The sequence below is a fragment of the Salvelinus sp. IW2-2015 genome, linkage group LG17 (genome assembly GCF_002910315.2).
Source record: "Salvelinus sp. IW2-2015 linkage group LG17, ASM291031v2, whole genome shotgun sequence".
Lineage (NCBI taxonomy): Eukaryota > Metazoa > Chordata > Actinopteri > Salmoniformes > Salmonidae > Salvelinus > Salvelinus sp. IW2-2015.
The window spans coordinates 34,428,761-34,572,939 of NC_036857.1; the positions used below are offsets into that span (position 1 = coordinate 34,428,761).

A 144,179-nucleotide genomic window follows, 5' to 3' on the forward strand; every position below is an offset into this window, starting at 1 on the left:
ATTCGGGTGACCAGTCCGTGATTCTCATCCTTGACCATGAGATGGTGGGGTTATGCCGTTGGATCCATGGGAGGCAGAGGGTGATCTTGTGAGCTGGTGCACTAATGATGAAGAAGGGAATTGTTTCCTGATGAATGGACTCCATGTGAGGGTGAGTGGTGTGGTGATGTGTGTGATGGTTCCGGATCCTAGTGGCCGATTATCAAGGGCTTGAAACCGGAAACGGAAAGGAGAGCGGTTATGAGGGGATGTTCAGAGAGGAGGCAAGGGTCTGGTCAATAAAGTTCCCAGTGGCATCGGAATCCACCAGCGCTGTAGAAACAGCACGAGGGACAGCCAGCTAGTATGATCGACACTWAAAAGGGTTTGGCAGAAAATTATGAAGATGAGATACTCACGCCTGCCCCAGGAGGTGGAAGATCACATGACCATCCCTCTGTTCTCYTGGATCCCGAGTTGGGACGTACCGGACACTGTTGAAGCTGGTGCCCCCCTTGACCACAATAAAGACAGAGCTCCAGCAGTCTTCGTCTGCTTCGTTCCACCGCGGGGAGCCGTGTGACCCCTACCTCCATAGGGTCAGGCTCTGATACAGAGTGTTCACTGAGGGAGGGAGAGAAGCGATGTGGGAACCAAAGCTCCAGAAGTAGGTTATCCAAATGGATGGCCATTGCGATGAGTCCGTCCAAGGAGAGGTTGTCGTCACAACATGCRAGTTCCGTTTGGACCTCCTCGGGCAGTCCTCTTCTGAATAGCAAACGGAGTGCCGGCTCATTCCATCCGCTGGATGCTGCTAATGTCCAGAAGGTGAGCTTGTACTCTGCAGCGGTCTGGTGTTCCTGCCGTGGTTGGAGTAGGTGCTCACCCCTCCCTCTGCCCTCCGGTGGATGATTGAASATACCTCTGAACAGAGCCATGAACCCCCCTATACGAAGCCAGCTCCTCCTCTCCTCTCTCCCAGATGGCAGTAGCCCAATCTAACGCCCGRCCAGTCAGCAGAGAAATAACCGTYGCAACCTTGGACCTRTCYGTGGTGGGGGCTCCCATTTGGTGTGCAAAATAGAGMGAGCACTGGAGTAGGAAGCCAGGGCATTTAGATGGGGTTATGTCATATTTATCCAGGAGGGTCAAACGGGCATTACTGACCTGGGCATACTTCTGAATGGACTGGTGTGCTGGCTCGCTGGTYGTAGAGTATCCTCCGCTAGTGGAAGGCAACGCTTATGTTCGAGACATTGAAGACTGCGAAGAACCTCTTCCATAGCCATCCCCAGCTGCGCCAGTTGATCGTGGTGCTGACGAAGTAGGTATCCCTGTTCGTCAACCGTCTGGGAGATATCCTGTGTTCCTGCTGCTTCCATTTGTCGAGGCAGTATTCTGTAATGTAGAGGGAGTCGAGAAGCAGGTGGTGAGTTTAATAATATAATGAACATGGCATGATAGAAGACAAGAGTAGTGTCTAGACATGAAACAGATAGTAAATACTGCATGGGGAATGGAACTAAGGGAGTGACAGATATAGGTAATATATAGTAGAGATATAGTAATCAGTGAAGTGATGGAGTCCAGGTGTGTCTCATGATGAGGCGCAGGTGCACGTAACAAAGGTGCCAGGTGTGCGTAATGATGGTAGTCAGAGCCAGTGATTAGTAAACCGGCGACATCTAGCACCGGAGAGGATGAGCGGGAGTAGACATGACAGGGTGTCAAGGTTATAAATAGTCATTTAAATAGGATATTATTTTGTMTCTGGCTTTTGTCTTGGTTATTAAYTCTAGTGAATCCAGTGTTTCTTTTTAAAATTCTGATACTCTTTAGGCCAAATTTAATTAACTGTTTAACAGATGCCCCTCACATTTCTCAAATATAAAAACTGAAAAGTTGCAAGATTACAGCAAATAATGTCCTGAAGCTTCCASTAAAGAGATACAGAATGTCCTCTCAGATTATGAAAAATGAACAGCGCCTCAGACCCTGGGACTCAAACCCAGGTCCCTGTGACTGTCAGTCCAAAACCTTAGCCATTACATGAAGAGCCTATAGCTGTTGACAAGATCGCTAGGTGTTGAACTAAGGTCACTATAGTATTTTATACTTCTACTTGCTCCTTCACCTCACTTTGCAAAAAAATAATCTGTTGAATAGTTAATTAAGTTTGTATGGCCTTACCTGATCGACACATCCATCATTTAATACCACAGTTGTCTTTTGATGCACAACTGTTGGAGCCAGGCAGCCACCACTACTACTACTACAGTTCTACATCAACATGTCATATCCAGCCTAAGAGTTAAAGGGACATTTCACTACAAAATGAAAGTTGTCAGATGTTTTCAGACCTCAGAAGTAGACGATTGRTGAGATATGTCAGCATCCCAGGCCATCTCTGTTGTGTAGATCCAGCTAAGCCTCCAACAAAAATGAAAGAAAAAGATGAGCATTGTATAATGTAATGTTCTCAGAACGTTAAAGTTGTGTTTTTTTCCCCCTGGAAGGTTTTCTTGACGTTCTCGGAACAATTTGAGGAAACCTGTAGGAAACGTTATTCTGAAGTACTGAAATTTCCACAGAAGAACGTTGTTTCTTAACGTTCTCTGAACAATTTGAGAACATTCCCAATGTCAAACCAGTTAGAACATGTTCCAAGAACATTACCAACATTAACATTTAATGTAACCATATTTGAACTTTTAGGAAACGTTCCATAAAAGTAATGAAATACCAAGAAAATAWRWTTTTTTTGTGAAGTTCCTTAAATGTGCTGAGAATGTTCCAAAGCCAAGCAACTATCCTGGACCATTCCCAGAAAGTTGTGGGAAGGTTGCATGCAAAATAATTAAAGGACAACTATGCTTTCAACAAGCTCTAAGAAACACATGGTTCACAAAACATTATGTGCTAGCTGGGATGGTTCTCAAAACGTTATAGAACGTTATGTGCTAGCTGGGTTGATCTCGCTCTAAGCACTTGAAGTTAGGTATGTCATGCTACAGTATTTGTCATTCAACTTCAATACTAGATCTTCGGAGCTACCATTAATAAAATATGAAGAAATGTTAAAAAAGTAAATTTAAATAAAGAGAATTTACAGTGGCAAGAAAAAGTATGTGAACCCTTTGGAAATACCTGGATTTCTGCATAAATTGGTCATAAAATTTGATCTGATCTTAATCTAGTTCACATCAATAGACAAACACAGTCTGCCTAAACTAATAACACACAAACAATTATACGTTTTCATGTCTTTATTGAACACACCGTGTAAACATTCACAGTGCAGGGTGGAAAAAGTATGTGAACCCTTGAATTTAATAACAGGTTGACCCTCCTTTGGCAGCAATAACCTCAACCAGGTAGTTGCAGATCAGACCTGAACAACGGTCAGGAGGAACTTTGGACCATTCCTCTTTACAAAACAGTTCAGCAATATTCTTGGGATGTCTGGTGTGAACTTCTCTCTTGAGGTCATGCCACAGCATCTCAATTGGGCTGAGGTCAGGACTCTGACTGGGCCACTCCAGAAGGGGTATTTTCTTATGTTGAAGCCATTCTGTTGTTGATTTACTTCGGTGTTTTGGGTCGTTGTCCTGTTGCATCAGCTTGGATGTCGGCCCACCACCTCAAGCTCATCCTTGACAAGACGGAGCTGCTCTTCCTCTCGGGGAAGGCCCGCAACCTCAAAGACCTCTCCATCACGGTTGAAAAATCGACGGTTTCCTTCTCCCAGAGTGCAAAGAACCTTGGCGTGATCCTGGACAACACCATGTCGTTCTCTGAAAAACATCAAAGCAGTGACTCGCTCCGGCAGGTTCATGCTCTACGACATCCCTAGAGTATTACCCTACCTCACACAAGAAGTGGCACAGATCCTAATCCAGGCACTTGTCATCTCCCGTCTGTTCTAATGCAACTGGCTGTTGCCTGGGCTTCCCATTGGAAGTGATCTGGCGCATAAACGAACACAATCATCACTTAAGGTTGGAAATGATGCAGCCAAGAACTACAGGCCCATATCACAACGTCCGTAACATACAATATCTGCCCCGTTGTCTTAAAGGACCCATTAAAGGACTATGCCAGTTCTGGACTTACTAGATTTACACATCTAGTTTTTCTGGATCTATGTCAAGTAATGCAAGGGGAAAAAATGTCACAGCAGCCATTTTGGGAGGGTGTGTGGATGACCACACACCATAGCAGTCATCTTTTAGTAACAGAGGTGCAGAGGTGCCATGGCACATCTAATAGGTCCTGTTCACACAAGGTCAGAGGTCAAAGAGGGTGTGCTTATTGTGTGGTGTAATGACACACGGTCTACTATTTCATTGCAAAATCACTATTCCTCTTCACTCAATCTTTTTCAGATTTTAATCCTCTGTGTGTGTGTGTGTGTGTGCACGCAAGCAAGCAAGCACAGATGGGCTGTTCCATATTTTGTCTAAATTACTACACATTGCCCTTTTTCAGGGGGGTTACGCAACAATGCAATTTCATGCTACGTTTCAGTCAGTTTGCTGCACAGGGGAAAACAATTAAATTACCATAACAATTCCTAATCTAAGATTAAAGAGTGCTGATTTTATCCCAACACTGCTTAGTCAATGGACTCTTTTCACTGCGTCAGTCCTGTCTGTAAGGCTTATCCATTCATAGTGTTGTCTCCTCTCCTGCTTGTATGAGCCAATGGCCATCTAGACCAGAGGCTTATAGCGTCTGGGGTTAGGATTGGGTAATTATTCCAATTTGTGTGGGTGCGTGTGTGTTTACAAGTTCAAATGTCATATCAACATCAGCTCATAACAGAACAGAGAAGTGTGTAGCAGGAACAGATGCAATGCCTGTGATGGCTGATAGAGGGCAGTAATGCATCTGTCAGGTCAGCATCGTGTGTGGGTTAAGTGGTCTGTGGCGTACTGCTTATAGACATCACTCTGACCACTAGCTCCAGCCCAGCCTCCAGCACATCGTTTTCTAATTACTAGTGAACACATTGTACTAGTGAACACGTGTTTCTTTGTCTGTGTATTGTAGTGTGTAGTTAAAAAAAATCACTGATTGGCATACAATACGATATACTTTATTGTCCATTTATATGGAAATTCATTCAAATACACAACACAATATACTACATGCAGCACGGAAAACTGGAAAGTTAGTACTCAAGTCAGACATTTACATTTTCACATATTCAAAGTCTGCGGCCAACTGTCCGATGTGTATTGGGCCTGCATCTGTCTTACCGTACGTCACACTATTCAGCAGCCTGATGGCTGATGGAATTACACTTGCCTTGCTCCTATTCTTGCAGAACAGTGGGACCATTAATCTCCTTCTGGAAGGCAGCAGCTCATATCATTGGGCAAGATTGTGTGTGGGGTCATCTATGATGCGCTTGGCCTTGTTCCTTGCCCATTTATCATAGAGGCCCTGAAATGAAGCCCCCTGCACTGTAGCCCGCAGAGCTTGGTCCCCAGGTTCACAATCCGCCTGAGGATACCCTTATTAGCCACTGACAGCCCATCATAATTTTCTTCAGACCTTTTCTTCAGAATGCAGAAAATCCAAATTTTCACATAATATAAATACTATTATAAACTGGTTGATTCGAGCTCTGAATGCTGATTGGCTGACAGCTGTGGTACTGTATATCAGACTGTATACCACGGGTATGACAAAACATGTAGTTTTACTGCTCTAATTACGTTGATGACCAGTTTATAATAGCAATAAGGCACCTTGGGGGTTTGTGATATATGGCCAATATACCACGGCTAAGGGCTGTATCCAGGCACTCCGCATTGCGTCGTGCTATGAACAGCCCTCAGCAGTGGTATATTGGCCATATACCACACCCCCCGTACCTAATTGCTTAAATATGGGTCTGGAAATAATGAATATGAGGTTAAACATTTATTTACTGGAGTTTGCATTTCTGGGACTATTCCATGCAGCAACAGTATTTGACATACAATATACTCACTCATGATAATCTGAACTGAGTTACAACACGGGGGAGTCAGTAACCACGATGCCACTTCATTGGAATCTGTCACCGGCTYTTCCTATATGTGTGTGTGTGTGCGCGTACGTGTTTTTGCTACTGCTGCGTCACCTCTCCCAGGGCACAGTGTGTTCAGCAAGACCTGTCCTCTCCTCAGATTACAGGTACGTAGATTGGATTAGGATTAGTAATCTACCTGTGTCCAGACATAACCAGTCCTCGTGTTAATGAGAACCAGGACAGGAAGTGACGTGTGTGTGTTGGGGAGGCTAACACATAAATCAGCGCCCTGTCCCAAAACCCAGAGAGCAACAATACAGCACCAAAGTCCAAAAGAGGGTTGTGTTCTTTAGGGCACAATGTTGCACAACATTATAAAACACAACCCAGGTACCTCTGTTTGGAGTTGAGATTTGGGAAAAGAAAACAACACAATTTATCACATAAGCAATAACAAGCATTTGTTTTTCATGTATCAACAAAGCCCTACAGGTGGCAGTACTCATGGCAGGCAACCCAGTGTATGTATATCACACTTCAAGAGGAGCTAGAGGCTGATAATGGTTTATCTGTCCATTCACAGTGGTGCAGATCCAACTTTGTACAGTGAGGTGGGTGCACAATGACATGTGACAGAGCTATGCTTCAGCCTAGAGTGGCCTGAGATACAGACTCATACAGTGGCTTGTGAAAGTATTCACCCCCCTTGGCATATTCCTATTTTGTTGCCTTACAACCTGGAATTAAAATAGATTTTTCGGGGGTTTGTATCATTTGATATACACAACATGCCTACCACTTTAAAGATGCAAAATATTTTTTCTTGTGTGACAAACAAGAAATAAGACAAAAAAACAGAACATTTGAGRGTGCATACAAAGTCAATACTTTGTAGAGCCACCTTTTGCAGCAATTGCAGCTGCAAGTCTCTTGGGGTATGTCTCTATAAGCTTGGCACATCTAGCCACTGGGATTTTTGCCCATTCTTCAAGGCAAAACTGCTCCAGGTCCTTCAAGTTGGATGGGTTCTGCTGGTGTACAGCAAGGTGGAGMTAGCAGTCCTGCTGCTGGGTTGTTGGCCTCCTACGGCCTCCTCCACGTCTCCTGATGTACTGGCCTGTCTCCTGGTAGCGCCTCCATGCTCTGGACACTACGCTGACAGACACAGCAAACCTTCTTGCCACAGCTCGCATTGATGTGCCATCCTGGATGAGCTGCACTACCTGAGCCACTTGTGTGGGTTGTAGACTCCGTCTCATGCTACCACTAGAGTGAAAGTGACCAAAACATCAGCCAGGAAGCATAGGAACTGAGAAGTGGTCTGTGGTCACCACCTGCAGAATCACTCCTTTATTGMGGGTGTCTTGCTAATTGCCTATAATTTCCACCTTTTGTCTATTCGATTTGCACAACAGCATGTGAAATTTATTGTCAATCAGTGTTGCTTCCTAAGTGGACAGTTTGATTTCACAGAAGTGTGATTGACTTGGAGTTACATTGTGTTGTTTAAGTGTTCCCTTTATTTTTTTGAGCAGTGTATATACTGAGATCATGTGACACATAAGTGTATGTGACACTTAGATTGCACACAGGTGGACTTTATTTAACACATTATGTGGCTTCTGAAGCTAATTGGATGCACCAGATCTTATTTAGAGGCTTCATAGCAAAGGGGGTGAATAGATACAGTTGAAGTCGGAAGTTTACATACACCTTAGCAAAATACATTTAAACTCGGTTTTTCACAATTCCTGACATTTAATCCTAGTAAAATTCCCTGTCTTAGGTCAGTTAGGATCACCACTTTATTTTAAGAATGTGAAATGTCAGAATAATAGTAGGAAGAACAATTTATTTCAGCTTTTATTTCTTATTACACTCAATTAGTATTTGGTAGCATTGCCTTTAAATTGTTTAACTTGGATCAAACGTTTTGGGTAACCTTCCACAAGCTTCCCACAATAAGTTGGGTGAATTTTGGCCCATTCCTCCTGACAGAACTGGTGTAACTGAGTCAGGTTTGTAGGCCTCCTTGCTCGCACACACTTTTTCAGTTCTGTTCTATAGGATTGAGGTCAGGGCTTTGTGATGGCCACTCCAATACATTGACTTTGTTGTCCTTAAGCCATTTTGCCACAACTTTGGAAGTATGTTTGGGGTCATTGTCCATTTGGAAGACCCATTTGCGACCAAGCTTTAACTTCCTGACGGATGTCTTGAGATGTTGCTTCAATATATCCACATACTTTTCCTGCTTCATGATGCCGTCTCTTTTATGAAGTGCACCAGTCCCTCCTGCAGCAAAGCAACCCCACAACATGATGCTGCCACCCCCGTGCTTCACGGTTGGGATGCTGTTCTTTGGCTTGCAAGACTCCCCCTTTTTCCTCCAAACATAACGATGGTCATTATTGCCAAACAGTTCTATTTTTGTTTCATCAGACCAGAGGACATTTCTCCAAAAAGTACGATCTTTGTCCCCATGTGCAGTTCCAAACCGTAGTCTGGCTTTTTTATGGCGGTTTTGGAGCAGTYGCTTCTTCCTTGGTGAGCGGCCTTTCAGGTTATGTCGATATAGGACTCGTTTTACTGTGGATATAGATACTTTTGTACCTGTTTCCTCCAGCATCTTCACAAGGTCCTTTGCTGTTGTTCTGGGATTGAGTTGCACTTTTCGCACCAAAATACGTTCATCTCTAGGATACAGAATGCGTCTCCTTCCTGAGCGGTATGACGGCTGTGTGGTCCCATGGTGTTTATACTTGCGTACTATTGTTTGTACAGATGAACAGTTTTTTTTCTGAGGTCTTGGTTGATTTCTTTTGATTTTCCCATGATGTCAAGCAAAGAGGCATTGAGTTTGAAGGTAGGCCTTGAAATACATCCATAGGTACACCTCCAATTGACTCAAATGCTGTCAATTAGCCTATCAGAAGCTTCTAAAGCCATGACATCATGTTCTGGAATTCTGAGCACTTGTTGGCTGCTTTTCCTTACTCTGCTGTCCAACTCATCCCAAACCATCTCAATTGGGTTGAGGTCGGGTGATTGTGGAGGCCAGATCATCTGATTCAGCACTCCATCACTCTCCTTCTTGGTCAAACAGCCCTTACACCGCCTAGAGTTTGGTCATTGTCCTGTTGAAAAAGAAATGATAGTCCTAACTAAAGGCAAACCAGATGGGATGGCTTATCGCTGCAGAATTATATGGTAGCTATGCTGGTTAAGTGTGCCTGACAGTGTCACCAGCAAAGCACCCCCACACCATCAACCCTCCTCCTCCATGCTTCACAGTGGGAACCACACATGCAGAGATCATCTGTTCACCTACTCTGCATCTCACAAAGACACAGCGGTTGGAACCAAAAATCTCAAATTTGGACTCAGCAGACCAAAGGACAGATTTCCACGGGTGGGACTTTTCAACTGTGGGACCTTATATAGTCAGTTGTGTGCCTTTTCAAATCATGTCCAATCAGTTGAATTTACCACAGATGGACTCCAATGAAGTTGTAGAAACATCTCAAGAATGATCAATGGAAACAGGATGCACCTGAGCTCAATTTTGATGCTCATAGCAAAGGGTCAGAATACTTACGTAATAAGGTATTTCTGTTTTTTTATTTTTTATTTGCAAACATGTCTAAAAACCTGTTTTTGCTTTGTCATTATGGGGTATTGTGTGTAGATTGATGAGGCAAACAAATAATGTAATCAATTTTAGAATAAGGCTGTAACGTAATAAAATGTGGAAAAAGTCAATGGGTCTGAATTCTTTTGAATGCACTGTACATAATGCACAGTCAATAGCTAAAGACAGTGCTATTCAAGAAGTCTCACTGGGAATGTGTGGGGAAATTCCCTGCTCAAAATAAACAGCATTCTCAATCAAAATTGTTGTCAAATTAACATTCAAAAGAGGAACACAGTCAAAAGAGGAACACTGTCCTGGTTTGAATACTCTTACAACGCATGCCTCTTTCCTATCTTCCTTGTAGTAATTACTGATTTATAATGTAGTGACTTTAGTAAACACCTAACAACTTCATCAAGAGGTTCTGATTTTTTTGTGTAATGGCTAAGGTGTTGGACTGACCATCGCAATAACCTGGGTGTGTGTCCTTGTTGGGGCTTGACTACTTTGATAGGTGTGAGCAAAGCTTCCACCTTATGTCACCAATCATATATCAGATCAGTGATTACATCAAGGAAGGGAAGAAAGAAGGATACTCTTCAAGACTATTCCAACAGGGCCTGTAGTTGAATGTAAACAGTTCTGTCTGCCCACGGCCCTGGAGATGCTGTCACCCAGTCTGTCCGTCTGGGACACGTGCTGGGACGAAACGCAGCAACTAAATTTAACAAGTGGGTCAGCTTAGTCCAGTGGACAGATGGAGAGATTCTGCTGTAGGCGGCTAAACACAGCTGTGCAGAGCTCTTTATTCTGGACATCCTGTCCTGTTCTGTTCTGTGTTGTCTGGGCCCTAAAGGCATATCCTAAATCTCTCTCACCCCCTTAAAAATCCTTGCTTTTGATTTAGCCAGGGGTATGAAGTTTATGTGAGGCTCTTGTCCAGACGGGGTTTTCAACTCTGCTCCTGGAGGGCTACTGGAGCTTTTTGTTTCAGTCCATCACTAACACACCTGATTCAAATAATCAACCTATCAYGGATTTCAGTTTGGACTGGGTTTTAGGTGTATTCGGTGTGTTACTGCAAGGATGTAATAGAAGAGTTCCAGACTCATTTTTAAAACGTCATCTTTATTTAACTATGGGCCTCCATGTTTGTGTGTGCGTACACACACACAKATGATTGTGCACCTGTGCGTGTGTGCCAGTCTACAGTACTCTCTGTCCTAACCATGATTTCCTGTCAAAGGCTTTCATGGCGCGTGCCATGTCCAGACCACAGAAGTCCCCTCTTCCCCGGTCTGTCTCTTACAAAACCGGTTWATTTTTTTCAATTTCCACCCATTTGAGCCACAGGAGGCTGTAGAACAAAGCTGATGGTATCAACATGTTACTGATCCTCTATTGGCACAAGGGCCAAGGCCTTATCGCACAACAGCCCCTCCCACTCGAACACTCAGCCTGGCCTCTGAGCCACACGAAACATACTTACGTATTTCTATGCACCTCCAGGACGTATGGTACTACCTACTGTACTAATGGTCTACAAAAGGGTTATTCGGTTGTCCTCACAAGAGAASCCTTTTGGGTTCCATCTTGGTAGRCTAGCGGTTAAGAGCATTGGACCAGTAACCGAAAGTCAGCTGGTTTGAATCTCTGAGCCGATTAGGTGAATAAACTGTTGATGTGCCCTTGAGCAAGGCAATTAACTCTAATTGCTCCTGTAAGTGGCTCTGGATAAGAGTGTCTGCTAAATGAATTTTTTTTGTATTTTTTACAAATGTAGAACAAAGGTTAGGTGAATTTACGTAGCAGGTTAGGTGAATTGGGTTAAGTTTGGAATAAGGGTTAAGGGAAAGGTTAGCTGAAATGCTACAGTTGTCCCCCGATGCGACTCGAGTACGCAACCTTTGGCTGCCAGACAGTCGCGGATTACGCCAACACATCCTCCCCAACCAACCTCCCTACTTTTGTTTCTGTCTATAGTAACTACACATTTAGGAAAAAAAATATGCTATCTAGAACCTTTTTAGGTTCTATGAGCTTTTCACATCTGGATTGTACAATAWTTGCACATTGTTCTTTTAAAATTCTTCAAGCTCTGTCAAGTTGGTTGTTGGTCATGGCCAGACAGCCATTTTCAAGTCTTGCCATAGATTTTCAAGAAGATTTAAGTCAAAACTTGAACTAGGTCCCTCAGGAACATTCAATGTCGTTTTAGCAAGCAACTCCAGTGTATATTTGTGTTTTAGGTTATTGTCCTGCTGAAAGGTGAATTCGTCTCCCAGTGTCTGGTGGAAAGCAGACGGAAAAAGGTTTTCCTCTAGAACTTTGCCTGTGCTTAGCTCCATTGCATTTATTTTGATCCTATCCCAGTCCTTAACGATTACAAGCATACCCATAACATGATGCAGCCACCACTATGCTTGAAAATATGGAGAGTGGTACTCATTAAAATATTGGATTTTCCCCAAACATAACACTTTGCATTCAGGACAGAAAGTTAATTGCTTAGCCACATTTTTTTCAGTATTATTTTATTGCCTTGTTGCAAACAGGATGCATGTTATGGAATATTTTTAAGAATACTTCCTTTTTACTCCATCCTCAGTTTTCTCCTATCACAGCCATTAAACTCTGTACCTGTTTTAAAGTCACAATGGTCCTCATGGTGAAATCCCTGAGCAGTTTCCTTCCTCTCCGGCAATTGAGTTAGGACGGGCACCTGTATCTTTGTAGTGACTGGGTGTATTGATACACCATCCAAAGTGTAATTAATAACTTCACCATGCTCAAAGGGATATTCAATGTCTGTTTTTCTTTTTACTTACCCATCTACCAATAGATGCCCTTCTTTTGGAAGGCGTTGGAAAATCTAACTGGTCTTTGTGTTTGAATCTGTGTTTGAAATTCACTGCTCGACTGAGGGACCTTACAGATAATTGTATGTGTGGGGTACAGAGATGAGGTAATGATTCAGAAATCCTGTTAAACACTATTATTGCACACAGAGTGAGTCCATGCAACTATTTATGTGACTTGTTAAAGATGCACTATGCAGAAATCACTCCGGCCATTTCCTGGTTGCTAAAATTCTAATAGTTCGCATAATTTCAGTTTATGTGAGAAAATTAACAAGTATAGTGTAGAGAATCATTGTAAAACCGCTGTGGAATATCTTTTCTATCATGAAAAATATTGTATTTTCAGCTGGTGTACAAAAACAAAAGTAAACGTCGTAAAAACAAAACTTGATAATGTGAAGCATAGAAATAGCGCTCATAGAAGATATCTACCCCTTCTTATACTTGCTTTAAATGAGAATTACAGATCTATAAAACATTTCTATGAGAATGTTGTCAGGTTGCCAAAAACGTTAAATAGTGTAGCATTAAGCAACTTTATACTCCTGAACTTATATAGGCTTGCAATAACAAAGGGGTTGAATACTTATTGACTCAAGACATTTAAGCTTTTCCATTTGAAATCATTTGTAAACATTTGTGTGTATGCCAGTGACACAAAATCTAAATTTAATCCATTTTAAATGTGGAAAAGGTCAAGGGGTGTGAATACTTTTTTACAGTGCAAGTTTAGATGGAAGCTTCAGTGTGCCACAGTACTATTATATCAGACACGCGTTATACAACTGTTATGACATGCTGTGAGTGACAAGTGACAGGTGTTTTGTCACTTTCATAACAGTGCAGTGTAGCCTCTAGATTGGGTGGCTTTACTGCACATCACCTGATCTAACATGCTTCTCCTGCAGGGTATTTCATATGTGAGAACATGTTTGGCTACAGCACTAGCAAGAGTGGGAACMTGAAACTCCCTACTCTACTTACATTGTATTTACTCCCCTTCAGGTAAAGTATTTACTGTATGTATGGCCTGTATGCAGCCCATACAAAAGCATACAGCGTGTAACCAACTGTAACCAATGTGTGCAGAGGTGGATGTGTGTGGTTGTGGTCCGTTAGTGTGTGTTATGCAAGCCTATACGCCTCATTGTTTCCATGAGTATGTGTACATGTGAAGATGTGTATGTCCTGTCTCTTATACACATCTAGATGTGTATAAGAGACAGGTGTATGTCAGTATGTCTATACATTGACATGTCTGCACATGCGTTTGTGAGAGTGTTTGCATTCCTACTGCGGGGGGGGGGGGGGGGGGGGGGGTAATTCAACTACGTGTCACTGACATCACTGCGACCCAGACGATCTACTCAGCTGTCCCATACCTGCTTTTTGACCCTCTCTCACTCTCTTTCTCTCTGCAGCTCCATGGGGATAGCAAGATCCACTCTCACCCCTCCCCTCCTCTCCTTTTCAAATACGGTTACGTATCTCTAGCACTCGCTCTCTCCCCCTCCCGTCCCTTCCTATAGCCCATGTTAAATTTCACGCTGTACACCGGCACGTTCCCCTGTTAAAGACCGCCCCTCTGTTTTATAGGCGACGCTCGCTTCCTGTTTTATCTCTCAGCTGTACACAGTCAAAGCTCTCTCTCTTCCTCTCTTTTCCCGACCTCTATTTTGATCACCCTTCTGAGTGCTGCTGAGTCATTAGTTTTCTCAACCAATTTCTATACAAAAAATTAACATTTAAAAAAATGAGAGAGTGGAAGATAGAATTGTTAATAAAATGGTGTGAACACATTGACTCCTATGGTTTGTGACAGTTTGTCTGATGAAAAAAATTGTTAKAAAAATAAATATACAGTGGGGAGAACAAGTATTTGATACACTGCCGATTTTGCAAGTTTTCCTACTTACAAAGCATGTAGAGGTCTGTAATTTTTATCATAGGTACACTTCAACTGTGAGAGACGGAATCTAAAACAAAAATCCAGAAAATCACATTGTATGATTTTTAAGTAAATAATTTGCATTTTATTGCATGACATAAGTATTTGATACATCAGAAAAGCAGAACTTAATATTTGGTACAGAAACCTTTGTGTGCAATTACAGAGATCATACGTTTCCTGTAGTTCTTGACCAGGTTTGCACACACTGCAGCAGGGATTTTGGCCCACTCCTCCATACAGACCTTCTCCAGATCCTTCAGGTTTCGGGGCTGTCGCTGGGCAATACGGACTTTCAGCTCCCTCCAAAGATTTTCTATTGGGTTCAGGTCTGGAGACTGGCTAGGCCACTCCAGGACCTTGAGATGCTTCTTACGGAGCCACTCCTAGTTGCCCTGCTGTGTGTTTCGGGTCGTTGTCTGCTGAAGAACCAGCCACGACCCATCTTCAATGTCTTACTGAGGAAGGAGGTTGTTGGCCAAGATCTCGGATACATGGCCCCATCCATCCTCCCCTCAATATGGCAGTCTCCTGTCCCCTTTGCCAGAAAAGCATCCCCAAAAGAATGATGTTTCCACCTCCATGCTTTCACGGTTGGGATGGTGTTCTTGGGGTTGTACTCATCCTTCTTCTTCCTCCAAACACGGCGAGTGGAGTTTAGACCAAAAAGCTCTATTTTGTCTCATCAGACCACATGACCTCTCCCATTCCTCCTCTGGATCATCCAGATGGTCATTGGCAAACTTCAGACGGCCTGGACATGCGCTGGCTTGAGCAGGGGGACCTTGCGTGCGCTGCAGGATTTTAATCCATGACGGCATGGTGTGTTACTAATGGTTTTCTTTGAGACTGTGGTCCCAGCTCTCTTCAGGTCATTGACCAGGTCCTGCCGTGTAGTTCTGGGCTGATCCCTCACCTTCCTCATGATCATTGATGCCCCACGAGGTGAGATCTTGCATGGAGCCCCAGACCGAGGGTGATCGACCGTCATCTTGAACTTCTTCCATTTTCTAATAATTGCGCCAACAGTTGTTGGCTTCTCACCAAGCTGCTTGCCTATTGTCCGTAGCCCATCCCAGCCTTGTGCAGGTCTACAATTGTATCCCTGATGTCCTTACACAAGCTCTCTGGTCTTGGCCATTGTGGAGAGGTTGGAGTCTGTTTTGATGAGTGTGTGGACAGGTGTCTTTATACAGTAACGAGTTCAAACAGTGCAGTTAATACAGGTAATGAGTGTAAGAACAGGAGGGCTTCTTAAAGAAAAACTAACAGGTCTGTGAGAGCCGGAATTCTTACTGATTGGTAGGTGATCAAATACTTATGTCATGCAATAAAATGCAAATTAATTACTTAAAAATCATACAATGTGATTTTCTGGATTTTTGTTTTAGATTCCGTCTCTCACAGTTGAAGTGTACCTATGATAAAAATTACAGACCTCTACATGCTTTGTAAGTAGGAAAACCTGCAAAATCGGCAGTGTATCAAATACTTGTTCTCCCCACTGTATATATTGCTTAAAAAGATAAATGCTTTCCCAAGCGAATTGTGATTACTTTTCTGATTGATCAGACAATGTGAAAGTAGTTGCAATGCATATACTGTATGTTTATCATACGCTGTTGTGTTATGCATCTCTATAGCCTACACTGTATATTGGTGACACAGAGGGAAAGAAACTATTGCACCTGGTGAAAACATGCAAACCTGTGACACAACTCCAGATGTCAGTTTCAACTTCTGTGTAGGGCAACTGCAAACTGCAGTTGCTTTGTGACCACAATATTTATTTAATGTTGTACTCCTAGCAAGGTGCTTTAGGTAGAACTGAACTTGAACTGGACAAAATGTACAGCAGCAGCTGTCTACGTGATCTTAAAAATCCATCCCATATTGAACATCAATTAAGAATCCTCCCCAAATCCCTTTTTAAAAGCTGCAATATCTAACTTTTGGGTGACCACATAGAAGTGTGTGTTATAGATCTGTCATTCTCATTGAAAGCAAGTCTAAGAAGTGGTATGTTCTCTATTCATATGCTTCCCCTTCTTAAGTTTTGTTTTTGCGTCTTCATTTCGGTATTGTACACAAGCTTCAAAAAGCTGAAAATACAATATTTTTTGATATTGAAAATATATTTCACAGCGGTTTAGATGGTACAATGATTCACTACACTATAGATTGCCTCATTTCAGTTTATGACAAAACAAGCCAACTATTAGAATTTTAGCAACCAGGAAATGGCTGAGCGATTTCTGCATATTGCACCTTTAACCTGTTGAAATGTAATCTCCTTTGTAAAGATATTTGTCAAAGAAAACCACAATTTGACAATGGAATACCAGAATTCTTCTAATCATATAATTAAATTGCACCACCACATAAATTGTAAAATTCCAAAGAATTACAAATAACTTTAAAAAAAAATAATAATACCAACAGCTGCCCCATAACATGATGCATTAGTCTGTAATATCACTGACAAGTGTATTCGGTGCTTTTGGACATGAAGCTTTCTCGCCAGTCTTCCTATCGAGACATTACCATGTCAGAGCTGTTGTTGTCTAAACATTAACTACCCCAGCCCTCCCTTCCCTCCCTGTTGAATGTCTCCCTCCCTCAATCCCCTTTAGCTCAATTTCACAGTCACCGCCACCCTGCTGCGCCTCTCAAATCTCCCCCTCATCATCCCCGCTCCATATACAGTACTCTCAATACATTGTGTACCCAGCTGAACATGGGAACATGAGACAGGGACACAGTCTGCCGAGTGTGTCTCATATACGTTCTCAGAGACAGTGCAAGGCGGTTAGCATGTTCCAGTGTAATAGTGTGATAATAGTGCTCTACCTATGGGGCCAATTAGGGGAGTTCGGCAGGGTTCCCCACTACCCCAGCTCCTCTTCTATCTAAATAATACAGGTCAGACAGACAATAGGGCTGAGGAGAGAGGGGTCAAAAGGTAGCCTGGTAGGCTTTCATTGGGTTTAGTTTTTTTAACCCTAACTGTGGGGTGGAAGTGACCTATGATCTGAGATAGGGTTAGTTCTCATTGTGACTAATTACTTTACTCTCATTKCTCATATTCGCACCAGGGTGTCCCACCCCCTCTGGAACAAGCTTGAGACTGGATGCCGGTGGATGAAGATGTTATCCCTGTCAATGTGAGTTCTCTCTGGTTCAAGGAAAGTGGTGAACGGACATATGGCCCTTGGCTGCTCCTAGACGTAAATGTAGCTAAATGGCGCGGCTGTGAATATTGAGCTATACAGTACAGTCAACAGTTCAAGACGTCAGATAATCTATCCCTATTGGAGACGTTTCAGTCAAAACTTCACAGGGATGAACCATGTTTACAACCGTGCCCCTTACATGACTATAAAAAAACATTAAGAACACCTGCTTTTTCCATGACATAGACTGACCAAGTGAAAGCTATGATCCCTTATTGATGTCACTTGTTAAAACCACTTAAATCAGTGTAGATGAAGGAGAGGAGACAGGTTAAATAAGGATTTGAGACATGGATTGTATATGTGTGACATTCAGAGGGTAAATGGGGAAGACAAAATATTTAAGTGCCTTTGAATGGGGTATGGTATTAGGTGCCTTTCAATCACCCACGTGGGTATATGCTCCTAAAAACAAATGAGGAGATGGGAGAGGCGGGACTTTCAGCGCATCAAGCGTCACAAATAGAACCAAGTTCTATTTTAGCGCCTGGCTACGCAGATGCTCGTTGATGCGAGCAATGATTGAATAACACGTATGTGTACATTCATTTTGCAACGCGAGGGGTGTGGTCACCATGTTAGCCTAATATAAAGGTGATATTGATGTGAACAGCTACATTTGTTAGTAAAAGTATTTGAATTTAATTGAAATCATACTGTATTTCGCTATTTCATGTAGTAGGCCATGCCCGATACGAATATGTAGAGCTGTCCATGATGCTGAAGTTAAGAGATCAATGTACCGTTAATGAGGAAGCCAATGAACACCACAGGCCATGTCAACGCGTGGAACATGGCCATGGGTATGCAGATCTATGTTGTGCATTTTATTACAGGTTTGAAATGCTCTTTAACAATGGGAATTCTAATTCTAAGCCCACCCATTGTATAAGTTGCATTTTTACATCTCAATAATAAAGACTGTTGGCACCTCCATGAAAAAAAGAAATGGTTCGGTCCATGGAAATGGAATGCCGCMCCAACTGATTTGTTTTGGCGCTGGGGCTGATGCGTCGGTCTTTAGTGTTTGCAGTAATAAAGGCTTTTAAAAAAGTAGTTACAAGACTCTTTGGTAAAATTATAATGTATATAGTATTCGTTACACTGTTCCAAATGGTCCGATTTTAAAAATATTGTATGCTTCTACAACTAAGTAAAATGTCTTCCATACATCGGACTTCCCCTTTCCTTCCTGAGCAACCACTAAACATTAKGTTTATTTTTCACGTCCTCCGCATCCATTATGCAATCACGTGTGCTACGGTGTAGGAGTTTGTTATAAAAAATGTATTGACGTAATTATGATATGCTATAGAGTAGGTCAGGCCCTATTGGTCACATGCATGCGATACATGTGCCARGTAAAAAGAGCAAGGGTTTAGGCAATGTTTTTCCTAAACAAATGAGGGATTTCGGTAACTTAACTTTTRAGTGAGAGAAAAAACAAGAAACTAGAAATGACTAATTATGTTGCAGCTTCAGCACCACGGACAGCGCAACACTGTTGCTATGCTATTGTCCCTGGTCACTGCAGCAGGGAGGAGAGGGAGAGAACGTGCGGCAGGGACTCTGCACATTTTTTTATTTTAACAGTCTGGCAAGTATGAGCCTGGCCCAAATCAATGGCAGTCAGGCTCCCTCAAGTCATTTGTGTCTTAATTTTTTTAAATCAACACTGTGCTTAAAATATCAGACAAGCTCAGTGCATATTCTGTAGTTGATTTTATTAAAACACATACGCTGTATTTAAGCCTATGGAGAAATACACATTTAATAAATGTATTAGTCGAAAGAAAAGACAACTCTCGGTCGACCAAGACAGGGACAGCCCTAGTCCCTACCTTGTAGACTCACCCAGTATCAAAGGCTTGGTTTGGCAATCTCCAAATGTCATTAAACATTTTTGGTGTTTTGTAACAGAGGTATCTTGTCATTCATCAGATGGCTGCTGCAGTTTGTAATGATTGGATCAGTTAAATACATACAGTATATAATACACAGTGTTCTTTTGGAGGAATACAATGGTGTTAGGGTAGTGAGGGATAATCCTTGCGGGAAAACAACCGCTCTGATCGAAAGGATTATTGACGGCTGTGGGAAACAAGTTTGTCCATTTGGGCCTCTACTAAATATACAGTGACAGGGGATGGCAGCAGTAAAACCAACATGTAGGCATCACGGTCTGATGCAGATCAGTTGTGCTCAGATGAGCACCAGACTAACAGAGACAGTTGGGGGCTCAATTAAGCTGGTTGACAGACAGCAGACATAATAGCTGGCACTCTGAGATACTGACAACTACAATCATTTATTACATTTTTAAGACTAGGACCAAATTGGTCAGAATAGTTCTCAAATTGGGAGTATCAAAAAATAATTATCACGCCATCTAATATATAATAATGGATGCGATTTAGCAGACACTTTTACCCGAAGTGACTTAGTCATGCGTGCAGGAATTGACTTTGGATCCCAGGAATTGAACCCACTASTGTAGCTAGCGCCATTATCAACCAATAGAGCTACAGAGGACCACTACTCTACTGTTGTGCCATGAACTTGGTTACATAAGTGGGGTTCAACCAGTTCATAAAGGATCATCACTGCCTGGTATGGCAACTGCTCGGCCCCCGACTGCAAGGCACTACAGAGGGTAGTGCATACGTCCCAGTACATCACCAGAGCCAAGCTTCCAGCCATCCAGAATCTCTACACCAGGCGGTGTCAGAGGAAGGCCCTAAAAACTGTCAAAGACTCTAGCCACCCTAGTCATAGACTGTTCTCTCTGCTACCGCACAGCAAGAGGTACCGGAGCGCCAAGTCTAGGTCCAAGAAGCTTCTAAACAGCTTCTACCCCCAAGCCATAAGACTGCTGAACAGCTAATCAAATGGCTACCCAGACTATTTGCATTGCACCCCCCCACTCTACGCTGCTGCTACTCTGTTATCTATTTAATAACTCTACCTACATATCTCAATACCAGTGCCCCCGCACATTGACAATGTACCGGTATCCCCTGTATCTAGCCCCGCAATTGTTATTTACTGCTGCTCTAAATTATGTTATTCTTACTTTAAAAAAATATATATATATTTTCTTAAAACTGCATTGTTGGTTAAGGGCTTGTAAGCAAGAATACCTGTTGTATTCAGCACATGTGACATACAATTTGATTTAAAGACTGCTAGCAGAGGTTGGTTTGAGCCCACTGTACAAGAACAGAAGTATTTGTTTGAGTAGATTACAAAATGCTACTTTTCTCATGTCTAATGAATGAATTGGGTTGATGATATTAAAACCAAACAAAGACTTGTATTTTGGATCATTTATTTCAAGAAAAACAGAAGTTGTCAAAACATTTACAGCAAAAAACACAATGCTTTGCTWAAACACCTAATGGCTCCAGTCAGCTTTTTGAACAGAAAGTTAATATTTTACATGACATTGTAAAGACGCGTACTGTATGAACACTGACAATGTGATGAAAGAAAGTAGTAGATCAGGAGAACAGAAATGCTGTGGTTCCTTACGCAACGTATACAGTGAGAGAAGGTTGCATAGAGGAGTGTTGGATTTTAAGTGGAGTGAAGACGGTAATTTAACCTACACGCTAACATGGTTTACTACTCCAACAAGATACGATGTCATGAATGAACAAGTAGGTGGCAGAAAGAGCTTCGTTGTGGCGGTGCTTCGACATGAAAGTTGGGTAGTCATGTGACAGTTGACGTGGCTATGACTTTTAATGGAGCGCTCACATACTTGATTACACTGTGAAAGAAGTCAGAGGTTACAAGAGGTTTTCCAGGTAACAAACTGGTCCCATCGGTAAAGCTGAGGAATCCAGGTTAATGTACAGGCTGTAACATTAAAACAGAGGTATCAAAGAGAGAGGTGTGTGTTACTCAAAAACATTTCTAAAAAAGGCAAAAGACAAATATTTTCTGCAGCTAAGCTTTAAGGTAAAGTATTCAAAATGACAAACGGCAATAAAAGTAGCTAAACGAAAAACCACATCGAGAAGCTTTTGAGGAGTTTGACCTGTGAGGTTGGTTGACGTTAAAGAGAAACAAACAGTCCCAGGTTTAAAGCTATCACACTTAAAGAAATTGCCCTTCAAAAACGCAAAAGTGAAAACAGGATGCTACACTGGGCTAATAAATATGGAGGATGGATTGCCTCGACCGTGATGGGGCAGCACAAGRTGCTGTCTCAACTGAATCCTGGAAACACGTTTACGAGTCAACCATCAACTACCGCGCTCACTTCAAACAAAACAAAAGCTAGTAGTTAGACAGTGGACAATATGCCCAATATACTGCGGTTCAACTATTTGTTAAATAGTCCACACTCAGCAATCAAGAATGAGCTTTTGTAATGATCCAGCCCTGGTTTTAGACAGTCAACCATTACCTGAGCGGGTATTGTAACTCGGACTTCGCGTGACAAATTCTCATGAGCAAAAATACAACAAGTCAAAATCATTAAAAAAAGAAAAAAAGAGACTTCATAATCCAGAAAGTAGCCTCTTCAAAGTGGTAGTGTTTGAAAAACGTTGACGACAACTATCAGGGGGGGGGGGGTTGTGTACGTCTGGGGTGTATAATACCTGTCCACTCGACTGCGAATTCCACACACACACCCCTCGTTTACCGTGTGAAGTGAAACGACTAAAACGGGCTCAAATGGTAAGCAAGGAACATGGCACCATGCACTATTCACTAAAGTTACAGAACAGAGACAGGAAACCAACTGATGGCTCAACATGTTATACAGAGCATTACTGTGTACTGAACATGACATTATGCCAGTTTGGAAACGGAGAAGAGACTTCAGCTAGGCAGATGTTGTGGARTAAAGTGGACCCATTTTGGAAAGATGTTTCTAACCTCGTCTTGGTGTTACTTGGGGAACTATTCCCAATKCCATACAGACTTCCTAAATGGAAGTACCTCCACAACAGATATTCAAGAACCACTCAAAGATCAGATGATATTGATTCCAACTGTCCTTTCGATCCCATTCCATAGCATTATTTACACAATGTTAAAGGCAAACTTTATTGTAACACTATCCAGTCAAAAATGTAAAAAAAAAAATTAAAAACAGTTTTTTGAAGCACTCTAAAAGGTTCCCATTTTTCCCTTACATGGCATTAGACTGCAAAGTGAGTCTGAGTCGCCAGAATACAATTCACTTGGTTAGGGTCATGAATCTTCATGCACATCTCACATTGAAACCATAAAATGCTCACTATTTTTTAATAAATTCCTGTAGAAAATATGCCTGTGCAAGTTCAGAAAACATAATGGTAAGTGACATACAATATACACGTCTAAGACTTTTCATAGTAATTACTAGCTACTCAGTCAAAGGTTGGGAGTTAATATCATTTTTTGGTCTTAAATTAACATCATTCCATATCATGCCTCCTTTTTTGGATACATGATATAATCAATTTAGATTTAGCCCAATATTACATTGTGACACCAGTGTCCAAAACTCTTGGGACAATTTGGTTAAAGCAATGCCCCTAAAACCATTTTATAATCTCATAGAGAGACAAACAGTTCTGTCTTCAAATGCACAACATATTATGAACTGATATAGGCCTGCTACCAGGGACAAATTATATACTGCATCAAAATATTTTTTATATACTGCATTAAAATATTTTTGGGGGGTGAATCAAATGAGTTAGCTCTCCATTTGATGAAGGTAAAGTAAGGCACAAGAGTGTAGAGGGAGGAAAACAAGGGTGTTGATGATGCAGCTTGGTTCATACTTAGGTCCGTGAGTCCACGTTGAGGACGGGGAACTGCTTAACCAACAAAAAGGGACTAAACCCACTGTTGTTAATTGTCTGTATAATAAAGTMGTATTGAATTTAATTCCCATTCACAGTATACAAGTCATAGAGATGCTATTAAATTACTAGCGGGGCTATGTCATAAACTCTCAAAGTTCCAGAATGGGGTGAAAATAGCAACCATATTGGCCAAACCAGTCTCATTGGAATMAATGGCAGTAGAGGAATAACCCTGCTTTTACTTATCAAATGCCTTTTATCTTTCTGCATATCAGAAATTGTGTAATAGACTTGTCAACGTAAAATAMTCATAATTATAAATGCCATTTATTTAGGTTTAATAGCAATTTTCTGTATAAATAGCCTTTAAAACAGACCATTACAGTTCTCTTGGAAAGTTGGGAGTGCCATTATATGATACGATATCAGTCATTACCTGTTGCATTTACAACTTGTCTGAGTCCTATCATCAATGTCAGCCAGTGTATGGCTGTGGATTGACTGCATTGTATGAATGGAATGTTGGCATGTATAAACTGGGTAGTTCGAGCCCCGAATGCTGATTGGCTGACAGCCGTTATATATCAGACCGTAAACCACGGGTACAACTCATTACTGATGAATGTGTTGGTTTTTTAACGACTGTCTTTCTGCTCGCATTTTGATGTGTATTTTCTGTAATTTATGTAATTCAGGGCTCATCTGTAAAGAGACCTTAGTCTCAGTACGACTCCCTGATAAAATAAAGGTTACATAAATAGAGTGCAAGGTAGCTACCGACTGGAACATTAAGCTAGCCAAGACCAACACAAACAAACAGACTATACAGCTACAAGTAGTGAGTGGTGTTACAAACAGACTATACTGAACAAGTTAAATGTCTTAGCTGTGATGAAATGTTTTGTACACACAGATACGTGTAGCCTACCTGGACACTGGGTCCCCACATTTCCCACGCCGAATAGCCTGAAGCCTCAGGGCTCTATTACCAACCGTAGCATTACCGTTACCAACCGTAGCATTACCGTTACCAACCGTTTAGGTCGGGATTTCAGATCTGGTTACATGTACATTGAACACCACAGCAGCTTTTCGGCCATAGGGGGAAAAACAACGTTTGCTCCTTTACACTGGGGGGGGGGGGGAAGAAGAATGTTTGCTGTTCATGGGGCGTGGTCGAGGGGTAATTCCTTATTATTACGTGAATAGACTCGACTATTGTCAGTTAAAATTATTCCATAAATGTTTTTAAAAAGTGGCCTAAATCTGGCTGGCTAGCTAATAAACAGAGAGTGCAGATACAATAACGTATCTGCACTGTATGTTTGTCAGCGTGCAGTTAAATTCTATTTTCATAATATCTTATCATAGTACTGGTAATCCATGGCTGACCAACTCCCTGACCAAAATGTCTGACATTTATCCCATCATAAGAAGGTTCATGTCCATCCCAGTACTAATTCCACGATACAAATTAAGTCCCTTCTACATATCGGTCATTTTAGGAATACTTTTTGAAAACTCTTGGCCAGAATTCCACAATGCAACATGTTAGCCTCTCCAGTCCATACGTGACAAGGATCCATTCATACTAGCCTGTGGCCCCATCCAACAACACATGTCAACATTGGAGGAGAAGGAAGAACCCGTCCATAACCGAACCAAAGAAAAAAATATATAAACATAACTTAATCACGATTACTCCTTTGGGCCATTTCAAAGCAGGTGTGCAAGGAAGCACTGGTCTGGCATAGCTGACCATCATACATTGGTGAATGTCTTTTGGCTTTTTGGTGACAACATTCCAAATTTAAAACAGAAGATGACGGGGAGAGAACCTGACTTTCCATACGACTTGATTGCATAGCTTTTCCTGTGATGGTGTCCTGATTWTTGAAGTGCTGGCCTCAATCACAGAGGTTTTACAGTTCAGAGATGATCAGAGTCCCTTCTTCCACCTCTGTACAGACTCGGGATCCCACATTGAGTTAGTAAACATCTGGAAAGAGGGGAGAAAATAAGATGGTTGAATGTCAGCCAATATGAAATAGAGGCTTACAGGTTATGAGTATCATTTTTCTTTAGGCAGTGCTAGTAGTGTACTGTGGAACTCCAGTGCATGTTACTGAACCAGCAAACAATATCTGTGCATACAAAATGAAGCCTATAGAATTGTGCCAATACGCAAAACCATTCAGATGTGCATGATTGGTGGGATTCATTATGCGACCCCGAATGGCACGTCTGAGGTCACGGATTGTTTCATGGTATAAATACCCTCGGGTTCACTACAATAAATTCTTTATGGTGGTCTCCACTGGGGCAGTCTACACAACCCCATTAAATGGCCCCTCTTATGCAGCAAACACTGCAGCACCTGAGGTTCCTCAAGCAAAAGGGCCCCTTTCCTTCGTTAACCCTGCTCTCAGCTGCTGTAAGGGCCCTACAGCAGCTGACAAGGACAGGCTAAATGCCAGCCATTATTGATTGCTCTTAAGCTCGGCGGTGGTGTCCGACTTCACCTCCCATTCTAAGTCATGTGCAGGCTTGCTGAGGAGGAGGATGCACGCTGCCATGAACCAGGGTCACGGTCCTTAGGGCAAGCAACAGAAAATGCTTTCAAATGTTTTTCAACAAAAAACAGAAAGTGTTTTTCTTATTGAACAAGTTCAACCAGTTCCAGTGAGTTTTCTTCCCGTTTAGTGCCTAATGAACACGAGCCAGCTAAAAGGTCCTGTCCAGACTCCGGGTGGGAGAGACCTACTCTGAGCACAGGGCCATTTAAAGACTGCTGAAACAACCTCCCCCATGCCGCTAGCATGCTTCCCATACCGTGACTCAAACATTAAGATTGCCTAACTACGAAGACTCTTGCAACCTTTTGCCATTGTAGGCACCCAATTGACCCCCCCCCCCCCCCCCTTTTTTTGTTGGTTTGATTGTTGTTGGTCTGGAAAAAGGGGTGCACAGTTTGCTAGTGTCCGTGCCTGCAGCAGGAACCAAGGCAAACATCACATGAACAAGAGGGGCTGCAGGGTGAAACTGAGCCACATTGTAATTCTTCAAACATCCCACTACGTGTTGCGTAACATGCTCCCCCAAAAGGGCTACCTTGTTAAAACCAGTAGAGACTGGCATCTGCAGTGGAAACGTGGGGGAGGAGGGCTTCCTCTAAGTCCAGGATACATGCAACTCATTACCATTCGAGTTTAGGAAAATAACATTCATATTTTTACGAGTGGTTGTGTAACAAACCAATCCATGACCCTCGCTGGCTGGGTGTCAATAGAGTTGAAAAACGGTGGTAAATGTGGTTTGGTAGCACTGAACAATTCGTGTAGCTTTTACACAGAAAGCACTTCACTTGTACTATATTAAAGATTGAGATGATTTATGCAAGTAGGCCTAAGAATGCAGATGCCAACGTGGGTTTATGTGGATATTGATGCCTCGATTACACTGCCGAGTAACGGGGCTGTAAGCAACAGGTCGACCGCTAGATTTTACACCATAGAATTACATGGGAATTCAAAGTAGTGACTTTCTAATAAACCAGTAAGTTCCCGTCTCATTTAAGCTTCTCTTTAGATACTCAACTAACTGGAATTATTCATGCTCCTGCATTTGAAAAGGCTGAAAAGCCTCAGTCGACCCACCACTGCCAGACAAGTACAGTAGTTATATGACAACAAGGCGTGACTTCACTGAAGAATCCCTACTGTTGACCAACCACTGACGAAGGGGCGTAGACTTCGGTTAGCGTCAAGAAGAAATGTGCCCCCAATCAACCCCCAAAAAACCTTTACTGAAGTCCAAAACGAACAAAAACGTCACAAAATGTCATAATATATGCACAAACTCTTTCGAACTGTTTCGGCTGGGAAGCATGCAGATGCCTTTACCCTCTCCAGAGAAAGGCAGGCAGGCCTCGTTCAGCATAGCAATTAAAACCAGCAGAGGAGTCTGGTCCTCAACAAAACCGGTTATAACTAGCTCTGTACAAACCACAACCGCACCATAGAAAACCATTAAATAGAGCTTAAGGAACAGAAAGCGCAACAGAGAAACGGACAAACTTATGCAACGCCCAAACTGACACTGAGGTTAGCTGTGCCTGTGTGTTTGTCTTCAGGTTTGAGAGGAATTCACCTCAAGTAATTCACCCATCTCAAGTGATTAAATATTAGCGCGAGTTGAGGATTCGTGGGAAAGTGGTGGTGGTTTATGGCTTTGGTTGGGGTTGGCAAAGTGTGTGGAGCTTTGGAGACTCTCAGTGAAGCTACCGCAGTGACGCTTATCTAGAATGTTCGTAGTGGAAAACATCCTTGAGAGCGAGCGTGACAACATTACCTGATCATGCATCTCTCATCCATCAATTAAGAGTTTAAAAGGCTCCAACCATAATCAGAAGAACAATGCTGAAAGGCAGAGCTTCAGAAATAAGTGTGACAAAATAAAGTGATTTAAAACAAACATGGCACCAAAGAGCACTGAGAATCACTTACTCTATGCCTACGCAGAACTCTAGCACTGCCATAGCACTGGCGACCAGACAGTGATATAGGCAGAGTCTAAGGCAGGGTGAGACTAGACCCTGAGGGGTGCGTACAAAAGCAGATCCATTAGATTCAATTACATCACCAGCCAACCGTGCTGTTTGACTGGGGGCAGAGGAGCAGAAAGGCAAAGGCCCTCCAGTTATGACAGTGACACAGCAGAGGGGGTGGGGGGGGGGGTAGGGTATAGCCAAAGAACAATGCCGAGGTGTGGATGTGCACAGAAAATATATATATATATATATATATATATATATATATATATATATATATATATATTAAAAAAAACGTACTTCCTAGTATTACTTGCACAACCAGGTGATTCGACTATCAGCTTTCATGGAAACCTGACTTTCCATACGACGTGTGAAGCTCACAACAAATGTACCTTTGGGTTGTTAACCCACGTTCCAGGCACGCTTCTTTGAAAGCCCTTTCATTACAAGGGTCTTTTATAATTTTTTACAATCCCTATTACTCAGTTACACACCCCGTTACATTACTAATCCAAAATGCTCTCATTCTTCTACACCCGCCCTTTTCTCACCCGAAATAAAACAAGTGCCCTCCTGCTGGCATTTCTCAGTCAACTCTAATATTATGTTTAGCTTTCGCTGACTTCAGTCATCCCCACCCTCCCACTCCCCGACCAGTTTCCCTGATAACAAGCCTCTATACATACAGTAAGACACGCCCACAGAACTGTACCATACAGCCAAACCACTTCGTAAACACTATTTCCATAGAGACCATAGTAAAGAGAGTGTGAGCGAGTTCAAGTTTCAACACGAGCTTCTGCTCGCCTAAAGTGTACCGTGTGCCCTGGGCCAGTTTTGAACTAGACTCTGTATGGGACCCAAACACCGTACATAAAAAGACTTATGTAAAGCACTACAGTCAGTGCTCCTTGCTGATGTCACGGACTTAAACATTCATTAGACAAGCCTTTTACGTGACATGTTACTTCGCACCATGTGCAGTGCACTCCAAATCCCCCAGTTCATACAAAAATCCTACTACAGTATTCACATTGTCAAAACATTATTTCAAAGGTAATGCTCATTGGCCTGGTTTATCTGGGTACAGAGGCAGACACACACACAGGCTGGCAGGCAGGTGGAGAAGCAGAGGACAAGATGTTCCAAGCGTGAGCCTCAGTAAGCCCTCACCGAGAAAGAGCAGCAGCCTCATTGTCTACCAGTGGGAGAGGGGTGGGGGAGCGGAAAAGTGGAGGGCTCCTGAACCCTGCATGGACTGGCAGCTGAAGTCTGTGCAGCTATCCAGAGGTGGGAGGGTGGGGGAKGCTAACACTAACCATGGACTGCTCTGAGTGTAGTGTGTGGTGGAGGATGGAGGATGCCCACAGCAGTGGTTGGTGGAGTTGGTACTGGACTGAGATGATGACCTCACCTTCAGTTCTGCATAATCCTCTTGCACTAATTTAAGAGCAGTGAAAGGATTAGTATTGAACACAGGATTACCCCCCCCCGTAACCCTTCATTAACCCCCCATGTTCAGAGCGACAGATTGGACGGTGCAGATGTAAAAGCACGGTGGCTAGGAAAAACTATTTTCAAAAGGCAGGAACCTAGGAATAAATCTAGAGAAGAGCCAGGCTCTGAGGGGTGGCCAGTCCTCTTCTGGCTGTGCCGGATGGAGATAAGAGTACATGGGCATTAAGGCCAGATCATCATAGATCATCATAGATGGCCAGCGGGGTCAAATAATAAGCAGTGGTTACAGAGGATGTAACWGCACCTCAGGAGTAAACGGCAGTTTGAGCGTGCGTAGATCAAGTATTTTAAAGAAAACAAAAAGGCTACTATTTGAACACTGGTGCCTTACGCCCAACCACACAGCCACTGGGAGTCATCCACTGAGAGATAACAAGTCTGAATAGTCTCTTAGAAAAACAAGGTGAGGACAACCCCGGCCCAAAGACTGACATGGCACAATGCCCTACGAGGAATTAATCAGCCTACCAGGAAATTCCCATATTTCATGATAAAAAAAAACAGGATTAATTAAGGAAGGAACACAAGGTATAGTCTGCAGAGCAATGAGTTCAGGCCAACCCGTGGTGTTGAAAAAGTGAACATGGGTGGGGTGTGATGCGAGTGTACCTGACAGGTAAGGCAAAGGGCGTCTGTCACTCAACTTAGCCCAGGAATAATAGGGCTTGTTTACAGATAACTGATACCAACTCTCACAGAGGAGGAGGAAGGGCTGGGTTTGGCTGGGCTGTGTTTGCCTTGGGAAAGGTGACGAGCCCAGCTGATCTCCTCATCTACAGGCATACAAAGTGCTAAACTAAAAGCCCCTGAGGCGATGATCTGTAGGACAGTGTTATGAAAGAATGAAAAGTGGGCCAGAGAGAGAGGGGGGAGGGGTGGAGTTTGAACTGGTACTGGCAACTATACAGGGTACATTTTGGCCCTTGGGCAAGTAGCATGGTTTTGATTAAAGCCAGAGAGCAAGAGAGAGAAAGGGGGTGAGGGGTTGGCTGAATAAGCAGACAAACAACAAGTGGTAAGAGACTGAGCTAGGGGTCTCCAGCATGCAGAGTTACCTGTCTGGACTCTGCACACAGCACGTTTGTATTTGAAAACAGCAGACAGCGCATCAAGGCATTACCAGCCTACTAGTCCCTCTCCTGTGTTGCTGACTGACTGAACAGAGAAGGGAGGCCAAAGCCTCTACCGAGTCAAAAACAGTTTACCTCAGATTAAAGTCAATCTGGCAGTGAGGAGAATAGCTCATGTTTGCCCATGGTAGAAGTTCTCAGAAAGTGACTTTTTAGACTTGAACGCCAAAACATTCAGGAGATTGAAGTTCTCAAACTTCACCCATTTTGCATACCCTACCCTACCATGAGACATTCATGTCTTCATCACTGAAATAGATAAACGGTTGAGTTTGATATAAATTTGAAAGTTTACAAACAGGGTTGTCAAACTGTTTTATTGAAGAACAATAATCTGATGTGTACCAGCTAAATTGCAAGGGTCTGAAGGGATATGTCCATCCTATAAATTCTATGATCAGAAGGACACCCACTCTGAATTCAAGAGTATAGTGTGTCTCAACCGATGACGGGCACAACAAACACTTCAGATTAGTTAAACTTACTTTATTTCTAGAAATCATAGAATAGTTTGACAACCCTGTTTGTAAGCTTTCAAAGTATATACAATTCTGTTTGTCCATTTCAGTGATGAAGACATGGATGTGTCATGGTAGCGTGTGGTATGGAAAATGGGTCAACTTCAAGCACCTCTATGTTTTGGCATTCAGGTCCAAAACGTTACTTGGGCAAACATTAGGACCAGGATGAGACCAGTATCGCGATACTCGTTAGTATCATGGCAGGGAAACAAAACACGGAGTGAATTTAACTTCTTCAGGAAAACATCCAGAGTCACATTTATGGGGGTGTATACTTCATGATTAACGACTCATGGTGTAACCATAACAACATACAGGAACTCAAGTCCACCTGTTCACCTGACCTAGAATTACTTAATCAAATGCCGACCATATTATCTCCCAAGAGAATTCTCTTCAGTTATCGTCACAGCCGTGTATATACCCCCTCAAGAAGATAACATGACGGCCCTCAAGGAACTTCACTGGACTCTATGTAAACTGGAAACCATATATCCTGAGGCAGCATTTATTGTAGCTGGAGATTTTAACAAAGCAAATTTGAGAACAAGGCTACCTAAATTCTATCAGCATATTGATTGCAGCACGTGCAATAGACTGGACCACTGTTACTCTAACTTCCGCGAGGGATACACGGCCGTCCCTCGCCCTCCCATCGGCAAATCCGACCACTACTCCATCTCGCTCCTACCGTCCTATAGACAGAACTCAAACAGGATGTATCCATGACTATAACCATTCAACGCTGGTCTGACCAATCGGAATCCTCGCTTCAAGATTTTTMGGGATCAAACGGACTGGGAAATGTTCCAGGCAGCTTCAGAGAATCGATGTATGCTGACTCAATGAGTGAGTTTATAAGGAAGTGCATTGAAGATGTTGTACCCACTGTGACTAATAAAACCTACCCAGACCAAAAACCACAGATGGCGGCATTCGCACAAAAATGAAAGTGCGAACCACCGCATTTAACCATGGAAAGAGGATTGGGAATATGGCCGAATATAAACAATGTAGTTATTCCCTCCGCAAGGCAATTAGACAAGCGAAATGTCGGCATAGGGACAAAGTGGAGTTGCAATTCAACGGCTCAGACACGAAACATGTGGCTGGGTCCACAGGCAATTACGGACTACAAAAAGAAAACCAGCCACGTCACGGACACTGACGTATTGCCTCCAGACAAACTAAACACCTTTGTCCGCTTTGAGGATAATACAGTGCCACCGACGCGGACCGCTACTAAGGACTGCGGGCCCCCCCCCTCTCCTTCTCCGTGGCCGATGTGAGTAAGACATCTAAACGTGTTGACCCTCACAAGGCTGCTGGCTCAGATGGCATCCCTAACCGCGTCCTCAGAGCATGCGCAGACCAGCTGGCTGGTGTGTTTACAGACATATTCAAATCGCTCCCTATCCCAGTCTGCTGTCCCCACATGCTTCAAGACGGCCACCATTGTTCCTGTACCCAAGAAGACAAAGGTAACTGAACTCAATAACTAATGCCCCGTAGCACTTACTTCTGTCATCATAAAGTGCTTTGAGAGACTAGTCAAGGATCATATCACCTCCACCATACCTGCCACCCTAGACCCACTTCAGTTTGCATACCGCCCCAACAGGTCCACAGATGATGCAATCACCATCACACTGCACCCTGCCCTGTCCTATCTGGACAAGAGGAATACCTATGTAAAAATGCTGTTCATTGACTACAGCTCAGAATTTAACACCATAGTACCCTCCAAGCTCATCATTAAAAGCTGGAGGCCCTGGGTCTCAACCCCACCCTGTGCAATTGAGTCCTGGACTTTCTGAAGGGCCGACCCCAGGTGGTGAAGGTAGGAAAGAATACCTCAAAACTGGGGCCCCAAAAGGGTACGTGCTCAGCCACCTCTTGTACTCCCTGTTCACCCATGACTGCGTGGCCAAGCACGCCTCCAACTCAATCATCAAGTTGGCAGACGACACAACATTAGTGGGTTTGGTTACCAACAACGACGAGACAGCCTACAGGGAGGAGCCGTGGTGTCAGGAAAACAACCTCACACTCAACGTCAACAAAACAAAGGAGATGATCGTGGACTTCAGGAAACAGCAGAGGGAGCACCCCCCTATACACATCGAAGGGACAGTAGTGGAGGTAGCGGATTTAAGTTCCTCGGCATACACGTCACAGACAAACTGAAATGGTCCACCCACAAAGACAGTGTGGTGAAGACCCAACAGCACCTCTTCAATCTCAGGAGGCCGAAGAAAATGGGCTTGTCACCTAAAACCCTGACAAACTTTTACAGATGCACAATTGAGAGCATCCTGTCGGGCTGTATCACCGTCTAGTACAGCAACTGCACCGCCCTCAACCAAAAGGCTCTCCAGAGGGTTGTGCGGTCTGCACAACGCATCACCTGGGACAAACTACCTGCCCTACAGAACACCTACAGCACCCGATTGTCACAGGAAGGCCAAAAAGATCATCAAGAACAACAACCACCAGAGCCACCGGCTGTTCACCCCACTAATATCCAGAAGGCGTAGCAAAGCTGGGACAGAGAGATATAATCTGTTTTTCAATCTCAAGGCCATCAGACTGCTAAACAGCAATCACTAACTCAGAGAAGCTGCTGCCTACATAGAGACTCACTAGTCACTTTGAACTAACCACTTTAATAATGTTTACATATCTTACATTACTCATCTCATACGTACAGTTGAAGTCGGAAGTTTCCATACACTTAGGGGTTGGGGTCATTAAAACTTGTTTTACAACCACTCCACAAATTACTTGTTAACAAACTATAGTTTTGGCAAGTCGGTTAGGACATCTACTTTGTGCATGACACGTGATTTTTCCAACAACTGTTTACAGACAGATTATTTCACTGTATCACAATTCCAGTGGGTCAGAAGTTTACATACACTAAGTTGACTGTGCCTTTAACTTATTATGGATAGGGGGCAGCATTTTCACGTTTGGATGAAAAGCGTGCCCAGAGTAAACTGCGTGCTACTCAGCCCCAGTTGCTAATATTATTAGTAGATTTGGATAGAAACCACTGAAGTTTCTAAAACTGTTTGAATGATGTCTGTGAGTATAACAGAACTCATATGGCAGGCAAAAACCTGAGAAAAATCCAACCAGGAAGTGGGAAATCTGAGGTTTGTAGGTTTTCAACTCTTGGCCTATCGAATACAGTGTCTATTGGGTCATTTTGCACTTCCTAAGGCTTCCACTAGATGTCAACAGTCTTTAGAAACGTGTTTGATGCTTCTACTGTGAAGTGGGGCCAAATGATAMGGGAATGAGTCAGGGCTCTGGCAGAATGCCAGGAGCTCGCGATGCTTGTTCACGTGAGAGCGAGCTCTGTTCCATTGCTTTTCTGAAGACAAAAGGAATTCTCCAGTTGGAACATTATTGAAGATTTATGTTAAAAACATCCTAAAGATTGATTCTATACTTCCTTTGACATGTTTCTACGGACTGTAATATGACTTTTGGTCTGAACTTTTGCCTGGACCTGCCCGCGCTTCGTGAGTTTAGATTGTGTACTGAACGAGCGAACCAAAAGGAGTAAATTGGACATAAATGATGGACTTCATGGAACAAATCAAATATTTATTGTGGAACTGGGATTCCTGGGAGTGCATTCTGACGAAGATCAAAGGTAAGTGAATATTTATAATGCTATTTCTGACTTATGTTGACTCCAACATGGCGGATATCTCTTTGGGTTGATTTGTTGTCTGAGCGCCGTACTCAGATTATTGCATGGTTTGCTTTTTCCGTAAAGTTTTTTGAATACTGACACAGCGGTTGCACTAAGGAGCAGTATATCTTTAAATCTGTGAATAACACTTGTATCTTTTATCAATGTTTATTATGAGTATTTCTGTGATTTGATGTGGCTCTGTGCAAATTCACGGGATGTTTTGGAGGCAAAGCCAAATGTAAACTGAGGTTTTTGGATATAAATATGAACTTGATCGAACAAAACATACATGTATTGTGTAACATGTTGTCCCGGGAGTGTCATCTGATGAAGAATATCAAAGGTTTGAGATTAATTTTATCAATATTTCTGCTTTTTGTGACTCCTCTCTTTGGTTGGAAAATCGCTGTATGCTTTCTGTGACTAGTTGCTGACCTAACATAATTATATGTTTTGCTTTCGCCTAAAAGCTTGTTTGAAAATCGGACACTGTGGTTGGATTAACGAGAATATTATCTTTAAAATGGTGTCTAATACTTGTATGTTTGAGAAAATTGAATTATGAGATTTCTGTTGATTGAATTTAGCGCCCTGCAATTTCATTGGCTGTTGGGAACACCAGTCCTAGACAGGTTAAACAGCTTGGGAAATTATGTCATGGGTTTAGAAGATTCTGACTCAAATTATGTAAATTAGCCTATTGGAGGTGTACCTGTGGATGTATTTCAAGGCCTACCTTCAAACTCAGTGACTTTTTGCTTTTTGAAAATCAAAAAGAAATCAGCCAAGACCTCAGAAAAAAATTGTAGACTTCCACAAGTCTGGTTCATCCTTGGGAGAAATTTCCAAACGCCTGAAGGTACCACGTTCATCTGTACAAACAATAGTACACAAGTATAAACACCATGGGACCACGCAGCCGTCATACCGCTCAGGAAGGAGACGCATTCTGTATCCTAGAGATGAACGTACTTTGGTGGGGGGGGGCTTGCAAGCCGAGGAACACCATCCCAACCGTGAAGCACGGGGGTGGCAGCATCATGTTGAGGGGGTGCTTTGCTGCAGGAGGGACTGGTGCACTTCACAAAATAGATGGCATCATGAGGCATGAAAATTAGGTAGATATATTGAAGCAACATCAAGACATCAGTCAGGAAGTTAAAGCTTGGTCGCAAATGGGTCTTCCAAATGAACAATGACCCCAAGCATACTTCCAAAGTTGTGGCAAAATGGCTTAAGGACAACAATGTCAAGATATTGGAGTGGCCATCACAAAGCCCTGACCTCAAACCTATAGAAAATTTGTGGGCAGAAGTGAAAAAGTGTGTGTGAGCAAGGAGGCCTACAAACCCGACTCAGTTGCACCAGCCCTGTCAGGAGGAATTGGACAAAATTCACCCAACCTATTGTGGAAAGCTTGTGGAAGGCTACCCAAAACATTTGATCCAAGTTAAACAATTTAAAGGCATTGCTACCAAATACTAATTGAGTGTATGTAAACTTATGACCCACTGGGAATGTGATGAAAGAAATAAAAGCTGAAATCATTCTCTATTATTCTGACATTTCACATTCTTAAAATAAAGTGGTGATCCTAACTGACCTAAGAGAGGGAATTTTTACTAGGATTAAATGTCAGGAATTGTGAAAAACTGAGTTTAAATGTATTTGGCTAAGGTGTATGTAAACTTCCGACTTCAACTGTATATACTGTACCTTATACCATCTATTGCATCTTGCCTATGCCGCTCAGCCATCGCTCATCCATATATTTATATGTACATATTCTTATTCTATCCCTTTAGATGTGTGTGTATTAGGTAGTTGTTGGGGACGTGTTAGATTACTTGTTAGATATTACTGCACTGTCGGAACTACAAGCACATCGCTACACTCGCATTGACATCTGCATGTGACCAYTACAATTTGATTAATGCATTCATTTTCCAGGATATAGCACACGTTTTACATGCAGKAGGTTTTTTTTAAAGTCCAAAGACTTGGGTCTCCGTGGTGGTTTCATATTTGCCATGGGAAAAACGGGATACTGGTATCGTCACAGCCCTAGCAAACATGTATGAAAGGTCTTGTTCAAATCAAATGGGGATCAGTCAGAAAGTGATTGAAATCCCACGTGTGGTGTCCATGTGAGGAGGAAAACCTACCTGGTAAAAAAGCAGACCCTTCTCTTACTGGCCATGGTTTGGAAAAGGGAATGGGAGGGGAGCGGTGTCACACAGCACACGTGACTAGGTTCACCAGCACCTCCAGTTGGAAGGCGTCGGGCCGGTCCAGGGGGTTGACCGCAAGCATGTCCTGCAGAAGCTTTTTCACCCCCTCAGACATGGTGCTGCGTGTCTTCTGCGGGATGTGGAGCACCATCTTGGGGTTCCCCAGGAGCGCCTCACCCACTGGCACAATCTCAGTGCCCCGACGCACGTAGGTGCCCAGCAGCTCACGCTTGGACTCGYCGTCGATGAAGGTGATCCGCTCCAGCATGGCCCAGATGATGATGCCCAGGGCAAAGATGTCCGCCTTGGCTGTGTAGTGGCCCTCCCACACCTCGGGCGCCATGAAAAAGTCTGAGCCACATGTTGACGACAACCAGAACTTATTCACGTTGTTTCCGTCGCCTCCAGCTTTGGGGTGCTCATTGCCGTCTTTGCCCAAGCCTGCGCAGACCTTGCTGAGGCCGAAGTCAGCCACTTTGAGCACAGGCAACCCTGACTTCTGGGAGATGAGGATGTTGTCGGGCTTGAGGTCGCGGTGCACAATATTGTTCTGGTGCAGGAAGGCCACGGCACTGGTCAGCTGGCGCATGAAGCTCTTGTTGGTGCGTGGATCGGGCCGTCGCGAAAGGATGTACTGGTTCAGGTCCCCGCCCTCGCAGAACTCCATGATGAACCATAGGTAGCACGGCTCCTCCGGGTAGCCCAGAATTCGCTCACCTAGGGAAAGAGACAGACAAAACAGCATTTAAGAGTGGCAAAACCAATGGAACCTCGCCAATCTTAAAGGCTGTCATCTTGGCCGTAGACTAAATCTGGATGTTTTAAAGCCAATTTCCTGCAATTCTACGCATTTTGCCATGCCATCTGAGTGCCTCAAACATGATAAAATCAACGGAGGCCCCATGCCATGACATGTTTTGAATTTTAGATTCTGTCTAGCTCCTTTATCTTTTCTACATAGTTTATATCAGGTTTTAGTCGTTTAAGTTTGCACTGAATTTTTATTTTAATTTAAGTATATATTTTGGACAGTCGGCAATMACTTAGCAACGGCGGCCTGCTGCTGCTAAAAGAATATAGGGGAAACACTGCCCCCCCTTTCCACATCATGTGCAATGATGGCTATGAAAACAAACAGGACTTGTTTCTCAAATAAACTGTGGCAAGCTATCTACACACATTAACACAGGCTGTGTGCAACAGCGCAATCATCAACGCACAGATCTTGGCTAGGGTCTCTGGGACTGTGTCCGAAGAGCACACCTAATCTGTCTGTGCCCCACAATGTTCCCAGAATTTATCATCTACAATGTTTGTTTGGTTAGTAATTTCTGTTAATAATATTGAAAACATTATTATTATTACTACTACTACGACGGTCTTACCATTGTCATCGTAGTAGTTGGACACGTTTGCAGAGCACACAACCTAGGCTACACTTGTGAGAAAAAAKCAAGTTGGTTTATTTCATTCCATTTACTAGTTGTCAATTTATTCATTGTCTTTTGTTGGAGCGCTCCTGTCAATCTTGAGTAAGAACACTCACCCGATTACGCATATAGAAGTAGGACTAGTCTACCAGGCCTTCGGGCAAATGTAGGTCTATAAGTGTGCCCATTTGGGGATCTGATAAGACAAATCAGAAATCGTAACTCACCGTCTCTGTTGAGCTTCTTAAAGAAAAATGTTTCTTCGCCTCAAACAGCAAGTAAACAAAGTCTGTTTTTACATCCATTGAGAGTGAATAGTTCTTCAATATAGCCTATTTGAAAAATCTTCCCAGCTTTCTCTGTGTCGATTACCACTCAGCATGAAAGGGGGGGGGGGAAATGTCATGCTCTGATCCAGTGGAATCGTGATAAAAATAGGCCTACCTGATTACTTCTTAGCCCCTGTGCAAAATAGCCTACAGCTGTGTCTTTGTGGAGCTCAATGGCAGGGGAAACTAACGCCGCAGAATATTTTATACAAACTTGTAAGTTCGCTAGCACGAGCTTCGGGTCGGACCAAGTTAATGCAATAGTTCATACAATGTTTCAAGTTCCTTGCAGACAGGCCATGCATAGCCAATGTGATTTATAGAATATTTTCCACATGCAGGCTGCAATGTTTTTATTTGTTGGCTTTATGTAGGCTATTTTTACATATTGGCAATGGCAATAGAAATAGCTTTTAGATTTGTATAATTTTCATTTTGAATTTTGATTAATCACATGACATTGATTTTGAGATATGAAGAACATTGTAAGTGAAATTAAACTGTTCCACAAAAATGTGCATACGAAAATCCTAACTGGCACACAGATCAGTAGAAATGGTAGGATAACTTGGCACTCTAAATTGAAAAAGTTGCCGGCCGCTGGTGTAGCCCATTACCTGCAACTTCAGGAGCGTACTGCCAGCAGCAGAGAGCAACCGGAGCAGGAGGGTCGGGAACAGGTTTTTRTTCTTCTGGTTAGGCTATATTGATCTCTAGCTCCTTCTTCAGTAATGTGTGCGTCTTAATTTTTATTGGCAGTGCTTAATGCAGAAGACAGTAGTATTCAGACCCCTTTTTGTTACATTACAGCCTTATTCTAAAATGTTTTAAATAGATTTTTTTCCAGTAGTGGAAAAAGTACTCAATTGTCATACTTCAGAAAAAGTAAAGATACCTTAATAGAAAATGACAAGTAAAAGCCATCCAGTAAAAATCTAAAAGCATTTCATTTTAAAATATACTTAAGTATCAAAAGTAAATGGAATTTCTAAAATGTACTTAAGTATTAAAAGGTAAAAGAACAAATAATTTCAACTTCCTTATTAAGCAAACCAGACAGCACATTATTTTATTTTTTMGACGGATAGCCAGGGGCACAGTAACACTCAGACATAACTTAAGAACTAAGCATTTGTGTTTAGTGAGTCTGCCTGATCAGAGGCAGTAGGGATGACCTCTTGATAAGTGTGTGAATTAGACCATTTTCCTGTCAAAATGTAACGAGTACTTCTGGGTATCAGGGAAAATGTATGGAGTAAAAAGTACATTATTTTCTTTAGGACTATTGTGATGTAAAAGTCAGCATGATGCTGACACCACCATGCTTCATCGTAGAGATGGTGCAAGGTTTCCTCCAGACATGACGCTTGGCATTCAGGCCAAAGAGTTCAATCTTGGTTTCTTCAGACCAGAGAATCTTGTTTCTCATGGTCTGAGAGTCCTTTAGGTGCCTTTTAGCAAACTCCAAGCGCTGKCATATGCCTTTTACTGAGGAGTGGCTTCGGTTTGGCCACTCTACCATAAAGGCCTGATTGGCAGACTGTTGGAAGGTTCTCCCATCTCCACACGGTTGCTCTGTCAGAGTGACCATCGGGTTCTTTGTCAGGGACAGCCCTACTGGGATTTAAAGGGGAATGGAATAAGTAGTCCAATATCCACTTTTATCCTATTGTTTTTCATCACTGCACCGCCTTTATCAACATCACACCCCTAGGACTGAACAAAGACTACAGTAGGACAAGGATAGAGAAGTTTGGGTGGTGCAGTGATTTAATGCTTATTTCCTGCAATTCTACACATTTTGTCATGGGGTGCAAAGAACATTTGCATTTTTTTATGCAATTCTATAAATTTTGCAATGTCTAATATGTATTCATGTGATATCTGAGCGAGAAAAAAAAATAACATCTAGTTATAAATAGCTCTCTAAGGTATGTAATGACTAACATGACAAGAGGAACTGATGATTCACTACCCAATTTCTTAATTGCACCTTGTGCATTCTACTATTACAACTTTCAAGAGTAACTTAAAAAAAATACTGGGTGGGCGCGACCCCCTGCCGACACCTAATTTGGGAACCACTGGCCTAGACAAGTTAAGACAGTCCTGAAGTGTTCACTGAGCATTATTGTCCAACAAACTTTCACAGAAAAACAAAAAAAGATACGTCCCTTTTTCAGGACCCTGTCTTTCAAAGATATTTGGATTTTTACAAATTAATTTCAGATCTTCATTGTAAAGGGTTTAAACACTGTTTCCCATGCTTGTTCAATGAACAATAAACAATTAATGAACATGCACCTGTGGAACGGCCGTTAAGACACTAACTGCTTACAGACGGTGGGCAATTAAGGTCACAGTTATGAAAACTTAGGACACTGAAGAGCCCTTTCTACAGACTCTGAAAAACACTAAAAAAAATATGCCCAGGGTCGCTGCTCATCTGCGTGAACATGGGCATGCTGCAAGGAGGCATGAAGAATGCAGATGTGGCCAGGGCAACAAATTGCAAAGTCCGTACTGTGAGACGCCTAAGACAGAGCTACAGGGAGACAGGACGGACAGCRYATCGTCKTCGCAGTGGCAGACCACYTGTAACAACACCTGCACARGATTGGTACATCCGAACATCACACCTGCAGGACAGGTACAGGATGGCAACAACTGCCCGACATACACCAGGAACACACCCGGAACGCACAATCCCTCCATCAGTGCTCACTGTCCACAATAGGCTGAGAGAGGCTGGACTGAGGGCTTGTAGGCATGTTGTAAGGCAGGTCCTCACCAGACATTACCGCCAACAATGTCGCCTACGGGCATAAACCCACTGTCGCTGGACCAGATGTGACTGGCAAAAAGTACTCTTCACTGACGAGTCGTGGTTTTGTCTCACCAGGGAAGATGGTCGGATTCACGTTTATTGTCGAAGGAATGAGCATTACACCGAGGCCTGTACTCTGGAGCAGGATCGATTTGGAGGTGGATGGTCCGTCATGGTCTGGGGCGGTGTGTCACAACATCATCGGACTGAGCTTGTTGTCATTGCAAGCAATCTCAACGCTGTGCATTACAGGGAAGACATCCTCCTCCCTCATGTGGTACCCCTTCCTGCAGGCTTGTCCTGACATGACCCTCCAGCATGACAATGCCACACTGCTCGTTCTGTGCGTGATTTCCTGCAAGACAGAAATGTCAGTGTTCTTCCATGGCCAGCAAAGAGCCCAGATCTCAATCCCATTGAGCACGTCTCGGACCTGTTGGATCGGAGGGTGAGGGCTAGGGCCATTCCCCCCAGAAATGTCCAGGAACTCGCAGGTGCCCTGGTGGAAGAGTGGGATAACATCTCACAGCAAGAACTGGCAAATCTGGTGCAGTCCATGAGGAGGAGATGCACTGCAGTACTTAATGCAGCTGGTGGCCACACCAGATACTGACTGTTACTTTTGATTTTGACCTCCCCTTTGTTCAGGGACACCTTATTCCATTTCTGTGGAAGTTGTTCAGTTTGTGTCTCAGTTGTTGATTCTGATTATGTTCATACTAATATTTACACATGTTAAGTATGCTGAAAATAAATGCTGTTGACAGTGAGAGGACGCTTCTTGTTTTGCTGAGTTTAGGGTGATCACCATACAGTATATTCATTCTAGGCTTCAAAACACCATACTTTCAAAGCTGTGCAGAAAGTGACAAATATTGATGATTAAATGTTATTCAAAATGTTGACTATATAGCCTAGAGAAGCTCCTTTTGTTTTTTTTAAATGATGCATATTGGATAAAATTATGTCAAGTCAAGATTAATATTTAATTTGTTGAAAAAATAAATGGCCTGAAATGATGACACTTACATAACTAATTATACAAAGGACGGCCAGCAAAGGCAGTACTGAGGCTAACGGCTCTGAACAGTGAGRCTAGAGATTAAAAGCAAGATTCAGCAGTATCTGTGGGCCTCAAAACAAAACAATCTAATCCCAATTAATTTTGGCATATTTCACACTTAGCTCAAATAAGCTTGACTAGGGAAAAAAGGTCACGTGACGTACATTTCATACTAATAGAAAATATAATAATAAATAAGAGGCAATAGCTTGGGTTAATACCATCAATTGTAAAACACGTTGATTGCTTGATTCAGTCATGTATSCAAATTTGCAGCCAACCAGGAAAGGGTTTACTGATGGCCAACTAGAACACTGTTCTCAAGTGCTGGGAATAGCACACTGTGCCTATAGCGCATTYTGGCAGTTAACCTATACGTGGCACATGGGCATTTCGAAATCTTGTTCCTAAAAACAAATGAATGAGACTGATCAACCTGGAAAATAAAGCAAAATAAAGCATTATGATGGTACATACCCCCCCCCCCCAGACATTTACCCTGCCCCCACCCCCAATTGACATTTATCATTGCCACAGCTGTTCATATGTATATATTATTTCCATTGTTATTTATTTTATTTATTTTTTCACTTTGTCCTGCATTGCCAGAGCTCAGGGTGCAAAAATGTCACTGTACCCTATAATTACGTCTGCAACCCTGTACATGTGACTATTAAAACTAATCTAATAACTGCCCATCTATTCTGTTTGCCATTCAAAGTAACCAAATAGAAACAACAGGTAACGTTAACATAACATGTTACACAATGCTACATTTGGTTAAAAAAAAGTGTAGGTTTATTTCGCTTATCTACCTCGTTTGTATGTGCTGATCAGCAACTTCGAAAAATGTGCCTCCTTTTTGCAAACAATGGGTCAAACACTGAGTTAGCAGCAAAGTTAATAAGGATATTATTATTTTTTTGATTGGCCTGCTCTGTACTGATCAGAGCGAGCTAATTTAGCAAGCCATGTTATCGTTTCAATATAGGTAGTTATAGTAGCTACTAAAGAGTGACAACAAGAACCAATCAGGCAGTGGATTTCATCGAGGTAAAAAGCTATAGGTACCTTTTAGTGAAGTCTCCACCAACCGCAGGTATTGTTTTGACCTCTTATTTCCATGACTCATTTTCTGGGCCATTCCATTCCTTTGGAGCACACATTCCTCGAGCTGCACCACATTCTCGTGCTTCTTCTCCAGGCTTGCCAAAGCCCAGAATTCTGACAGAGCYAGTTCCACATTTTCAGGAGCGTTACACTGGAGTTTTTTAACCGCTACCCTTGCCCCTGTCCTCCGTGCAATTGCCTCGAACACTACCCCATAGCTGCCCCTTCCGACCTCTCGCAACAGACTGTAGCGTGGTGCCATAACCATAGCATGCTCCTCGAGGTTCTCGTTCTTACTAAAGTTCATAGAGAAACAGTGCTCCTCCATGGGGACATCGATGTCCACGTTGTTGTTCTCTACCGCTAGCGACCTCAGGACTTTGCACACCTCTCGTTTCGTCATGTTGGCGGTAGCGTTCTGTGCTTCAACCAGCCTTTTGTAAGCCCTCAGACTTCTTGGGGTTCTTATCTTTCGCCTCCTCCCGTTGCGTATATCCATGACTTKTTTTTTGTCGAAAACAAGTGTTTAGGAAAAATATGTGTATTTTTCATTACTTGAGTTAAACTAATGACAATCAAATTTATGACGCTTAATTGTTATAGATTAACCGTCAGATAACCCTCCCTTTCTTCAAATACTGTAAATCTGTTTAGCTGGCTAATGACGCTATGATGCCGCTCTAAAAGAAACGTGATTAAATAACAACCGTCTGTACAGCCTCCAATGTATAAAAGGAGATGGGAGGGAGTGGTTTGCTCCGATTGGTCCATCTGACAGATTAAGCAGGTAAAATGACCGCGACTAAATTAGAATTCTCCGCTGTTACTCAACATTTAACGTTAACGATGATCATACTAACCCATTATATCACACTTTATTAATAACTTTTWAAGTCAATTATGTCATGTAATAATAACATACACATACAATAACATAAGTAATACACATTGAAGTTTGCGCGGTTCCATTGATATGCAAATGAGGGAGAGATAACAATGGTCGTAGGTGGAACTTTAGAGGATGTCAGTATATTCCCACAATAAAACAGATTTTATATTCAAATTGGAAGTTTAAAAACACGTTCTCATAAAATCATAGTGCTTATTGCATTTATCTTGTGTATTTGGCCATATTTCTTTCTTTCTCGCCATCCCATTGCCTTGCTATGTTGTTTGCCTTAGGTCTCTCTTGTCGTGATGTGTGCCTCCCGCAGGAGGTCTTTTGCCTTTTGGTAGGCGTCATTGTAAATGAGAATTAGTTCTTAACTGACTTGCCTAGTTAAATAAAGGGTAAATAAATAAATACAAATTGTGCTCATTGTAAACATGGTTTATCCAGTACAGCATGTACTTTCAAGTGTGCTCAAGCCTGGTACTGAGCGCACCTGTACAAGGCATGTGATTGGACTGGGAGGGGCGTGGCACCTAATCAATAATGAAATAAGAAAAACAAGTTCATTAATCAATTTCAGAGTTAAACCATTGAATAAACATCTTAATATATGCTTAATATATTATAACACTTATAACACATTTATATGCTGTTATTTAAACATGTGGATCATGTTTCATGTCAGATGGCGTTACTCCTCCGTCTTGTAGGACATGGAACTCATATTCAAATTAAAATTGAGCATCCTCAATTTAAAAACAATAACAACATAATTCCTCATTTGTTATCACTGCGCTCTCGTGTTATTTTTCTTAAAAGAGACAGAATAGCTAGAAGGCTAAATTATTACAAATGTTGTGACAGTTATATAATAGTTTGCAATTGTGTGAAAATAAACACAACCCGGTGGCTATCTCCTGCACAAATTCTGTGCGAGGACGTGCAGTGATTTGATCAACTGTGTAGCTAACTAGCTTACTGACATAGCCAGGTGGCTATAGCTCTTCTTTCACTGACATAAAAATATTGCTTATTCTGTTTAAATTAACCTGAAGTTGTAGACATGCAGCCCCACAATTAAGAGGAACTGACTTATCTCAAATCAATCCGTAGATCAGATTGTTTCTCTGCAATCGTATCATTGGGTCAGCTGTGCACAGCAGCTGACTCGGGAGGCTACCACAGTGACTCGTGACAGAAGAACAGCTGCTTCATGAAAACTCATAATAATGTAAGCATTAGCACTATTAGCTACTGTAGCTTGCTAGCTAGCTTTTGCTGGAAGATTCAACATTGTGTGTGCAGCACTAAGTAGCTAGCTTGTTGGTTAGCAGCATTGTTTAAAGGGAAAATCCACCCAAAACCACTAATTCCGGTAATTTACAGTGTTAAATAGTAATTACTAATATGTGAGAACAATATTTTTTGTGAACAAATATTTCATTTTGGCATTATAATGTTGGAAGCAACATGGAAAATCGTTCTGGAAATTTTGCAGCTCAAGTAGACTACAAAATCCACAATACAATGCTCTCTCTATGGGCAGCTGCCTCTGATTGAGAACCACACCCGCCAAACAACAAAGAAATAAAACACATAGAACACAAAACATAGAATGCCCACCCAAACTCACGCCCTGACCAAAACAAAATAGAGACATAAAAAGGATCTCTAAGGTCAGGGCGTGACAGAACCACACAACTACTGACCAAAACTACAGACTAGGGATGGGCATTTGAAATGATTTAACTATTCGAATAATATAATTAAAGTCAAACTTTTTAACATTTTTCCACTACCACAAAAATGATTTTAAAGAGCTTTAGCAAGCCCCACAACCCCACAACTTTTGTAAAGTTATCATCTAGTTGGTAATAATTAACAATAATAATAATTAAGTTCAGCTATCCACATGCCATATAATTATTACTATTGCTATTATTGTTAAAATATCATAGTCCTGTTTTGTTGATGTTGTTATTGTAGTATCAACTGTAACCAAGTAACAGCTTCTAAACTTTTAACAGCATTCAAATGGACATTGAAAGTGTGACTTTAAAAAAGTGTCTAGAATGTGGTTATCAGGTTTGCCAATCAACAAACTGATGGATCTGGCAGGAGAATGTGTTCAGTCTGTGTCGTTGTACCCTCCTGGCATGCCATAGAGTGCATACCAAACACATAAACAAAGAGCTTACTGGGCATGTTGTCTGGCAGCTGGGCCATTGTCATCGCCTATTGGTCAGTGCAGGGTTTTCTGCAACTGCAATCAAAAGGGATATTCAGCGGGGCTTAGGAGAGGCCACTGTGGTCAGCAGGAATATAATTGGACGACCAATTATTTCTCATTGAAGATCTAAATAACTTTTCTGGCCTCTCTGGACTAAAAKCCAATTAGTGTACAATATTACGTATTGGATCTTTAAAAGACAGAACTTGTACATTATCCTGCAGTTTACCTATACAATGGGCTGATGGTGAAGTAGACATATATTCATATGGTATTGGTATTCATATCGCAAAATATATAAATGAGCTCTCCAAAATGAATTTCAATAGAACATTAAAAAAAGACCAGATCCTGCAACCATGGAGAGGTAAATACCTGTCTATTTATGGAAAAATTACACTAATAACTAATAGTAATATCTGAGTTGACTCACTTACTTATGGAGCTGCCTACCCCTGATGACTAGTTTTTCAAATCATATGAGCAAAACATATTTCACTTTATCTGGGACGCTAAGCCAGACAAGAAAAAGCGTGCCTATCTATATAATGAATATGAACTGGGTGGGCTGAGATTACTAAATATTAAAGCACTAAGCCTCTCACGAAAAGCTGCACTTATGCGAAAGTTTTAATTAAACGGAAAATGGTTCTCAAGGAGATTACTAAGAAAAGCCCATCCGTTGTTGCCTTCATGCAGATTGCCACTTCTCATTTTTGGTTAATTGAAAATAAAACCTTGTTCAAAGTATCTCTCTTTCTCAAACAGGCAATACAGAGCTGGTTACAATTTAAATGTCATCCCCCAGAAAAGACAGAACAAATATTACAACCAATATTATGGTTGAATTCAAATGTAGTGGTTGATAAAATACCTGCATTTATGGGAAATATGTTTGAGAAGGGTATTACAAAAAAAWTTATATTATACATTTGAATGGTAGTGTTATGTCTTACATGGAGCTGTCGGAAATGTATGAGGTCTGCTCAATCCAAGATTACAACCAATTGATTATAGCACTACCCCAAAAATAGAGGAGGCAAGTGGCAGTGGGAGGAGGCAGGGAACTGGTCTGTCTGCATAAATAGGAAAGTATACCAGTTTAATTTTAGGACCTGTACAGCMGTGCCATACAGATTGCAAAATAGCTGGAAGAGATTTTTTTGTATTTTTTTTTACCCCCTTTTCTCCCCAATTTTSGTGGTATCCAATCGCTAGTAATTACTATCTTGTTTCATCGCTACAACTCCCGTACGGGCTCGGGAGAGACGAAGGTCAAAAGCCATGCGTCCTCCGAAGCACAACCCAAACAAGCCGCATTGCTTCTTAACACAGCGCGCCTCCAACCCGGAAGCCAGCCGCACCAATGTGTCGGAGGAAACACCGTGCACCTGGCCCCCTTGGTTAGCGCACACTGCGCCCGGCCCACCACAGGAGTCGCTGGAGCGCGATGAGACAAGGATATCCCTACCGGCCAAACCCTCCCTAACCCGGACGACGCTAGGCCAATTGTGCGTCGCCCCACGGACCTCCCGGTCGCGGCAGGCTGCGACAAAGCCTGGGCGCGAACCCAGAGACTCTGGTGGCACAGCTAGCGCTGCGATGCAGTGCCCTAGACCACTGCGCCACCCGGGAGGCCCCTGGAAGAGGTTTTTGATGTACCGATTCCATGGCATAGCTGGCATCCATGGCATAGCTGATTTATAAAATTATGCAAGATTCAACACTTTGTGCTTTTCAGCTCAAATTATTGYACAGAATTCTTGCCACCAACAGAATGTTGAATAGTTGGAGCATATACAGCCATCGCAGCTCTGCAGATTTTGTTGTGAGGATACAGAATCAATAGACCATTTGTTTTGGTATTGCCCTCAGGTAGGCTGCTTCTGGTCTTCAGGAATGGCTGAAAAAAGCATAACATTAATTTAAAATTAACCCATAAAATAGCATTGTTGGGAGATTTTGAGAGACCTTGTCAGTCAATCTATAATATATTAATACTCTTAGCAAAACAATTTTTTTACAACTCACAATCAGTGAATTCGATTAGATAGATTTCAATTGTATGTTAAACATCACAGCATAGTTGAAAGATATATGGTGCGTAGAAATCTGAAGAGGGTGACCAGCAGAGAGGGGTAAATTAAGGTAAAAGAATAAACAAAAAAACAAAAAATGTAATAAAAAAAACAAATAATATATATATTTTTAAGACTGTGCTTTGCAGATTTCATTGATATTTACATGTGTTCCCAATTACCTTGACCTTTAAATGGAGAAAATAATTTAAAAGGGAATTACCATGATTAGCTCTCAATAGAGACAGCCACTGGCTAGAATATGACTGTAGTCAAGRTGGCATACCAGATACATAAGATGCCTAAAAGTTTCAAATGTATTTTTAGCTTTGGGAAATATTGGAATATATCATTGCTCTCTCCTTTCAATATTCATTGTCATTCAAGTTCCCAGACAGCACTTGCAGGTGGCAGTAAAGGTCTACATTACATCTGATGACCCCTATAGCTCAATGGATGAACCATCACTGTAAATGATTGAGATTAGATAATATTGGTTACCTATATTATGTTATGTTTAGTTATGTCCCTTTGAGGAATGTACAGTTGAAGTCGGAGCATACACTTATGTTGGAGTCATTAAAACTCGTTTTGTCAACCACTCCACAAATTTCTTGTTAACAAACTATAGTTTTAGCAAGTCGGTTAGGATATCTACTTTGTGCATGACACAAGTAATTTTTCCAACAATTGTTTACAGACATTATTTCACTTATAATTCACGGTATCACTATTCCAGTGGGTCAGAAGTTTATGGTCATTATGGCTAAACAGTTCTATTTTTGTTTCATCAGACCAGAGGACATTTCTCCAAAATGTACGATCTTTGTCCCCATGTGCAGTTACAAACCGTAGTCTGGCTTTTTCATGGCAGTTTTGGAGCAGTGCCTTCTTCCTTGCTGAGTGGCCTTTCTGAGTGGCCTTTCAGGTTATGTCGATATAGGACTCGTTTTACTATGGATATAGATACTTTTATACCTATTTCCTCCAGCATCTTCACAAGGTCCTTTGCTGTTGTTCTGGGATTGATTTGCACTTTTCGCACGAAAGTACGTTCATCTCTAGGAGACAGAATGCATCTCCTTCCTGAGCGGTATGACGGCTGCGTGGTCCCATGGTGTTTATACTTGCGTACTATTGTTTGTACAGATGAACGGGGTACCTTCAGGCGTTTGGAAATTGCTCCCAAGGATGAACCAGACTTGTGGAGGTCTACAATTTTTTCTCTGAGGTCTTGGCTGATTTATTTTGATTTTCCCATGCTGTCAAGCAAAGAGGCACTGAGTTTGACAGTAGGCCTTGAAATACATCCACAGGTACACCACCAATTGACTCAAATGATGTCAATTAGCCTATCAGAAGCTGCTAAAGCCATGACATAATTTTCTGGAATTTTCCAAGCTGTTTAAAGGCACAGTCAACTTGTAAACTATGTAAACTTCTMACCCACTGGAATTGGGATACATTGAATTATAAGTGAAATAATCTGTCTGTTAACAATTATTGTAAAAATGACTTGTGTCATGCACAAAGTAGATGTCCTAACCGACTTGCCAAAACTATAGTTTGTTAACAAGAAATTTGTGGAGTGGTTGAAAACGAGTTTTAAGGACTCCAACCTAAGTGTATGTAAACTTCTGACTTCAACTGTAGCTAAGATGGGGAGAAGTCTGTCTATAATAAAGCAATGCTCTGCCTTCTTAACAACACTATCAACAAGACAGGTCCTACAGGCCCTAGTTTTGTCGCACCTTGACTACTGTTCAGTCGTGTGGTCAGGTGCCACAAAAAAGGACTTAGGAAAATTGCAATTGGCTCAGCACAGGGCAGCACGGCTGGCCCTTGGATGTACACAGAAAGCTAATATTAATAATATGCATGTCAATCTCTCCTGGCTGAAAGTGGAGGAGAGATTGACTTCACCACTACTTTTATTTATGAGAGGTTTTGACATGTTGAATGCACCGAGCTGTCTGTCTAAACTACTGGCACACAGCTCCGACACCCATGCATACTCCACAAGACATGCCACAAGAGGTCTCTTCACAGTCCCCAAGTCCAGAACAGACTATGGGAGGCACACAGTACTACATAGAGCCATGACTACATGGAACTCTATTCCACATCAAGTAACTGACACAAGCAGTAAAATTAGATTTAAAAAACACCTTATGGAACAGCGGGGACTGTGAAGCAACACAAACATTGGCACAGACACATGCATTCACAAACACACGCGCGTGTTAACATACGCACTATACATACACATGGATTTAGTACTGTAGATATGTGGTAGTGGTGGAGTAGGGGACTGAGGGCACACAGTGGGTTATGAAATCTGTGAATGTATCGTAACGTTTTAAAAATTGTATAAACTGCCTTAATTTTAGCCGCTATAAATGCTAGGTTACACAGTTCCCTCTGATAACAATCTCCAGTATCAACATTTCCAAGCAAACAAAAACAGGGAGAATGGGGAAATTCTGAAGTAAAAGAACATACTCTTTGCCAGAATTCAGCCAGCCTTCACAAGACCAGAACATGTGCAAATATGTCCCTGTTTGTGTTTTTTACAACTCCAGCAGAGGACTTACATGTCTGAGTGCATGATATTCAGTTTCACTGGCATATAGAATGTTCTATGGATGGTCTTAAACTGCAGTCATTTATGTCTGAGAGGATATGAACATGACTGGGCATTCTAACATATCTGTACTCATTCATCATCATCAATAGCGTTTCTCAGGTCTTCCTCACATTTTTGTTTGACATGTTTTGTGTCATCYGGAAAAGCCTCTATCACCACTTGATACAGTTTGGAAATCAACTTTAGGTTTGTCAGACTGCCTTAAAATAGTTTCAGTCTATGAAGCTTCTGGCTTGTCCAGTGTTTTCTACATAGAGATAATAAAGTGTTGTATCTGCAAAAGTTCACCTCGTCGTGGTCACAGACTGGTCTTCCCTGGTTGCCTGACCCTGCTGAGACCTTTGTCACCATCTGGTCTTGCTCAGATGAGGCATGACGAAGAATTGGTGTGCACTACCGTTGAAAAGTTTGGGGTCACTTAGAAATGTCCTTATTTTTGAAAGAAATMCGATTTTTTTGTCCATTTAAAATAACATCAAATTGATCAGAAATACATTGTAAATATTGTAAATGACTATTGTAGCTGGAAACAGCTGATTCTTAATGGAATATCTACATAGGTGTACAGAGGCCCATTATCAGCAACCATCACTCCTGTGTTCCAATGGCACGTTGTGTTAGCTAATCCAAGTTTATAATTTTAAAAGGCTAATTGATCATTAGAAAATCCTTTTGTAATTATGTTAGCACAGCTGAAAACTGTAGTGCTGATTAAAGAAGCAATAAAACAGGCTTTTAGAATTGTTGAATATCTGGAGCATCAGCATTTGTGGGTTCGATTACAGACTCAAAATGGCCAGAAACAAAGAACTTTCTTCTGAAACTCGTCAGTCTATTCCTGTCTCTTATACACATCTAGATGTGTATAAGAGACAGCTACATAGGTGTACAGAGGCCCATTATCAGCAACCATCACTCCTGTGTTCCAATGGCACGTTGTGTTAGCTAATCCAAGTTTATAATTTTAAAAGGCTAATTGATCATTAGAAAATCCTTTTGTAATTATGTTAGCACAGCTGAAAACTGTAGTGCTGATTAAAGAAGCAATAAAACTGTCTCTTATACACATCTAGATGTGTATAAGAGACAGGTGTGGAATGGCCACAAATATTTTTTTTACCCTGTTTTCTCCCTAAATTTGGTTCCTTGGCTCATCTTTGTAACACCTTAATGGGCCCGGGAGAGGCAATGGTTGAGTCATGTGTCCTCTGAAACATGACCCGCTTGGCCGCTTACTTCTTAACACGGATGTCAGCCGCACCAATGTGTCGGAGGAAACACTGTTCCGACTGACGACCGGCGTCAGCTTGCAGGCGCCTGGCTATGTCACAAGGAGTTGCTAGAGCACAATAAGCCAAGGAAAGCCTGTACTGTGTTGCAGTGCTTTTGATAGCATGATGTTGATTCAAAAATACCATTTTACTATCAACATTGATCAAATCTAAAATTCAACAATTTCAACCAACCAATTGAATATAGGATGAATTTTTTTTTACTTTTCTATGTGGAATTTTCAATGCAATTTAACCTATYCCCAATGTAGTTCTGATGATTATGTTGCAATTAAATTGATGTAACAACCTATTAGTCAGGTGAAGTCAATGTATTTATTTATTTTTATTTCACCTTTATTTAACCAGGTAGGCCAGTTGAGATCCAGTTCTCATTTACAACTGCGACCTGGCCAAGATAAAGCAAACCAGTGCGACACATAAACAAATGTACAGTCAATAACACAATTGAAAAAAATCTATGTACAGTGTGTGCAAATGTAGAAGAGTAGGGAGGTAGGCAATAAATAGGCCATAGAGGCGAAATAATTACAATTTAGCATTAACACTGGAGTGATAGATGTGCAGATGATAACGTGCAAGTAGAGATACTGGGGTGCAAAAGAGCAAGAGGGTAAGTAATAATATGGGGATGAGGTAGTTGGGTGTGCTATTTACAGATTGGCTGTGTACAGGTACAGTGATCAGTAAGTTGCTCTGACAGCTGATGCTTAAAGTTACAGAGGTAGAAATAAGACTCCAGCTTCAGTGATTTTTGCAATTCCTTCCAGTTATTGGCAGCAGAGAACTGGAAGGAAAGGCAGCCAAAGGAAGTGTTGGCTTTGGGGATGACCAGTGAAATATACCTGCTGGTGTGCGTGCTATGGGTGGGTGTTGCTATGGTGACTAGTGAGCTGAGATAAGGCGGGGCTTTACCTAGCAAAGYTTTATAGATGACCTGGAGCCAGTGGGTTTGGCGACGATTATGTAGTGAGGGCCAGCCAATGAGAGCATACAGGTCGCAGTGGTGGGTAGTATATGGGGCTTTGGTGAGAAAAATGTACGTTTTACCCTAATTTCAATGTTTACAACGCAGGTGGAAATGAGATGAGAACAGTATTGGTTGATTACTTTTTTCATATCCAGTATTTTCCAAGTTGATTCCACATCACAATACATTGACAAATTACGTTCAAACAACATTATTTCAACCAGTGTGTGCCCAGTGGGAATAGTCTAAAGACAAACTTGCCATTTTCCCTATATGCTCGACAGAAGCCTGGGGAACAAATTAATATGATTTAAACTGAAATTAAATATGTTCTGTAATAAACAAAGCTATACAACTGAGTGTGTGTAAATATATGCAACGTTTTTTCTCCCTTTTCTTTTCTTGGCTTCTCATAATGTGATTAGTTAACTGGCTGATTTTTGCTCACTCATCTTTGCATTTCCCTTCCAGACTTGTGCCTTGGAATGTGAGGGAACTCTACTGACCACCACTGAGTTAAATACATGCGGGAAGACTCTACAGTCCCGTGCAGTGAACGTGGTCAAGCGTTACAGTGGATTCATTTAAAACAAATTGACAAAAACAAATGGTTGACCTCGCCGTGGCTCGAAAAGTGTGTTTATAAAGGAGCGTAAGGCGTTCCCTAAGAAATACAAGGATATGGAGAAAGACCTCTGAGTTTTTGGAGGAAGATGAGCGCGGAGATGTTGATTCTGAAAACGAGATSGGGGTGTACAATGATGATGACTCAGCAATAAACAAGGTCAAACATTACAGAGGGTTTTTATGCACATTTGGTCCAAAGACAAAAAGACGTGAGCAAGGTAGTCGATTGGAGTTACAAAAGCGATATGGAGGGACAATCGGAGAGATAGTGTGGATTTTTACGTCGTCATTACAAATGATCCGTTCGTTCAGATGAGGAGCCTAGTTCATATGACGACTTTGGTCTATAGAAAAAACAAACTTCCGCAGATTCACTTGAATTCTCACCATTATCCGTATGTGTGCTGCCTAATAGCCTACTGCTTACCTGGTAGCACGTTGTTGCGGCAGGTTCTATATCTGTAAAGGGCAATACCTGCTTGTGTCAGTCATGTTTAAATGCATTCTGTGTGAAGGACTTACCTGTGACAAACCAATTATTTTGTGTGTTATTAAAATATTATTTATTACAATATGCTTGTTTGACAGAAATATTCATTCATTGTTACATTAAAGTCGCAAGTTAAACATTTGTGTCACTTGCATGGAAACATGTCTAGGTGAATTGATTATCAAACTCTAAATTGAGTCATTGAGCCCCAGCACACATTCATCCAGTCACTCACCCACACACACATCGATTTATGTAAGTAGGCTACCATCAGTGGCTATTTCAGCATGTAAATCTAGGTGGGGCAAACTCAACAATTTTATTTTATGCATGCCAGCAAAGCCACTACACAACACAACACAATACATTAATTGCACTATTAACGTTGACAAACGATGCCCACAAACTGTTAGGGCCTACATACAGCTGTCCCAACAGCAGAGCTTTCTTTTCAGCACCATGGAGTGAATCCTTACCACTGCTCCACCTGGCTATCAGCGTAGTTTTGTCTGGCAAAGAAAAAGTTCATTCAGCCTCATTTACTACCTTTAAAAAAAAACATAGRTGATATGGCTGACTTGCTTGAACAAATGTGGTTTCTACTGACGATTGAGATGTACAAATTATGGCATAAGGGAATGATGAGCGGATAAGAGGCAATCCGTAATTTGACTTAGCTCACTTATTAATGTCTTTAATTAGTGAGTTAAGACGGACGTAGTCAATAAAACTATTTGTTCAGAACTTTTGAAATGTACAGGTACAGAATTCTGAACATGGGCCGTTCTTACAGTATTCTCCCTGTACACCAAGTCAGAAATGTAGGATAAATAAAGGGGGCAAATAAGCAGACAATGAAAACTCTTACAATATTCAATGATGACATTTCTTTAAAACAGGCTATAGGCTACATGTGCACCACCAAGTCAGAACAGTAGGCTAAGTTATGAGGGGGAAAGGGACCGAATTATTAGGGTGAGGCACATAGGCTACTCACAGCTTACTACACAACATACACTTAGCATTACTTTCTTAGCTACAGTATACATACAGTGCATTTGGAAAGTGTTCAGACCCCTTGACTTTTTCTACATTTTGTTAGACTTATTCTAAAATTGATAAAATATTTTTTTTACTGAAATACCTTACATAAGTATTCAGAGCCTTTGCTTTGAAAATCGAAATTGAGCTCAGGTGCATCCTGTTTTCATTGATCATCCTTGAGATGTTTCTACAACTTGATTGGAGTCCACCTGTGGTAAATTCAATTGATTGGATATGATTTGGAAAGGCACACACCTGTCTATATAAGGTCTCACAGTTGACATTGCACGTCAGAGCAAAAACCAAGCCATGAGGTCGAAGGAATTGTCCTCAGAGCTCCGAGACAGGATTGTGTCGAGGTTCCAAAACATTTCTGCAGCATTGAAGGTCCCCCAAAACACAATGGCTTCCATCATTCTTAAATGGAAGAATTTTGGAACCACCAAGACTCTTCCTAGAGCTGGCCGCCCGGCCAAACTGAGAAATCTGGGGAGAAGGGCCTTGGTCGGGGAGGTGACCAAGAATCCGATGGTTACTCTGACATCGCTCCAGAGTTCCTCTGTGGAGAAGGGTGAACCTTCCAGAAGGAAAACCATCTCTGCAGCACATTAATATATTTGCAATTTTTTTTCACTTTGTCATTATGGGGTGTTGTGTGTAGCATGGAGAGAGAAAAAAACGAATGTAATCAATTTTAGAATAACATGCTGACCAGACCGYACACGTCGCGTGCGCGAACATTGCAAAATAAATGTACACATACATGTTATTCAATCATTGCAACCACATTGCTCGCGAGCGTCTGCGTAGCCAGGCGCTAAAATAGAACTTAGTTCTATTTGTGACGCTCAACGTGCTGAATGTCCTGCCTCTCAAATCTGCTCATTGGTTTTTAGGAGCATATACACACACGTGCCATATCCTCAGTTTTTTTGGAGCATATACCCACATGGGTGATTGAAAGATGAACTGACGTCCACACTCCAGTTGGTGGTGGTAATGCACCGTAAAGTTGGTTGCCAACCGCCATATAAAGTCCAAAGAAGAAAAATAAGCCTGAAGGAGAGATGACAAGAAACTAATTTGGTTTACCGTTTTATCTGTGGATTAATTGTCAGTGTAGAAATMAGCTAGCAACAGAAAGCTAGCTAGCTAAATTGCCATAAATGTTTAATGCTTTTTGAGCTGTCCCCAAATTAGTATAATTGGTTCAGAGTTTGTTTTGATATTTCAACCTGCGATCAGTGTATGGTTTGGGGGTACAAAATCAACATGCGCACGAGCAGTTTGGTCAGCATGTAAGGCTGTAACAWAACAAAATGTGAAAAAAGTCAAGGGGTCTGTATACTTTACGAATGCACTGTATCTCCCTGGCATATTACATAATTTATGCAGCAGCTTACAAGACATTTTTGGACTCACTGATGTGCTGTGCTCACTTGAACAGGAAGGTGGCACGGCAGCTTTTTTGATGACTTTGTCATCAAAGTCTGGCATTCTCTGGATTTATGGTGCTTTCAAGACAACTGGGAACTGAAAAAAACAAGGTCAAATCATGACATCAGTGATCTTCGGGTCAGAGCTCTAGAAAGAGGCCCGAGTTCCCAAATTGGAATTTTGAGTTGGATGACCATAGATTGTTTTTTTCCCCTCGAGTTCCCAGTTGTCTTCAACTCACTGTAGTCTGATATTATTCAGTTCCAAGTTTGTAGTTGTTTTGAATGCGGCGGGAGTCATGTTGGACTAACAGCATGGCCAATGTATTCAACCTTTTCTGGCCCATGGTGTTGCGTGTGAATGTTTATCCTATTAAGCTTGGAAAAAAGAGACACTTAAACCCAGACTTGGACCACACACCCTCTCCACCAAATAGCAGGCAGGGGAAGCAAAAGTGATTTCTTTGCAACGTTTTAAGTTAACCACTGATTCTTTCCAAACCACTCATTGTTGAATTTGAGATTTCCAACTTGTGTAATGTTTATGTCCACTGGCCAATGAGCACTGATACGTTATATCTATAATTTTCTCTTCATATGACAAGGATTGAAAAGGATTTGCCAGTCGACATGATTCATGATGATGATACCATAGACTTACATTAGAAGTGCCCATCCAAGAAGGCTCAAGGTCATTGGCCACAGATACATTTACAAAATCACGTTATATCTACCGTAGCTTTGATTGGACTGACCATGTCCAAGAGCCTTCTTGGATGGGCACTTCTAATGTAAATCTATGGCAGAACCCAAGGGGCTTGAACTTTCTAGCTTTCCCTGTAGATTTTGCAGTGATGTGTTCTCATGGGTGACAGAACACTGAGCCAATCACGGCACAACTACAGAACATTACCAACCCCTACGCTGTGTATTTTATGCTGTCTGACCCTCCAACACAGAAAGCATGGAGCTAAGTTGAAACACCTGCATTTTGGAGCGGCCTTACTCAAGAAAGCAAAAAAGAGACCATGTTTGTATGCAGCTTTATTAACTAAATGTTTATTTTTTACATTGTTTGCAAACTGATGTTTGCAAACTGATGTGTGACAAGTATTAATGCCTAAATAACATGCAAAAACAGGCAACACATTTCTTTTGCTAAGTCCTGAATGACGGGTCGCCACTGGCTACCATAGAAAAAAGCCCCCCAAAATGTAATCCAATGGACATCTTGCCATTCACCATGTAGTGCCAAAGGTGACCAAATACGCACACATCTTTGGGCACCGCCAACGACCCTAATCTCATTTGATATATATATATTTTTTTTTCTTCGAATTTTAGAATATTTCAACAAACGAGAAGAATACCAATATCAGCAGAAACATGGCCTACAGACCTGCAGCATAGCGAACAGAGGATGATGAGGACCTTTGGTGTTTTCATTTTTAATTGATGTTCAACAATACCTTTCTTAAAATCAATCACAAAACTAAATGGAATGCTGATGAGTGAAATTGGACTAGCACCATCTTGTGGACGAGTAGCCCAAGAGTAGGCCTACATTGCCAAGAGGACAGCGTGGAGCGTTGAACATTGTGGAGTGCCAATGCACATAGGCTCGTGGTGCATTTCAGCATCATGGAGAGCGCCTCTCATTGCAAAATAGGATCTTTCATTGCATTCACAATCAATCATGAGTCAGCTAGAATGATTCACATTGAATAAATCTTTGAAGTTCACTGATTGATTCTAAGAAAATTGGCATTACAATCAAAACGTTTGAACTTTGAACATAAAGTTCCCATAAACTTAAATTACATGGATCACGAAAGGGCAAATCAAACTCAACATTGAAGAATTATTCACGGTTGATGCCATCTGATTTAATTTGCTGTGCACTATGCACCCAAAACCAAGTGCAACGCACCTGTCGACCGTCACTGGCCAAAGATGAGTATCTGGATAACATGAAAACAAATGAAAATATACTGTGTCCGTAAAATGCATTTAGGTTCAGAACTTTTGTGAAACAGCAAAGTTGGAAAAACATGGCAAATAGAAATCACAACTGGATGGTCTTCAGAGATAGATGGGAGGGGTTGAGGGTAGCTGAAGGATGGGACTAAAAATAAACAAAAGATAACTATTGTAAATTCTAAACGGGGTGGTTCGAGCACTGAATGCTGATTCGTTGACAGCCGTGGTATATCAGACCGTATACCACGGGTATGACAAAACATTTATTTTTACAGCTCAAAATTACAGTAAGGCACCTCGGGGGTTTGTGATATATGGCCAATATACGGCTAAGAGCTGTGCCTAGGCACTCCGCGTTTTGTCGTGGTTAAGAACAGCCCTTAGATGTGGTATATTGGCCATATACCACTCCTCCTCGGGCCTTATTGCTTAAATATACTGCGTCCGTAAAATGTATATAGTATGTCAGCTGGACATGTATCACCTGGAAGTTGAAGCCTAAGTGTTGTTGTCCATTAGTTTACTCCAATTAGTGGAGGTAGGGTTAGGGGAAAATAATAAAGGAATATCTGAAGAAGCAAAATAAACACTTCAGCACTCCCTACCGGCATGTTCTGATATCAAGGTGTGGGACTAGTGGCATATTAGAGACATGTCTGAAAACATGCATAGTAAACATTGGCTATTGTAACAGACCGATGCAGTACAATAACAGCTTTCAGAGCGTGTAACGAGCATGAGTAAGTTTAAATAGAAAAACATTGTGTAAAAACAGGGCCATATTTCAACATAAACTTAAGCTTACCTACAGTATTTCATTGCAGCACGACCAGACGGCGAGGTTTACCAGTCATGTAGCCTAGCTTGTGTGCTTTCCCATCAAGCCAGGGTCATGATCATGTGGACTCACTGTTCAAGGTTGCGTTTGATTTGCCCTTTCATGATCCATGTCATTGAAGTTAATGAGAAGACTGGTGAAATTCACAACTCAACGCCTTCTCTGGTCAGAAGAAATGTTACACAAAGCTATTAAAGGTATTGATTTCATGATGAATTGAACAACTGGTTCAGAAATAAAAAGAAATGCCAAATACTTAAGGTTTTCCAGTAATGGCTAGATTTAAGAATTTATACAATTAATTTACAGAGTACACTGACAAGTTCAACAAAACCACCAGTTTGTTCACTTTTCATTTGTTCAAAAATATGAACTATATAATAAAATGCATTGTAATATTCAACAAAAAGTTATATACAGTTATTAAATGTTGAAATGGAAAACCATTCTGATGTTGAAAGATGAGCACTGTAGAATTTACATTTTTAGCACAATGTAAAGAGATAATGTGAACATGGCACCCACACCCCAGTGAAAATGGACACCTGAGAAGAACTAAGAAAATGGCTTTTGAGCAGAGTCGGCATCTACTTGCATGGTTATAAAAATATACACTGTTTTGAATTCCAAACTCAATTCTGCTCAGACATTTTCACCTCTATACACACACACACACAGACACAGACACACAGACACACACACAGACACACACACAGGTGCTTTGAGTAAAATGAGCAGTGCATGTAGTTATACATTTGAAGTAATCTTTACTGATATGGGTCCTTCATAGTTCAACACCACTAGACCTAGGCACTGGTTCCAGTACTTGCCCTCCAAACCAGTGAGGACAAACAGGGCCTCAAGTCCCTGACGTGTTTTTAACACTATAGGAGGAGTACATCTCTCTAACTCTCCACCGTCTCCTTCGCCTCCTGCTCCTCAGTCTCTGGTGCCACACCCTCCTGCACATGAACTTCCACCCGTCTCCCCAACGCTGTGACCTCTGCCGCCGTGCTCTGCAGTGCGTTGTTACCCATAGGCACTGCCACCATGGTAGTGGTGCCCTGGGCCGTGCCCCCAGCCAGGCTCTGTAGCTGGGTGCTCAACGCGGCAGGCAGCGTGATCAGCTGGTAGCCTGGGCTGACCATCTTGACGAAGGCTGAGGTGGCGGATGCGCCCTCCTGAACGGCGGCGGCCGTGGAGAGTACCGTCAAATTGGAGGCATCTGGCCCCAGCTCGCCCGTGGGGGAGGTCAGCACCGTGTAGGTCTGCTGGCTGGCACCGGCTCCCCCCACCGAGAGCACTTTGCACCCAGCAGGCAGGCCTGCCAGCTGGGTGAGGGGCAGAGTGATCTGGGTGGGGGCACTGGACATAACGGCAGGGCCCGAGACAGCGCGGGTGAGGCGTGGGCGTTTGGGCGTGGACGGCACGGCCACGGGAGTTAGGGTCATGAGGACGTTGTTGAGGTGTTGGGATTTGCTCTTTAACTCCTTGGCACGTTTCCTGTGCTCGTCACACTGTTGCTCCAGAGCTACGGAAAAAGACGGGCCAAACTTCATACACAACGCAAAACAGTAACATTTCACATTATTTGCAAAAGGAGCTGCTTCTAAGCCAACTGCAATGAAAATAGTGACATCTAGGAAATCCTCATAACACAAAGGGCTCAAAGACAAACTAACGAAGAATGTTATTGTGAGAATTTAACTCACCGACAAGACTGCGTGAATACTGCTCCCTATGTCGGTCCATCTGGCTCTTGTGACTGGCTAGCACCTTCTTAACCAAGTCGAGCATGCCGAAGTTCTGCACTATATTGTTCAGCAGCACAGCATCTGAGAAGACATAGTCCAACACAGAGAGTAGGAGCATGAAAAGACCGGATTGAAGTGAGAATGGCATTAGGACAGCAGAGAAACAGATCCCACATATATATATATACACACTATATTCAACGAATGGGGGAAACATTTCTGAACAAAGTCCTTGTTTAAGTTGAAATTTTGTTTTAGGACATAACATACAAGCAGAACCATCTTTGTTTATTTTGTCTTATTATAAGACCCTCCCAGGGGTTAAAACAAAAATCCAATGACTGAAACTTAAGGTCGATCGCAGATCAATTATCTGTGGGGCCAAGTTAACCCATCCTTTCATGTAAAAAAAAGTAATGACCATCAAATCATGCTTTAAGGGACTTGTTAGGGCTAGGGTCCTTTTTTCAGAATTTCTGCCTGACTGAAGTGCCCAAAGTAAATGGCCTGTTACTCATTGTCGTTGCCCAAAGATGTGCGGCTGGCTTCCGGGTTAAGTGAGCACTGTGTCAAGAAGCAGTACGGCTTGGCAGGGCCGTGTTTCGGATGACGCATGGCTCTCGACAAAATTGGAGAGAAAAAAAGGGTAAATGTACCAAACACGAAAACGGAAAATACATATGTAGAAACAAGGATAAATGGAAACGGGATGCACCTGAGCTCAATTTCAAGTCTCATAGCAAAGGGTCTGAATACTTATGTAAATAAAGTGTTTTTTATTTTTAATACATTTGCAAACATAAAAAAAAAAACTGGTTTTCTTTTTATCATTATGAGGTATTGTATAGAAAAATAATCCATTTTAGAATAAGGCTGTAGCTTAAAATGTGGAAAAAGTAAAGGGGTCTGAATACTTTCCAAATGCACTGTATACACAAAAGTTTGTGGACACCCCTTCAAAATGTGGCCTGTGGAATGTTGTCCCATTCTTCTTCAAATGGCTGTGCGAAGTTGCTGGATATTGGCGGGAACTGGAACACGCTGTCGTACACGTCGATGCAGAGCATCCCAAACATACTCAATGAGTGACATGTCTGGTGAGTATGCAGGTCGTGGAACAACTGACATTTTCTGCTTCCCGGAATTGTGTACAGATCCTTGCGACATGGGGCCGTGTATTATCATGCTGAAACATGAGGTGATGGCGGTGGATGAATGGCACGACAATGAGCCTCAGGATCTCGTCACGTTATCAGAAAACGTCTCGCCCACACGACACCATCGACACTGTCTGCCATCTGCCCGCTACAGTTGAAACCAGGATTCAAGGTGAGAAGGTGAGCATTTGCCTATTGAAGTCGGTTACAACACCAAACTGCAGTCAGTTCAAGACCCTGACAGTTTGTGCAGAAATTCTACAGTTGTGCAAACCCACAGTTTCATCAGCTGTCCGGGTGGCTGGTCTCAGATGATCCCGCCGAATGTGGAGGTCCTGGGCTGGTATGGTTACATGTGTTCTGTGGTTTTGAGGCTGGTTGGACTTACTGCTAAATTCTCTAAAACAATGTTGGAAGTGGCTTATGGTTGAGAAATTAACATTCCATTATCTGGCAACATCTCTGGTGGACATTCCTGTAGTCAGCGTGCAATTGGCATGCTCCCTCAAAACTTGAGACATCTGTGACATTGTGTTGACAAAACTGCACATTTTAGAGTGGCCTTTTATTTTCTCTAGCACAAGGTGCACCTGTGTAATGATCATGCTGTTTAAACAGCTTCTTGATATGCCACACCTGTCAGGTGGATCAATTATCTCGACAAAGGAGAAATGCTCACTAACAGGTTTTTTCCAAGATGGCGTAGCAGTCGGACGTGTGTTTTTGTCTTGTCCCGTCCTGTATATGTCGTTTTCTTCGTATATATATTTTAAATCTCACTTTCCATCTACGGACTGAATATACTCTCCTGCAACCCGCCTCACCCAATTTGGTACGGATCTGCTATTTTTATACTTTAGAACCGGAACCCCCTTCAGAAGCTAGCCAGCTAACTAGCTAGTAGTCATTTAGCCACTGCTAGCGGTCCTCACCGTTAACTCGGACATCAGCCAGCCTCAACCCAGTCAATTCCTGCCAGTCTGCACAGCGCGATATCAGCCCAGAGCACATCGGACTGCTTTTTCTCTACAACATTTCCGGATTCCTACCACCAGCTCTGAACCTTTACACCGGATCATCGCAGCTAGCTAGCTGCTATCCGAGTGGCTACTCCTGGCTAACGTCTCTGTCCCGAAGCAAGCACCAGTTAGCCTGGAGCTAGCCTGGAGCTAGGCCCATCTCCCGGCTAGCCAAAGAGGTCCACCAGCCAATTCTTGGGCTACAATACTTATTTTGCCAGTTGCCCTGGACCCTTTACTGCCGACACAGAGCCCCGCTGATCCATCACGACTGGTCTGCCGACGTAACCGTCCGAGGTAACCGTCAACAGGCTCTTCCATTGCGATGTCGCCGGATGCCCATCTGCTAACCCCGGCCCGCTAGCTGTCTGAATCGCCGTGTCTCCAGCTCGCCGAGCGTAACAGCAACTACGGAATTGGCTCCATGACTCATCTTGTGCTACTCATTGGACCCTATGATCACTTGGCTACACATGCCTCTCCCTAATGTCAATATGCCTTGTCTATTGCTGTTTTGGTTAGTGATTGTCTTATTTCACTGTAGAGCCCCAAGCCCTGCCCAATATGCCTTAGATAGCCCTTTTGTTCCACCCACCACACATGCGGTGACCTCACCTGGCTTAACTGGTGCCGCCAGAGATGCAACCTCTCTCATCCTCACTCAATGCCTATGTTTACCTCCACTGTACTCACATCCTACCATACCCTTGTCTGTACATTATGCCTTGAATCTATTCTACCGTGCCCAGAAATCTGCTCCTCCAGAAGTTATTTTCGGTCATAAGAGACGGTAGCAGCAACATTATGTACACAATAAGTACAAAATAGGTTATACAAAACGGAACATAAAAAAAAAAAAATAGCACAATTGTTTGGGAGAATGTAAAACGTCAGCCATGTTCTTCGGCGCCATCTTATATTATCCACACACACACATACAGAGAGAGATCATTTAATTGAGAGAAGCCCCACTGACCGTTGACCTGCAGGGGAGGCTCAGTGATGCGCTCCTGCATTCCCTTTAGCACCTTTTGAATCTCCTTCTGGAAGTCCTCCACCACTTCCTCCAGCAACCCAGCCTCCTTCAGACCCCTCCAGAAGGTCACAGAATCCTCTGGAACAAAGCAAGCACACACACACCAGAAAGTCGCTTCTAAACAACGTACTAAATACTCTGAAAGAGATATTCAGAGTTAAATAAAACACGGTTTATGCCGGATTGCCAGAGTTGTGACTTTCTAGTAAATCAGTGGTTTTCAAACCTCTCCCTGGGGACTCCCAGAAGTTTCACAATTTTGTTGTAGCCCTGAACGAGCTCACCTGATGTATCTATTCAAGGACTTGATGATACACTACATGACCAAAAGTATGTGGACACCTGCTGGTCGAACATCTTATTCCATAATCATGGGCATTAATATGGAGTTGGTCCCCCCATTTGCTGTTATAAAAGCCTCCGCTCTTCCACTAGATGTTGGAACATTGCTGCGGGGGACTTCCTTCCATTCAGTCACAAGAGCATTAGTGAGGTTAGGCACTGATGTTGGGCAATTATGCCTGGCTCGCAGTCGGCGTTCAATTCATCCCAAAGGTGTTCGATGTGGTTGAGGTCAGGGCTCTCAAGTTCTTCCAAACCGATCTCAACAAACCATTTCTGTATGGACCTCATTTTGTGCACAGGGACATTGTGTTGCTGAAAAAGGAAAGGGCCTTCCCCAAACTGTTGCCACAAAATTGGAAGCAAAGAATAATCTATATCACTGTATGTTGTAGCGTTAAGATTTCCCTTCACTGTAACTAAGGGGCCTAGCCTGAACCATGAAAAACAGCACCAGACCATTATTCCTCCTTCACCAAATGTTACAGTTAGCACTATAAATTGGGGAAGGTAGTGTTCTAGGGAACCAGGGAACGCGTTTCCACTGCTCCAGAGTCTAATGTCGGCGCGCTTTATACCACTGTGAGGCTGCTCGGCCATGGAAACCCATTTCATGAAGCTCCCCATGAACAGTTCTTGTGACAGGAAGTTTGGAACTCGGTAGTGAGTGTTGCAACCGAGGACAGCACTCTGCGGCCCCGTTCTGTGAGCCTGTGTGGCCTACCATTTCGCGGCTGAGCTGTTGTTGCTCCTGGACGTTTCCACTTCACATTAACAAAACTTACAATTGACCGGGCAGCTCTAGCAGGGCAGGAATTTGACGAACTGACTTGTTGGAAAGGTGGCATCCTATGACGGTGCCACGTTGAAAGTCACAGTTCTTCAGTAAGGCCATTCTACTGCCAATGTTTGTCTATGGAGATTGCATGTCTGTGTGCTCAATTTTATACACCCGTCAGCAACAACTGTAGCTGAACTAGCCAAATCCACTAATTTGAAGGGGTATCCACATACTTCTGTGTGTGTGTGTGTGTGTGTGTGTGTGTGTGTATATATATATATATATATGTGTGTGTGTGTAGGTTGACAAGTTGAATTACGTGGGCTAGCTGTGGAATAGTTCAAATACATGGAACGTCTGCGGGTGCCCAAAGAGCGATTTGAAAACCTCTACAGTAAAAAGAGATTGATTAAGAGAGTAAGTGTACATCATGATCACACTTATAACTGTCAGATCTAAGTGCTCTAAGTGCACTGTCATGTGATTGGAAAAGCAGTTACGGCCATTACGCGACTGAGTGTCTTAAGTATTGAACGTTGAACGTCTAAAGTAATCTAGCCTAATTTCTAAGCAAAGTGGCCAGTTAAAACTCACCTCCTATGGCCGTGACCCATTCCGTGGTGTCGTCTGATGATCCCTCTGTTGGAAACGTGGCCGGTGATCCGTTCACTAGAATGACATCATGGTAAGCGTTGAACACCTCAAATGTTACACAATTCTTTCCAAAGACTAGGATGTGAGTGGATCCCGGTGTGCGTCGGTGTGTTTACCGTCAGATAAGGAAGGAGTGACAGGAACATATTCGGTGGACTGCTGGCTGCTGAGTGACACTCTGGTCCCCACCAGGTCAATCTTAGTACTGCGGCAGGTGTTGGAGCACACCTTGGAGTGCTGGTAGAAATCCAACTCGCCTGAGTCCATGATTTTCCTATGGGAAATTATATCATACACCATTAATCAGCTGCCAGACAGCATCAGAGAAAGTCTTATCTCCCAACAAAGTGCAGCGTCGCGTTCATTAGGGGATGCAATGGAAAACTATTTAAAACATTTTGCAACCGAAAGCAAAAATAAGCATTTCTTATTCAGTCCAGGTAGACCCTTCCCTGTTTCAGCCCATTTGAAACATGTTTCTTTCATTTAGTAGCTATTGAACATGACCCAGGCCTTACTAAACTAGTGCAATGGAAGCACCCTTCATTTATTTTATGTTACAGTGCCACCGTGTGGCACATTTCAGAACTGCAAAATGATTGATAATCCATTTTGCAGACTGGCAGTGTAGAACTCTACTCAATTCTTTGCATGGAGAACCATACGGTTCACATTGTAAATTCTTTGTGCAAACCCAAGTGTGCATCCCTTCGAAGCCACTGACCTGATCATAGTGCCGTTCACGCGAATGGCTCTCTTCCAGTCCTTCAATGTAGATTTCCCAGCCAGATAGACAAATTCCTTGGGACTGATGAGATGCTCATTGAACTGGAACAGAGATTGACCCTGATGATGTCGGTCTTATTCATGAGTGCACATCGTAGCAAAATGGTGTGTAAAAGAAAACAAGCGTTTCTTATTGGACAAGTTCAGCCTGTTTTTTTTCTTTGTTTAGGGCCAAATGAACATGACCCGGTACCTCCATTCCTTTCTTTGTGCGCATATCATGGGGATAATAAACCTCAAAATGATGATTTGATAGGACTGTGAAAGACTGAGTTGAACTTGGCTAAAATGGCTAAAAAGTGGGTTAAAAATCAGACATACTTGGACACATTTGACGTTGATGCCAGGGCAAACAAACTTCTTCCAGACCAGGGTGCCCTTCACGTCCCCACAAGTGATTGGGTACACCAAATCAGCTTCCACATCCATCTCCTCTGACAGCTTCACTGCTCAGACAGAGAGGCAGATTACAAGCCAGCATTTAATTAATTTGATCATTTAAGACATGCACACAGCCACTTTACAAAAACTAAGTGATGGTTTAGGGAAGTAGAATGGCGCCAGAGGGGATGGCTGACGTTTTACAACTGTGCTATTTTGTTAGTTTTTTTGCAACTTATTTTGTACATCATTTTGCTGCTACCATCTCTTATGACCGAAAATAACTTCTGAATATCAGAACAGTGATTACTCCCCTCGAACTGGAAGAAACTTTTTCAATTAACGAGTCCGACATGAAGGATATACTGCTTTCTCGGGAACAGGCCCAAATCCCCATCATTTGCATGAAAAAATGACGGAGAAAAAGGGGGCGGAGGTCAGGCTGCCTTCTGAGAATTCGTAGGCGAGCGAGTAAACCCTCACTGCCATCCGTTCTATTGGCCAACATGCAATCATTGGAAAATAAAATCAATGACCTACGATCAAGATTATCCTAAAAATGGGACATTATCTCTTGTGTTTCACAGAGTCGTGGCTGAACGATGACACTGACAATATAGAGCTGGCAGGATTTTCCATGCACCGGCAAGACAGAGAAGCTACGTTTGGTAAGACGAGGGGTGGGGGTGTGTGTCTTTTTGTCAATCACAGCTGGTGTACAATGTCTAATATTAAAGAAGTCTCTAGGTATTGCTCACCTGAGGTAACTTATGATAAGCTGTAGACCACACTATCTATTTACCACAGAAAAAAAACGATGCTGGCACTAAGACAGCACTCAACCAACTGTATAAGGCCGGCGCTCCTAGTGGCCGGGGACTTTAATGCAGGCAAACTTAAATCCATTTTACCTCATTTCTACCAGCATGTCATATTTGCAACCAGAGGATCACCTTTACTCCACACAGAGATGCATACAAAGCTCTCCCCCACCCTCCATTTGGCAAATCTGACCATCATTCTATCCTCCTGATTCTTGCCTACAAGCAAAAACTAAAACAGGAAGTACCAGTGACTCGCTCAATACGGAAGTGGTCAGATGACGTGGGTGCTATGCTACAGGACTGTTTTGCTAGCACAGACTGGAATATGTTCTGGGATTCATCCAATGGCATTGAGGAGTATACCACCTCAGTCACTGGCTTCATCAATAGGTGCATCAACGACTTCGTCCCCACAGTGACTGTACGTACATATCCCAACCAGAAGCCATGGATTACAGGCAACATCCACATCGAGGTAAAGGCTAGAGCTGCCGCTTTCAAGGAGCGGGAGACTAATCCGGACACTTATAAGAAATCCCGCTATGCCCTCAGATGAACCATCAAACAAGCAAAGCGGCAATACAGTATTAAGATTGAGACCTACTACAACAGCTCTGGCGCTCGTCGGATGCGGCAGGGCTTCAAAACTATTATGGACTACAAAGGGAAACCCAGACGCTTCCCTGACCGATTCTTCAATACCTACAGACCACCATAGTTCCTTTGCCCAAGAAAGCGAAGGCAACCTGCCTAAATGTTTACCGCCCCGTAGCACTCACGTCGGTAGCCGGTGCTTTGAAAGGCTGGTCATGCCTCACATCAACAGCATCCTCCCGGACACCGTAGACCCACTCCAACTCGCATACCGCCCCAACAGATGTCCCAATCTCAATCACACTCCACACTGCCCTTTCTCACCTGGACAAAAGGAACACCTATGTGAGAATGCTGGGGCGGCAGGTACCCTAGAGGTTAGAGCGTTGGACTAGTAACCGAAAAGTTGCAAGATCGAATCCCCGAGCTGACAAGGTAAACATCTGTCATTGAGACCACCTATAGGGAGGAGGTCAGAGACCAGGCAGTGAGTTAGAGGAATTTGTACAGCATAACTAGCTGTGCCCTTATTATTTATTATGAATACCGCTAAACAGTCTGTCACAAACATCACAGAGTTATGTTTAGATTCATCATCAAGCGCATGGCAGTGACAATGTCCTGATCAGCATATAACTTTACCTTAGGCTCCTTCAGGCCATTATTAGGAAAACATTATTCCTTATAGTCCAAGGCCCTTACATGTTCTGTTTAGAGGCGAATTGGCTCTGGCAGCCAAAAACTACATGAATTGATTCGGTACGGTTCTAGAACAAAGCCATACGCTTTCATATCACATCAAAATGATTTCAAATGCGAAATATACCCTTACTGTACACTGTTTTAACACAGTTGCAGCCGACAGTGGTTCAGTGACAACACGTTTGTGGTGTCAGTCTTCGGTTTACACACAGGTGTTCGGAGACACAGATAGCTAATTAGCACAGGTAMTCGACTGTCTTTCATTTGTTTRCCCGTAAACAAGCGCTGCAACATGGAACTATGGCAGTGTGGGAAACCGATAAAAAAGGTGTAGTAATAAAACCTTTTATTTATTGTTGCTGATATGAAGGATACGTTCCTTCGGTTTCCAAAACCGTACCGCAAGTGATGAGTGTTAATGTTTAGAGCAAGTGTCTGGGATCTTAAACCTCCCCCGGCCAAGAGATACTATTGTCAATAGGCGCTAAAGGTAGTTTGCGTGAATGGGTTAACTTTACCTAGGACTGCCTCCTTTGTCACAGTGATGGTGGCGTCGGTTTCTGACTCCACGCTTCCATCTGGAAGTTCCTCCCTGAATGGCATAGAGAAACTCCAATAAGTCAATAAGCCATAGAGAAAGCTCAGTGAGTGTTAAATCAAAGACAATATGCAGCACCCCAGATGAGAGGGGACAGATACTATCAAGCGTACCACTACCAAAGACTAGTCTATGCCCTAGTAGGGCATAGGCTACCAAGACTCGACTATGCCCGTCTTTGGTAGTGGTATGCTTGATTACAAACCTACTACCACCACTAGGGTTYACCTTTTGAATATATGTAACCTGATGAGGAAAAACTCAAATAGTCTTATGTAACATAAGGTATAGGCCAGTGGCGGCTGCTAATGGGAGGACGGCTCATAATGGCTGGAACAGAGCGAACGGAGTATCAAACACATTAAGAAAAATATGTATTTGATACAATTCCACTCATTCCGTTCCAGACATTACCATGAGCCCGTCCTCCCCAATTAAGGTGCAACCAACATCCTATGGTATAGGGCTAAGGGGTATCACTGACTCAAAGTGACTGAGGTTTGTGTGTATGGTAAACACACAATTAACTCACTCTGTTTTAGGCTTTAATACTTCCCTGATTGGTCTGGAGAAGCTGTCACGGGACTTTAATCTCAGTGTGTGTGTACCACCACTCACCCTGCCTGGGTCAGCTCTGTAGCCACCAGCACAGTCTTCACCACCTCTGCAGCCGAGCCCTCCCCTGCTCCATCCGGCGTTGTCACGACTACCACCTCCTCCACATTAACATTGACCTCAGATGATGCCATGGGGGGAGGGGTGGGGTGTCAGCAGGTCTCACTGAGTGATACAGGCACAGTTCTGTGCCAATGATGAAATTTGACATTCCAAAGCACATCTCCCTTCAATGTCTTTTAGGCTGGTTTAGCTTGCATGATATATGGGGTGGGCTATTATTGGTAATTGACAGAAGTGTACTGGGTCTCTTCACTATGGCTACCACCAACTGGCCTTTCAGAGGTGATTGATCATACTTTTGCTTGGGCCGCCATTTGGCAARGTACGCTAGTTAGTAGGGACGTAACGAGTCACCAATATGCATCGGTCCCTGGTTAAAATGTTTAAGATATGAGTGTATCTGTCTGCAGTCTCCAAACAGATCTAAAATGTAGCATGCGTCAGTCAGAAACATCACCAGTTCACAAAATAATGATCATATTAGGCATACTTTTAACCATCCAAAAATACCTAATCTTTTGTGACATCTGATGCGTTCTCTCCTTCAGCGTCGAACTGAGCATGTAACTGTGCTGACAGTCGTTGATCAATAAGTCATCTTGCATTGCAAACAATCCCAGGCAATATCAGTAGCCAAACTGTGCACTGTACACTCCGCTGACCAACAAGAGGCTTCATTAGTTGAGTGACAACCAATGCAATTTGTTAGGCTATTATCAAATGCACTGTTAGTGTTTTACCAGAATAAAGTGTCCGAATCAGCCTTCTAATTGGGGCTTAGTTTAGTTTAGCTTTAAACCATAAAGATGGGCAACTTTGATGGGGGTGGGGGCACCAAAAAATCTGAACTCAATATGAGGGGCTGCAGTTGCTCACAAGTCTGATATCTGAGTGAGACCYACTAACAACATTTGTTTTTAAAATGGGGGCCCCCCCGGCCAGTATTCGGCCACGATAACAAGCTTATATAGCTGGCAACTAAACTAACTTAGCAATAAATAAATTGTTGCTGACATGGGCTAATTGATTGATTGTCAGTGACTGACATAAGAGAGAAACTGCTAATGCACAACCCAATTTCGAATTTGCGTATTTTACTTTTCTAACTCGTAAGTTAAGACTCCGACTGAGTTCCTAAATAAATAAATGTTTGTGGAAATGTATCCGAGTGCCTTCAAAAATGGGGGACCATTTGCCCGTCCCTGCTTTAAACAATCAGTGTATATGTTATTTTTTCTATATACAGGGTAAAGTTGATAACTTCATAGCGAGGACAGCAATCGCTTTTGCTAGCACGGTGAAAGCAAGAGGAGAAAAGTTCACTCCGTAAAAACTTCCAAACGGTCTAAAGCAGGGGTGTCAAACTCATTCCCATGGAGGGCCTAGTGTCTGCTGGTTTTATTTTCTTCCTTTCAACTAGACAACCAGGGGAGGCCAGTTTCTTACTTAACAGTGGCCTTAACTCATCAATCAAGTACAAGCGAGTGAAAACCCGCAGGCACTCGGCCCTCCGTGGAACGAGTTTGACACATGGTCTAAACCATTTGATTTTGAGACTGGATGAAAATCGAAAGTTGTGCTACACACACACAAAAATATAAAAAAGCAACAATTTAAAAGATTTGACAGTTAGTTCATATAAGGAAATCAGTTAATTGAAATAAATTCATTAGGCCCTAATCTACGGTTTTCACATGACTGGGAATAAAGATTAAAAAATTAAAAAAACTTTTTAGGGTATTTAAATATAAAAAAAAGGTCCTCGAACTTGTCACGGTATATTTCTGTGCATTCAAAATTGCCATCAATAAAATACAATTGTGTTGATTGTCCATAGCTTATGACTTCCCATACCATAACCCAACCGCCATAATGGAGCACTCTGTTTACAACGTTGACATCAGCAAACCGCTCGCTCACACGACGCCATACACGTGATCTGCGGTTGTGAGGCCAGTTGGACATACTGCCAAATTCTCTAAAACGACATTGGAGGCAGCTTATAGCAGAGAAATGCACAAAACTTGACATCTGCAGCACTATGTGACAAAATTGCGCATTTTAGAGAGGCCTTTTGTCCCCAGCACAAGGTGTACCTGTGTAATGAGCATGCTGTTTAAATCAGCTCTCAGGTGAAGAAATGCTGAAAATTATTCAAACAATCAGAATGGAGAAAGACCCATTGAAATCACCTAGAATGTATGTCTTGCCACCCTAGTCACACACTACTCAAAGCATAGTTAGAACTTGTATTATTCAAAAACATAAAATACCATCAAATGGTTTAATTTATTTTAAATACTGTGATAGCCCTAGCCCACGACCCGATTTTGATATCTGAACATTCTCACGTTCCCAACCATTATTTAAGATCCAATATTGACTTTATTTGGGGCTATGGCAGTCAATTGAACAACATTCTAACAGTATGTCTCTTAACTCACCATTACATACTTTTAAATGTGGGGTTATGACAGTCAATAGCAAATTAGTCTGACATAATGCATCATATTTCACCACCACTAATGAGATGGCTGTGCTTGATGCATGTCGCGTCGGAGATACTCAAAGTTAGGGGGCCTGGTTGACAGTGCGCAGCCCATCGCTGCTGTCACATCCAACCTGGATTGATATTTGGTTTTAACGCAGACGAGAGCACCGAGTGCTTTCAACACAACTGGGAACTCTGAAAAAATACGAGGTCAAATCATGACGTCTGATCTTCAGGTTGGAAAGTCAGAGCTCTAGAAAGAGGCCCAAGTTCCTGGGTTGGAATTACGAGTTGGATGACCATTCAAAACCTATTTCCCACCCCAGTCGGAGCTCGATTTTCCCAGTTGAACGTGGCATTAATGATCAGAGGGAGACGGCAGGGTATTCCCTTTGTGGCAGGAACCAAAACTCCTCTGTAGTGACCCATGAATGCATTCGGTCACATGACAGCTCAATCAGCTGTTTGATTTCACTTACTGGCGTGTCAACTGAGCCAGGATCACAGTCAAACAGAAATCATTATTTCTTCTGAATCCACTAATTCAGTCACTCACCTGTAGAATGTTTTCTATTTAACCTGCATGCCTGTTCAGTTTCCCAAATATGTACAGTACCAGCCAAAAGTTGCCCCACCTACTCATTTCAAGTGAGCTGTTATTGCCCTAATATGGACTTTGTCTTTTACCAAATAGGTCAATCTTCTGTATACCACCCCTACCTTGTCACAACACAACTGATTGGCTCAAAACGCATTAAGGACAGAAATCCCACAAATTAACAAGGCACACCTGTTAATTGAAATGCATTCCAGGTGACTACCTCATGAAGCTGGTTGAGAGAATGCCAAGAGTGTGCAAAGCAGTCAAGGCAAAGGGTGGCTACTTTGAAAAATATAAAATATAAAAATACATTTTAATTTGTTTAACACTTTGGTTACTACATGATTCCATGTGTTATTTCATAGTTGATGTCTTCACTATTATTCTACAATGTAGAAAATAGTAAAAATAAAGAAAAACCCTTGAATAAGTAGGTGTCCAAACTTGATATATATATATATAGAAATATCACATTTACATAAGTATTCAGACCATTTACTCAGTACGTTGTTGAAGTACCTTTGGCAGTGATTACTGCCTTGAGTCTTCTTGGGTATGATGCAACACGCTTGGCACACCCGTATTTGGGGAGTTTCTCCCATTCCTCTCAAGCTCTGTCAGGTTGGATAGGGAGCGTCGCTGCACAGCTTTTTTCAAGTCTCTCCATGTTCGATCGGGTTCAAGTCCGGGCTCTGGCTGGGCCAACTCAAGGACATTCAGGGACTTGTCCTAAAGCCCCTCCTGCGTTGCCTTGGCTGTGTGCTTAAGGTTGTTGTCCTGTTGCAAGGTGAACCCTTGCCCCAGTCTGAGGTCCGGAGCACGTTTTCATCAAGGATCTCTTGGTACATTGCTACGTTCATCTTTCCCTTGATCCTGACTAGTCTCATGGTCCCTGCCACTGAAAAATATCCCCACAGCATGCTGCTGCCATCACCATGCTTCACTGAAGTAACGGTGCCAGGTTTCCTCCAGACTTGACATTCAGGCCAAATAGTTCAATCTTGGTTTCATCAGACCAGAGAATCTTGTTTCTCATGGTCCGAGTCCTTTAGGAGCCTTTTTGCAAACTCCAAGTGGGCTGTCATGTGCCTTTTACAGTGGCTTCAGTCCAGACTGAAGAGTAACTTTTATTATGGGGTAGTGTGTGTAGATTGATAAAGCCATTTTATTTAAATCTGTTTTAGAATAACATTCTGACCAGACCGCACGCCAGACGTCTGCCATCATGCGCATGTTGATTTTGTCCCCCCACACACCAGACGCGATCAGGACAAGCAGTTTGAAATATCAAAACAAACTCTGAACCAACTATTAACATTTTGGGACAGGTCAAAAAGCATTAAACATTTATGGCAATTTAGATAGCTAGCTTGCTGTTGCTAGCTAAGTTGTCCTGGGATATAAATATCGGGTTGTTATTTTACCTGAAATGCACAAGGTCCTCTACTCCGACATTTAATCCACAGATAAAAGGGTAAAAGTTTTTTCTAGTAATCTCTCCTCCTTCTTCTGACTTTATTTGGCAGTTGGCAACCAACCTTAAGGTGCATTACCACCACCAACTGGAGTGTGGACCTCAGTTCATCTTTCATTCACCCACGTGGGTATATGCTTCTAAAAACCAATGAGGAGATGGTATATGCTCTTAAAAACCCACGTGTCAATGAGGAGATGGGAGAGGCAGGACTTGCCAAGTTCTATTTTAGCACCTGGCTATGCAGACGCTCGCACGCAGTGTGGGTGCAATTATTGCATGACATGTTTCGTACATTTATTTTACTACGCTCGCACACTCGACGTGTGCAGTCTGGTCAGCATGTACGGCTGTAACGTAAAAAATTTGGGAAAAGGGGAAGGGGTGTGAATACTATCGGAATGCACTGTAGACACACACACAAAAGTATGTGGACACCGCTTCAAATTAACAGATTTGGCTATTTCAGCCACACCCATTGCTGACAGGTGTAAAAAAAACACACACAGCCATGCAATCTCCATAGACAAGCACTGGCAGTAGAATGGCCCGTACTGAAGAGCTCAGTGACTATCAACGTGACACTGTCATAGGATGCCACTTAACACTACAGCATTCAATGACATTCTAGACGATTCTGTGCTTCCAACTTTTTGGGGAAGGCCCTTTCCTGTTTCAGCAACACAATGCTCTCGTGGACATAGCAAGGTCCATAGAGAAATGGTTGGTCGAGATCGGTGTGGAAGAACTTGACTAGATTGCACAGAGCCCTGACCTCAACCACAACGCATCACCGGGGGCAAACTACCTGCCCTCCATGACACCTACAGCACCAAACATCACAGGAAGGCCAAAAAGATAATCAAGGATAACAACCACCCGAGCCACTGCCTGTTCACACCGATACCATCCAGAAGGCAAGGTGCATCAAAGCTGGGACCGAGAGACTGAAAAACTGCTTCTATCTCAAGGCCATCATACTGCTAAACAGCAATCACTAACTCAGAGAAGCTGCTGCCTACATTGAGACCCAATCATTGGCCACTTTAATAAACGGGTCACTCGTCACTTGAAACAATGACACCTTAAATAATGTTTACATATCTTACATTACTCATATCATATGTATATACTGTATTTTATACAGCGATCACTCATCCATATATGTACATATTCTCATCCACCCCTTTATATTGTGTGTATAAGGTAGTTGTTGGGGAATTGTTAGATTACTTGTTAGATTTTACTGCACTGTCGGAACTAGAAGCACAAGCATTTCGCTACACTCGCATTACCATCTGCTAACAATGTGTATGTGACCAATAATATTTGATGAAACACCTTTGGGATGAATTGGAACGTCGACTGCGAGCCAGGCCTAATCAACCAGCATCATTAGACTCCACTCTACTGTGAAGGCTTTCCACTAGATGTTGGAATATTGCTGAGGGGACTTGCTTCCATTCAGCCAACAAGAGCATTAGTGAGGTCGCAACTGATGTTGGGCGATTTAGGGCGTTCAAATTCATCCCAAATGTGTTCGATGGGGTTGAGGCATGATCTACACTACATATACACAAAAGTAACTAGAATCGTCTTGAAAGGGAAATATGCACATGCCTACTAAGTAGTTAGGGTTGAATATTATGTAGAGGGCCTGACTAACAAACTAAGACATTTGGAATCAACGCTATTGAACTAGATGTTACGTATAACGTTAGCTCTTCTCATTGCAGTTTTTGTGCTGTAGCTACAACATTATTCATGGTATAAGAAGCTAGTTGGGTGGCTAAGTTTAGCATGTCAAGCCAGGCCCAAACAAGGCAGAGATACTTGTTGTGCTATGACGCACTAGTTGGATAGTTCACTAAGTTAGCGGAACCATACACTGACATTTCATGATAAACTGAGCTTCACTGTTAACGCACAGCGAGCCAACGCCAGCCATCTACGCCGTGGGGATGAAATAACGTAGCACGTTACGACGGCCCGACCGAAGCGTCCAGTGTTTACGTTATGCTGCGTCATGAAGAGCAGTTGCTTGCTAACAACAGGGGCACATATATGCCTGCTTTATAGTACTGTAAAACTTTCTCGTCTTACCTTTTTCAGAAATAGCTGCTGTTGTAGTGGTCAAGAATAACGCTAACGTTTCTCAAAGTTCACGAGCGTAGGTTAAGCGCGGTCACTGGATGGTTACGTCACAAATAGAGCAAGATGTTTCACCGGATGTATAAAGATGAAGCATCCGGTTGAAGGTTCCACTCACCACCAAATATGGTAAGGAGAGGAAGCCCAGTAGCCGGCAGTGGGAGAAGATGGAGCGAGATTGAACTGGGCTGACATTCTGCTGATTTTCTCATCGAAGAAAAGTCCGATCTGAATAAATGTTTCTGTTCCCAAATCTAAAAGATGTTACGAACAGAGTGCAATATGTTCTGTATACGTGGCCCTTTGCCAAAGTAAAAAAAAATGCATTGTTTAAAAGAGGCGGAAGAGCGAATTGAGTTATTGCACACGTGCACTTCACCGTAGTGAAAAAAAAAGTTTTGTATTTTTTCAAGTCAAACAGTTTGCGATAGTTTGACTATGATTGGTGTTAAAACAATTATAATTAAATTATTAAATGAAATCATACTCTACCTTAACCACAATGTATTTAAATATGCATTGGTTTGTTATGAAAAATAATGCTATTAAGCATTTGCATTTAAAGTATAACTTTTTAATGTATAGAAACAAAGTGCATATAAATCTAACCATTCAAAATGAATACAATCTGAACAGCATAATTGATTATTGCACCATATCAAAGAAAAATAAATAACAATTTGCAAAACTGCAGCATCGCACAAATTGAAATAAATGTAAAAAAGAAGGATGCTATTACACTTTTTTATTTATTTTATTTCACCTTTATTTAACCAGGTAGGCTAGTTGAGAACAAGTTCTCATTTATAACTGCGACCTGGCCAAGATAGAGCAAAGCAGTGCGACACAAACAACACAGAGTTACACATGGGCTAAACAAATGTACAGTCAATAACACAATAGAAAAGGTTATATACAGTGTGTGCAAATGTAGTAAGATTAGGGAGGCAAGGCAATAAATAGGCCATAGTGGCGAAATAATTACAATTTAGCAATTAAACACTGGAGCGATAGATGTGCAGAAGATGAATGTGCAAGTAGAGATACTGGGGTGCAAAGGAGCAAAAAAATAAGTAACAATATGGGGATGAGGTAGTTGGATGGGCCATTTACAGATGGGCTATGTATAGGTGCAATGATCGGTAAGTTGCTCTGACAGCTGATGCTTAAAGTTAGTGAGGGAGATATGTTTCCATCTTCAGTGATTTTTGCAATTCGTTCCAGTGATTTTTGCAATTCGTTCCAGTCATCATCAATACACAATACACATCAATACACAATATTCCTCGTTTGGGAAGAAACAAGCCTGAAACCTTGAACAAAGACTGTTGACATCTAGTGAAAGCCATATGAATTGCAATCTGGGAGCTGGAATTGCATATTCCCAATAGCTTTCAACTGTAAGAGCATGGGATCTCAAAAAAATACAATTTCTGGTTGGTTTGTCTTTGGATTGTCTCCTACCATATCAATTGTGTTATAGTCTCATACATTATTTTAACATTTCTACAAACTTCAAAGTGTTTTCTATCCAATGGTACCAATTATATGAATATCCTGACTTCTGGGCCTGAGTAACAGGCAGTTTACTTTGGGCACGTCAGTCAGACAGGAAGTGGAGAAAATAGACCCTAGCCTGAAGAAGTTTTTTAAATGGAAGACATTTGGAACCACCTAGAGTCTTCCTAGAGCAGGCCGCCCGGCCAAACTGAGAAATCGCGGGAGAAGGGCCTTGGTCAGGGAGGTGACCAACAACCCGATGGTCACTTTGATTGAGCACCAAAGTTTCTCTGTGGAGATGGAAGAACCTTCCAGAAGGACAACCATCTCTGCAGCACTCCACCAATCCAGCCTTTATGGTGAAGTAGCCAGACGGAAGCCATTCCTCAGTAAAAGGCACATGACAGCCCGCTTGGAGTTTGCCAAAAGGCACCTAATGGACTCTCAGACCATGAGAAACAAGATTCTCTGGTCTGATGAAACCAAGATTGAACTCTACGGCCTGAATGCCAAGCATCATGTCTGGGATGTTTTTCAGTGGCAGGGACTGGGAGACTAGTCAGGATCGAGGGAAAGATGAACGGAGCAAAGTACAGAGAGATCCTTGATGAAAACCTGCTCCAGAGCATTCAGGACCTCAGACTGGGGGCGAAGGTTCACCTTCCAACAGGACAACAACCCTTAGCACAGAGCCAAGACAAGGCAGGAGTGGCTTCCGGACAAGTCTCTGAATGTCCTTGAGTGGTCCAGCCAGAACCCGGACTTGAACCCGATCGAACATCCCTGGAGAGACCTGGAAATAGCTGTGCAGCAACGCTTCCCATACAACCTCACAGAGCTTGATAGGATATGCAGAGAAGAATGGGAGAAACTCCCCAAATACAGGTGTGCCAAGCTTGTAGCATCATACCCCTTAAGGCTGTAATTGCTACCAAAGGTGCATCAACAAAGTAATGAGTAAAGGGTCTGAATACTTATGTAAATGTGATATTTCCATTTTTGGGGTATTCTGTGTAGATTGATGGGGGGGGGGGGATCTTTTTAATCCTTTTTAGAATAAGGCTGTAACGTAACAAAATGTGGATAAACTCTTGAACGGTAGTGTATGTCCCAGAGACATCCAACTGTCCCATAGATCTGGTTTTAATGCTCATTCTAGAATGCCCTTCTAGCCAATTAGAAAGAGTCTTCAACAATGCTGAGGTATAAATCCATCATATAATGCTGCTATATACCAAGGTGCGGATTATGTCTATGGTGTATGGTGCTGTCTATGGTGCTGATTCTGTATGATGGAGAAAAAGGGTTTTGATTCTATGGTGCATTGTATGGTACTGTTCATGGTGCAGAATCTGCCTTGTGTACTTCCCTCTGGCCCTGAATTTGGATCTGTCTGATACTGATCCGTTGTGCTTCTGACTCCTGATTTGGTCTATTGAACTAATTCCCTCTGTCAGTAAAGCTGTCCATGGCCCTGATTCGAAAAGTTCCATGAAGGGGAATTCAAGGGAAGCAATATAGTCTATTCTACTACCTGAGCCCCCCCAAATACACACACAACGCACGCAGGCAGACACACACACCGCTTTTTTTGGTGAATTTTTGGGGAGTAAAAAGGTATTCCCATTCAAAATCCTATTTTCCCTAACCCCTAAAACTAAACCTAACGCTAACCCTCAACCTTAACTCCAAACCCCAAACCCTAAACCTAACTCCTAAACCTAACCCTAAAATGAACCCTAACCCTTAACCCTAGCTTTAACCTCAAACCATAAACCTAACCCTTTAACCTAAAATATCCTTTTAACAAATTCAGGGCCTGACAAAAGTCCTTTTCAAAAAATGTCTTATTTTCCTACCTCGTCAGGCCATTTTGTTGACACACGCACACGCACACGCACACGCACACACACGCACACGCACACACACAACAAATCAAGTCTATGATCCAACACAACCCCTATAAACGATTGGCTTCACTGTTAGCTAAGAGGAGAACAGTGGCACAGTTTCAGGAAAAGGAAAAACAATTACTTTAATCCTATCTATTTTACTGTATCCCCCAACCCCATAAATGTGCAAAAAGCCCCCCTACTACAGTTCTGCAATATTATCTCCTCCAATAGCACTGCCTGGATAACTGGGTGCCGCTAGGAAATTACAGTAGGTTGAGTCCCTCCATATTTCCTGTTAATGCTTCCAGATTAAATCGTAATATGATTTATCCTTTGGCTCACCAGCAGCCCCCTCTCAACCCTCTCTCTCCCTCCCTCAAGCTGTTATTATCAAATCAAATCAAATTGTATTGGTCACATACACATGGTTAGCAGATGTTAATGCGAGTGTAGCGAAATGCTTGTCCTTCTAGTTCCGACTGTGCAGTAATAACTAACAAGTAATAGAACAATTTCACAACAGTTACCTTATACACACAAGTGTAAAGGAATGAATAAGAATATGTTGTGGTGGTTAATTTCTGTATTACCAAATGAGGAGAGAGACAAACTTCGCACACCAGTCAGAGTTATACTTAAACTACATCTTTAATAATAATAGCTTTGCAATAGCATTTGACTTTCAACAATTCACTATTTCTAATGAACCGTTGAGAGTGTCAACATAATGGCTACTGAGATCTTTTATAGCAAAGATCCACCCCCCTAGTCGACATGACAAACCACAGATATTAGGAACTGTTCACAAAGAAAGACTTTTACTTAAGAGAGGAGTATCCCATAGCCAGATAGCATTCGTTATAAATTATCGTTCAGTTTGGTCCTTAAGACGAGGTTCTAATCTCGTTCCTGGTACTTCATAGTACAAAAACACCAACTCATCCAATGGCATATATCAATTGTCAACTCTAGATACTCCCATCTCAAGTAAACCCCCCCTTGACCCCACTCCTGGACAAGCTCACTGAGGGGAGTGAGCCTCTAGGTCATACACTATCCCAGGATAAGTGTAAGATCAGAGAGGACATACAATGTTTCCAGACACTGCCATACACCTCCCCCCAATGGGAAAAGGAGGGAGTGACTGGCGCACAGACATTGTGGAGACAAGTAATTGGTTCCCCATTAATCACGCCATCCCTTCACATGGTTTAAGAATAGGTAAAGACACATTCACATATGAAGACAATGTTCCATTCTGTCCTCTTCCCTTTCTGACATTCTGCATAGCACCAGGGACATGTGAAAGACAAGCCTGACCTCTCCCCTCTCTGGGCCCCAAGTGACTGAGCCCTAGCTGAGGGAAAAGTGCAACTGCCAACACTATAGTCCAAAGGGATATTTTCTAATGACAAGTATATCACATAAGCATATTATGCAAATAAACATCTTAATTATCTATGTTACCCAACTAATTCTGATTCATCCGCCACAATGTACATATAAATATATGGATGAGCGATGGCCGTGCGGCATAGGCAAGATGCAGTAGATGGTATAGAGTACAATATATACATATGAGATGAGTAAGGTATGTAAACATTATATAAAGTGGCATTGTTTAAAGTGACTAGTGATACATTTATTACATCCAATTGTTGATTATTAAAGTGGCTAGAGATTTGAGTCAGTATGTAGGCAGCAGCCACTCAATGTTAGTGAACAGTCTGATGGCCTTGAGATAGAAGCTGTTTTTCAGTCTCTCGGTCCCAGCTTTGATGCACCTGGTTGTTGTCCTTGATGATCTTTTTGGCCTTCCTGTGACATCGGGTGGTGTAGGTGTCCTGGAGGGCAGTTAGTTTTCCCCCGGTGATGCGTTGTGCAGACCTCACTACCCTTTGGAGAGCCTTACGGTTGTGGGCAGAGCAGTTGCCGTACCAGGCGGTGATACAGCCCGACAGGATGCTCTCGATTGTGCATCTGTAAAGGTTTGTGAGTGTTTTTGGTGACAAGCCAAATTTCTTCAGCCTCCTGAGGTTGAAGAGGCGCTGTTGCGCCTTCTTCAACACGCTGTCTGTGTGGGTGGACCATTTCAGTTTGCCCGTGATGTGTACGCCGAGGAACTTAAAACGTTCCACCTTCTCCACTACTGTCCCTTCGATGTGGATAGGGGGGTGCTCCCTCTGCTGTTTCCTGAAGTCCACGATAATCTCCTTTGTTTTGTTGACGTTTAGTGTGAGGTTATTTTCCTGACACCACACTCCGAGGGCCCTCACCTCCTCCATGTAGGCCGTCTCGTCATTGTTGGTAATCAAGCCTACCACTGTAGTGTTGTCTGCAAACTTGACGATTGAGTTGGAGGCGTGCATGGCCACACAGTCATGGGTAAACAGGGAGTACGGAAGGGGGCTGAGAACGCACCCTTGTGGGGCCCCAGTGTTGAGGATCAGCGGGGTGGAGATGTTGTTTCCTACCCTCACCACCTGGGGGCGGCCCATCAGAAAGTCCAGTGTCTCGAGCTTAATGACGAGTTTGGAGGGTACTATGGTGATAAATGCTGAGCTGTAATCAATGAACAGCATTCTTACATAGGTATTCCTCTTGTCCAGATGGGTTAGGGCAGTGCGCAGTGTGATTGCGTCGTCTGTGGACCTATTGGGGTGGTAAGCAAATTTGAGTGGGTCTAGGGTGTCAGGTAGGGTGGAGGTGAAATGATCCTTGACTAGTCTCTCAAAGCACTTCATGATGACAGAAGTGCTATGGGGCGATAGTCGTTTATCTCAGTTACCTCAGCTTTCTTGGGAACAGGAACAATAGTGGCCCTCTTGAAGCGTGTGGGAACAGCAGACTGGGATAGGAATTGATTGAATATGTCCATAAACACACCAGCCAGCTGGTCTGCGCATGCTCTGAGGACGCGGCTATGGGTGCCGTCTGGGTCGGCTGCCTTGCGAGGGTTAACACGTTTAAATGTTTTACTCACGTTGGCTGCGGTGAAGGAGAGCCCGCAGGTTTTGGTAGCGGGCCGTGTCAGTGGCACTGTATTGTCCTCAAAGTGAGCAAAGAAGTTGTTTAGCTTGTCTGGGAGCAAGACGTTGGTGTCCGCGACGGGGCTGGTTTTCTTTTTGTAATCCGTGATTGACTGTAGACCCTGCCACATACATCTCGTGTCTGAGTTGTTGAATTGCGACTCTACTTTGTCTCTATACTGACACTTAGCTTGTTTGATTGCCTTGCGGAGGAAATAGCTACACTGTTTGTATTCGGTCATGTTTCCGGTCGCCTTGCCATGATTAAAAGCAGTGGTTTGCGCTTTCAGTTTTGCGCGAATGCTGCCATCAATCCACGGTTTCTGGTTGGGGAAGGTTTTAATAGTCACCGTGGGTACAACATCACCGATGCACTTGCTAATAAACTCCCTCACCGAATCAGCGTATACATCAATGTTGTTGTCTGAGGCTTTCCGGAACATTTCCTAGTCCACGTGATCGAAGCAATCTTGAAGCGTGGAATCAAATTGGTCGGACCAGCATTGAACAGACCTGAGCACGGGCGTTTCCTGTTTTAGTTTCTGTCTATAGGCTGGGAGCAACAAAATGGAGTCGTGGTCAGATTTGCAGAAAGGAGGGTGAGGGAGGGCTTTGTATGCATCACGTAGCAATGATCCAGAATTTTGCCAGCCCGGGTCGGGCATTCGATATGCTGATTAAATTTAGCGAGCCTTGTTTTKAGATTAGCCTTGTTAAAATTCCCAGCTACAATACATGCCGCCTCAGGATATGTGGTTTCCAATTTACATAGAGTCCAATGAAGTTCTTTCAGTGCCGTCGAGGTGTCTGCTTGGGGGGGATATACATGGCTGTGATTATAATCGAAGAGAATTCTCTTGGTAGATAATGCGGTCGGCATTTGATCGTAAGGAATTCTAGGTCAGGTGAACAAAAGGACTTGAGTTCCTGTATGTTGTTATGATCACACCACGACTCGTTAATCATAAGGCATACACCCCCGCCCTTGTTCTTACCAGAGAAATGTTTGTATCTGAAGGCGCGATGCGTGAAGAAACCGGGTGGCTGTACCGACTCTGATYATGTATCCCGAGTGAGCCATGTTTCTGTGGAACAGAGAATGTTACAATCTCTGATGTCTCTCTGGAAGGCAACCCATGCTCGAATGTTGTCTACCTTGTTGTCAAGAGACTGGACATTGGCAAGTAGTATACTCGGGWACGGTGAGCGATGTGCCCATCTATGGAGCCTGACCAGAAGACCGCAGCGTCTGCCTGTTCTGCGGCGCAGTTGTTTTGGGTCGCCTACTGGSATCCGATCCATTGTCCTGGGTGGTGGTCCAAACAGAGGATCCGCTTCAGGAAAGTTGTATTCCTGGACGTAATGTTGGTAAGTTAACGTTGCTCTTATATCCAATAGTTTCTCCCTGCTGTATGTAATAAGACTTAAGATTTCCTGGGGTAACAGTGTAAGAAATAATACCTAAAAAAACAAAATAATGTATAGTTTCCTAAGAACGCGAAGCGAGGCGACCATCTCTGTCGGCGCCATATCTTCTGCATTACCCTGGCAGCCTCTGCAGAATTGTTTATCACTCCACCCTAATCTCTTTCTCTCTCTTCTTTGTGTGAGTGCTTGCCTTTATTGTCTCGATCTATTCAGTGCTACAGTGTATTTCGTATTTCTTCTCCCCACCCCATCCACTCTCTAGAATCCACAGTTGAAACAATAACAAAAAGCTGGTTAAAAGCTGAAGAATGGGCCTGGAGAAATGTAACCGCTCTTAAATTCATAGACAGAGTCATGGATGTAAGGACGTATCATCCATGACCAAATTATAGTTCTAACCATGTTTTGAGGCTATACAGTGTTTGTTTACATTTACGTTGTTACCAATATTGTTGTAAAAAAAGCTTATATTTTGGGTTCTGATGGGGTCCGACAGTTGAACCAAGCTCATGGGGCATTTTTAAGTTATATTGTTCAAGAATCGATGGGTATATATCAATAATTTATAAGTAAAAAAAATGGATGTAGCAACTAAGGATTCTAGCTTTTAGAAACAGGTAGGATACAAAACATTTTGGGGGAGGGGTCCAATACAATAACTTGTTCCATTCCCATCAACATTATGTATCCCTTTCTTACAGATCTGGAACTGGCTAGATAGACAGGGTATGTAGTGTATAAGCAGGCATATGATTATAACTCCACTTAGGCCAGCCAGTCGGCCATATTACTTGACCTTATTTAACTTCTTGGAACTATAGGGGGTGCTGTTCRGCATTAGCATATTTGGGTCTCCAAATTAAACTGCCTCGTGCTAAATTCTTGATCGTACAATATGCATATTATTGTTATTATTGGATAGAAAACACCTTCTAGTTTCTATAGAAGTTGGAATTTTGTCTCTGAGTGGTACAGAACAATATCTACAGCACTTTTCATGACAGGGTTCAGATTTCAGAAATGGTTACCCTGATCTGGAGTGTTTTTTAAGGCGACAGTGAATGCTATGAAGAAACCGACACTGCCTACGTCTTCCTCTGGGTGTCTGTACGTCATCACGTTTTGAATGAAATCGATGGGACATTCACAGCCATTATAAAAGACCAAAATGTATAGGGACGCCCTTTCTCGTCGTGCGCCTGAAGCGTGAAGGCCATCGGACTTGCCTCGTTCCAAATCGTTGTCTAACCAGCAATATTTCTGTGGTCATGTTTTCAGTCGTTATAGTTGTTAAAAACATCAAATGTAGTAATTTGAACCGTTTTATAGCAATTTATATCCGTTTAGTGCGATTTTGAGGAATTTATTTGTTGTGCACTCTGAAACTTTGGACACGTTTTGTGGGTGTCGGTCGTGGTGTGACATTTCGAAGGACAGAGGACATCTATCGACCAAAAGACGTTATAACATAGAAAGGATACATTGCCCAAGAATCTGATGGAAGAACAGCTCAAAGTAAGCAATATTTAATATGATAAATCGTGTTTCTGTCGAAAATATTTTAACGCATTTTCGCCATTTGTTTGGTATAGCTCACTTGGCGAACCCTGTATTGAAAAGTAAGGATAATTTTAAAAATGTAATCAGCGGTTGCATTAGAACAATTTGTCTTTCGATTCCTGTCAACCCTGTATTTTTTAGTCACAGTATATGATTAGCTTTCAATTAAACTAGATCACTCTGATAGTACGTCAGACATATTTGAGGCTTGATTTCCTAGTATTTTATGTGTAACCACGGTTTGTATGTGGCTAAATATGCACCTTTTCGAACAAACTGGTATATGTATATGTAAAATGATGTTACAGGAGTGTCACGGAAGAATTCTGAGAAGGGTAGTGAAAAAATTAATATATTTTGGCGGTGATTACGTTATAGCGCTCTTTGGCTGAATCGATGCTCTGGTAACGTTTGCACATGTGGTATGCTAACTTATCGATTTATTGTGTTTTCGCTGAAAAAACGCTTAGAAAATCTGAAAATATGGTCTGAAATCACAAGAACTGGGTCTTTCCATTGCTATGCTTTGTCTATTTTTATGAAATGTTTTATGATGAGTAAATTGTCATACACGTTCTCTATCTAGTAATTCTAGTCGATTTGTGTGATGGTCGGTGCAATTGTAAACTGTGATTCTACCTGAAATATGCACTTTTTCTAACAAAAACTATCCTATACCATGAATATGTTATCAGACCTTCATCTGAAGAGGTTTTTTTCTTGGTTAGTGGATATCAATAATCTTAGTTGAGCCGCAATTGGTGTGCACCTGAAGGAGTAAGAAACTGATGGAGTTAGAATAGTGGTGTATTGCTAACGTGTTTAGCTTAATAGATTTACATATTTGTCTTTCCCTGTAAAACATTTTAAAAATCTGAAATGGTGGCTTTATTCACAAGATCTGTATCTTTCATCTGGTGTCTTGGACTTGTGATTTAATGATATTTAGATGCTACTATCTACTTGTGAAGCTATGCTAGCTATGCTAATCAGTGTGTGGGGGGGTGGGGGGTGCTCCCGGACCCGGGGTAGAGGCTCGTTAGAGGTTAATCCCTTTAGATCTCTGAAGGAGTCAACCAGGACAGAGGGGAAGGGGGAGAATAATATGAATGGAATTGGGCCATTGATTGGAACAGAGTGCAAAAGGTCCAACCAGTTCAATTTTGACAAGAAGTGCAACCTTGTTCATTAACGTTGCTCTCCTGGTTTGCCCAAACCCCACTCTTCCAGCCTGATAATAACAATAAAGTAAGCAAGTCACACACTGTAAATGCTCCCAAAAATTTAATGGGTATACCTGACCTAATCAACACTTCTCAGTGCCTTTTCTGGGAAGAATTGTCATAAAGCATGCATTGAGCTGATTATTTAACTAATCTTTATTATGAAAATAGAATCCATTCTATACTGAACAGATTACACATACAGTATTTCTGTAAAACCGCAAAGTACACATGCTGTACTCATGGACTGCCTTTGTATACCTGATCTGATCTGTGATTCTGATCTGTTGCTCAGGGTTTGGCTGCTTCTACTCAGCACTGAGAAATTGATCCACAGCAACACACTCACACAATTGGACCAAGTACTGTCCGGGAAAATGTATGGAATAAAAAGTACATTATTTTCATTAGGAATGTAGTGAAGTAAAAGTTGGCAAAAATATAAAGAGTAATGTACAGATACCCCAAAAACTACTTAAGTAGTACTTTAAAGTAGTACTTTAAAGTATTTTTTACTTAAAGTACTTTACACCACTGATGTCTAGGGTGGAGGCCCTATGGGCGTCACACTCTCTTTCTCCTCTCTTTCTCACTCTGTCTACCAGCTGAGCTCTAGTGAAGAGGGTGGATGCCCTAGTGGTTTATGTCGGGTGTCTGTCTGCAGTCAGTGGACCTACAGTGGCAAGAAAAAGTATGTGAACCCTTTGGAATTATCTGGATTTCTGCATATATTGGTCATAAAATTTGATCTGATCTTCCTCTAAGTCACAACAGACAAACATAGTGTGCTTAAACTAATAACACACAAATTATTGTATCTTTCTTGTCTATATTGAATACATKATTTAAACATTCACAGTGTAGTTTGGAAAAAGTATGTTAACCCCTAGGCTAATGACTTCTCCAAAAGCTAATTGGAGTCAGGAGTCAGCTAACCTGGAGTACAATCATTGAGACGAGATTGGAGATGTTGGTTAGAGATTCCCTGCCCTTTAAAAAAACACTCACAAAATTTGAGTTTGCTATTCACATGCCTCGAACAAAAGAGATCTCAGAAGACCCAAGATTAATAATTGTTGACTTGCATAAAGCTGGAACGGGTTACAAAAGTATCTCTAAAAGCGTTGATGTGCATCAGTCCACGGTAAGACAAATAGTCTATAAATGGAGAAAGTTCAGGACTGTTGCTACTCTCCCTAGGAGTGGCCGTCCTGCAAAGATGACTGCAAGAGCACAGCGCAGAATGCTCAATGAAGTTAAGAAGAATCCTAGTGTTAGCTAAAGACTTACAGAAATCTCTAGAACATGCTAACATCTCTGTTGACAASTCTACAATACGTAACACACTAAACAAGAATGGTGTTCATGGGAGGACACCACGGAAGAAGCCCAAAAAAACATTGCTGCACGTCTGAAGTTTGCAAAAGTGCACCTGGATGTTTCACAGCGGTACTGGCAAAATATTCTGTGGACAGATGAAACTACAATTGAGTTGTTTGGAAGGAACACAACACTGTGTGGAGAAAAAAGGCACAGCACACCAACATCAAAACCTCATCCCAACTGTAAAGTATGTTGGAGGGAGCATCATTGTTTGGGGCTGCTTTGCTGCCTCATGGCCTGGACAGCTGGCTATCAACAACAGAAAAATTGAATTTCCAAATTAATCAAGACATTTTGCAGGAGAATGTTAGGCTGTCTGTCCGCTAATTGAAGTTCAACAGAAGTTGGGTGATGCAATAGGACAACGACCCAAAAGACAGAAGTAAATCAACAACAGAATGGCTTCAACAGAAGAAAATACGTCTTCTGGAGTGGCCCAGTCAGAGTCCTGACCTCAACCAGATTGAGATGCTGTGGCATGACCTCGAGAGCAGATCACATCAGACATCCCAAGAATATTGCTGAACTGAAACAGTTTTCTAAAGAGGAACGGTCCAAAATTCCTCCTGACCGTTGTGCAGGTCTGATCCACAACTTACAGAAAATGTTTGGTTGAGGTTATTGCTGCCAAAGGAGGGCCAACCTGTTATTAAATCCAAGAGTTCACATACTTTTCCAACCCTGCACTGTGAATGTTTACACGGTGTGTTCAATAAAGACATGAAAACMTATAATTGTTTGTGTGTTATTAGTTTAACCTCTAGTTTAACCTCTTAAGCAGACTGTGTTTGTCTATTGTTGTGACCTAGATGAAGATTTATGCAGATATCCAGGTATTTCCAAAGGGTTCACATACTTTTTCTTGCCACTACAACATTTCATAAACAAGCTATAATGCTTGTTATACATGCACAACTTCTCTCCACATAAATGTTTTATTTGGAATAACAGTGATATTAGATATAGAAATAGAACCTTGTCTTTCATAAATGATTTGCCAATAACATCTTTGTGGTTAATCAACTTATAAATGATAATGGTAGTCTTTATACTTACAGTTATTTATTACCCAAATTATAACTTTGTTATGTTTTATAAAGAATATATAATTTTAATGAAAGCTGTTCCCAATGGAAACCTTACTTTACTGAAGGATCGATTAAGCTTTTCATTACATGTACTAAGTTACAGTGATAGTGTAGAAATTAATGGCATCAATACATTAGATAAGAAATGTAACAACAATTTAGCCAGTTAAATTAACAGGAAGTTTACCTCTGCTTCAATTCTTCAATGGGCATCTTCATTTGATGTGAAATGACTAATCCACATAAATATTTGATAACTAATAAAGAGAAGTCTCTTCAATTGTGAGACTCTGCTGTAGAGCTCATCACTCCCCCTAATTGGGAGGGGTCCAGAGACAATTACTCGATGCCGACACGTTTTTCTAGCTAATTTACACACTGACGCTATGTTGCGCTTGGTGACCTCTGACTGTCTCATCCTAACATTGTTGGTTCCGATATGGATAACAAAATATCCCTATACCCTGTACACTCACCAGTTTTAGCCTTAGCCAGCACCATCTTCAGGTGAGGCTTTACGTCGGTAGCCCTAACCCCTGGTAAACAGTGTATGATCGCTGGATGATTTGGATGTCTTCACTATTATTCTACAATGTAGAWAATAGTAAAAAATTAAGAGAAACCCTTGAATGAGTAGGTGTGTCAAAACTTTTGACTGGTACTGTATATAACCTATAAAATACTGCATGCTGTACTCTTTACCATTTCTGTAATGATGATAATGATGTTTTAAAATGCAAGAAATCTATCCTAATTAAAATCCACAGTGTCTTGAGAAGAACTGTTACTAGAATGTAGCTTTTGTGAATAGAAAAATGAGACTATATTGCATTTATTTTGTGAATGTTTGCATGGGGAAATATTTTGGACAGATATGAAAATATATATTAGTGATTAGATGGGGAWACCTATAAAGCATTACCAAATGTGATATTACTTTTTATTTTACATACACTCACAGTGACTGCCAATACATTGTGAACTAAATTAAGTTTATGGGTAAAACACCCCTTTTCAAAATGTTTCTAATTCATTTCACAATATTATATAACATCCCTAAAATATATAAATACCAAATTATAAAATAATGTATACTGTATTTGTCAAAATGTAACTTGTCTATAGCATAATATACATCTTTTGTGTCTCTCTAGATTCATTTATTTAGAAAATTGTCGGTTATGTGTGATATCTGTATATTGTTTTTTACAATGTTCATATAATGCAATAAAAAAATGTAAAAACACGTGCATGCACACACGTAGATCAATGGAATGGAGCTTGTAGCTGCCTTAAACCCGTAAATGCATTATCGCACTCGACTCCTCATCTGATTGGTCGAGTAGGCGGGCTTRGACTTTGTGGCTGTGGTAACTAGTGATGACCCAATTTTTGACAGACTGGACAAACAAAAGTTAACCAAATCATTGATGGATCACTAATACGTTCTGTGGAGAGAAAAAAGTGATTCCAATATTTGCATAATAGTTGGGATTGGAGGATAACTGTGAGGGTGATCGAATCAGGATCAAATTCTCTGTTCTCAAGCTCATTGATAGAATGCTAATATTTGAAGACGGCAGAAAGGCCAGTTTCTTTGGCACATTACAAGGACTACAGGAAGTGGATAAGCTAAAGAGACTGGGGGGGTATTCCAGAAAGATTGTTTAACAAATTCAGGATTCCCTGAACATATCCGGCTTCTCTTAACCAGATAAGGGAGTCCACAATTTCTTGGTTCCAGAACGGCTACTTTTCGTTTAAGTAATTAGGCTAAACGAAGCTCAGACTGGTTGATCAAACAACTGGCAAGCCCAATATTTCACATACAGTCTACTTGCGGTCTGTCTCGCCGACATTTGCAACTTTGCTTCAATATTCAAATTCGACCTCCAGCTGTCGCATAGTAATGGACGTGTCGGGATGAGACAGACAGGCAGGCAGTTTTTCTCAGCCAGTCGAAATTATGAATCAGCATTATTTATATTGATACTGTGAGGATCTGTGTTTATTGCGCTATAACCCAATACTATAACACATGTGATTGAATATTAGCAAATGTTGGTCTGGGTTCCTGTGTGTGTGCTGGAAGTAACATTTTGCCCCAGATAAGTGTGCTGAGAAGCTGTGGTTAACCTTGAGCGAGAACAGTATGCTTTCTATGCAGGTGCAAATAGCTCAAACAATGTTACAGAACTGTCTGAACTCAGTCTCTAGGGTGTGGGAGCGTAATCTARACAGCAACAGCGCCGGACACCAAGGAGCGCCAAGAGGCTGGGACCAGCCTGAGTGCCGGCGATAGGCTGAGCAAGTTTAAACCACGCTCAGCCTCTACTGTGATAGGCCAACAGASGGGTTGGAACTACGTCTATCACAGTATAAGAACAGCTGTTTACTTACATCCTGACAGTTTTCTGTTCTACCCTGCGAGGTTTTACAGTGAACCCGTATATACGAAAATTGCATTTACCATTTATCGCTTGAGTTTAATAAAAATACTTAAAGTATATTCGGTGACTCTGAATCACATTTTGTCCTGATACCAGATTGAATTGACGCAATCCTTAATATGGTGACCCTGACGTGATCTGGTTGAAGGAATTCGCTGGAGATTGTCCGGCCGATTGACCATTGCTGTCGTCAGACGGGTGTGTCTCACAACTCCAGAKCGGTCAACTAAAAAGGTAAGCAGAAACCTATTGTGAAAAACTAAAGTTCTGCACATTGGCATTATCCAAATTTAGTTTTGTGAGACACCTGTTTGATGTAAGTTACCAAATTCATATGACTACTATAATTGACAATGAACATTGGATTTGATATTGAATGATGTGGTAAATGCAATTTTGAACTTGATCGATCACTCTTATGATATAACTATGAATGTAATGCACTAAATGGATCGGTTGGTGTAACGCGTATCCCAGTTTGTATGAGGGTGGGTCAGCGAACCTGCCAGTGTGAGTGTGGGTAGGATCGCAGTGTAACAGTGAATGTGATGTACCTTTAGTTTGTATGTGGTAAAGTTGGCGAACTTACTGGTGTAAATGAAGATTTGAAAGACTCAAATCGTGTGAATGAGGTACATCTGATATTAGTCGACGTACTGAATATCATTTTGAATGATCTACGGATAAAATAACAGGCCAATAGATTTAAGGGACCTGTGTTACATTGGATGGTTACCGAGTGAATGTAGTGCATTGGATATCAGGTTGGTGTAACGCTGATACCAGGTTTGTCTGATAGGATTAAAGAGCCGGGTTATATGGTTAAGAGTTGGGAAAGGACTATAGAYATATAATATTACATWAAAAAACTWAAAAAACTAAGCCCAAATGTATAATATTATTGACTCCGAATTATACTACAATTGATCAAATTTCCCGGTGAAATGGCTAATCAGGAGGTTGATAAAGTACTGAAAACATTAAAATCAGCGTTGGAAAAGACGGAAAGGAGTGAAGGAAGAGAGGAGAAAAAATGTATAGAGAGTGGATAGGGGAAGGCAGTATTAACGCGCCGGTAGAATATTTGAGTAAATCTAATGCCCAAAGTGGAGAAAGATGTACGAATTTGAGAGAAGTATAGATGTAGAAAGAGAGCGGACAGACAGGAATCGAATAAGTATTGCTACTCTAGGGAAAGTCAGGAAAGATTTAACTGAACTAGGACAGGATTTAGCAAACTTGTTGAGAGTGGAAAACGGAGGGAGAGTTACGAAGGGGGTAAACTTAAAGATGCCATGGAGAAGGCAAAACTAAAGAAGCGCATAGGGTTGGCTATGCTGGAGAAACTTTTTGCCTACAACGCGGGAGACTCGGGGTAGTATTTCAGCCTTGGTACCGAGAGACTGAAATTCATTCTGATTGTAATTCAAACACTGATATGTTTTGCCGGGAGAGATACGGTTAGTTAGTGTTTGTTTAGGATATAAACTGAACGTTTTAATAGCTTGTTTAGGTTAAACTGAAAGACTAATCCATTCTAAATGATAGCGATGCGATTTCGATGTGATACGTTGTGTTGCCTAAATGATCTGCTGGAATAATGTATAGAGACTGGAGTCATATTTAAATTACTAAATCATAGAAGACAGTTAATAACGGAGAGATACGATAAAGTTGTACCCATCGTAATGTTATTATTCTTATGGATTGACTGACATGCGATATAAATTTAGCGAGGTACATGGTGTTTTAAAAGCTTGCAATAGACTTAAAGGTTTGGTTGTTGCTAACTAACGTTGTGATATCATTGAGTTCTAACGTAAAACTGTTTCATAAAGTAGAATACACCATGAATGGGTTTTAGATATAACCATTAAGGAAATTTAAAACTAATATCGTCAGGGTACTCTAAAAAGATGCTAAAGCTAGCAACAAAAATTGCTAGGTGGCCATCACGGATTGTTGGCGCTCACTGGGCTATATTTGGCTATAAGAGAGGAAGGTCAGAATAGTTGAATTGTAAAAGTTTATGATAGCTCTTTATTGATTTTTAGTTCGAATGTCTAGGTAACACCAGTGAAATTTAACAGAAAGTTAAGGTATATTAACATGCCGGTGGAGCTGATTTAATGTTAAAGGGACAGTTATAATTACTAGGTTTTGTTTGTAGTAAACGTTGGGTTTGAGGGGATTTCCATGTTTCCCAGAGACAAGATATCTTAAAGGGGTACACACACATATGGAATATTAGAAGTTTTGTTTTCTGAGTTTTCATAAAAACGTAAATTTTATTAGATAAAGGGTTCTTTATTTTGTCTAATATAGTAAGGAACACTTCTTTAAGGTGGTGGTATGGCTTATGACTTCTGAGGTGACTTTCCGTTGTGGTCTCAACAGCCACATTGGAAAGCCATTTTAATGGAGAATCTAAGGACATTGGCGTCTGAGTTTAAGGTAATTTGATACAACAAGGCGGTGAAATTAATATTATGGATATTGGTGTAGGATGTATTTTCTTAGATGAAAGGTCACTTGAGGGCGCCATTGGTCAACTTATGGAGGTTTGAAGTGCCCACTTCTCTGTTCATTGCACTATGCTTGGCTGTGGAATGGGTATAATGGCTTCAGGGGGGTGATGGAGGTCCATGCCCGAGTTGGGTGCACCCTCTATGCGGCCCCCTACCCCCCCCACACGGGATTGTCCACAAGAGGGCACCATTGGACATTTTAAGCTGATTTTAAGCATATGGGCCTGGGAACACAATGAAAATTAGTTAGGATACGTTTAAAAATAAATAAAAGGTAGACTCATGTTAAGTATTTAGAACATATTTTAAGCCAACAGGGCAGGAAAAAGATGAACATAGAAAAATAGTGATTTTATAAGGCTAACCCATGTTATTGTTAGATAAAATACAGTGGACTCCTGAAGGAGATATTTCATTAGTACAGAAAGCATATGATATGGTTAGCATTCGTTTTGGCCTCATTTGATCATAGTGTGAATAGTATAAAGTGGACGGGGATATATGACATCTGTGGTGATTCAGGATTATTGATAGGATCGAGATAACCTTATTTAACCTATGTAAGGACTTTAGAAATTGCCACCATAGACATGTTTTTTTTTTTTTTTTTTTTTTTTTTATTCCATGGGTTCAGATAACAGTGAGACACTTAGTTAATGTTTGGGACCAAGCTACAGACAGATAGGGGAAAGGGCAGACAGAGGGGCCCTCCCCACACTGCTGAGACCTTGAAGGTTGGGAGCAGAGAGATAGGAGTGACACAGACTGGGTCACAGTTACTGAGGGTAGACAAAGAGGGAATGAAAACTTAGTTGGTTTCAGGAACTAAGGGGCAGCACTGATAACTTTTAAAGTAGATAAGATACTTGACAGAGAATTGTTAGATTTGCGCCAGTATTGATACAAGGGCGGAGCCATGTATCAAAAGGGGGATGGAATAGGGCACTTTGTGGTGTGGCCTATTAGTTAAATATCCCTAGAGTTGGTTTACTAGGATAATAATGGAGGACATTCTAGCTAATCAGATAGAACAAATAGAATTAGGGACCTGAACAAGTAGGCAAAGAAGAAGATATAATCAGATAGAATAAATGAGAAATTGTTTGTTAACCAAACCTGTATGTCCAAGATTTTATGCACTACAGGTGAATTACAGGAGAAGGTGATTCATGCAATCCAGTTGCAATCCAGTCCATGAGGAGAATAGGTGGAATGCAGCCCCGTTGGGAGGGGCCATACCAAGTATTCCTGGTGACAGCCTTTGCGGTGAGAATAGCTGAAAGAGCTACCTGGGAGCATATCACACATTGTAGGAGGGTAAGACACACTGACACTGTCYAACAATCACAGGGGTAGGAGRAGAACCAGAACCAACAGGGTACTGGGGGCCAACTCTCTACTGAAGATTCCCTTATACCCGACCTTTCCCCGCTGTGAGCGTTCATAGAAGTGAAAGTGTGGCTTGGCCTCTGGCTGATGATGTGTTCTCTGGGAGAGGGTGGGGCTTTACAGGACTGCTGGTCGTCCTGAGCTGTCTGATTGGGATACGATGGGGATGGTTACCATCACAGTGCTGCCAAAACCACCACCAGTTCCAACAGGCCAAGGCCAGGTTCAGCCGAACTCCTCCACCACTTCAAGACCGGGTTCCACATCATCACCTAAGCTCTCCAKTCCGGTACAGGTAATAAATGTAAAGGATATCTCAGATAGCGACCAATTGGGGACTGAAACTGGCTATGAGGGTAGGGATAATATGTGYTTAGCCTARATGAGGTATACAGCCAAAACACTTAACAGAAAAGARTGRGTGATCTGTGGACATGCTAGACCTGTTCTGGCTACTCACCCATTTGCCCTAAGCAGTGGGGAAGGTTGGATGTGCATATTGGAGGGTTTTTACCATAACAAGCCAAATTCGACCCWGTGTAAAGCTCTGAGTCTTGTGTTCCCAGAKGTCCCTCCCCAGAAGGCCCCGTGGGGAGTTAAGGCATATGGGGGAGATTACAGCTGTATCACTGGTACAGGTAGGGGTATAAATTATGGGAGGCTCCCTATTGCTGACTGCATCACTAATGTCACTATTAATGCCACCTGGCCCGTTGAAYGGCTGAACCAAACTAGAGGTGTTGCTGATGTATGGTGGATGTGTGGACCTGCCAGGCGGTTGACCCCTATTTTGAAAGGAGACTGGCAGGGCACATGTGCTCTGGCCAGTCTGATAACACCATTGACTATTATTGAGGTTACAGCTAACCAACTCCTGGGATCTGCACATGACACAGAGGCTCGGGACCAACCCAGGAGACGACAGAAACGTGACGCTCCTTGGTCCGAGGTTACAGATAACATCCACACCAACCTGTTGGGGGTCCCAATAGGGGTCCCCCACGAATTCCAGGCATTAAACAGAAATGATGGCCTGTGGCATTTGTTGCCCATTATTGGCCCAGCTATTGTGGATGCTAAGTAAACTGCCTGGATCAATTATATCTACTATAATCAACAACGATTTGTTAACTACACCCACACCGCACTTACGGGGATGGCTGAACAATTGGATGCCACCTCTCGAACCGCTAGACAAAATAGGCTAGCACTAGACATGATTCTGGCCAACCAGGGAGGTGTTTGTAAAATGTTTGGGGAACAATGTTGTACATTTATCCCTAACAATACCAGTCCGGATGGGAGCATTTCAAAAGCTCTGAGCGGGTTGGAAAAGTTATCTGTGGAGATGAYGGGTTTTGCAGGTGTGGAGGAGMGGGGACTGTTCTCCTGGCTGGGTGGCTGGTTTGGTAAGTACACTGCATTGATGGTTACTGGATTTCTGACCCTAATAGTTGTATTTCTTATGTTAATGTGCTGTGCTGCATGTATTATTTAAAACGTTTGAAGTAACTCTTTTACAGATGTTGCGCACGCTGCGGGTTATGATGCCATTGCCTAGTACCTGTTAGTTTGTGTAGCAGGGGGACGCTATGCTAGATGGTTTTATTCTTTTATACAATAAAGGTGTGTTTCTTTTTAATCTTGTATTCTGAGTGTGACACACCCTAAAAGGGTGTCAAAAGGAGGAGTCGAAATGCAACTTAGCATATATCATTTGTTGATTTTTTCTTTTGTTGATTTAAAAAAATAAATAAAAATGTAATTAAAAAATTAATAATAAACTTTTTCTATTTTCATGAAATACTATTAACATATTACTATACCGTTTGGCCGCTGAAGTAAAGGATAATGAGTGAGGCACCCTAAGGTGTTCAAAAGGGGGACTCCTAAAACCTATGTTATCTAATAGTACTAGGTAATGAGAACGTGTTCTGAATGGTCATTAAAGGTTTAAAGTTCCTGGGTTTATCAACAACCTGGTTGTATTTATTGATCATTGAACTTGATGGTTTCTGTTTTAATTTACACCCCTTAGGGGTGTAAAAAGGGGGAATTGTGAGGAACTGTGTGTATTGCGCTATAACCCAATACTATAACACATGTGATTGAATATTAGCAACTGTTGGTCTGGGTTCCTGTGTGTGTGCTGGAAGTAACATTTTGCCCSAGATAAGTGTGCTGAGAAGCTGTGGTTAACCTTGAGCGAGAACAGTAGGCTTTCTATGCAGGTGCAAATAGCTCAAACAATGTTACAGAACTGTCTGACCTCAGTCTCTAGGGTGTGGGAGCGTAATCTACACAGCAACAGCGCCGGACACCAAGGAGCGCCAAGAGGCTGGGACCAGCCTGAGCGCCGGCGATAGGCTGTGCAAGTTTAAACCACGCTCAGCCTCCACTGTGATAGGCCAACAGACGGGTTGGAACTACGTCTATCACAGTATAAGAACAGCTGTTTACTTACATCCTGKCAGTTTTCTGTTCTACCCTGCGAGGTGTTACAGTGAACCCGTATATGAAAATTGCATTTACCATTTATCGCTTGAGTTTAATAAAAATACTTAAAGTATATTCGGTGACTCTGAATCACATTTTGTCCTGATACCAGATTGAATRGACGCAATCCTTAATAATACAAATGCAGCTACTTTGTTGTTATTCTGGCTGCACTGTAAGTTAGCTGTAGTTGGCTAGCTGACAAGCGAGGGATAAGAATGTTGCCAGCCAAAATGGCAATAGAACATTTAGAACTAACGACTGGGTCGTGTCCATAGATACAGAACAAAAAGACAACAACCAGCCGGCTTGGGTAGCAACCCCAGATTTGTGTCGGGACTAAATCTTGTGGACGGATGAAATAGTATGAAGAAATTATTCAAAATAAAGTTTTTAAATTACAATATGTAAATCATTATTTCAATATGTTGGCCACCTGTTGTATAAAAGGGATAATTCCCTCGAAGCCGGTGTATGGCGGATATATTGGTACGGTTTGCCGGCCCGAGACGAAGTCCTAACACCCGTGCCAATATATTCTCAAAACACCGGCTTCTTGGGCGTTATCACTTTAGTAATGCACGGCGAACAATGCATGCTCCGATGTCAATTGGATTTTCTGTAAAGTGGCAGGCCATAGTGACGGACAAGAATCTGATTGGCGGAGAAGTACTATCTTTATTCACCAAGATAGACTAAGATCAAGTTAACCTACTAGGTAGCAGGTTTGCTTCAGAACATTCGTTGCTATGGTTTCAGATCAGGCTATACATCGAGCTCTCTTTCTGGAACAGGAAATTCAAAATTTGCTCAATTTCTGGTTTGACAGATCTTGCTAACTCAATAATCCCGCTTTCTGGAATACCCCTCTGGTTCCCAGGCTAATAATAATGCACTCAGGGGGGCGCTAGAGAGCCTGCTATAGAGTAGACGTGCTTTGCTAGAGCTCCGCTCTATTTTTAAACAAATTCATATTTATCTTAACCTCTCACAACCTAGAACTTCAAACATTGTCTGGCAATATGACAAATGGAAAAGGCACCAAAAAGGGGGCGCTAAACAAGATAATTTTAATGAGATAGACAACGAACCAATTTCAACATCGCCYACCCACGAGGAGTTAGGTGAAGATGCTAGCTCCCAAGAGTTCCCCACAGATCCTACTCAACGTGACATACTGGCTGCCATAAACTCACTAAGCAAGAAGGTGGACACAAGGTTGGCTGATATCTCAGAGTATTGGGACTTTGACTGAAACTGTGAAGGCAACTAAGGGAAGGGTGCATGAGGTTGAGCAGACGACAGTCGATCACGAGGCCAGGCTACAGGACATAGAGAAACAGTGCGCAACGTTCAAAAATGACAACAAAACKCTGAAAGCCCGACTGGAAATGCTKGAGTTGCATTCAAGACGCCAGAACATCCGAATATTTGGGATCCAAGAGGACACTGAGAAAGGGAAACCCACTGAATTTGTCTCGGAGCTGATACTGGCATTGCTGGGGAGTGAACACTTCAYAACCGCCATCCTGATTGACCGCGCACACAGATCACAGGTAACAAAGCCGGCCAAGGGCGCGCCACCAAGGCCATTCATTGTACGGCTGCACTATCCCCAGACCAGGGATCTTATCCTCAAGCTGGCTAGTCAAAAGTTCCCCCTTAATTACAACAGACCCAGGGTGTCTTTCTACCCAGATCTTACTTTGGAGGTGAGGAACCAACAGAAAGAGTATGATGAGTTACYCAACAAATGCAGGGCGGCCAACATCCGATATGGATTCCTCTTCCCAGCCCGGTTTAAGGTGACAGTCGAGGGATCAACATGTACGTTTGACAACCCAAAAGAGGCCTATCTGTTCTTGTCAAGCAAGTTCCCTGGCTGAGGATACAGAACGGCTGTGTCAACCGGCTAAATGGCCAAATACAGGCCAGGAATGTGTTTGAATTTCCTGCCTACGTCTTTTCGATCAGAAATTGGGACTTATATGATGGGTGAGATGTTGTGGCTTATATAGCATTGTTTAGCCTATCATGTTTTAGCGCCACTCACCCCCTAACGTGAGAGTTAGGTGTTATTTAATATTAGTTTATATGCGGAGCATCTATAGACGACGAGTTAGTTCAAGCTGTATGTCTAGACACCCTAAGGTTTGTGTGTTAGTCAAGGAGTGCTTCGTTTGGGGATGTCACTCAGTAAAGGGACGAGCGGGGGGATGGGGTCTGTGTTTTATGTTCACATTTATTAATACAGGTGCCATGACAAGCTCCCGCACGGCGGGATGTTTTTCTTTAGGGCTTTGTATGACAGCAGCAATTTGCTCTAAAATAAGAAATGCCACATAGTGACCGAGCACAGAGTAGACCTGGTGGAATAAAGATAGTCAGCTGGAACTGTAATGGCTTAGGGCATATCGTGAAACGAGCTAAGGTTTTTTCTCATCTTAAATCACTAGGGGCTGACATAGTGCTTCTTCAAGAAACTCATATTAAACGCTCCGCTCAGGCCAAGCTACGAGTCGACTGGATCGGTCAGATATACCAGTCTAACTTTGATGCAAAAGCGAGAGGAGTAGCAATCCTGATAAGGAAAAACKTTCCTTTTGTTTACTCATCCTCGATTTCAGATCCTAATGGTCGATATATTATTGTTGCTGGTACACTGAATTCGAAACCAATAATCTTGGTCTCAGGAATCAGCTCTCATGAATATAAACAATATTGGAAATTGGAGACTGTACCTACCTTTGAAATGTGGTTACGGGATTTAGGGAATGTAATACATATGGAAAAGATACGATACAACACCTCCAATAGAAGTCCAGTGTTTTACAAAATATGGCAGCCGATACTGGATAAATGGTCTAGTCCCGCTTCATAACTGGGCTGACGATCTGCTGCTACTCTGTGCTGTACTCCACTCAATATTATTTTTGGCTTAACTACACTGCTTGTAATGACTATATGCTGTCTTCTTATACATGTACCACCTAATAGGATTTTGTTTTATTTTGTGTATGTGTGAGTTAAGTTTTGTTTTGTCCTCTAAATTGGCCATCCCATTCAACAGTACAATGAATGTCAATGTTTGTATTGCTGTCTTTTTTAATTTATTTTTTATTGGAAAATAATAAACAATATTATTTAAAAAATCAAATAATAATGCACTCAATCACAGATTCATTTGGCACATCATTGAGCACATGTTGTTATTACACATATTAAAATATATTGAGGCAAAAAGTACAGACAACCTACAAATACAACTTCATTGACTGAAGATTACATTTATTTCAATATGATTTACAGTAAATATATTGGCCATAAAACTATATGTAGCCTATATACTATGTAGCCTACTGTATTCATTTCTTAATTCAGTTTTCATTGCATCATTTTAGCCTTTGCTTGTTCAAATGCAAAGACATTGGCAACTTTGTATTTGTAAGTCAACTTCGTTCCCAAGTTATCAACAGTCACAGAGAGACAGATAAACAGCTTGATTATATGCTTAGCTGAGATTTTCTGTGTACAAAGTGGGCAAAAAAGCTTCTAACGACTCACTTCGCTGTTCTATGAGTGGTCTGAGGCAGTCGGTAAATAACGAGKYTTTTCAAGTGCAACTTTAACTATGGTTCTGGGAAACAGCTCAAAGATTTAACGATGCTCCTACAAAGGTTCTAGCGATGAACTTACTGTGRAGCCGTATGATGCCTTTGGGAAACCGGGCCCAGGTCTTCGCCTGCATACAATGAATGGATGGGCTTGACATGCACATATGCACACACACTCAGAGGGGACATTGAAGGAGTCATTCGCTTGAAATGTTGAATATAGGTTCCTGAATTGGGCAGGTTAATAACAATAGCAATAATGGAARAGTATACAGCTCTGTCACCTACTACCCTAACAGAACATGTCAAAACTCATGGAACAAAAATTACTTTTGGTCATCTTAGTACAGCAACTCTTCATACCCAAAGAAAATCCTCCTATATGAACAGAAAGGGATGTGGTCAGGGTAACATAGAAAACCTGGATCTTTGCTAGGGGGGTGTTCAGTTTCAATATCAATGGAGGGAAATGTCAGAAAAAAGCRATTTGTGGTTCATCATGAAGAATCACATCCCTAAGGCCTGATCATTATATTGATGTTTGTTCATCTGAAATGTTATCTGGCCTGATGARATATGCTCACGATCCTGAACAATTATCATGATCAGCAATAGGCATTCAAAGATAACTATGAAGTTCACAAATGTATTTTTCAACCTGATGAATCACCACTAAATCTTGATTTCTGGTTACCGGTGTTTGGGTGATGAGTGGAATTGATTCTCAATACGTTTCTGGGGCAGGATTTTAATGACCCCTATTTAAAGTCTCAGCTGTTCGATATTGATTTTGATGATGGAACAAAAGTAATTTATCAATGAAAAGAGAACTTTGTTATATCCAACGGCTCTTTTTTATTAACAGAAAATGAAACATGGACAAGAGTTTTACAATTAAAATCTTGGACGGGTGGCGCAGCGGTCTAAGGCACTGCATTGCAGTACTTGAATCGTCACTACAGACCTGGGGTCGATCCCAGGCTGTGTCGCAGCCGGCCGCGACCGGAAGACCATTGAGGCGGCGCACAATTGGCCCAGCATTGTCTCGGAGCTGTCATTATGGGGTATGGTATGTAGATTGCTGAGGATTTTATTTATTTATTTAATCCAGTTTAGAATAAGGCTGTAACGTAGCAAAATGAGGTAAAAGTCAAGGGATCTGAATACTTTCCGAAGGCACTGTATATACATCTCTATCGGTCTGCCTGCCTACAAAAGTGGGACTGCATCCCTTTTCTAGTTAGGTGGTGTTCACAGGGGATAGAAAAAGCATCGGTCTGTACTTCCTCAAAAGGGTGAAGTCACCTTATATTCCGAACCACGATTTCAACCTTTTAATAATGTATTTGAAAGAGCAAGGGAGATTGTAAAAAATGTCTATTTGGATCAGTAGATTCAATCACCGCTCGGGCACAGCCGCTTCAGACAATGGGCTTGTTCGACATTGCAATCAACATATAAACGCAATATGTAAAGTGTTGGTCCCATGTTTCATGAGCTGAAATTAAAGATCCCAGGAATTTTCCATATGCACAAAAAGCTTATTTCTCTCAAATGTTGTGCCCAAATGTTTACATCCCCATTTCTCCTTTGCCAAGACAACCCATCCACCTGACAGGTGTGGCATTTCAAGAAGCTGATTAAACAGCATGATCATTACACAGGTGCACCTTGTGCTGGGGACAATAAAAGGCCACTAAAATGTGCAGTTGTSTCACACAACATAATGCCACTGATGTCTCAAGTTCTAGAGTGTGCAATTGGCATGCTGACTGCAAGAATGTCCAACAGAGCTGTTGCCAGAGATTTTAATGTTAATTTCTCTACCATAGGCCCCCTCCAACGTTAGAGAGACTTTGTTTTAGAGACTTTGGCAGTACTTTCAACTGGCCTCACAACCTTATGTATGGCGTCATGTGGGCGAGTGTTTTGCTGATGTCTACGTTGTCAGAGTGCCCCATGGTGGCGGTGGGGTTATGGTATGGGCAGGTATAAGCTACGGACAACAAACACAATTGCATTTAACTTCCGGCGCCGACAGAGATGGCCGCCTCGCTTCAGTTTGAATGAGATACCGTGACGAGGCCCATTGTCGAGCCATTCATCCTCTGCCATAACCTAATATTTCAGCATGATAATGCATGGTCCCAGGTCGTAATGATCTGTAAACAATTCCTGGAAGCTGAAAATATATGGCCTTCATACTCAAACATGTCACCCATTGACCATGTTTGGGATGCTCTAGATTGTCGTGTACGATAGCGTGTTCCAGTTCCCGCCAATATGCAGCAACTTCACACAGCCATTGGAGTGGGAGAACATTCCACAGGCCACAATCAACAGCCTGATCAACTGTATGCAAAGGAGATGCGTCGCGCTGTCAAATGGTGGACACACCAGATACTGGCTGATTTTCTGATCCACACCCCTACTTTGTTTTTTTTAAGGTATCTGTATTCCCAGTCTTGTGAATTCAATAGAGTAGGGCCCAAAGGATTGATTTCAATTGCCTGGAAAGTAATACTCCAAATTCCTTATTTAATAAAGAGACAATGGCAGTAGCTAGAAGCTGAGTATGACAGAGGATGCGGGGGTGAAGGGATGGGCTTCACTTTAAAACACTCGAAAGGTCTSTGAACTCAAGATTTCAATCCCCAAGTCAGTCAAAAATCTGAGGTGGGCGAGAGATCAAAGCTGGCACCCGCATCTGTTCAAAATAATTCAAATTTCTTCTGACAAAACCTGTCAAAGGTTCCATAAGAATAACAAATATGAAAACACAAGCATTTCTTGGGATACATTTTTTTTTTTAATATCACGCTTAGGTTGTGCATGAGGTTTATATTTACAAAGAATGGAAAATGTACAGTGAGTTCTGAAAACATTGGCAAAATAATAAAAACATTTATTTAATGAAAGCTGTCCACTCCAAACTATATAACATAAGAAAATGGTTAATTACATTGGCGGAACTTTTTATTTAAACTTAAATTTAACTAGKCGAGTCAGTTAAGAACAAATTCTTATTTACAATGACAGCCTAGGAACAGTGGGTTAACTGCCTTGTTCAGGGGCAGAACGAGAGATTTTTACCTTGTCAGCTTGGGGATCCGATCCAGCAACCTTTCGATTACTGGCCCAACACTCTAACCACTAGGCTACCTGCCYCCCCAACATGAAAAACAACCTAAGAGAATTATGGACCTGAAACCAAAATCTGTCATATCCACCTATATGTAGCCGTCTCATCCATGATAAACAGTTAATCCAAGTGTGTCATGGCTCATCCTTTAAAAAACAAGAGGGTCATCAGCAACTGACCCACACTTAAAATCTCCACCACTGCAATCCATGTCGACATTTCATAAACAAAAACGGACCAATATTAACAGAAATAACTCATGCATGGAGCCAGTTGACTACTCCAAAAAAAGGCAAAGTCCAAAAACCAGAGGCCTTAAGATAATCCAAAGTCTTTTGAGTCAAATGGATGAAATAAGCTCAAGGAGGCACCTCTCTCAGTTGACAAAAATTGTTTGTGGGTTCTAATCACTGGAGGACCGTGTGGTCAAAACTCTGTCATTTTCTTGTGAGTGTCAGCCTTCCTGTTCTCCCTCTGGGCTGAGAGCTCCTGGGCCTTCTGCTGGACCAGCAGGCTGCGGGCTGCAGACAGCTTCTCTTCCAGGTGAGTCACCATGGAAGAATCCCTGTGGGGACACAGAGGGGAACAGTGATTTAATAAGAACTACTTAGACATGGGGAGGAGTTGCTTTACAGACGTACACTATAGAAGTGCATCTACAGAAGCAAAGTTGCTACAGAGGAAGAAAACTAAAGAGTTCTGAGAGAGGGAGAGGCTGCATTGGGAGAATAGGGACCTACTATATTTGTGATTTGCTGCAAATCCTAAACCCATCTCTAGTCAGCAAAGATCAAACTATCATTGACATGAGTTGAGACAACATTGTTTAACAACTACAGTACACTGCCATTCACATCTGATGGCCGGTGAAGTGCTCCTGTATGGCTGTTGGGCATCCATCTTATGATATGAGAGGTGAGTTCCAAGGGTCCCTCCTTTCCTTACCTCCCAGTCCGTCGGCTCAGGGACTCTGTGAGTCTCTGGATCTCCCTCTCCGTCTGGGTCACCCTCTCTGCCGCCTGGAACAGCTTCACGTTCAGGTTTCTCTTGGTGCTCTTCCCCCCCTTGTAAGCCTCCACTCCGGCCCCTTGAGACGATGGAGTATGTGAGGGAGGTGGGCCACAAGTGCCTCCTGCCTCAGGGTTGGCATCCCCGTTGCCCAGCTTGCGGTTCAGGAAGTCAAAGACGTTGTGGCACCCACCAGTGTTACGTGCACGAGCCTTTCTTGTTCTCTTATTGCGGCTCACCTGCTGCCCATCTTTGCCTTTGGCCACTTTGCTCTGCGTCTTCCTCGCAGTGAGCTCAGCACACTGGTCCAGAGATTTACCTTTGGGCATGACCACCGCCAGCACTGGCTCCACCCGACCCTCTGACGTTTTACCCAGACCTGTTGGGCACAGACGCATCTACTATGGGCTTGCTGGGAACGGCAAATTGTGGCTTGTATCTCGAAAAGCAATTAAACTGAAAGCCTAAAACAATGGCTATTTGTGTGATGCGTTAAAGTGGATTTTAGGGTGTCAAATTAAAATGACCACAGTAAAATTGATTTAAACTTAGAGTACGAGTTGTATGGGACATTGCTTTTACTAATCCACACATTTCACAAATCTAAGGGCAGACGTAAGAGGGGGAGGCCCAAAACAACATTGCAGAGAACAATCAAGACTGAGCTCCATCAACACCAGCAGAGCTGGAGCATGGTGAAGATGATCCGAGACTGACAGAAGTGGAGACTGTTGCTGCACCTATGTGCCAGAGTGTTTCACTAATCCTTGAATGTGAACTAACCTTTTAAATTGACAATTTCATTCACCAGAAAATGTGCCACAAGGCAATATGCATTTGATTTTAGAGTAGCCCAACATTTTTCATTACATTGTGTTTTACAGTATTACTGCAAAGTATTACTTATCTGCATTGTCTCCATGTTTGTTGACTGATAATCACTGGTGTTTACCTTTCCCATATTCATATCCCATTTTGAGCATGAGCTTGGAGCCTATGCCTCTTGTGTGTGCCTCCCAGCCACCAAAGGCAGAAGAACTTCTCGACGACGCCCAATCCTCCTCTTGGGTTAAAACTGAAGGGTCAATGAGAAGACAAACTAAATAGTTTAGCTACATGCAGGGCATCTGTACAAAGAAACATTCAGCCAAGTTACTGTGTAAGTAGGTTTCATGTTATCCACTAATGTTTGGGGTTAGAGCGAAAGGAAAAACATTGATTCAATTGGGAAGTAAATTACAAATCAATAACATCCTCTATTTCTACATTAGGGTCGATTGCATTGCCAGCATGCCCCAAAATATTTTTGCCATCTCAGATTGTCTTATCGAAACGTCATTGGAGTGAAGGATGTTTAACATGCTTTTGYCAATTGTATCAAACCATTTTTTMGGAAAATCATGATGAAAGTGGCTATTTTAGGCCATTTATTTGATRCGTTAACCGTACATGATACAAACACCACCTTGGAATACAATGAGGGGGGCATGCACAGCTCTCAAAAGGGCCTAAAATTGACAATTTCATCATGACCCCCCCCAAAAAATAATTTTAAACATCCTTCCAACAAAGTTCTTATGTGAGAATTGCCAAAACAATCTGTTATAACCCAAATTATTTCTGGCCATGCTGGGGTAGAATGACCCATAACAATGTCTTTAAGGTAGCTGCATACCATTACCTGGAAATCCTCAAGACAAAGCCTACAAACCTGACTCAGTTACACCAGCCCTGTCAGGAGGAATGGGCCAACATTCACCCAACTTATTGTGGGAAGCTTGTGGAAGGCTACCCGAAACGTTTGACCCAAGTTAAACAATTTAAAGGCAATGCTACCAAATACTAATTGAGTGTATGTAAACTTCTGACCCACTGGAAATGTGATAAAGCTGAAATAAAAATCACTCCACTATTATTCTGACATTTCACATTCTTAAAATAAAGTGGTGATCCTAACTGACCTAAGACAGGGAATTTTTAACAGGGATTTTTTTTAAATATATTTTTGTATGTAAACTTAAGTATGTAAACTTCCGACTTCAACTGTACGTACGGTCACCGCACTTATTGATGAAACAGGTGACTGATGTGGTATACTCCTCAATGCCATTGGATGAATCACGGAACATATTACAGTCTGTGCTAGCAAACCAGTACTGTAACTGAGCATCAGACCACTTCTGCATTGAGCGAGTCAATGGTACTTCCTGCTGGAGTTTTTGCTTGTAAGCAGGAGGATAGAATTATGGTCAGATTTGCCAAATGGGAGGCGAGAGAAAGCTTTGTACGCGTCTCTGTGAGTGGAGTAAAGGGGGTATATATATATATATATATTTAGAACCCCCTTATTTGCAAGTGACATGCTGGAAGAAATTAGGTAAAACGGATGAAGTTTTCAGGCATTAAAGTCCACTAGGAGCGGCGTGTCTGGGTGAGCATTCTCGTTTGCTAATGGCCWTATAGGGCTCGTTGAGTGAGGTCTTCGTGCCAGCATCAGTTTGTGGTGGCAAATAGACAGATACGAAAAATAGATAAATTCTCTTGGTGAATAGTGCGGTCTACAGCTTATCATGAGGTACTCTACCTCAGGCGAGCAAAACCGCAAGACTTCTTTAATATTAGAGCACACTAGCTGTTGTTGACAAATAGACACAGACCACCACCCCTCGTCTTACCAGAGGTTGCTGTTCCGTCTTTCCGATGCACGGAAAACCCAGCCAACTGTATATTATCCATTTCCTCATTTCAGCCACGACTCATTGAAACATAAGAGATTTGTTTTTAATGTCCCGTCAGTAGGACAGTCTCAAACGGAGCTCATCCAGTTTACTCTCCAGTGACTGCACATTCATCAGTAACATAGATGGTAAAGGCAGTTTATCCACTCACTGACAAATTCTCACCAAGCACCCAGATCAGCACCCCCCCGTATCGGCACCTCCTCTTCATGCAAATGACTGGATTTGGGTCTGGTCCGGGAGGAGTGTTAAATCTTTTGCCTCCYATTCGTTAAAGTAAAAATCTTTGACCAGTCCGAGGTGAGTAATCGCTGTTCTGATGTTCAGAAGCTCTTTCCGGTCATAAGAGACAGTGGCAGAAACATTGTTAAAAAAATAAAAATAAAAAAAAAAAGTTACAAATTGGTTAGGAGCCCGTAAAACAGCAGCCACACCCTCCGGCTCCATTTGTAACCACGCCAGACATCCACATCTGGCTTCTTCACCCGAGGGATCATATGAAACCATTCACCCGGACAGCTGATGAAACTGTGGGTTTGCACAAACTGTCAGAAACCGTCTCAGGGAAGCTCAACTGAGTGCTCGTCATCCTCACCAGGGTCTTGACRTGACTGCAGTTCGCCGTTGTAACCGACTTCAGTGGACAAATGCTCACCTTTGATGGCCTTTGGTACGCTGGAGAAGTGTGTTCTTCACGGATGAATCCCGTTTTCAACTGTACCGGCCAGATGGCAGACTGCATGTATGGCGTCGTGTTGGGGAGCGGTTTGCTGATGTCAACGTTGTGAACAGAGTGCCCCATGGTGGCGGTTGGGTTATGGTATGGGCAGACATAAGCTACGGACAATGAACGCAATTGCATTTTATCGATAGCAATTTGAATGCTCAAAGATACCTTGACGAGATCCTGAGGCCCATTGTCGTGCCATTCATCTGCCGCCATCACCTCATGTTTCAGAATAATGCATGACCCGAGGTCGCAAGGATCTGTACACAATTCCTGGAGGCTGAAAATGCCCCAGTTCATCCATGGCCTGCATAATCACCAGACATATCACCCATTGAGCATGTTTGGGACGCTCTGGATTAACGTGTACGACAGTGCGTTCCAGTTCCATATCCAGCAACTTCACACAGACATTGAAGAGGAGTGGGACAACATTCCACAATCAACAGCCAGATCAACTCTATGCAGAGGAGATGTGTCGCGCTGCATGAGGCGAATGGTGGTCACACCAGATACTGATTGGTTTGCTGATCCACGCCCCMAATTTTTTTTTWATGTATCTGTGACCAACAAATGCATATCTGTATTCCCAGTCATGTGAAATCCATAGATTAGGGTCTAATTAATGTATTTAAACTGACTGATTTCCTTGTATGAACTTATACTCAGTAAAAACTTTGAAATTGTTGCAAGTTGCGTATATATTTTTGTTCAGTGTATATGGTCTACACATTGTTGAAAGAGGTACCTACCTATGGGGAACGCTGCTTCGCCCTCTCCGTTGTCATCATCCTCCGAGTCAGAGCAGGAGGGCAGGTCATCTTCTCTCAACGGTGGGATGACCCCGTCAGCCTCCACCATGACGTTCTTCAGCAAGGCCGAGTCGAACTTCACCGTGTAGAAATCATCGTCGATGTCTACTCAGACAGACGAGAGCATTTCAATCACCTTGGTTAGTGGAACACAGTAATCTGAGCTGATCAGACATTAATCTTGTCTACTACCCAACATTGACATGACACCCAACATGATGTAACTAATTCGGAACTCAATAGGCTACATCTCTAGTAGTGGGTAAATTGGGTGAAATTGAATGGGTTTGAGAAAGGCAATGCTTGTTATGCTGTACGTCAGCCATACTCAAAAGGCGGGCCACAGTCCGGATCTGGACCCAGAACAGGGTCAAAATAGATCGCTGGGCATGACTTACAAAATAAGAAACAGTGCCTTCAGAAAGTACTCATATTCCTTGACTTATTCTAAGTTGTTGTATTACAACCTGAATTCAAAAAGGATCACCTATCTATACACACACACACACACTACCCCATAATGACAAAGTGAGTGTGAAAAAAAAGAAAGAAATGTTAGCAAATTCATTCAAAATGAAATAAAGAAATCTCATTTACCTAAGTATTCACACCCGAGTCAAAATGTTTTAGAAGCACCTTTGTCTGCCATTACAGCTTTTGGCATGTCTGTATCAGCTTTGAACAACTGGATTTGGGGATCTCCCATTCTTCTTTGCTGATTTTCTTAAGCTCTTAAATTGGACGGGGAGCGGCGGTAAACAGCATTCAAGTCTTTCCACACATTTTCAATGGGATTCAAGTCTGGGCTTTATCTGGGCCACTCAAGGACTTTCACATTCTTGTTCTGAAGCCATTACAGCATTGCTTTGGCTGTATGCTTGGGATCATTGTCCTGTTGGAATGTACATTTTCACCCCAGTCTAAGGTCGTTTGCACTCTGGATTAGGTTCTCATCAAGGATTTGCTTGTACTTGGATCCATTCATTGTTCCCTCTATCCTCACCAGTCTCGCAGTCCCTGCCACAAACTTATAGCATGATGCTACCGCGCCCATGCTTCACAGTAGGGATGGTGTTAGATGGGTGATGAGCTGTGCTTGGTTTTCTCCAGACATAGCGCTTTGCATTCAGGCCAAAGAATTACATTTTTGTCTCATCAGACCACAGAATCTTTTGCCGTGTGCTCTGTCTTTCACGTGCCTTTTTGCAAACTCCAGCCCTGCGTCTTTTTCTCAGGAGTTGCTTCCGTATGGCCACTTATCGAATCAAATGTATTTAGAAAGCCCTTTTTACCTCAGCAGGTCTCAAAGTGCTGTACAGAACCCAGCCTAAAACCCAAAAGAGCAAGCAACACAGCTGTAGAAGCACAGTGGCTAGGAAAAACTCCCTAGAAAAGGCTGGAACCTAGGAAGAAACCTAGAGAGGAACCAGGCTCTGAGGGGTGGCCAGTCCTCTTTTGGCTGTGCTGGGGGAAGATAAGAGTACAGGACATTAAGGCCAGATCGTTCTTCAAGATGTTCAAACGTTTATTATTTTGACCCTGCTTGTCATTTATAATCACAGAGGCTGTAGAGGGTGCAACAGAGGWCAGCACCTCAGGAGGCCGACCAGGGTCTTGACCTGACTGCAGTTCAACGTCGTAACCAACTTCAGTGGACAAATGCTCACCTTCGATGGCCACTGGCACATTGGAGAAGTGTGCTCTTCATGGATGAATCCCGGTTTCAGCTGTACCGGGGCAGATGGCAGACAGTGTGTATGGCTTCGTGTGGGCGAGTGGTTTGCTGATGTCAACGTTGTGAACAGAGTTCCCCATGGTGGCGGTGGGGTTATGGTATGGGCAGGCATATGCTACGGACAATGAACCTAATTGCATTTTATCGATAGCAATTTCAATGCACAGAGATATAGTGATGAGATCCTGAGGCCCATTGTTGTGCCATTCATCCACCGCCATTATCATGTTAAAGCATGATAATGCATGGCCCCAGGTTGTAAGGATCTGTACACAATTCCTGAAAGAAGAAAATGGCCCAGTTCTTCCATGGTRACCCATTGAGCATGTTTGGGATTCTCTGGATCGACGTGTACGTCAGTGCGTTCCAGTTCCCGCCAATATCCAGCAACGTCACACAACCATGGAAGAGGAGTGGGACAACATTCCACAATCAACAGCCTGATCAACTCTATGAGAAGGAGATGTGTCACGCTGCACGAGGCAAATGGTGGTCACACTGTTTTCTGATCTCCGCCCCTACTTTTTTTAAGGTATCTTTGACCAACAGATGCATATCTGTATTCCCAGTCATGTGAAATCCATAGATTAGGGCCTAATTAATTAATTTAAATTGACTGATTTCCTTATATGAACTGTAACTCAGTAAAATTGTTGAATATTGCGTTAAAAAAAATGTGTTCAGTGTAAATGTTGTAGTTATCATGGCCTGGAGCCTTGACCCCCAGGGCGCCCCCATTGATTTTGTTTAGTCACTCAGGTATCATACCTTGTCGTGCTGCTGCTCCAGTTTCTGCTGTTCTGCCTGCAGCTATGGAACCCTGACCTGTTCATCAAATGCTACCTTGTCCCAGACCTGTGGTTGTCCACTCCCCCGCTCTCTCTGCTATGAGAAGTTTTTCCTAGCCATCGTGTGACTACGTCTGCATTGCTTGCTCTTTGGGGTTTTAGGCTGGGTTCTGTATAAGGTACTTTGTGACATGTGGATGTAAAAAAGGCTTTATAATACATTTGATTGATTGATTGATATGAACACACATAAGACATGGCAAAATGTGTAGAATTGCGGGAAATTATCTTTAAAAATTTGCAACACTCTCTCTCGGCCAACAAGAGGGGTGCGAACAGTTTGGGGTTGCAAGGTGGGTGTTTGTTCCTACGCCAATAAATGACAATATCCATCCAGACATTTGTCACATAGAAAGTGTGTGACCGGACCTCCTCAAATAGTAGTTGAGTACCCCTGCTGTAGGTGATGGACAGTCAGTGACGCACCTGTTATTTTGCCCGAGTACCAGATGCCATCGTCTTGCCTGGCCAAGCAGGAGGAGCCCTCTTGAAGGTTAGTGAGGTCCGACTCCAGGAACTCTCTGAGCTCTGACACATACACCACCTCGCCATGGGAGAACCTACAGCACCAGGACAGGGGTCAGACGAGTGTCCTTACTGAGACGGCGTATCATAGCCAGGAATATAACATTGGTGAGAGTAGTCGAAAAGGGTTTCAATTGAACTGAAAATAAGGTACAAAAGATTGCATGAAAGCTCAACACTTCAAKCATTTTATGGCAAGTAAAATCAAGTGTAAAACCAAGTGGGGGTTGAGGAAAAATAAGGGTGTAACGTTATAATTTGAATGACAAAAATGAAGATATTATTACTTCATCAGTTACAAAGGAAATGTGTGTTCTYCTTTCCTTCCGACCCTGTAAAAAGACATCCGCGTAAGATCATAGATAGGTTTTCTGTTAAAACTATAAGAAAAATGTATACAATTTAATGTGAAGACCTAAACTGCCAGCAACAGTTTAGGTCTCACGGTGCATCCCTTTCAGATGGTTAAGCATTGCACCTGTARTGCCGTACCTCAATTCTACCGCTAAAAGTTAGCATTTCCTTCTCACTCTACTTCTTAATGTATTGCCATTCAGGACTTCGCTGCTGTCGCTTGCCTTTCTTGTTAATGATGACGACGTAGTGGTGGAGTGTAGACTCCAAAATAATTTCTGAGTGTCAAGATTCCTTAGATTGAGTATTTTTGGAACGGAGGAAACTGATTAGTTGCTGTACTTCCAAGAAGAAACACTCATATCTTTCATAGCGAGGGACGGTAAGAGGCACAGTGTAGGCAGGTCGGCTACCAGGCAGACAGAACAGTGCACTACGCCCATCTATCTCAATTTCTGGGCTTGCAATGTCTTGCAACTTCAGTAAAACAGGGACTACCATCAGTGAATAGAGTAGGATATTCTACACGCAGTAGAGCAAAAACTGAACACACTCGCATCATTAGTGAAGAGAAAGAGCACGGGTGTAATCATTAGTCCAAACAGTTGCAAAACGTAACGTTCCGGTTTGCAACTAAAACTAGAGTTTTAAGAAACATTTTGCAAAAGAATCGGCGTAATGAACAAGGCCCAGGCGAGCCAGCGCAAGGGAAAGAGAGGAGGGGGCAGGCTGAAAAAAAATGTGATGCACATGTCGTGCACATCTCGCAAATTCACCGAAGTAGCATGAAGTTAGACACTCCCCTCTGGATTTATTTAAATTACATAACATTTCCCAGGCCTATCGTCTAGTTCGGCTATAACATGGAAAATAACATGTTTTGTGATAACTGCAATTCGATTTGAATTTGGTTTCAGATTTTTCTTAACGTTAAGGATCACAATTTAATTTAAATGTTCACCCCTTAATAAAACTCTATACCTGCAGTTGTCTGCGAAGCGACACTTGTCCTCCAGGAAGAAGGGGCAGGGCTTCATGGACTTCTGTGTGGGATGGACATACAGCACCCTCACCTGGGTCTCATTCCTGTCACAACTCTCTGTCCCCACAATCATTGCATTGTGGTACTCCAATGTCCCCCAAGAGGTGCGGTAGGGTGCTCGCACTTTGGTGCCACTTAGCGCATCTCCCTCTCCCTCCACCTCGCCATCATCCTCCTCCTCTCTCTCATCTTCCCTCTCTCTCATGTCTGAGCTACTTCCGGAAACCTCCCCCACTTCCGAGTAGAAGGCAGCAAACTCATTGTCCAAGCCACCGTTAGCTGGTGTGCCTGTGGCTAGCAACTGGAGCCCGTCATCCTCTTCGAGAGTGGCTAGGAGCCGACTCTTCTTGACCGACACTAGGCTACCTTCTGTGAGTTCTATCAGCTGAGAGAGGTCTTCTTTCAGTTTTAGCAGGTCAGCCTGCTGCGACGGGTCCAGGCCGGCCAACAGGGCACTTTCCACCTGCTGCAGCTGGGCGCTGTAGGCCGTGATGGCTGCCTCCAGGGTTCCTTCGTCCATACTGGCCTGGGTGGGCAGCAACCACTGGTCAACATCTAGTTATTAAGGAGTCTGTGGCACAAGAAAAGCTCATGAATAGATGTGTGTCTGGGTCATGTGTCCATCATTAACATGTTGCATAACTAGGTCTGGATGTGCATCCATCAGCTAACTTACTTGCTAGGCTATGGCTAGAAAAGTTAGCTATCATGCTTAGCTATAAAAACACCATGACATGAGCTCAACTGTGATAATGACAACGATTAGCTGAAGAACACTGAACTCCGTTCTCTTATATCGAAAGCAGATATAGCTAGAAGAGTTGAGCGTTCCTCAGTTAGCGTATCTGTCTACCTAGCTAACTAAATTAGCTAGTTAGCTAAATGAATCAAGAGGGGTACCTAGCTAAGGTTACCTAGCCATATAACATTCAAAGTAAATGGCAAATCGTCAATTAGGAAGATATCACAAATATTGCTGCTAGTTAGCAACACATTTAGCAAATGCAATGATAATCAAGCTAGCTAACAGTTTATGCTATCTAGCTGTTGAGTACCAGTAGCCAGCAGGCTAGCAATTCAATTAGAAACGTTATACTTACTTCGTGACATTCAACACCTTTTCTACAAAAAATGTCTATTGGGGTGAGAACTTTAAAGTCATGTTGCAAGAGAACACATAACAACAATAGGGGAAATACAAGCAGGCTACCGAAGGTGTTGGTCCGAATGAAACGTAACCCGGAAGTAATTAATTTCCCACTGCGTCTTCACGAAATAGAAGTATTTTGAAAGTATCATTATAGAATCATTAAACAGTGACGAATTGGCAGAAAATATKAATTTATATAGGTTGAGAATACGTTTTCTTGCATTTAGCAGATTTTTTTTCAAGATACATATATTAAACAATCTTGACCGTTTCAAAAAGTGCTGTAACATAATGGATAAGTGTAACTAATGTGTGTGTGTGATCAATCATGAGGACCCTATTTCCTGTAGCGCAGTAAATCAATAAATGGACAAAAGAAAGTAGTGTATCTCAGACTTAGTGATACTTTGGGTGCGTTAGTAAATTCACTCTGGCTATCTACACCGARTTCAGAGCGCTCTTGTCTGAGTGTGTCGTAAACGTCGCAAAAAAAGCGTAATTAAATTGTTGCCAGCAGCACAGTTACAGTCACCAACTCTCTGGATAACATGAAAAACCCAACCAGCTCTGCTCGGCGAGCAAAATTAGTGAGGTGTTCTATCATTTGTGTCTGGAAGTAGCTAGCAAGTTAGCTTGAGTGCTTGACTGCCACTGTGAGGTCAGAACGCTCGGATCAACCCTACTACTGGGCCAGAGTGCCCAGAGCGAAACGCTCTGAATTTACGAAGGACAATCTGACAACGCCCTGAATTTACAAACGCCTAGAGTAGACGCTTGCACTCCAGATTGAATTTCCAAACGCACCACAAGCTAGCCAACATTAGCCGGTTAGCTTCTTCTTCGATGAGGTTTACCGGCGGTTGGCTGCCACCTACTAGACTGGAGTACAACTCCCTTATACTTTGCTTGAAAAAAAAGAATGGGACACCACCACTTAACACAACCTGTAACTCTTCTAATATCAAGTCTCACACACCCAAATAGCTCGCTGCAGTAGCCACCACAACCTCAATTTTTGCGACTTACATTCCATCCCTGCAGTACAGTCGATAACCATTGCTATAAATGCAAAAAATCCAATCTTACTGAAACATATATCACTTGTTGGCATACCCCTCTGTGCTGGTACAGATCTACTACTCACACACCACTCACACCACTCCTCTCAGGATCCATCCCCCTTGACCCACCTTCCCCTACTTTCTTCACTGCCTCAGCATATGACAACTTCTGCACTACTCTAACCCTGGAAACCTCAACCTGCCTCTCTCGCACGGGACATTTCTGATCCCCAGCCCCATGGGCAACCCTACAATTAACACATACCACTACTTTCCCCAATACTACACATTCCTTTGTCTCATGCCCTTCTGCACACTTCTCACACCTAGGAACCTTCTTCCTACACACTGCTGCTACATGCCCATAAGCTTGACACCTGTAACAACGTAATGTATTCGGCACAAAAGCTTGTCATGGATAACTTATATATCCTAACATCACTTTGTTGGTCAAAGACTCAACATCAAAAGTCAAAAGAACCGACAATGACTCTTCTATTTCACCACTCATGCCACCCTGTCTGCGTCGCATCGAACGACGAGAATCACAAACACCGTGAATCTTTTTCTTCTGTTGGAGCACCTTCTCCCTCTGACCAGCAGAAACATAAACAATTATCACAAGACCACTTCTGGTTACCCTCACTGATTCCACAGCACCCAACTCTGTTTTCACCCACCCTGAAACCACAGATAGATCAGCCAAAAGGCAAGGGTCCACTTTTTCCAAAAACTTCACTCCTACTGTCGCAGACTCATCTTTATCCTGACCCTCGATGCAAGTCTCGGGCTCCGAGAACTTTACCACACCTACCACATCCAATACTTCACTCTTATTCACTTCCATTTCTCCTCGTCTTCAGCTCACTCTGCTTACACTTTCTACCATTCTTCATTAACAAACGTTAACAAACCCTTTTTTCTGCCATTTTTAACCGACTCAAGTTTACCCCATTCCTCCCTCTCTCTCTTAGACCTCCTCTGTCTCTCTTTTTCACTCCATTCCTCCTCCATATTCCAATTATGTATCTCCTTATGATAATAACGCACTTCTCCTGACATATACCCTTCTCAAGGGATGCCATTTAACCGGCTGTCACAATCTCCGTAGAATCAAATCAAATTGTATTTGTCACATGCGCCGAATACAAAAGGTGTAGACCTTACAGTGAAATGCTTACTTACAAGCCCTTAACCAACAATGCAGTTTTAAGAAAAATAAGTGTGAAGTAAAAAATAGATAAGTACAAAATAAAACATTTAAAATTAAAGTAACAAATAATTAAAGAGCAGCAATAAAATATCAATAGCGAGGATGTATACAGAAGATGTATACAGGGGTACAGGTACAGAGTCAATGTGCGGGGGCACTGATTAGTTGAGGTAATTGAGGAAATATGTACATGTAGAGTTAAAGTGACTATGCATAGATAATAAACAGAGAGAAGCAGCAGCGTAAAATAGGCAGGGGGGGCAATGCAAATAGTCTGGGTAGCCATTCGATTGTTCAGGAGTCTTATGGCTTGGGGGTAGAACTTGTTAAAAAGTACAGGGGGTACCGGTACCGAATCAGTGCGCGGGGGTACAGGTTAGAGGTAATTTGTATATGTAGGTAGGGGTGAAGTGACTATGCACAGATAATAAACAGCGAGTAGCAGCAGTGTACAAAACAAATGGAGGGGGGGTCAATGTAATAGACCGGTGGCCATTTTATTAATTGTCAGCAGTCTTATGGCTTGGGGGTAAAAGCTGTTAAGAAGTCTTTTGGTCCTASACTTGGCGCTCCGGTACCACTTGCCCTGTGCGGTAGCAGAGATAACAGTCTATGACTTGGGTGACTGGAGTCTCTGACAATTTTATGGGCTTTCCTCTGACACCGCCTATTATATAGGTCCTATATTCCAGGAAGTTTGGCCCCAGTGATGTACTGGGCCGTATGCACTACCCTCTGTAGCGCCTTACGGTCAGATGRCGAGCAGTTGCCACACCACGCGGTGATGCAACCGGTCACGATGCTCTCAATGGTGCAGCTGTAGAACTTTTGAGGATCTGGGGACCCATGCCAAATRTTTTCAGTCTCCTGGGGGGGAAAAGGTTTTGTTGTGCCCTCTTCACGACTGTCTTGGTGTGTTTGGWCAATGATAGATCATTGGTGATGTGGACACCAAGGAACTTGAAACTCTCSACCCGCTCCACTACAGCCRCGTTGATGTTAATGGGGGCCTGTTCAGCCCACCTTTTCCTGTAGTCCACAATCAGCTCCTTTGTCTTGCTCACATTGAGGGAGAGGTTGTTGTCCTGGCACCACACTGCCAGTTCTCTGACCTCCTCCATATAGGCTGTCTCATCGTTGTGTCGTCAGCCAACTTAATGATGGTGTTGGAGTCGTGTTTGGCCACGCAGTCGTGGTTGAACAGATTGTACAGTATGGGACTAAGTACACATCCCTGAGAGGCCCCAGTGTTGAGGATCAGCGTGGCAGGCGTAATTTRGCCTACCCTTACCACCTGGGGGCGGCCCATCAGGAAGTCCAGGGTCCAGTTGCAGAGYGAGGTGTTTAGTCCCAGGGTCCTTAGCTTAGTGATGAGCTTCGTGGGCACTATGGTGTTGAACACTGAGCTGTAGTCAATGAATAGCATTCTCACATAGGTGTTCCTTTTGTCCAGGTGGAAAAGGGCAGTGTGGAGTGCGATTGAGATTGCGTCATCTGTGGATCTGTTGGGGCGGTATGCAAATTGGAGTGGGTCTAGGATATCTGGGAGGATGATTTTGATGTGAGCCATGACCAGCCTTTCAAAGCACTTCATGGCTACCGACGTAACCGCGGTAATCATTTAGGCAAGTTACCTTCGCTTCCTTGGGCACAGGGACTATGGTGGTCGGCTTGAAACATGTAGGTATTACAGACTCAGTCAGGGAGAGGTTGAAAATGTCAGTGAAGACACTTGCCAGTTGGTCTGCGCATGCTTTGAGTACACGTCCTGGTAATCCATCTGGCCCCTCGGCMTTGTGAATGTCGACCTGTTAAAGGTCTTGCTCACATTGGCTACCGAGAGCGTTATCACACAGTCAACCAGAACAGCAGGTGCTTTCTTGCATGGTTCACTGTTGCTTGCCTCGAAMCGAGCAAAAAAAGGCATTTAGCTCATCATGGTAGGCTTGCGTCACTGGGCAGCTCGTGTCTGGGTTTCTCTTTGTAGTCCGTAAAAGTTTTCAAGCCCTGCCACATCCGATGAGCGTCAGAGCCGGTGTAGTAGGATTCAATCTTAATCCTGTATTGAAGCTTTGCTTGTTTGATGGTTCGTCTGACGGCYTAGCGGGATTTCTTATGAACGTCCGCATTAATGTCCCGCTCCTTGAAAGCGGCAGCTCTAGCCTTTAGCTCYATGCGGATGTTGCCTGTAATCCATGGCTTCTGGTTGGGATATGTACGTACTGTCACTGTGGGGACAATATTGTCGATMCACTTATTGATGAAGCCGYTGACTGAGGTGGTATACTCCTCAATGCAATTGGATGAATCCCGGAACATATTCCAGTCTGTGCTAGCAAAACAGTCCTGTAGCGTAGCATCCGTGTCATCTGACCACRTCCGTATTGAGCGAGTCACTAATACCWCCTGCTTTAGTTTTTGCTTGTGAGCAGGAATCAGGAGGATAGAATTATTGTCAGATTTGCCAAATGGAGGGCGGGGTAGAGCTTTGTATGCATCTCTGTGTGTGGAGTAAAGGTGGTCTAGAGTTTTTACCCTCTGGTTGCACATGTGACATGCTGGTAAAATTTTGGTATAACTGATTTAAGTTTGCCTGCATTAAAGTCGCCTGCCACTAGGAGTGTCGCTTCTGGGTGAGCATTTTGTTGTTTGCTTATGGCCTTATAGAGTTAGTTGAGTGTGGTCTTAGTGCCAGCATTGGCCTGTGGTGGAAAATAGACTGTCAGGTTTTGGCCAGGACTGTTCTGGTTTTTTGTCACTAGATGTCCCCATTGCACCTTTTTTGTACCTTTTGTTTTTCCCTTGCTCTAATTATTGTTTGCACCTGTATGTCGTTCCCTTGTTAGTATTTAATCCCTGTGTGTTCCTCAGTTCCTTGCTCAGTGTTTGTATGTTAGCACCCAGCCCCAGCCCAAGCCTTGTTGTGAACATATATTTTTCTCTTGTTGGATTTTCCAGAGGTTCTCTGGTTTTGTTCTTTTGTATTTTGTATTAGTCTTTTAAGGTTTGTTTTTCCCTTGCTGTTTTTACCACTTTGTGGAATTTCTGTTATTTTGGAAGATATCAATTTTTTATTAAACCCACCATCTCTAGTACTGCTGTGTCTGCCTCATCTTCTGGGTTCTGCCGATTTAGTGACTGTTTCTCGCACCGGGTCCTGACAGAAACACTGAGCCATTAAAATGAACCCAGAGGCAGCCAGTACCCAGGACTTTTTCCCATGCTGTCCCACCACGAGGGGACTGTCCAACGTCACGAAGCTGCTCTGGTTCAGCAAGAGGCCTTAATGGCTGGACATTCTCAACTTCTGTCGAGATGATGACTTCCATTAAGCAGATTTCTGATCAACTTTCTCCTGCAACCGCTTTCTGCTCCAGTTCATCAGATTCAAGTGCCCGTGGCAGTTAACCCCCTGGCTGAACCTCGTCTGCCGCCTCCCCAACGGTGTCTCAGGTGATCCGAGTGGTTGTAAGGGGTTTTTCACCCAATGTTTCTCTCTCTTCGAGCTGCAACCCTCGTCATTTCCCACCGACCGGTCCAAGATAGCATATATCATCACCCTGCTGTCGGAAAAAGCCTAGCCTGGGCTACTGCTGTGTGGGATGCCAAAGTCCCTGCTGTGCCAGCTACTCTACCTTTGCTGAAGAATTCAAGCGAGTGTTTCAAGGTCCTACCAGCGGTCCTGACTCAGCCAAACAGCTCCTGACTCTCCGCCAAGGTCGGCGCAGCGTGACGGACTATGCCATCCAGTTCCCACGTGGTGGCAGCAGCGAGTGGCTGGAATGACGAGGCGCTCAGTGCTTTTTGAAGGGTCTTTTCCGACACCATCCAAGATGAACTGGCCACTCGGGACCACCGGACAACCTCGAGTCCCTGATCAAGTTGGCTTCACGCATGAGCCAGCGTCTGAGAGAGAGAGAGCTCAACCGTAGATCTCTCACCCTAGTCTCCTATCGGTCCCAGCTCCGAGTTTCCACCTTTATCCCCGCTGACTCCACCGGAACCCATGCAGTTGACGCATCTCCCAGGCTGAGAGAGACCGCCGGATGAGGAGCGATGCTGTCTATATTGCGGCAAACCGGGCCATTTCCTCTCCACGTGTCCCGGGCTCCAGGGAAAACGCACTCTCCCGTGCAGGCCTGGAGGACGGTAACGGGAAACATAACCTCCTCTCATCCATTCAACTCCTGCCTGCTCATTCAGTTACCCTTTCCTGGGACAACCACGAGCTTCCTCTTCAAGCCTTGGTAGACTCTGGAGCCGCAGGTAACTTCATGGATGGTTGCTGGGCAGAGGAGAATGGCGTTCCCTCTGAACCTCTAAGTGACCCCATAAGGGTTACTACGTTGGATGGAAGCCCTTTGGGATCTGGACTTGTCACTCGTGTCACTACCCCCTTGCGTCTTTCAGTTTCCCAACACCAGGAAGTGATGAACTTTCATCTGACTCTGTGTTCCGAGTTCCCTCGTCCTTGGATACCCCTGGCTTCACAGCCAACCCTCACATCGACTGGGCTGTGGGCACTATAAGCAGTGGGGTCCTACGTGCCAAGCCACTTGTATCTTCCCAAGTTCCCCGAGTTCCCCTCCAGTCTCTAGAATCCATCGACCTGTTCCGAGTTCCGAGTGTTACCATGACCTCAAACCGGTATTTAGCAAACAGAGGCCACCAAACTACCAACCCCATAGACCTTACGATGCCCATCGACCTGTTTCCGGGCACCTGCCCTCCCAGGGGTCGATCTTTTCCCTATCTCCTCCCGAACGAGCTGCTATGGATACCTACATCAAGACGCTCTGGCAGCAGGCCTCATGCGTCCAATCCACCTCGCCGGCGGGAGCAGGGTTTTTTTTTGTGGCCAAAAAAGACGGGGGATTACGTCCTTGCATCGACTACCGGGGACTTATGCCATACCGTCCGTAACCGCTACCCCTTATGGCCACAGCCTTTGAGCTGCTCCAGGAAGCAGTGGTCTTCACTAAGCTTGACCTGCGGAACGCATACCATCTTGTGCGGATTAAACCCGGTGACGAGTGGAAGACCGCTTTCAACACGCCTACTGGTCACTACGAATACTTGGTGATGCCCTTCGGCCTGACCAACGCCCCGGTGTGTTCCAAGCGCGTCATAAACGATGTGCTTAGGGAATGCTTAACATTTTCGTGTTTGTTTACTTGGATGACATCCTCATCTTTTCGAGCTCCCTTCAAGACACACTAAGCATGTCAGACAAGTGCTCAAACGCTCCTAGACACGCATTTGTACGTTAAGCCGGAAAAGTTGAATTCCATTCCTCTCGAGTACAGTTCCTGGGGATTTGTAGTGGAACCCGGTCGAGTCCAGATGGACCCCAAGAAGGTAGGGCGGTAGCAGATTGGCCCACCCCCAAGTCCGTTAGGAAGTTCAGCGTTTCCTGGGCTTCACTAACTTCTACCGCAAGTTCATCAAGAACTTCAGCTCGGTGGCAGCCCTCTCTCAGCTTTAACCAAGGGTGGCAACACAAGTTTCTGTGGGAAGAGAAGCTGAGACGGCCTTCCAAGGACTCAAGCAGCGCATCCTCTCTGCTCCCATCCTGACACTACCGACGGCGGATGAACCTTTTGTGGTGGAGGTAGACGCATCAAGAGTTGGTTTTGGAGCTGTCCTGTCTCAGAGGGGTGAAGAAACAAGAGGCTTCATCCTTGCGCCTTCTTCTCTCACCGGCTTACCCGGCCGAGAGGAATTACGATGTGGGATCGGTGAACTCCTAGCGGTTAAGATGGCATTGAAGGAATGGAGACACTGGCTCGAGGGGCTTCTCAACCGTTTCAAGTGCTTACGGACCACAAAAATCTGGAGTATATCCAGCAGGCGAAGTGGTTGAACTCCAGACAAGCTCGATGGTCTCTTTCTTCAGCCGATTCCAGTTTATTCTCACCTATAAGACCCGGGTCGAAGAATCTCAAACCGGATGCCTTGTCACGAGCTACTCTCCTGCCATTCGAGAAGATACTGACATGACTTTTCTTCCTGCCGCTAAGATCGTGGCTCCGATCTCGTGGCAAGTGGAGGATACCGTGAAACAAGCTCAAGCCATCGAACCGGGCCCTGGAGGAGGTCCTGCTAATCGGTGTTTTGTTCCCAAGGCAGCAAGGTCCCAGTCCTTCTGTGGGGGCACTCTCTCGCCTCACCTGTCACCCGGGCGTAGTCGCACCTTGGAGTTCATCCAGCGTAAGTTCTGGCCCACCATAAAGAAGACGTTGCCACTTTCGTCAAGGCCTGTTCCGTGTGCTGCCAGGGCAATCTTCTCACCTCCGCCTCAAGGACTCCTTCACCCCCTATCTATTCCCCACCGACCCTGGTCCATATCTCGCTGGACTTTATTACTGGCCTTCCTCGTCCATGGTAATACTACGATCCTAGTCATCATCGACATGGTTCTAAGGCGGCCAGGTTTGTCCCTTGACCAAATTACCTTCTGCCAAGGAAACAGCTGAGTTGGTGATTAACCATGTGTTCGAGTCTTTGGCATCCGCAAGATATGGTTTCCGACAGAGGTCCCAGTTCGCCTCAAGGTTTTGGAAGGCCTTCTGCCAACTCATAGGCCCAGGCCGTTTATCTTCGGGTACCATCCGAGCCAACGGCCAAACTGAGAGGATGAATCAGGACTGGAAACCACCCTCAGATGTATGGTTTCCAACAACCCATCCACATGGTCATCCTTCATTGTTTGGGCCGAGTACGCGCACAACACCTTGTGCTCCTCCTCCACTGGTATATCCCCGCACGAGTGTCAGTTTGGCTATGCTCCTCTATGTTCCGGACCAGGAGGCAGAAGTCAGAGTGCCTTCAGCCTCGAGGTTTCATCAGACGCTGTCGGCTTACGTGGAAGAAGGCCCGTCTAATCTTCTGCGTTCCTCACAGCAGTACCAACGACAAGCCAACAGACGTCGCCGTCCCGGTCCTACCCTGTACCCGGCCAGAGAGGTATGGCTCTCAACAAAAAACTTACCGCCTACGGGTGGAGTCTCGCAAGCTGTCCCAGAGATTCATCGGACCCTTTAAGATTGCCAGGAGAGTCAATCCCGTTACTTTTCGCCTGCACTTACCCAGATCCCTTAAAATCAATCCCACATTTCACATTTCTTTATTAAAACCTGTTTTTTTTCTCCCCTTATTCCGGCAGGCAGAACCTCCCCCTCCGCCCCGTGTCATCGGAGGCCAGTCGGCTTATACCGTCCACCGGATACTGGACTCCCGCCGGGTGCAGCGGTCCTGGCAGGTACTGGTGGACTGGGAAGCTACGGTCCCGAGGAGCGCTCCTGGGTTCCTGCCAAGGACATACTGGACCCTGACCTCATTCGTCAGTTCAGGCCCTCCACTGAGAAGGCTGGTAGGAACGTCAGGAGCCGTTCCTAGGAGGGGATTCTGTCAGGTTTGGCCAGGACTGTTTCTGTTTTTTGTCACTAGATGTCCCCATTGCACCTTTTTACCTTTGTTTTTCCCTTGCTCAATTTTGTTTGCACCTTATGTCGTTCCCTTGTTAGTATTTAATCCCTTGTGTGTTCCTCAGTTCCTTGCTCAGTGTTTGTATGTTAGCACCCAGCCCCAGCCAAGCCTCTGTTGTGAACATATATTTTCTCTTGTTGGATTTTCCAGAGTTCTTTGTGTTCTTTTTGATTTTGTATTAGTCTTTTAAGGTTTGTTTTTCCCTTGTGCTGTTTTACCACTTTGTGGATTTCTTGTATTTTGGAAGATATCTATTTTTTTTAAACCACCATCTCTAGTACTGCTGTGTCTGCTCATCTTCTGGGTTCTGCCGATTTAGTGACTGTTTCTCGCACCGGTGCCTGACATAGACGGCTACAAATAATACAGATGAGAACTCTCTGGTAAATAGTATGGTCTACAGCTTATCAAAGGTTACTACCTCAGGCGAGCAATACCATGGACTTCTTTAATATTATGCTTGCGCACCAACTGTTATTGACAAAAAGACACACCCTCAACCCTCGTCTTACCAGACGGTATTTCTCTGTTTTGCCGATGCATTGAAAATCCCTCCAGCTATATAGTATCCGTGTCGTCGTTCAGCCACGACTCGGTGAAACATAAGATATTACAGTTCTTAATGTACCGTTGGTAGGGTAATCGTAATCGTAGGTCATCAATTTTATTTTCCAATGATTGCATGTTAGCAAGTAGAATTTATGGCAGTGGGAGTTTACTCATTCGCCTACGGATTTTCAAAAGGCAGACCGATCTGCGTCTTTTCTTCACGCAATGACAGGAATCTGGGCCTGTTCCCGGGAGAGCAGTATATCTTTCTTATCGAACTCGTTAAAGGAAAAAGCTTCTTCCAGTTCGTGATGAGTAATCCCAGGTCTGATTTGGAGAACTTATTTTCGGTCATAAGAGACGGTAGCAGCAACATTATGTACAAAATAAGTTAAAAAACAAGTTACAAACAACGCAAAACAAAATTTAAAATAGCATAGTTGGTTACGGGCATGTGAAACGTCAGCCATGCTCTTCGGCGCCATCTTAACATCTTAACATTAAAGAGGTGATAAAGAAAAGGCTAATTGCCAATGAGCATATCCTCAGATTGATTTATGAAAAGAATGAAGATCTGTGCTCTTAGAATTTTTTAAAGACCAAATGGTATGGTCTGCTCTGTGTTTTCATTTATTCCATGTAAAAAATATTGCGATACTAGTTTCGTCCCGGGCCTAGTTTTKAATAGTAACTGGGGGTTTCCAGATTTTGTCAAATAATGTTCTTCCTACTTAGTAAAACAAATGTATATTTTACTACTAATGAACAAGGGGCAAACTAAAGACAAGGCAACAAATATTAGATTTTACAATAATGTATTGTTGGTTATTGATAAGTATGTATATTGTTATATACATGACCTTCAGTGAGTGGGTGAATCACTCTTGCATGTCTAGACACCCTCTTGAGAGAAAATGTTGCATATCAAGAGATTGTTCATGTCGTGAGGACTCTCAGGTGTATTTGAATAACATCTGTGCTTCTGAAATAGTCCATTGAAAGAGCGTAGCTGTTTGTGTCACTGTGTGGGTTAAGACTTTTGTGTATTGTGAGGATAATGTGCATTATCAAGATTATCTTGTTTAATGATAGGCCTACATGGTTTCATAACCACACATGCGTGCAAAGATTAAAAGGCAGCAGTGGCTGCTGTCAGTGACGTAACAAGATAAGTAAGTGAATAGGTTTTGTGTGGGCAGACAAAGCATGGAGCCTGGTGATGTGTATGTAACTAGCAGGGTCGACTACTAATGATTCAAATTCCATTCCGTCCCAACCCTAGCCACAGTGTTGATCCTATCAATCCAACCCTGAATTAACTTTCAGTATCACTTTCAAAATAACTTCCAGTACCTTTCAGTTTCTCCATAAACATAATAGACTAGAAAGTGAAAAAGAACGCACAGTAATATGCCAAGAAACATGCTGGATTTCTGGGAAAGAATACACACCATTAACCAGAATAGCAAGAATCTGCAACATCCTAGAGTAACACTTTCCCATACATAAACCACTTAATAAGGTACTTCTAAACCGTTTGCTAACCATTTATTAATCACTTCTCCACATTTGTAAGCTAGTTATTACACATGTAGTATATTTTCCTTAAACATCCTGTGTTCTGTGCTTGTTCTTTTGCCAGATACAGCAGGAATGACTACCATTGGCATGCTCATCTTTTTGTTGTTGTTGAATTACACTGGTCACTCAAAACCTTTATAAGTATTCATAAAGTATAAATAGCACTCACTTTAGATTAGGGACTGCAAAAAGACTGGTTTATTCATGTGCTGAAACACACAATTTATAAATGCCTTATGAATGGTTTATTACGGACGTTTAAATGTTTTACTTCCTAGATGTGAATGAAAACACATTTTTAGACAAAGAAGAAAATCACTGAGTAAATGCCTTATAGATGAGCATTGGCTTACAATAATACCTTATAGCCTAACTACATATTTCCAATTAGTGCATTTCAACTGTTCCCCCCTACACACTTTAGATAAGTGTTTAAATATTAGGCTACATGTAATTCAATTGAAGAAAACAGAGAGAGTGTGTAAGAACAGACGTGGGAGACGAGAAACACGTACTGGGAGTGAAGATTTAATGGATAAACGGACACATAAACAAAACAAGAATAGCGTCTGGACAGGGTAAACAAAACTACATTAATGCAGACACGGGGAATAACCTGAGGTTTTGTCATGCATGAAGCAAACAAATGCTTGTTGAGCTATCTAAGGTTACACACAATACACACTACCCACATGATGGAGGCAATACCGTATGACAGCGTTACATCAAATCAAATCAAACTTTATTTGTCACATGCGCCGAATACAACAAGGGTAAACCTTACCATGAAATGCTTACTTACAAGCCCTTAACCAACAGTGCAGTTCAAGAAGAGTTAAGAAAATATTTATCAAATAAACTAAAGTAAAAAATAAGAAAAAGTAACACAATAACATAACAATAACGAGGCTATATACAGGGGGTACCGGTACCGAATCAGTGTGAGGGGGTACAGGTTAGAGGTAATTTGTATATGTAGGTAGGGGTGAAGTGACTATGCATAGATAATAAACAGCGAGTAGCAGCAGTGTACAAAGCAAATGGAGGGGGGTCAATGTAATAGTCCGGTGGCCATTTGATTAATTGTCAGCAGTCTTATGGCTTGGGGTAAAAGCTGTTAGAGAGTCTTTTGGTCCTAGACCTGGCGTCTCCAGTACCACTGCCCTGTGCGGTAGCAGAGATAACAGTCGATGACTTGGGTGACTGGAGTCTGACAATTTTATGGGCTTTCCTCTGACACCCGCCTATTATATAGGTCCTGGTTGCAGGAAGTTTGGCCCCAGTGATGTACTGGGCCGTATGCACTACCCTCTGTAGCGCCTTACGGTCAGATGCCGAGCAGTTGCCACACCACGCGGTGATGCAACCGGTCACGATGCTCTCAATGGTGCAGCTGTAGAACTTTGAGGATCTGGGGACCCATGCCAAATTTTTTCAGTCTCTGGGGGGGAAAAGGTTTTGTTGTGCCCTCTTCACGACTGTCTTGGTGTGTTTGGACAATGATAGATCATTGGTGATGTGGACACCAAGGAACTTGAAACTCTCGACCCGCTCCACTACAGCCCCGTGTATGTTAATGGGGGCCTGTTCAGCACCACCTTTTCCTGTAGTCCACAATCAGCTCCTTTGTCTTGCTCACATTGAGGGAGAGGTTGTTGTCCTGGCACCACACTGCCAGTTCTCTGACCTCCTCCATATAGGCTGTCTCATCGTTGTGTCGTCGCCAACTTAATGATGGTGTTGGAGTCGTGTTTGGCCACGCGGTCGTGGTTGAACAGATTGTACAGTATGGGACTAAGTACACATCCCTGAGAGGCCCCAGTGTTGAGGATCAGCGTGGCAGGCGTAATTTTGCCTACCCTTACCACCTGGGGGCGGCCCATCAGGAAGTCCAGGGTCCAGTTGCAGAGAGAGGTGTTTAGTCCCAGGGTCCTTAGCTTAGTGATGAGCTTCGTGGGCACTATGGTGTTGAACATGAGCTGTAGTCAATGAATAGCATTCTCAACATAGGTGTTCCTTTTGTCCAGGTGGAAAAGGGCAGTGTGGAGTGCGATTGAGATTGCGTCATCTGTGGATCTGTTGGGGCGGTATGCAAATTGGAGTGGGTCTAGGATATCTGGGAGGATGATTTTGATGTGAGCCATGACCAGCCTTTCAAAGCACTTCATGGCTACCGACGTAACCGCGGTAATCATTTAGGCAAGTTACCTTCGCTTCCTTGGGCACAGGGACTATGGTGGTCGGCTTGAAACATGTAGGTATTACAGACTCAGTCAGGGAGAGGTTGAAAATGTCAGTGAAGACACTTGCCAGTTGGTCTGCGCATGCTTTGAGTACACGTCCTGGTAATCCATCTGGCCCCTCGGCTTTGTGAATGTCGACCTGTTAAAGGTCTTGCTCACATCGGCTACCGAGAGCGTTATCACACAGTCAACCAGAACAGCTGGTGCTTTCTTGCATGGTTCACTGTTGCTTGCCTCGAAGCGAGCAAAAAAGGCATTTAGCTCATCATGGTAGGCTTCCGTCACTGGGCAGCTCGTGTCTGGGTTTCTCTTTGTAGTCCGTAAAAGTTTTCAAGCCCTGCCACATCCGATGAGCGTCAGAGCCGGTGTAGTAGGATTAAATCTTAATCCTGTATTGAAGCTTCGTTGTTTGATGGTTCGTCTGACGGCGTAGCGGGATTTCTTATGAACGTCCGCATTAATGTCCCGCTCCTTGAAAGCGGCAGCTCTAGCCTTTAGCTCGATGCGGATGTTGCCTGTAATCCATGGCTTCTGGTTGGATATGTACGTACTGTCACTGTGGGGACAATATTGTCGATTCACTTATTGATGAAGCCGATGACTGAGTGGTATACTCCTCAATGCAATTGGATGAATCCCGGAACATATTCCAGTCTGTGCTAGCAAAACAGTCCTGTAGCGTAGCATCCGTGTCATCTGACCACCTCCGTATTGAGCGAGTCACTAATACTCCTGCTTTAGTTTTTGCTTGTGAGCAGGAATCAGGAGGATAGAATTATTTTGTCAGATTTGCCAAATGGAGGGCGGGGTAGAGCTTTGTATGCATCTCTGTGTGTGGAGTAAAGGTGGTCTAGAGTTTTCCTCTGGTTGCACATGTGACATGTTGGTAAAATTTTGGTATAACTGATTTAAGTTTGCCTGCATTAAAGTCGCCTGCCACTAGAGGCATCGCTTCTGGGTGAGCATTTTGTTGTTTGCTTATGCCTTATAGTTGGTTGAGTGTGGTCTTAGTGCCAGCATTGGCCTGTGGTGGAAAATAGACGGCTACGAATAATACAGATGAGAACACTCTGTGGTAGATAGTATGGTCTACAGTTATCATAAGGTACTCTACCTCAGGCGAGCAATACCATGAGACTTCTTTAATATTATGCATTGCGCACCAACTGTTATTGACAAAAAGACACACCCTCACCCTCGTCTTACCAGACGGTATTTCTCTGTTTTGCCGATGCATTGAAAATCCCTCCAGCTATATAGTATCCGTGTCGTCGTTCAGCCACGACTCGGTGAAACATAAGATATTACAGTTCTTAATGTACCGTTGGTAGGGTAATCGTAATCGTAGGTCATCAATTTTATTTTCCAATGATTGCATGTTAGCAAGTAGAATTTATGGCAGTGGAGTTTACTCATTCGCCTACGGATTTTCAAAAGGCAGACCGATCTGCGTCCTCTTTTCCTCCGTCTTTTCTTCACGCAATGACAGGAATCTGGGCCTGTTCCCGGGAGAGCAGTATATCTTTCTTGTCGAACTCGTTAAAGGAAAGCTTCTTCCAGTTCGTGATGAGTATTCCCAGGTCTGATTTGGAGAAGTTATTTTTGGTCATAAGAAGCGGTAGCAGCAACATTATGTACAAAATAAGTTAAAAAAACAAATGTGGCTGCTGTGCTGCTGTCAGTGACGTAACAAAGTAAGTAAATGAATAGGTTTTGTGTGGGCAGACAAAGCATGGAGCCTGGTGAAGTGTATGTAAATTGGCAGGGTCGATTCAAGTGATCCAAATTCCATTCCGTCTCATCCCTAGCCACAGTGTTGATCCTATCAATCCAACCCGAATTAACTTTCAGTATCACTTTCAAAATAACTGTCATTAGCTTCCAGTTTCTCCATAAACATTTTCTCCATTCCATTTCATCCAAGCCCTAACTACAATATTAAACCTATATCACGCCCTGGCCTTAGTTATCTTTGTTTTCTTTATTATTTTAGTTAGGTCAGGGTGTGACATGGGGAATGTTTATGTGTATTTTGTCTCATCTTGGGTGGTTGTATTGTTATAGAGGTTATGGGGTTGTGTTAGTGTAGGTTTTCTAGGTATGTCTATGTTGCCTGAGTGGTTCTCAATCAGAGACAGCTGTCTTTCATTTGTCTCTGATTGGAGCCATATTTAAGGCAGCCATAGGTATTATGCGTTTGTGGGTAATTGTCTTGTTGAACGTAAGTAGCTTGTGTGTGCACTTTGTTTGTAGCTTCACGGTCGTTTGTTGTTTTTGTATAGTTTGTATAAGTGTTTCGTTTCGTGTTCATCTTCGTCATTAAAAAGAAGATGTATTCATATCACGCTGCGCTTGGTCCATTCATTCACCAGAAGACGATCGTGACACCTATCAATACATAACTGAGAAAACTTCAGTATCACTTTCAAATAACTTCCAGTACCTTTCAGTTTCTCCATAAACGTAATAGACTACAAAGTGAAAAAGAACGCATAAAATATGCAAAGAAACATGCTGGATTTCTGGGAAAGAATACACACCATTAACCAGAATAGCAAGAATCTGCAACATCCTAGAGTAACACTTTCCATAATAAACCACTTATAAGGTACTTCTAAACCGTTTGCTAACCATTTATTAATCACTTCTCCCACATTTGTAAGCTAGTTATTCACACGTGTATATATTTCCTTAAACATCCTGTGTTTCTGTGCTTGTTCTTTTGCCAGGTACAGCAGGAATGTCTACCAATGGCATGCTCATCTTTTTTGTTGTTGAAATTACACTAGTCACTCAAAACCTTTATAAACTATTCATAAAGTATAAATAGCACTCACTTTAGATTAGGGACTGCAAAAAGACTGGTTTATTCATGTGCTGAACACACAATTTATAAATGCCTTATGAATGGTTTATTACGGACGTTTAAATGTTTTAATTCCTAGATGTGAATGAATAAACACATTTTTAGACAAAGAAGAAAATCACTGAGTAAATGCCTTATAGATGAGCATTGGCTTACAATAATACCTTATAGCCTAACTACATATTTCAAATTAGTGCATTTCAACTGTTCCCCCTACACACTTTAGATAAGTGTTTAAATATTAGGCTACATGTAATTCAATTGAAGAAAACAGAGAGAGTGTGTAAGAACAGACGCTGGGAGACGAGAAACACGTACTGGGAGTGAAGATTTAATGGATAAACGGACAATTAACAAAACAAGAACAGCGTCTGGACAGGGGAAACAAAACTACATTACTGCAGACACGGGGAATAAACTGAGGTTTTGTCATGCATGAAGCAAACAAATGCTTGTTGAGCTATCTAAGGTTACACACAATACACACTACCCACATGATGGAGGCAATACCGTATGACAGCGTTACATCAAATCAAATCAAACTTTATTTGTCACATGCGCCGAATACAACAAGGGTAAACCTTACCATGAAATGCTTACTTACAAGCTAACCAACAGTGCAGTTCAAGAAGAGTTAAGAAAATATTTATCAAATAAACTAAAGTAATAACGAGGCTATACACAGGGGGTACCGGTACCGAATCAGTGTGAGGGGGTACAGGTTAGAGGTAATTTGTATATGTAGGTAGGGGTGAAGTGACTAGCCATAGATAATAAACAGCGAGTAGCAGCAGTGTACAAAACAAATGGAGGGGGTCAATGTAATAGTCCGGTGGCCATTTGATTAATTGTCAGCAGTCTTATGGCTTCGGGGTAAAAGTTGTTCAGGAGTCTTTTGATCTTAGACTTGGCGCTCCGGTACCACTTGCCCTGTGCGGTAGCAGAGATAACAGTCTATGACTTGGGTGACTGGAGTCTCTGACAATTTTATGGGCTTTCCTCTGACACCGCCTATTATATAGGTCCTGGATTGCAGGAAGTTTGGCCCAAGTGATGTACTGGGCCGTATACATAATACCTTATCATAGCCAAACTACATATTTCAAATTAGTGCATTTCAACTGTTCCCCCCCCTGCCCATTTTAGATAAGAGTTTAAATATTAGGCTACATGTAATTCAATTGAAAAAACCAGCGAAAGAAAAGGAGAGAGAAAGACTGCCAGTCTTCAGTGCATTGGCTATATGTGATGTAATCTGACATTAGAAGCGAATTAACATTGATAACACATTGAAAATGCACAGACAGTCCCCTAATTCACCTTTATTTGTTTAACTTAAAGACTTAGTAAAATAATTGTACAAATGTCAGTAAGATGGATATTGCCTAACCTATGTAACAACTTGATATGCTATATTACAAGTAGCCTGGTGTCTAAATATTCCTCCGAATCCCCTTTACCTAATTGAACCTACTATAGTAGGGATGAGTGCTGTGTCTTCCCTAATGAACCTACTATAGTAAGGGATGAGTGCTGTGTCTTCCCTAATGAACCTACATAGTAGGGATGAGTGCTGTGTCTTCCTAATGAACGCTACTATAGTAGGGATGAGTTGCTGTGTCCCTTTCGCAAGGCAACCTACTATAGTAGGGATGAGTGCTGTGTCTTCCCTAATTAACCTACTATAGTAGGGATGAGTGCTGTGTCTTCCCTAATTAACCTACAAATTAACTTTTAACAAGGCACACCTGTTATTTGAAATGCATTCTAGATGACTACCTCATAAAGCTGTTTGTGAGAATGCCAAGAGTGTGCAAAGCTGTCATCAAGGCAAAGGGTGGCTACTTTGAAGAATATCAAACATAAAATATATTTTGATTTGTTTAACACTTATTTGGTTACTACATGATTCCACATGTGTTATTTCATCGTTTTGATGTCTTCACTATTATTCAACAATGTAGAAAATAGTTTTAAAAAATAAAGAAAAACCCTTGAATGAGTAGGTGTGTCCAAACTTTTGACTGGTACTGTACGTGTTCGTGAGAGTCGCTGCTTTCGATGGTGGGATCATATCCGTTTGGACGCTACAGACATTTTTGTGAGAAGACCGATTTTCAGGCTGTCCACCGCTGTAGCTCGGGCGTCACTAGTTAACACAGCCACAAAGTCATAATTATGCCCATTTCTACAATTTATTTTGTTATTATAAACCTAACCCTAACATTAACCCCAACCATACTGCTAACCTTATGCCTAACCGTAACCTTAAATTAAGACCCAAAAGTGAAATGTTTTTGCCAATTTTGTCTTTGTGGCTGTGTTATCAAATTTAAACAGACATATTTTGATGGGGATGTATTTATCAAGCTAATTAAATATATAGACTCTAGGGGTTAAAAAACACCATACTTGCCCAGAGGAACCAGGGTGACCACCTTTTGCAGGGTGAGTCAGTTTCAACATAGTTATATGTAAATACCAATAGTTCCTAGACAAGTCAGTGCATGCCACTGGGATAGGAAAGGACTAACTCTGGACTTTGACAGCCACATAAGTGGATTGAAATGTTTGAGAATTTGAGTTGTAGGCTGCAGTTGATTTGTCCTACTGCTGATTCTGAGCATTAGCAGTGTCTACCAGATGCCATTTAACAGCAGATTTCATGGATATGTGGATTMAAATGTCTAAGAACTTTGTGTTGGAGGTGCCAGTGCATTTGACCTACTGCTTATAGGCTAGTGTTGATGTTTAGTAGCAGTGGCTAATGTAATGCATGGAGACCATTTTTTATTTAACTAGGCAAGTCAGTTAAGAACAAATTCTTATTTACATTGACAGCCTAGGACCAGTGGGTTAACTGACTTGTTCAGGGGCAGAACGACAGATTTTTACCTTGTCAGGTCAGGGATTCGATCTAGCAACCTTTCGGTTACTGGCCCAACACTCTAACCACTAGGCTACCTGCCGCACAACATGCTGATAAAACTACTGTTGTTTGTTAAATGTTTATTTCAATGCCAGGTGACCAGGTCATAGATGGAGAGTACATGGGGCCTCCTTTATAAAATGCTGTTTTTATATCAAATAAAGTTTAATTGTTCATCTAAAAATCACACAATTTCATGCAAAATCTATGTAAATTCCATTTTTTTTTTTACATCAAGTTCAAGATTCATAAATCACATTGTTGCTGTGGATTTCATTGTAGGCACAATTTATGGTCAAATCTCTGCTTACGATGGTTTTACAAATGAGGCCCTCCAGGTCTGTATGTTTTTATGAGGTGATGATGGGTCTTCGTRGGAGTAGGTAGCTTAGGACTGGAGGATTATTTTAGAAAGTACCAGTGACATGCAATGCCATTTGAAGTGCAGCATGACCTTTGATGGAACGCCAACACCGACACCTACAGAGTTCACCAACACCTACAGAGCTCAACGCACTTGACACACGTGTATGATGTTTTGAGTGTTTATTTATTTTAAAGGACAGTTTCACAATAGGTCGTTTTTAATCTTTAACACATTTCTGAAAAAGACAGACCTCACATCAACGGGAACTGAAAAAAATATACCTGTAAAAAAATATATATATATACAGTATACACACATATAGGCTTAAATAAAAAATACATTTTACAATATATTAGTCCTATAAAGTCGTATGAGGAAACCATGTGACGACTTTACGTCTTAAATGGAGCAGCCRGTCTGTATCCAGGATATCATGCATTCGAATAGCAAAATGTTTGTTGTTGCTAGGTTTGTTCTTAATAGTTGTGAGAAGGTCTAGGACAGTTGAATTTTTTGAGAAGTRTTTCCCCGCACTCCTCCTGAGCACAGTCATCAATCTTTTGTGCTTTCTTGGTGGTAAGATCTGCAGTCCCAGGAATTCCATCAACTCTCTATCACAGATAGCTTCATCTGAGTGGTTGAGAGAGAGTGATAGAGAGAGTGTGAGTGAAGGAGTGAGAGAGAGAGAGAAAAGAGAGCAACCAAGACCATATAAATTGACTGTATTCCAATAAGTGAGTCCACCATTTGTGATAAACAAAAAGGCTTTTCAGAGTCAGTTTTAGTAAGTAAGAAGGTGACAACAACATACAARTATCAAACTAGTCATTCAATACATGCTTTTTAATGTGTATACAAAAGACTAAACAACTGCATGGACAAAATCTTCAAATGTTCCAACATTTATTGTGGATTATACTGTTCAAATTAACATCAATCTCTCACCTTCATGTGTTATCGAACCACTCTTACAGGCGGAGCAGTAAACATCATGCCTGTCATCGCCAGGTATAGTGGTGCGATCTGGAGCACACACAGTGAACTTCTGACACGTTTTCCTGCTGGAGGAATCTGCAGAGAAGGAGCCCCCTCGGCAAGGTTCACATGTCACATCAGTGTATGCTGTTCCTGGAAAATAAGATTGTTGATCGTATAGCCTACATGGTGTATTTCATCCGCAAACCATAATAAAGGAAAACCCTGGTGGTGTGCAGAGCCAACTGGAAACATAGCAGTGGAAAATGCATCTTTATTATGAAAGCCTAACATTATATTATCACTTACCATTAGAGAGCACCCCTTCGCCGGGGAGACACCTGCTGTGCCTTGAACATGACCCATGTCTCATGTAAAACCCGTCCTTGCACTCGCACTTTCGGTTGTGAAATTGGGTGCACTCCACGCTTACAAACTGATCCCCCGTGCAAAAAATATTGCAGTATTGACACCGCTCGATGTAGTTCCAGATTTCTGTGTAGTGGGACTTTGGGCAAGGTCCGCATTCTGTCTTGCTGTCCTTCGTGCAACGCTTCCGCAAGTGTGTTCCGGGAGGACATTGGTCGCATGTAAAGGAAACTCCTGTCACGTCATCTCTCCAGATGTAGGTCGGTGTAAGTGCGCCTGGCTCTGGCTCGTTGCCGCCACAGAGCGTGAATACCAGGAGCGGCAGAAAACAATCGATCCGCTATTGGAAGAAAGAACAGTGTTATAATGTAGAATCAATCATAACTTTTATGTAGGCTAGGTTACGTCTCATAGTATGGCTGTCCAACACAATCAAATTAATATTTAAATGAGGCTATTCAGCTTAAAGAGTTATTGGCTACGGTATAATATACATTCCCATAGGCACTGAAGAGGCCGGTATATTTGAGTAGAGTAATAACTCACCAGATACATTTCCCTCTCTAGTCAGCTAGCAACTGGTTTGTTCACGGTCTTTCGAGTGTATACATAGGGATGATGACTCATTTCTCATGCTCAGTTCTCAAAAACATCCTGACGCCTGTTTGATAGTCTGGAACATATCACATGGTGTTGTCAGTGAGAGAAACGAAATCATGTGGCTTGATCAACTCAAGAGACCACATAGGTCATGTTTGCGTAACAATAACTTTCATCTTTCTTCCTCATGCACATGCACCCTATTCCCCACAAATATAAAACTGGTGTTGGCATGGCTTAGATGGAGTTTGAAGGGAAGTGAACAAGTGCATACTTTGGGAGAATGGAAAGATTGTTGGAACTTGTATTTTTATAGTTCAGTACTATGTAATATAAGCAACAACAAAAAAAGATTGGTGCGCCATAGCCAAATAAGAGTTACAGTTGGCCTATATGAAAATAAACGTTTTGCCACAAGGGCCTGCCATCATTCACTTTGAACTGGACTGTGTGTTTACAGGAAGTAGCAACAGCGCGACATTAGATCATTAGAACGCATTCACCAAAAGCCAAAGAAGACACCTGAATGGATTTCTACAAATGTGTAAACACCACAGGAGTCCTCTTATATCTGGGAACTTCACAGTCCTATTGATTAAACGACCATGAAAAGGTAGGCTCTCTCTCCCGCAGTTGCCTATGCACATCAACAAGATTAACAACTAGCGATTTACATTTCTTGCTAGTTAATCAAATAACACCTGCATCTCTAGCTGTAGCCACCGAAAAACGCTATGAGGGGGAAAAGTCACTCACCTACTCCTCCAATGACATGACATCCTCCTAGTAGGTAACGTAAACTCACCCCATTCCGTACAAATGTGCGTAACCGCGGCATTCAAACGAGGCTGCAATGAAAACGAATGGGACTGTAGTGACTGTGTRGGCATCAAAATCCGGGGTGTGAACTACGTTTTGATTCAGCGTTGATTGACATGGTAATGGGCTAACAGTATTGGAGAAAAGATGAKAAAACGAACCCCTCTGATGCTGTTCGTTACATCGTGACGTGTCACTACGTAACGTACYGCGCGCATTTGCAACTCATTTTGTGCCGTACAGCCTCTTTCCACCAGGGGTAGCCCTTCTCTCGCAGATTAAAATCATGCTTAACCATATACACTTGTAAGAAAARTTCATTATTTTTGTCTAAATTAATATAATTATTGCTAATATTAAACTAATYTTTCATGACTAGGGTGCAAATTGCATTTTTTACTGRGAGCCATCATGACACTAAAAAGCCGGAACAGCTGCAGTTCACTTGTGAGGCTAACGTTAGCGCAGCCCTAAACCCCTCTTCAAATTCAACACAAACCTTCAAACAGGTACGTGATGAGACATTACATAAACTCTTTACGTTTTATTTACATTTTAAAGTTGATTAGTTGGACAAATCGGGTGAAAAAAACTGTTTTCTTCACACAACATATTTCCCCCTTTCAAGATCACTTCYTAGCCTTCACTCCCCACCCGCRATTTTTAAAAAGACCCGACGGAGCWCATTGCCRTGTTGAATTATGCAGAGATGGGCATCATGAAGGTCTCGTCATTAATTTAGTTGGAAAGGGGAGAAKTTGTGCTTTACATTGGTATTGATATTACAGTTGATCTGGAAGTATTACGTTTTTMGGGRGCAAAAATAAGGTCAATTGTACAGATCAAGGCGATGTACAAAAGTGAGTGAGTTTARATTASCTAGCTAGCTAACGCTAGGCTCTGTGTTTTTAGCTTGCTAAATAAATAATTAATGTAGCATTGCTGTCAGGTGCACTCAAAATGTATTGTAGTTGAGTAGCCAGCCTAGGCTACTACTCAGTGGGTTGGCCTTGTGGTTAGAGCGTTGGGCCAGTAGCCGAAAGGTTTCAAGATCAAATCGCTGACCTGACAAGGTAAAAAAATCTGTCATTCTGCCCCTGAACACTGTTCATAGGCCATCATTGTAAAATAAGAATTTGTTCTTAATTTAACCTCTACCGACCCACCCTCCCGGATCCGGGATCCTCCTCATCAGAAACTCTGACTAGCATAGCCTAGCATAGCGCCACAAGTAAATAATAGCATATAAATATCATGAAATCACAAGTCCAATACAGCAAATGAAAGATAAACATCTTGTGAATCCAGCCAACATGTCCGATTTTTAAAATGTTTTACAGCGAAAACACAACATATATTTATGTTAGCTCACCACCATATCCAAAAAAACACAGACAGATTTTTTCACAGCAAAGATAGCTTTCACAAAACCCACAAATAGAGATAAAAATAATCACTAACCTTTGAACAACTTCATCAGATGACAGTCTTATAACATCAATGTTATACAAATACATTTATGTTTTGTTCGAAAATGTGCATATTTATAGCTACCAATCCTGGTTTTACATTGTGAACATGGCGCCAAAATGCTCCAAATTGTCCGGAGAACTTTTAGAGAGTCACGTAATCTAACAGAAAAATAATATAACATATATAACATAACATATAATTAAAGATACACTGGTTCTTAATGCAACCGCTGTGTTAGATTTAAAAAAAACTTTAGTAAAAAGCACAGCATACAATAATCTGAGACAGCGCTCAGCCATTCTCCGCCATGTTGGAGTCAACATATTCAACAAAAATACGAAATAACATCATAAATATTCTCTTACCTTTGATGAACTTTCATCAGAATGCAGTGCCAGGATCCTTGTTCCACAATAAATCGTTGTTTTGTTTTAGAATGTCCATTTCTTCTGTCGAATTAGCAACTTTGGCTAGCATGGTGTAGCTCACGTGTCCATGAAAGTTTGACGCATGGAACGAAAAATTCAAAAAAGTGATAATAAAGGTCGAAAAACTGGTCAAACTCAGTTGAAGAATCCATCTTTGGGATGTTTTTCTCATATGTATCCAATAACGTCCCAGACGGAGCATTTCTTCGTGTCTACCTAAGGCATTGCAGACAACGATATGGTGCACCCAGGTGCGCAGCAAAATACTGCCATATGGCTGACCTGTCACTCCAAAAGCTCTCATTCGGTCCCACATCAGGCTAGACACCCTAATTCAACGTTTACTGCCTGTTGACATTAGTGGAAGGCGTATGAAGTGCATACATATCCATAAATACAAGGCAATTGAATAGGCGAAGCCTTTCACAGAGACCCATTTCAGAATTTTCACTTCCTGTTTGGAAGTTTGCCTGCCAAATMAGTTCTGTTTTACTCACAGATATAATTCAAACAGTTTTAGAAACTTCASAGTGTTTTCTATCCAATAGTAATAATAKTATGCATATCATATGATCTAGAACAGAGTACGAYGCCGTTTCATTTGGGCACAATTTTTTCCCAAAGTGAAAATGACGCCCCCTATTAAGAACTAGGCCATCATTGTAAAATAAGAATTTGTTCTTAACTGACATGCCTAGTTAAATACATTTTTTATTTTTTTTGCTGTAATAGGCCTACATGTTTCTTCTTTGCATGGTGTTTTGTTGCAGGTTTAGTTTTTTGGTTATTTAATTGTCAAGTTTTAAAAACCGATGCCAGACATTTTAGTAGCCTAGCTAGGTCTGTGGCATGTCTGTACACTTTCCCTTAGCTGTGTGCTGTGACCGGACACACGAAAGCAGCACAATTGAAAGCGCAATTGAAATTGAATTCACCTWTGCAAGCGCATCAGGCTGTAATTGAATAAAGTAGATGACTCAACTGTTGATACATTTATACTCACTTGTGTGTCCTATTGTCCTTTAGTAGTAATTTATACCCGCGTGTGAAACCTTTAACTTTTGACAACCAAGATGAGTTTCTGTAGGCTACAGCAATGT

At 42.5% G+C, this 144,179-nt stretch overlaps 4 protein-coding genes, 1 long non-coding RNA gene and 1 pseudogene across 9 annotated transcripts; 2 read left to right on the top strand and 4 right to left on the bottom strand.

Annotated features, from left to right (window-relative positions):
* Positions 1-25,367: 25,367 nt before the first annotated feature.
* LOC111977119 (serine/threonine-protein kinase 35-like) lies at positions 25,368-44,602 on the bottom strand. The gene is made up of 3 exons (XM_024006430.2): positions 43,869-44,602; positions 37,083-37,865; positions 25,368-25,486 (listed from the first exon to the last, which is right to left on the bottom strand). The coding sequence occupies exons 1-2, from the start codon at positions 44,404-44,406 to the stop codon at positions 37,150-37,152; spliced, it is 1,254 nt and encodes a 417-aa protein (XP_023862198.1). The 5' UTR covers positions 44,407-44,602; the 3' UTR covers positions 25,368-25,486; positions 37,083-37,149.
* An 8,351-nt stretch (positions 44,603-52,953) lies between these two features.
* Positions 52,954-55,141, top strand: LOC111976329 (proenkephalin-B-like; annotated as a pseudogene).
* A 3,503-nt stretch (positions 55,142-58,644) lies between these two features.
* LOC111976744 (glucocorticoid modulatory element-binding protein 2) lies at positions 58,645-78,637 on the bottom strand. Of its 5 annotated transcripts, none has more exons than XM_070448109.1 (10): positions 78,407-78,637; positions 71,678-71,839; positions 70,980-71,053; positions 68,282-68,406; positions 67,899-68,020; positions 67,291-67,448; positions 67,115-67,189; positions 65,338-65,475; positions 62,144-62,266; positions 58,645-61,962 (listed from the first exon to the last, which is right to left on the bottom strand). In XM_070448109.1, the coding sequence occupies exons 2-10, from the start codon at positions 71,806-71,808 to the stop codon at positions 61,337-61,339; spliced, it is 1,572 nt and encodes a 523-aa protein (XP_070304210.1). In that variant the 5' UTR covers positions 71,809-71,839; positions 78,407-78,637; the 3' UTR covers positions 58,645-61,336. The 5 variants fall into 5 exon arrangements, with proteins under 5 accessions (XP_070304210.1, XP_023861601.1, XP_070304211.1 ...); XM_024005833.2 differs by having other exon boundaries at positions 67,899-68,002; positions 78,407-78,635; XM_070448110.1 differs by having other exon boundaries at positions 67,899-68,034; positions 71,678-71,772; positions 78,407-78,634.
* Positions 78,638-94,999: 16,362 nt separating this feature from the next.
* LOC139029066 (uncharacterized) lies at positions 95,000-99,277 on the top strand. Its single transcript, XR_011481335.1, has 2 exons — positions 95,000-98,680; positions 98,756-99,277. It is a non-coding gene; the product is annotated as an uncharacterized lncRNA (long non-coding RNA).
* Positions 99,278-106,921: 7,644 nt separating this feature from the next.
* zgpat (zinc finger, CCCH-type with G patch domain) lies at positions 106,922-118,160 on the bottom strand. The gene is made up of 7 exons (XM_024006102.2): positions 118,069-118,160; positions 116,908-117,539; positions 115,474-115,607; positions 112,405-112,569; positions 109,140-109,262; positions 108,125-108,566; positions 106,922-107,744 (listed from the first exon to the last, which is right to left on the bottom strand). The coding sequence occupies exons 2-7, from the start codon at positions 117,486-117,488 to the stop codon at positions 107,606-107,608; spliced, it is 1,584 nt and encodes a 527-aa protein (XP_023861870.1). The 5' UTR covers positions 117,489-117,539; positions 118,069-118,160; the 3' UTR covers positions 106,922-107,605.
* A 20,419-nt stretch (positions 118,161-138,579) lies between these two features.
* Positions 138,580-140,389, bottom strand: LOC111976368 (tumor necrosis factor receptor superfamily member 6B-like). Its single transcript, XM_024005154.2, has 4 exons — positions 140,306-140,389; positions 139,700-140,099; positions 139,361-139,543; positions 138,580-139,045 (listed from the first exon to the last, which is right to left on the bottom strand). The coding sequence occupies exons 1-4, from the start codon at positions 140,312-140,314 to the stop codon at positions 138,774-138,776; spliced, it is 864 nt and encodes a 287-aa protein (XP_023860922.1). The 5' UTR covers positions 140,315-140,389; the 3' UTR covers positions 138,580-138,773.
* Between the last annotated feature and the right edge of the window lie 3,790 nt (positions 140,390-144,179).

Excerpts from the sequence above, each read along its gene's own strand:
- zgpat (XM_024006102.2), bottom strand. The coding sequence starts at position 117,488 with ATGGACGAAGGAACCCTGGAGGCAGCCATCACGGCCTACAGCGCCCAG. Across the intron at positions 112,570-115,473 it reads GTACTCGGGCAAAATAACAG|ACATCGACGATGATTTCTAC; the intron begins GTGCGTCACTGA and ends CTGTCTGAGTAG. Across the intron at positions 107,745-108,124 it reads CTGAGCCGACGGACTGGGAG|GGATTCTTCCATGGTGACTC; the intron begins GTAAGGAAAGGA and ends GTGTCCCCACAG.
- LOC111976744 (XM_070448109.1), bottom strand. The coding sequence starts at position 71,808 with ATGGCATCATCTGAGGTCAATGTTAATGTGGAGGAGGTGGTAGTCGTG. Across the intron at positions 68,021-68,281 it reads TCAACGTCAAATGTGTCCAA|GGTCAATCTCTGTTCCAGTT; the intron begins GTATGTCTGATT and ends CGACATCATCAG. Across the intron at positions 61,963-62,143 it reads GTATTCACGCAGTCTTGTCG|CTCTGGAGCAACAGTGTGAC; the intron begins GTGAGTTAAATT and ends CTTTTTCCGTAG.